Source organism: Tenrec ecaudatus, chromosome 9 (genome assembly GCF_050624435.1).
Source record: "Tenrec ecaudatus isolate mTenEca1 chromosome 9, mTenEca1.hap1, whole genome shotgun sequence".
Classification (NCBI taxonomy): domain Eukaryota; kingdom Metazoa; phylum Chordata; class Mammalia; order Afrosoricida; family Tenrecidae; genus Tenrec; species Tenrec ecaudatus.
The window spans coordinates 71,977,152-72,121,330 of record NC_134538.1 but is presented as its reverse complement, the minus strand read 5'-3'; the positions used below and the strand labels follow the sequence as shown (position 1 = coordinate 72,121,330).

Sequence of the window (144,179 nt, the reverse complement as noted above, 5' to 3'; positions counted from 1 at the left end):
ACAGTAAATTAGGTTCCCACTTGACAATGTGTCAATAGTCCCTTCACTTGAGTTCGAGTTGTTCAGTTGCCAATTTTCTGTGACCGCACCCCCACCCCCAAGCTTTTCTTTGCAGTAACTGTTGACCTTTTTATCCCATATGAAAGGTTTTTCAATGTAGCCTCAAACTCATGGAAAATTCCCCTCATTTTGTGTGTCCGTCACCTTTTATTTGACCAAAAGGTGACCTGAGAGGACAGTTTCAATTCAAGGTTTAATGTGTATCTCGGGTTCATAGTCTTGCCACTCCTCTGATCTCAACTGGTTTAGTAAGTGTGGGCTTTTTAAGAATTTGAGTTTTGTTCCAGGTTTTTCTCCCTTTCGAATGGCCCCCATCAGAACAGGTGATAGCGGGAACCTAGTGCCATCTATTTCGTCTTGATCTCAGGGTAGATGAGGCCGTGGCTCCTGTGGGCTATTAGTCCTGCAGACTAGTTTCTCCTCCGAGCCTTTGACTTCCTTCTGCATCTTTTGTTCCTGCAAGCAGAGACCCATAGTTGTCTCTTAGACGGCTACTCGTAGCTGCTACTCACCTCCCCAGGATGAAGAGCGTGAACTTTTTGGTGCCGATTGACTGTGGCCTTACTAGGTAGGGGAGATGAGAGTCCAGACTAGACCTGTAACCATAGATAAGATGAGAGAAAGCATGTGGAAGAGACCATTGGGAAGTGAAACCACATCGACTTACTGGACAAGAGGTGAGAGAGGGAGGGGTGGAGTACAACAGCTGAGATTCTGACTTTGGAATCTAGGCAGGTGGCAGTGTCTCTAATTATGCAGGAAAACCCCAAAATGAGTTTGATGGAGAAGAGCAATGTGGCAGTTACATAATGTGTTATCAACTTGAGACTATTAAGAGTGGAAGGGTAGAGTTTAGCCTGTCAATCAGGCCATAGCTTGATAATCTCATTTGGAGGTGCTAAGGAGATAAATAGCTCACCGGAGGCGGGACAAGACACATGGAGCTACACTAGAGCCATGTGGAGGAGCCATGTGGAGGAGCCATGTGGAGACTCACACCAGAACTGAGATGTTTACACGACCACTGGATCCACAATACTTTCCACCCACTGGCCTGTGATCTTCCTGCATTCGGCATTATTGCTTATGTTGCATGAGTCTGAAGAGGAATGTATAGATTAGTATTAGACCTATGGGCTAAGATCAGACTTATGGACTTGATCTGGTCTAGGCTGGGATGTTTTCTTCTTATACACATATAAGTGTCTATGAATTTGTTTCTCTAGTAAACCTGCACTAACACAGGCAGAGAGGTGTGTTACCTTTTGTGTTAGTCTCGGTACTTTAGAGAAACAAATCCATAGAAATTCATGTATAAGAGATAATTTTATATAAAGATTAGGTGCACATCAAGAAAACATCCCAACCTAGTGCTTCCCAAACCCACAAGTCCAACATTAACCTATATGGCTGACACCAATCCACAAAGTCCTCCTCCATCTCACAAAACACACACAATGATGCCGACTGCAGGAGGAAAGCCAAATCAGTGAGCTTGTAAGCATCTCAGCGCTGGCAGGGGTCTCCACACGGCTGCTCCAGCACCCAGGGCTGCATTAGGGTAGGTCCATGTGTCTTTTCCTTGGGGATGTCTTGCAGGATAGGTCCATGCGTCTTCTCCTTGGGGATGTCTTGCCAGCTGAAGCAGGGAACTGGCTAAGGCAGCTGCATGCTGGTCCGACCATCACAAAGCAAGAGACCTGAGAACTAGAAAGGCAAGGCTCATTGAGCCACTTATCCCTTCGCCCTTTAATTAAACCCACTTGTGTTTATCAGCCAGGTTGGTACATTAAACTACCTCAATTATACTCATAAAGATCTGCTCAAGTTTTCAAATATGTACAAGCAGAACCCTGGGGAATATTGCTGGGAATGGTTGCTAAGGGTGTGGGATACTGGTGCACAAAATGCAATATTAGACCAGTCTGAGTTTCTGTACATGGGACCCCTAAGCACAGATTCTTCTTTCAATGTCTCTGTGAGGACTAAGAGAGGATCTAATTCTTTATTTGGTTGGTTCAATGAAGCATGGACTGCCAGATGGCCTAGATTAGACCAACTTGAAGTACCTGACCTACCTTGGTCCACTGTAGAAGAAGGCATCCAAAAATTTAGAGAAATTGGTATGTTAGAATAGATCTATCAAGATATTCCCATAGACCCAAAACGGGGGTGTCCTGAGGACATACCCTTTACCACAACCGTAAGGAACAAGTTTGTGAAGTGGGCCCCAGCATCTCTTAAGACTCCTGCAATTGCTATTTTATGTGCACCGGGATTAACAGTGGGCACTGCCCTAAGCGAACTCCGACATTTGCCCACAATGGGGCTGATTGGTCCCCGTGGTGGTAGAGGGCAGGTGTCAGCACTGAATCAACAGAGACAGGGTGAGCGTGGTTATAATAGACAACAAGGTCTCCGTAGTAATCAAAGCAACCTGTCTTGTGTGGAATTATGGCATTGGCTACTTAGCCACAGTGTCCTTAGGAATGAAATAGATGGGGAACCTACTAAATATTTACGTGATCTACACAGGTGGAAGAATGGTAGATCCGGTGAACAGCAGAATAGAGAGTCACAATCACTCCTTTACACAGGATGAATTGGAGGAGCCTTCATCATATCAAAAGAGCATTTTGATAGGTAGAAAGTTTGGAGTTCAAGAGGAAGTTCTGCTCGGAGTGACAGACCTGCATGGCTTTGTCTTAGAATAAAGGTTAAAACCATGAGAGCGAATGAGCTTTTTTGCCCAGGGAGAAACTGAGTGATAGTTGTTAGCTACCCAGGAACAAAAGTGTGAAGGCATGCACAGAACAAGAATCCGTGACCATGGCAGAGAACGGAAAGCCAGAGAAGTAAGACAACCAGGTGCATGGCCAAATTGCAGACACACCAAGCAGTAGAAGAACTGGTAAGTTTCCGTCTCTCTCCAGGGAAGGTGTCCTGGGCCAAGGTGCTATGAATGAAAAAAGAAGCATCCAATATCTGGGGTTCCTTGAGTGATTTAGAATATAAAAATGAGAGAAATGCACCAAGTCTGAGAAGATGTTATTAAAGCCAAAATTTGTCTGGGCCCCAAAACTGCTGAGACAAGGCAAGCCCAAGCTCCCAAGCAAGGCTTTTTTCAAAGGAAGAAGAAAGTGAAAATGAGAGTGAGAGAGAGAAACCCTTTTCCCTTCTCAATATCCACTTCCATTTTAGCTCCCTCTGCATACTTCACAGTCCACATCATGTACTAGGCGTAGGAGGGGGGGAAAGAGGAGACATCTGTGACCCAAGTGACCTTCACCTTCACTTGACTGTGCTTCCCATGTTCTTGTCAGCACTGAGCATCTGTCACATGCAAAATATTCTGACTCTTGTGTCCCTTCTCCATGTCCAGTATCCAAAGAGCAAAGGAATATTTAAATCACACAGAGTCAATGTGTTCACTGGAGAGAAGGCAAATAAAATGGCTCTAAGTCACAAGGCATGCACGTATTCTCCACGTGGTGCACAAAAACATAAGACAAGGCAGACAAGACTGGACAAGACCAAGGCATGAGCCAGTGGGAAAGCAGTCACTTTAGCCAGTGGTTTAACTCGGAGTTTCTGTCTAGAAGGTCCTTAAGTGCACCTTACAAATCACTAACCTAAAAGGTGGTAGTCAAATCCATCTAGTGGCACCTCAGAAGAAAGACCTGACAATCTGCTTCCTGAAAGATTACAGCCAACGCCTGCAAAGCAGTTCGACTCTCTAAGCCATAAGGTCATCTCAAGGTGGAACCGACTTACCAAGGGATCTGGGTGCTTTGCTGTGTTGTCTGCAATCACCTCCTCCCTTCTCTTGGATCCGTCACTCACTCTTGCTGTTTGATTGCTGAAGGGGGCATTCAGAGAAGAGAGATGTTCCCTGGGGGATGGACAACAGAAAAGTGGGTGAAGGGAGACCTCGGAGAGTGTAAGATATGACGAAATAATAACATAAATTATCAAGGGCTCATGAGGGAAAGGGAGCAGGGAGGGAGGGGGGGAAATGAGGAGCTGATGCCAGGGACTTAAGTGGAGAGCAAATGTTTTGAGAATGATGAGGGTAATGAATGTACAAATGTGCTTTACACAATTGGTGTATGTATGGATTGTGATAAGAGTTGTATGTGTCCCTAATTAAATGATTATTAAAAATAAAAGAAGAGAGGAAGCATGGAGGCATTCTATGGTCAAGTTCAGGGATGGCAGACACCTGGTGTGAGGCTAGAAAGGTAGCCTTCTTTCCTCAGGTTTCATGCTTCCATGTAGAGGGGTATGATTAAGTGACTCTTGACCTCCTCACCTCCCTCCCTCTCTTTGAGGAGGAGGAGGAAGATTGAACAAGCTACCCATTTTTCAAATTTGGGAGCAAACACTTAGCTGAAACTGGCCATGGCCAGAGTGTCTGCATGCAGCCTCCACCAGCAGAAGGCACTCTCCTGCCTTCCTTGGTCTCCTGCAGAGAGAGAAAGTGGAGCTCCAGAAAGTGGTGCTATGGTGAACCCTCGCGGGAATTGCAACTCAGAGCAGCCCTGCAATAGAACCAAACCGTCCCATGGGGTCTCCTGGGCTGTCATCTTCACTTGCACATGTCAGGTCTTTCCTGCATGGAGCCAGTGGGTGAGTTCAAACGACTGACCTCTTAACCACTGTTACCACCGGGGTGCCATGCACTAAGAATGAACTACTGTTCCCAAGTATACGATCTGCCTAGGAAATTGATTTGGGCCAGAAATTATTAGGATATTATAAGGATATACATTAACTGAATGAGACTTTGAATACCAAAAAAGGGAGGCAGAAAACTCCATGTGATACCCAGCCAATGAACCTCATCCATGACCATCACACATCCGTCAGTGAAGGCTTGTGAGTTGCTATGATGTTGACCAGATTTCATCAGCACTTTCAGAGTAAGGCAGATAAGGAAGAAAGGCCTGGCATGCTACTTCTGGAAGAGCAGTCCTTAAAAACCCCATGGAGCACCATGGCTTGATTGATAACCAATCCTGGAGACACCACAGACCAAGCCACATTGAGATCATGGGGCTTTCGTGCATTGGGGGGTCAAGAGCTAACAATTATAACTTTTTCTGTGGTGTCGTATGGACTACAGATATTTTTGAGCTACGGATGTTTTACGTACTCACGAATTGCGTGAAAGCTTAAACAACCAAATGATTAAAAATAAGACTGTCTCAGGCAGGAAAGGTGCCAAGTTCTAACAACACCGAATTTCTCAGAGCCTTTCAAGCCAGGGTTGCTCGAAAATTTGCTAGCATCTAATTTGGGGGCATTCAGATAACTCCAAGCATAGTCAGAGGCGTTGTGTGGAAAAATTATCTCCCCTAAGTGGATCTAGCTCCAGGAGCAGGAAATTAAATGGCTTGTTCTAGCCAGGAAGCTGTGTAAATGAGTTCACTCCATGCCTTTCAGTGCAGGGCTTGTCTCACCCAAAAGGACAGCCTCCGGAGGTGGAAGAGGCTCTTGACTGCTGCCAGGAGTCAATGCCCCTTGTTGATTAAAGGGCCAGGAGTGTCTGTCTGCGCAGAAAGCATTGCCATCAGTCACCCTAAATGCCACCACTTTGGGTTTAAGAAGGATCCTCTCTCATTATTTCCAGTAAGACACTGAGTTGTTCGAAGACAAAGATGGTTTCCTTGCTTCTAGGGTGCTCTATTTATATCTGAATCATAATCTCCTAATCTTTGAGATTAGGGTCATGACACCCACATGCAAGAGAGAGTTCAAAAAGTCCGCAAATGAAATCAAAACGTAATGGACTTTTTCCATGAACTTTTTGAAGTTCCCTCCTACTAGAAGCAGAGAGAATATTATAATTAGGGCATGTAAAGCCGAGTTCCTAGCACATAGGAACCACTCAGTATTAAACTAAACCAATTGCCATTGAGTCAATGCCAGTTCCACATGCCAACCTCCTATGTGTCCTAGTAGACCTGTTCTCCGTGGGGGGTTCCAATGACTGTGACCTCTCAGAAGGAGATCACCAGGCCTTTCTTCTGAGGTGCCTTCTTAATGCTTAAGCCCCATGTGACTGGCCACTCATTATACTTATACCTACATTTTCTAAGAGGGACAAAAGCACTGCAAGAGGTTTCATTGAGATCAAATGAACCCATAAAATGTATCTTTTTCTCGTGTGTGCTGTCAGATATCATTTTCAACAGTGAGAGTATCACAACATAAAAGAGGGAAACATACTATTTCACAATAAAACTCAGCAAAAACAACTGGCAGGTATAATTAGTTACCTGTTAACTTATTATGTCCACATTGAGGCATGCTGAAGTGATTCATAAGTATGTAATAAGGTTTTTATAATAACAATTATATCTTGGAGTGTATACTAATTGCTACAAACTCTGTATGCATATTATTTAATAGAAAGAAAGCTCAGTGCCTTATTTCAAGTCACCATCACAACCCTGTGGGACAAGGAAGATTGCATTGGGTCCTATCAAATCAATTTAGACTCGGTGACCCTATGTGACAGAGGAGAGCTGCCTCGTAGGGGTCTTTGTGCATTTCCTCCTGAAGAGCCTCTGGGTGGGTTCAAACCGCCAATCTTTCAGTTAGCAGCAGAGCGGTTTCCCATGGAGCTACCAGGCTTCCTTGCATACATTAGCTTATTCAGTACTCAACAATTTTATCACAAACTAGGAATAATTATCCCCATTTATCGGAAGGGAAAACCAAGGCTCTGAAACATTAATGTCAACAGCCAGTAAATGGCAGACCCTGGACACCAGCTGAGACGATCCTGGTTGCAGTGCCCGTGAACTTCCCCAGGAGACAGGACGATGAAGGCTGTGTGCACATCCCCCTCTAGGACTAGAGCTCTGTGTGTTGGTGTGCATCGTAGACAGCAAGATAGGCTGCCTTCAGCTTTATGTTCCTGATGCCAAGTAAGCACTCCACACATTCAATATCTGGTCTAGGCTAACTCTTGGGGGAAAGCTTTATAAGCCTCACAACAAGGACTCTTACACTGGTTGCTGATCTTTTCCAGGGAAGTCACATAAATAAAAAAACTCACCTGTGTTAGGCTGGGTTGTGTAGAGAAACAATTTCAGTGGCCCTCATCCATGCATAAGACAGAGGTTTATACCAAGAAGTGATGATATATCAAGAAAGCATCCCAGCCCAGTTCGACGGAAGTCCCTAAGTCCTACGCTAGTCCGTAAATCTCTCTTCAGATTCACGTGGCCACATGCTGGCCTGCAGACTGGTGAACTGGGAAGCAGAAGCTCACAGGCTGGTGGGTGAAGAGTCACTGGATCCAAACTCGTGGTCTGGTTGCCCGCAGGACGCCCCCCCTGGTGACAGAGCCTCCCTGAAGTCCCAGCGGAGAGGAAGGTGAAGTGGTAGAGAGAGGCAGCTCACTCTTAGGTAAGGGGCCACACTCACAAAGAGGTGTCATCAAGCTATTGCTTGATTGACGGGTTTGACTCCACACCTCGAGTTGACATAAAACCATTCAATTGCCACAGATCTCATGGGCCCTCTACTCTGCGTCCGCGAGACAAGCAAAGCCCAGTGTGGTTCTCTGTGTGGTGGTGGCAGCTCGTGTGCTAATTACTACTAGGGACAATGTTTTACAGTGAAATGAAGCCACAGAAACTAAAGGGGAGCTGATATCAAAGAGCACAAGAAGAAAATGTTTTGAAAATGGTGGTGGCAGCCGCAACTGTACAACTATGCTTGATCTAATTGCATTATGGAGCATTATAATATCTGTAAGAGCTCCCAATTAAAAATATATGTGTATGTATGTATGTGTATATATATATATATACATATATATATTTTTCATTTTAAGGAAAGAAAGAAGAAACCAATGGAGTCTCCAAGTAACTGCATAGAGACAAACCTCTCCCCCCACCCCCACCCTTGTTGACTAGGGCACCCAAGGCAAGGAAGGTACCAGAAGATGTCTCCTACGAAAAAAATTCAAACAAAAATCTCTACCTCCTGCTCGGTCACTGCTGATTCCTGGGTAGCACTTTAAAAAAACAGTCAGACTGAACTGACCTTTAACAAGGGCTTGACTCACACACAAACAAGCAAACAAGGGCATGTTAAGAAGGTACTGTAAGCACAGAGCCCGAGTCAAAAGTATCAAAGGCAGATGATCTGAGGGTGTGCATTTGTAACTGAACTTTCTCTGATTTCGTCCATCATTCCCTGACAGTGCAAGCAGCAGCACAGAGCCAGCCACCTGCCAGGAAGGACAGTCTCACACAACCCAGAACTACAAGAAGGAGACTATGGATGAAGTTTTAGCAGTCAGATCCCAGGTGGCAGATACAACAAAGAAGGGAGAAAGGTTAGGCTTGAACCAAACCTTTTCTCCAGTAAGAAAATCAAATCAAATAATTTCCAACTTTTGTTTAAATTATTTTATAATTAATAGTATGTGTCTTAAACGTTTGTAAGCAGCCATCTAAGGTGCAATGATTAGACTCTCCTTGTCCGGAGGAAAACAAAAGTGAAGAAAATAAAATATGCCTGTAAGCAATTAGTCTAATGGGAGACTAATAAACCACACAAACCTCAGCTTCCAGGACAATGAGAACTGAAGAGCTAGATGGTGCCCAGCTATTGCTACCAACTGCTCTGAAAAGAATCCCATTAGAAAATCCTAGGTTCGGTGAGAGGAAAATGTGGAACAAAACTCAAAATCATTATATATATTCCAGGATGATTGGTCAGATAGAGATTAGAGGAACCCTAGACTGTGACCATTAATCGTCCTTCCAGTCCAGACATGAACTCACCCCCATGGCTCAATTTTCAGTCAAACAATAGGCAGGTCTCTACAGAAAACACTGACATTAGAGAGTTTAGGAAAACCTTAGAAAAACCCACTTTTAGAGTTGAAAAGAGTTGCATTTACACAAAGACAAAAATCAGAAGGTGTAGAAAGACAGGAATAGAAGCAAAGAACACAGGGAGAAACTGGGGTGACTGGTGTTACACTGTGGGGACTGCAGTGAATGAAACAAAGCCTGTATGGATTGTTGAATGGGAAACAGGCAGGGGAGAAGCGCCCCTCATGCTGACCCTACCTCCGTCTTGCTTCTAAAAGTGTGTGCCTTTGGCTTCCGGTCAAATGGCCATTTTAGGAAAACAGTTTATTCGATGGAAACTCAGTGACAATGAAGAAACAATTTCTTACCGACATGGGATATAGACCTCAAGAAAAGGCGGGTTTGCTTTCAGAGGATTTTCCGTTTAGTTCCCATCTGAATGTGGGTAGAGGCACGGCAGAACGCTAGAAAGGTCAAGCGTTGCTGCCGTTCAATCACCACAGTGGAAGTGCGTGGCTGACTAGCCAGCATTAAGCTCCAATTCAGTAAAGTGGGGCGATAAGGAAGAAACAGGCAGTGCAAACCAATAAATCTCTTTCCAAGCGACCTTTTATCTGAATATGTCACGCACAGAAATGCTAGGCAGGAAATATGGAACCATGAGCAGTAGCCCGCTGCTTTTATTAGCTGTAACTGAGTTTCCCAAGATGCAGCCTGAGTTAATTGGGGTCCATGCTTAAAAGGAAGACCTAAAATGCCTACTGCTTTTATCCATTTAAAACTTAAAAAGGCACAATGTTCCTGATGAGAATCTAGAGAGCGAAGGTCTGAAGATAGAACCAGGCATCGCTGGACCTGGAGAGTCATCCTGAAGGCCCGTCAGAGACCATTTTAGAAATGATGAGTCATCGACATGTGACTTTTTCGCAAAGACGCCCGAAATATTCAAGTCCTCATTGTTTAGTGGTCAAATGGGACCCCTAATGGTTAGGCTTGATATAAAATTAGTTTACTTGTTCAGATAATTCCTCTAACGTGGTTCTCACTTGGCTCAGAGACCTCAAATACACTTGATCCCATGAACATATCTATCTACTTATCATCTACCTATACATGCTATTAGGTTTTAACTTGAACATAAATATATATATTTACAAGTGACAAATTCTGTACAATTTAGATAGCATTCAGCCACCAGTTTGTCATATTTGCCTCTTGCAAGTTTCATGTTCTTGCATGTTGCCATGATCTTGGAAGCTATGCCAACCAGTAAGTCAAATACTAGCAGGGTCACTGTTGGTCTTAGCAGAGTTTCTGTACAAGAACCTATCACTGTATTTCCCCTCTCCCACAAAATGCAGCAGAACATTGTCTGATATCATGTCAGAATATGAGCCCCTCAGATTGGAAAGCACTCAAAATTTGACCGAGGAAAAGCTGCCTCCTGAAGATAGAGTTAATTTGAATGCCATGGATGGAGTAAAGCTTTCAGTGTCTTCATGTGCTGGTGCGGCATGATTCTAAAGGTGCAGAAATAACTACAAATATCCATTAGTAATTGTAATTGGAATGTACAAAGTATGAATCTAGGAAATGTTGGAGGTGTCACAAGGGAAAAGAAACAGTTGAGCCTAGCCTAAAATTCATATGCATGAGCTAAAGTAGACTGGAATTGGCCATTTTTAATCATATGGTCTATGCTGGGAACAAAATATTAAAGCGAAGTGACATTATATTCATTTTCAAAAAGAACTCTTCAAGTATTATATTTAAGTAAAACCTGCTGGTGATAGAATAATATACATATACCTAAAGACCAATTAATATGACTATTATTCAAATTTATGAGCCAACCGCTAACCAAAGATGAAGAAATCAATACCAAAAAATACCAATTTCTGCAGTCTGAAATTGATCAAACAAGTATTCAAGATGTATGGATCCTATGGGCAAAAAATGTTGACCAAAGCAGGAAGTATCCAAAGAAAATAGAACTACACTGTAGCAAAAAATTGACATTCGATTTTGATTTCAGGAGTTCAGGACCAGTGGGACTAAAGGACGAAGTACAAATTACACTAAAAACATTGACATAAAAGTAAGGCTCCAAAAATTGATAGCATATCAATTGAATTGCTTCAATAAATGGACCCTGAAGGCACTCACTCACCTATAACAAGAAATCCAGATGCCCAGTGACTGGAAAAGACCGATATTCATGACCATTCCAAAGAAAGGTGATTGGGCAATCTTATTAATATCACATGTAGGCAAATTTTGTTAAACATAATGCAAAAATGTTTGCCACCATACAAAGACCGACAACTGCCAGAAATCTAAGATAGATTCAGAAGGGGACATGGGATGAATATCATGGCTGCCGTCAAGAGGATCTGGACTGAAATCTAAAATGCCAAAAGGATGCTTACCCATATCTAGTGGACTATGCATTCAGTTCTGTGGACCTTAACAGATTGTGGCTAACATTCCAAGCAATGGAAATTCCAGAAATTTTAATTTTGCTCATGTGGAACCTATATATAGAACAAGAGCCAGTTGTTCAAACAGAACAAGCTCTGTGCAGCTTAAAATCAGAAAAGGTATACAATATTGTATCATTTTACAATAGTTATGCAACCCGGGGATTTAGCAAATAATCCAGGCAATTGAGCTATTTGAAGTGAATGACGGCAGCAGGATTGAAAGAAGATGCGTTAACAATCTGCTATATTCAGATGACACAGCATGCTTATCAAATGCAAAGAACGGAAGCACTTAGTAATGAAATCAAAGATCGCAGCTTTCGATATAAAAATATTAAAGTTGTCGGGAATTTTATTTTTCTGAGAACAACAATCAAAACTTTGAAAGCTGTTGTTTTTGTTGTTAGGGGTCATTGAGTCGGTCCCAATCCATGTGACTCTACACACAACAAAACAAAGCACCGCCTGGCCCTGAGCCATCCTCACAGATGTTCCTGGGCCTGAGCCCATTGTTGCAGCCGCTGTGTCCATCCATCCCCTTGAGGCCCTTCCTCTTCTTTGCTGCCCCCCTACTTTACCAACCGCCATACAGTGACTGCAGCCTGTAGAGACCCCTGCCAGCGCTGAGCTGCTTACACGGTCACTGATGCGGCTTTCTGCCTGCAGTGGGTGTCATTGCGTCTGTTTCGTGAGATGGAGGAGGACTTTGTGGATTGGTGTCGGACATATGGGTTAATGTTGGACTTGTGGGCTTGGGCAGCACTGGGTTGGGATGTTTTCTTGATGTGCACTTACCCTTTATATCAAATTCTCTCTTCTGCATGAGTTTCTGTGGCTTAGTTTCTCTAAAGTACCCAGGCTAACACAATTGGCAACTCAGTGCATGACCCCCTATGCCATCAGGGCTCTGTGGAAAGCAAAACTTTGAGAATAAAGCTACAAATAGTTTTACCTATTGCTGCATAACTCTTTGCCCCAAATTTGCATAACAAATTGCCCTAAAATGTAGTGCAACAAAACAGGAATAAGTATTTATGATCTCACATAGTCTCTGTGCATCAAGAATTCAGGAGTGGCTTGGCTGGTGGTTCTGACAGGTTCTCTGAAGAAGACACAATCAAGGTGGGAGGGGGGTTGACTTCCACGGTACCTCACGTGCATGGCTGGCAAGTTGGTGCTGCTTGTTGGTGGGCATCTGCCAAGCAGCTTGACGATCTTTTCAACGTGGCCCCTGGCTTCCTTGAGTGGGCCAGCAAAACTATAGAGAAGCAGATGAAAGTGAACCTTCATCCCAAGTCACACAGCACTACTCTAATCATCTTCTATTTGTTAGAAGCAAGAGTCCCGACGCCTGGTCTCCCATCCCCAGAGCTCCTGATATCAGTGGTCTGGGATGTAGCCTGAGGTCTGAGAACTTTCAACTTCCAGCCAGATCTGAGAACAACTAACCTAGAACGTCATTTTCAGTTCCAAGCCTATGATCTGCTGTCTCTGCATTAGAGCGTATGGGCTTCTCATCGGTTGTATGAGAACACATCCATACTAGAATTTAGAGTGATTAATCCTCAGGCAATATCACAATAGTACTACTCTTCTTCAAAAGGGATTGACATTTGGCTGTGGATTGCTTCCCTGTGTACTTTTTCCTGTCTCTAATACAGTGGATCTCAGCCTTCCTAATGCTGCGACCCTTTAATATAGTTCCTCGTGTTGTGGTGATACCCAACCATAAAATTATTTTCGTTGCTACTTCATCACTGTAATTTTGCTAGTTTTATGTATCGGTTGACCCCTGTGAACGGGTCGTTTGACCTCCCAAAGAGGTCACAACCCACAGGTTGAAAACCGCTGATCTAACAAATGGGCCAAACGTGTTCTGATGGCATGGTGGGTTACACATCGGGCTGCTAAGCGGTAGTTCAAAACCACCAGCTGCTCCATGGGAGAAGCCTGAGGCGGTCTACTTTGTAAGGAGTTACAGTCTCGGAAACACACACAGCAGTAGTTCTACTCTGTCCAGTAGGGTCACCGTGGATCAGAACAGACTCAATGGCAGTGAGTTGGGGTGGGGTGGTGGTTTGGTTTTGGTTTAATGTTTATATAAGTTTAAGATCTCTGAATGGCACACATGGTTGGTACTCCACTACTGAACCAAAGATGGGGTGCTATGGAAGAAAGGTCAGATAATCTGCTTCCAAAAAGATGTCAGCCCCAAATCCCTATGTGCAGTTCTGCTCTGTAACACATGGGGTGCGCCATCAGCAATTCTCGATTCAACGGCAGTGAGTTTGCTCTGTTTTTCTAGGGCTTCAGTACACATTTTATCCAAGTTGCCTGCAGGAGTCCCTTACCTTCACACTCTGCTCATGATTTGTTACAATTTCACAAGAAGATGAGATCTCCTTGGGTGGATGAAAAATTCTGCTGATCTCCATTTTTAAATAGTTTGTAGCAAATACTTTCCTTAAGTCCCCAAAGTCCACTCTTATTTCCCCAGGTTAGTAAAGAATAGGTCATTGGCTTGATAATCTAGAAAACAAAATCCCATTCTTCTCTTGAAGATCACATCTTCCTTACTTGCCTATTTGGGGGCAAGACCTTTTCCATTTCATGCCTTAGCCAAGGCCAGGGCGGGCATCCCACTAGCTTTGAGAAGACTGCTGGGAAGAGAGGGTGATCGCAGTTCCTTTAACACAGGGGTTCCCAATGTGCTTGCTCAGTAGACTCACCTGGAGGTGATTTTCATGCTTAGGCTGCACCCAGTACAACTGAACCGGAATCACTGTGGCAAGGGGGCAGCCAGGCAACTGTCCTTTGTGAAAAATGTGTCTCAGGTGATTCCAATAAGCAGCAACGTCCAGGAACTACTGGCATGCACTTTACTGCAAACTTTATGGATTTCTGAGCAGCTTCTTTTCTGCATCCTGTTATGAAAACACACGCACAGGAAATTGGAGATATTTGCACTTAAAAGTTGAATTGCTGAGCCAGACTCGGTTACACAATTCAAAAAGAAGGAAGGAAGGAAGAAATGAAATACCTTTTCATTTACCAAGATCCAGATGGAAGAAGAACGTGTTCCTTCAATAAGTTGTTATCTTTTTAATTTGGAAGTTAGAAAAATGAGGTTAATAAGTCAGCTCCTTGTCTCCCTTTACTCTTCTTTGCTAAAAAAAAAAATAGTTCAGTGACACATGATCCACATATCATACAATTCAGTAGTGCAATCATATCAAGAAGAGTGATACAATCATCGCCATGATCAATTTTCTAACATTTTCTTCTTTATTTTTACTCATTATAATTAGCTCCCCATTGTCCCCCAACCACCCCTGCGATACTGCCAAGAAACCATTAATCCAGTTATCGTCTCAATAGATTTACCTATCCTGGGTTTCATATACAGAAAAAAAAACATACCAAAAAACCTAACAATAATAACTAAATAAAAGAGAGAAAAATCTCAGTTGAGAAGAAAGTAGAAAAAAATTAAGTAGAATAAATTTTAAACGAGTCAAAAGAGAGAGCTAATGATAAGGTGTTAAATTTTAACTTATTTACATATGAAATGATCTACTTTCCAGTAAACTCTGCAAGATAGCCAAGCTACTCACACCCCTGCTCTATGGAAAGAGAGGGTTTTTCTCTCCCTGTACTCTCTAACTGACTGGCCTAGCGACGGCATAAATATTTCACAACTAAGGATCCAATTGAAATTGATATCAAGAGCCAGACTACTTTATCATAAAAGCAAATTGATTATATTTTAGTGTAAAGTAGACCTATTTATCAGTTTAACTCATAAAGCTTATCTTACTTACATCATTAATTCTTGCACATCCTTGGAGAGTATCTTCATTTTTAAATTTTTATTATTTCTATTGTAGTTTTAAAAATACTCATAGCAAGACACATAACAGGTCAATCATTTTTACCTATACAAATTCAATGACCCTGACCACAGACTTCAAGTTGTGCACCCATCTTGCTATCATTTTTCAAATATTTAATTCCTTATTTTCCCTATGGTTGTCTTTGTTTTATTTTATTTCCATCCCCACTAAAAAAGCCCTTTTTATTGTGAATTGTGTGTGTGTTTGGTGGGGTGGTGAATATTACAGGTCAGATTTTTGCATTCAACAACTTAAACAACGCTATAAAGCCTCCCAATGACTTGTACTTTTTTCCTCCCGTCTCCTCAATTTCCCCATCTCCCTTTTGTAGTATATTATCTCTCCCTTCACCAATATTAGTGCCTGTCAACCCTCTAGCCCATAAGTTCCCAAACTTATTTGGCCTGCTGCACTCTTTTCAGGAAAAAAAAAATACAGTGTTTCCTAAAATTACCCTGTCCCACCTTGCAATTAAAAACGTTTGTACTAGAGCCCATAAGCAAGGATAAAGTGTAGGCATCTGCCTGTGCAGTCCCCTGCATCATTCTAGTGCCTGCCACTTTGGGGAGCACTCCTCTAACTCAGTGCTCTCTCTCCCTCCCTTCCCCACCCCATGACCATCAATGTCTGTTTCTTCTGGTGTGAAACACTTTCCTTGATTTTTTTAAATAGAGAAGTGGCCCCACACAATATTTGTCCTTTTGTGCTTGACTAACTTCGCACTACACAATGTCCTCCAAATCCATCCATACCACAAGGTGTTTCACAGTCTCATCAATATTCTTTAACCAAATATAGTATCCCATTGTGTGTGTGCCAAACTTTAATTCTCCATCCTTCCACCATTGGACATGTTCATGTATTTCTTATGCTTACGTTTCTTAGTTCACAAATTGATTGTAAGGCACTTAAGAGAGTTTGCATTTCAAATGTGGTGAAGAAAGCTGATGGTACCTGGCTATCAAAAGATATACCACCTCGGGTCTTAAAGGCTTGTAGTTAAACAAGCAGCCATCTAGCAGGGAAGCAACAAAGCCCACATGGAAGATTCATGTCAGCCTGTGTGATCACAAGGTGTCGACGGAATCAGATATCAGAAGTTCAAAACAAGCAACCAAATCAATGTGAAGGGTTGTAGATGTAGGGGAGACCTAAACCCACCTGTAAGATAATTGGACAGCCCCTCTCAGAAGGGCCACATGGAAGAGATGATAAATCCAGGGTGCAGTACAGCACTAGTGAACCACATCCTCTAGGTCCTGAATATTTCCTCCCCTTACTAGTAAGGTTTTTATTTGCTTACTTTATTAATCATGTTGGATTTGCATATGCTCATTTGTATATTTAAGATGGCTCAGCACACGAAAATCAAGAGAGATAACCCTTCAGAAACAGAAACAGAAGTAATGGTTCCCTGAGGGCATGGAAAGAGGGGGGAGAGGGGAAGGAGGAGCTGATAGCAATGATGACTGTAGAACCCCACTTGATGGGATTCAATAACAGAATGGTATGTGGGGAAAAAATTGTATGTGGATAGATATTTTGGATTGGTTAAGATATGGTGTGTGTTTTGAAGCTGATGTTAGTAGCAATTGTGTAATACTTCTGTATGTGAGTGAATTGTGGGATGTTATGATATCTGTAAGAGCTCCCAATAAAATAATTAGAGAGAGAGAATTCGTATTTCAACTATTATTTATTGAGTACTTTCTATTTGGAACTGTATTAGCTCATTAAAAGCTCTCCGGGTTTCCTATAGCCTTATTATTCAATTTTTTATTGCTAAGTAGTAAAATCAATTTACTGGCTTAACTAACTTTTTAATGAAATATATAATGGAAGTTAATAAGAAGGAATAACTAATAGCATGCTTCCCACATAAATAAGGATGTTTTGTTAAATAAAACTTCTGTTTCCATTTTTCACATGTGCACATTCGGGTGTGAATGTGTGTGTTGTGCAGTGAGACTTGATGTAAAATGTTTTCCCCATGAATCAGTTTCAGAGTCATAATTGTTGCACCATTGTGTTCCATAAATGTTAATGGTTGCATGATGGAGTGAAAATATACTTTGCTTTCACCTTGTCCTTAAATTATGAACACCCAGTTTTCAGACGGATGGAGGACAGTGTGAGTCCAGAATATATTTGTAGGGTCCTGACATGAGTCAGACCTCCTGTGAATTACCTCTGACCATAGTACAGGGATGTGAATAAACTTACTATCAGATAGAAAACAATTGAATTATGGCAGATGTAGTTATATTAAAAAGTAATATCTTTTCATTTGATCTCCTTTTTGACCTATTTGAAAGTTGTTTCAGTTTTTAACATTTTCTGCTTTCTTTTCAACTGAGGTTTTTCTGTTTTGTTAATCACTGATGTAGTCATTTTTCATTGGTTTGCTTCCTGTTTGTGCTTCGTATGATTTTCTGTATATGAAATCAGGGTATATAGATTTGTACATAGTAACTGGTTGATAATTGCCTAGGGGCATGGTAGAGGAGGATGGGAGGAAATGGAGAGCTAATTACAATGAGTATGGAAAGAAAATGTTCTGAAATTACATGAGGCAATGTTTGAATGATTGGCATATTGAACAATTGGCATATGTGGAGAATATGCCAATCAAACTATTTTTTTAAAGAGGAAAATTATTACCGTATGTATTCGTGTATACGCCAAATTTTTTCACCACAAAAAATGTGCTAAAAAACTGGGGTTCCACTTATACACAAGTCAGTGGTACCCCAGTGAGGTGTTACAGGACAAGTGCCAGTTATCTCGCGGGTGATTGCCGTTTCTCCGCTGTTCATTCAAAGCCCCGCTGACACTGCATCTAACTAATCAGAGCCATCCTATGACGTGTATCTTTGAATAAGCCTTTTAAAGACCGTGTGCTAAGGATGTGGCATGAATGGATGTCATCTGGTCAAGCCCGACGAACAAAAGGAGGAAATCTCATGAAGCCTGACATAGAGTTAATAGCAAAGTGGGTTCGAGATGCATAGGAAGACATTCCAGAAGACATGGTGCGACGTGCCTTCAAGAAATGTAGTATTAGTAATGCTATGGATGGCAGTGAAGACTGCGCTTTGTATGAAAATGACAGCAGTGATGGTGATGATGGCGATCTCAGTGAGGACAGCGTCTATGATGACCTCACACCAGCTGAAGCTCTACATTGGGATATGGATGATGATGAGGAATCCAGTTTTGAAGGATTTTAACTCTCTACATTTTAGCTTGGTTACTGATTGAGCTCAGGGAACAGTACTCTTAAGGTATCATTGTTGATACCTTATTGTTTTTGTTGAATCTATTTTCCACTTACTGTGCTGGTTTACTAATGTTAAATGACTTGTCCTTTTATTTATGTTTTTATTTAAATTAAATATTTAAATACATTACCCCACTGACATCTCAATTTTTAGTAATTTTATTTTCATTTGTTTTGATTATTGAAACTCACCAATAGCTTCTGCATTTTCCACCCTAGGCTTATACTCGAGTCAATCAGTTTTTCTGGTTTCCCAGGTAATAATTAGGTACCTCGGCTTATACTCGGGTCGGCTTATATTCAAGTATATACGGTAGTTGTTTCTTTAACTAGGTAGAAATAAAATATCCACTTGGTCAACTGTGAACTCATATGGGCCCATCTTTCCACAGGAAGAAACCTAAGCTGAGGTTTCTGGTAGGAGATGAGGGTGTAGGGCCACTTGAAGCCTGGAAAAAGCTGATTTTTCCCCAACACTTCCAATTACAGAGGTGGTTGGCTGAGAAGTAGCCCTTCTGAAATGTCAAGACAGCACCTGAGAAAATAAGACATGTAGATCTTGGCTCACTTCATTTAGATGTTCAATGGCCCAGTATGGTCCCAGCTGGTCCATGAAGGTGACCTCTCCATTGGGCACAAAGGGAATCTGACTGACTTAGAGGCACAGGGCCAGCTGGTCCTGGCACATTTCAATGGGAGAAAGATTTGACACAGAGAAACTGTGCTTTCTGCTAATAGGGACTTGTGGAGTCTTGGAAAATCGGCATACTAAAGATATAGCAGTCCTTTAAACTGGTTGGCAAAAATAAAATAATATATAATAGTTATTTTCAAATTGTAAACTGATGCATAATCTGTGACATTCAGGTATAATTTCCTATCAGCCACTAATTGTCCAGCAAAACCCTGCACCCCTATGAGTCACCTCCAACACCAGCCAGAAAGAACCATGGTCACATCACAAACACCAACACACATTCTTCATTCACCTTCTGATGGGAAAGCACAGCTTGCACCTGTGAAATGGTCAGGCCCAACAAAAATCAAACCTAAATCTGATTCCACCTCCAGGAAACAGGGGACAGAGGAACCAGACCAGGCAAGCACAATAAGACAACTTCAACACATACGCTTTAGGGAAAAAAATCAGAGAGCAGAAGCTAGATTAAAAGACTCTTTAGAGCAGTGGATCTCAACCTTCCTAATGCTGCAACGCTTCAATACAGTTCCTCATGTGGTGGTGACCCCCCGCCCCAACTATCAAATTGTTTTCGTTGCTACTTCATCACTGGAATTTCGCTACTGTTATGAATTGGGTGACCTCTGTGTAAGGGTCGTTCAACCCCCAAAGAGGTCATGACCCACAGGTTCAGAACCACTGCTTTAGAGACTCAGCAAGCCTTTTCAGATGTGCATTTTCTATGCTAATTTTACTAAATAAATGATTAATCTTTGGGGGGAAATTAGAATATTGATGAAATGCTTAGATTAAGGAATTGTTGCTTTTCTTAGATTTTTAAGTTACTATGATAATGTCTATAAAGAGTATTTCTCAAAGGTTATCTTCCGGAAAAGTCTAAATATGAAGAAACACTGTACAGATTTGCTTTAAAGTAACCCGAGGAAGGAGAGAATTACGAATTTAAAAATCACTGGCCATGACACAAGAACAAGTTTATTAAAAAAAATTGTTGGCCGTGATTTCATGCTAGCGTAACAGGGATGATGAGTGGCTGGATTGCTTTATTCTGTACATGTGTGTTTGAATTATCCTGGAAAACCGTAACCCTCTCTGTATCTCGCAGAAGCACTGTGGGACATGCTGCTTTGTAGCTTCTGCTCCGTTCTCCACCCTTCTACCAACGAGACCACCTCAAACTCTGACCAGGAGATTTCAAACAAGTGTTTTTGTCTTACTTGGGCACAATAACTCTGCCAAAGACTTAAAGCAAGCATCAGAACTACAAACAATTGTATAAAGTCTGTGATTGAGCTATGAAGTCATTATTCATTTGTTCTTACAGCTATCCGCCTAACACTTAAAACCATGTATGTTTTGTACTCCTTCAGGGGGTTCATTGAACTGGGCTGAGCACAAAGTCTGTCTAGGAGTCTGTGCAGTGTTTCAGTGCAATGGAGCTCAGTACTTCCTCAGATGCACGCAGTTTCGATGTCCGGCCAGGGTCAGACAAGGAAGATTGGTCTGCTCAGAAAGATATGGTGACGATTTGGGGGGAGCAAAAAGGAGGCCATCTTGATAGAGTTTTCAAAGAACACAGGACAATCCTGGGAGCTTGTTATGAAGACTTCCTAAAGTTGAAAGGTGAATTGGTGAGCAAAGGCCAGTAAAGTTGAGCCAACTCTTTTTCTCCAACACAACCATGTACCTGCCCAAACTGCAAGGGTAGTTGGAAAAGTCTTCTGACAATTTCATTGGAAAACTTTAACTTGTCCACCCTACAGCCCAGATATGGTCTCTTCAGCCCTGATATGGTCTCTATATTTTGTTCTTAAAATGAAAGGACATTTTAAAAGCACACAACTTGAATCTCTCAAAGATGCTCAAACTGCCATTTGGAGGTGATAGTAAGGGAAGACTACAGGATTCTTCAAGGAAGAGTTATAGTGAATGGAAACACCACCTTCCGAAGGGTCCTGAGCTCGATAGAGGGATACGTCAAGAAACAAGAGCTTCAAGTTTTGATATTTTTTGTTTACTAAATGTTCTTATGATTTTGTAGCAGTAATTTCTTGCTTACCCTCATATTTGCATACACGACCTATATTATGCAGAACAACCTGCATTTCCCATGGTTTATATTGTATCTTTGAAGTTCATTGGCCTTCCTTTATTGTAACCAAACCCACTCCCACCAAGACAGTTCTGACTTTAAAAAAAAATACTTTTATTGGGGGCTCTTCCATCTCGTATCACAATCCATGCATTCCTCCAGTGTGTCAAGCACATTTGCACATATGCTTCCATCATCATTTTCAAAGCATTCTCTTCCCACTTAAGCCCCTGATATCAGCACCCCATTTCTTCCCCCTCCCTCCCCCACCCACCCTCTCTCATGAACACTTGATAAGTTTTAGATTATTTTTTCCATATCTTACATTGTCCTCCAGCGCCCTCACCCACTTTTCCATTATCCGTCCCCCTGGGAGGGGATTAGAATCCCCACACCCTCCCCTAATCCTCCTGGCATCTCTGCTCTCATTGTTGACCCTGAGGGCCATATCTATCAGGGATTCCCTGTGTTGCAGGTGCTTATCCGTGGCAGTGTGCATGTTCTGGTCTAATCCAAATTGTAAGGTACGATTGAGGTCATGATAGTGGGGTGAAGGAAGCACCAAAGACCTAGAGGAAAGGGTGTTTCATCAGTGCTATACTGCACCCTGATTGGCTCATCTCTTCCCTGTGACCCCTCTGTAAGGGGATGTCCAATGATCTACAGATGTGCATTGGGTCTCCACTTCATGCCCCCCCCCCACGCCATCACCTTGGATATTCTGGATCTTTGATGTCTGACTCTTAATCACTTCAACACCTCGTGATCACACAGACTGGTGTGCCTATTCCATGTGGGCTTTGTTGCTTCTCAGCTAGATGGTGGCTTGTTTATCTTCAAGCCTTGAAGATCCCAGAGGCTATATATTTTGATAGCCAGGCACCATCAGCTTTCTTTGCCACATTTGCTTATGCACCCATTTTGTCTTCAACAATATTGTCAGGAAGGTGAGCATCACAGAATGCCAGGTTGTTAGAACACAGTGTTCTTATGTTAAGGGAGTACTAGAGTCGAGGCCCAATGTCCATCTGCAGCCTTAATTCTTAACATATAGATATGAGTACATAGTTCTATTCCCCTTTCATTATATATATATATTTACATATGTACTTGCCTGTATTTAGGCCTCTATAAATGCTCTTTGCCTCCTGATTCTTTCCTCTATTTCCTTTTGACTTCCCTCATCCCACCATCATGGTTGGCCTTCATTTGTGTTTAGTAATTGCTCTCTGATACCTTGCCTTTGATTGAGCCCCACAAGGCATCCATTACCTTCCTTCCATTGATTTTAGTTCCTTTGTTGGTCTCTTGTCCCTGGATTGGCGTCCCCACCCCCCCTTCCTTTCTCCCACCTCCCCTTCTCCCGTATTCTCCCGGAACCATTGGTCCTGTTCTTTACATCTCCAAATTATTTATCCTGCCTATCTTATCTTGATAGACAGGCAGATACTTTAATAAGTGCAAAAACCAGGAAAAGCCAAATAAATCAACAAAGGAAGTCCAAACCAACAAAACAATAACAACAACAGAAGAAAGCAAGCACAAATTAACAATAACCTAAAGAAAGTCACTGACAAAAATGGAAAAGCCTATAAACAGCTCTTCAAGATGTTTGTTGGCCTTTACGAGTGTTTTCAGGTGAGTCGGATGGGGTGCAACACTCTGTCTCCCAAGTCTATTTTTGGTATTCCCTGGGAGTTTCATCAGTCTGCTCCCTCTGCTGCGCTGCTTCATGCTCCCAGTGCCTCGCCCCAGCATGATAGGGCCAGACTGTGCACTATTCCCACACTGTGTCTCCAGTGCTGTCCCCTGCAGCGCCATTGTTCAGTGAGGGACGCCATGTCCCGTGGTGAGGCCAGCCTGTGTGTGTGTGTTGTCTGCTCTGAGCATGAACATCGTCCTTGGGGCTTGGTGGGCCAGGATGTCCTCTCCTCCCTCTCCATCCCTTTGTGTTTCTCCTGGGTGTTCTAATCCAACTTACCCCTCTCCCCAAGGTGAAGTTCCAGCGCTGTCCTCTGAAGTCCATTCTTCTGCGGGTGGGGAGGGGGGGGAGCGGGAAGGAGGTGTCCACATAGTCGGAATTGGGGCCAGCCCCTCCGACCTCTCTCTTGGTTCCATGGTACATGCTGGTATGTTGTATTCACATCTTGGTGCATCGGATTGAAGCCTGGTCACTCTCTTCTTCTCCTGCGGAGATATAAATAATACGCTCCCTTTGGGGGGATTAGTGTCCTGCTCCTCTCTTACCCATGTCTTTTATTTTTCTTGTTCTTGCCCCCTCTTATTTAGCTGGCTGCCATATGTATTCCTGGATTGGGTTTGGTCCCTGCCATAGTTGCTGAACCTCACCCCAGGGATGTATGTATACAGTAGCTTTTCTCCTATGCCCCATTTTTTGTTTTTGTTTTATAACTTACCTCAGTGGACTCATGTTGTATTTGTTCTTTTGTGCTTGATTTACTTCACTTAGCATGATTTCCTTCAGTTCTTCCCATGCAACAATGTGCTTCATTCTTTCATCACTGCATTTTAGGGATGCGTAGTGCTCTATTGTATGTATGTACCACAGTTTTTGAACCATTCATCAGTTGATGGAAATTTGGGTTGTTTCCAACTCCTTGCAATTGTGAACTCTGCCGCGATGAACATTAGAGCACAGATGTCTGGCCGTGGTTTGTTTCTTGCCTCTTCTGGGTATATGCCCAGTAGAGGGGTTACTGGTTCGTATGGTAACTCAATCTCCATGTGTTTAGATATCGCCAAATCAATTTCCATAATGACTGTATATACCTACAGGTCCACCAGCAGTGGACGAGAGTTCCTATCTCCCCATAGCCCCTCCAACACTTGTAACTTTCTGACTTTTTTAATTGGGCTATCATTGAGGGTGTTAGGTGGTATCTCATAGTTGCTTTAATTTGCATTTCTCTTATGGCTAATGATAATGAACATTTTCCCACATGTTTATTGGCCATTTGGATTTCTGCCCCTATGAAACTTCTGTTCAGGTCCTTTGCCCACCTCCTCAGTGGGCAGTTAGTTTTTTTCCTATTGTAAGCTTAAAAAGTATTGTAGATTTTGGTAATAAGGCCTTTGTCTGATGTGTCATTGCAAAAGATGTTTTCCCAGTCTGTGGACTCTCTTATTACTCTCTTGGTGAATTCTTTCGATCTACACAGGTGTTTTATCTTCAGTATATCTCACTTGTCAATTTGTGACTCCTCTGTATTTGTATCCTTCCCTATTTCTGATAGCCTATGTATTCCCTGTGCCAAGGTTCTCAGGTTTGTCCCAATTCCTTCATTAATGGCACTAATTGTTTGGGGTTTTACCTCAAGGTCTGTGATCCACCTTGAGTTTATTCTTGTGCATGGAGTGAGTTAAGGGTCTTGCTTCATTTTTCTGCCAGTAGATATCCATTTTTTTCCAGCACTACTTATTGAATAGGACATCTGCTTCCCTTTTGATGTTTTTGGGACCCTTATCAAAAATCAGTTGCCTGTATGCTGATGTATTTATTTCTGGGTCTTCAGTTCTTTTCCATCGGTCTGAGTATCTGTCATTATACCAGTACTACACTTTGACCACAAGTCTGTAGTTCTCAATTCTTGTGGGCTCTATGCCCTCTTTAGGTATCAGAGTTATACTAGCTTCAAAGAAAGAATTGGGGATTTTTTTCACCTTTTTCTATATTCTGGAAGAGTTTGTGTAGGATTGGTGTCAATTCTTCCCTGAATGCTTGGTAGAATTCTCCTGTGAAGCCATCTGACCCAGGGGATTATTTTTTGTTGGTAATCCCTTGATAACCTTTTCTATTTCTTCCATTGCTTTGGGTCTGTTGAGGTTCTTGACGTCCATCTAGGATAGTCTATGGAGGAATTGTTTTTCCAAGTATTTTTCCATGTCTTCAAGTTGTTGAATTCCTTAGAATGTAGGCCTTCATAGTACTGTGTAATTATCCTTTTGATTTCATTAAAGTCTATGGTAATGTCCCCTGTTTCATCCCTCATCCTTGCTATTGAAATTTGTTCCTTCCTTTCTTGGGTTAAGTTTTCCAGTGGTCTATTGATTCTGTTAATCCTCTCAAAGATCCAACTCTTAGTGCAATTTATTTTTTCATAGTTTTCTTTTTATCCTTCTCCTGTATCTCAGCTCTGATTTTGATTACGTCTTTCCTTTTGCTATTAGTAGCATTGTTCTGTTGACTCTGCTCTAGTTTGTGTAAGTTTTGTGCCAGCATATAAAACACAAGACTCTCTTCCTTTTTCATCTGTGCATGTATTGCTATCAGCCTTCTTCTGATAAATGCCTTTGCTGTATCACCAAGGTTTTGGTACATCATAATTTCATTCTCACTGGTTTCTCAAAACTTCCTGATTTCATCTCTGGTTTGGGCCAATAATCACTCCTTTTGCAATAGAGAATTATTCATCCTCCAATGGTTTTCCCTTGCTCTTTTCATCGTACTTCTGTTGATTTCCAGCCTTATAGCACAGTGGTACAAGAGAGATGCCTTGAATTTACACAGGTTCCACTTGTGTTCCAGCATGTGGTCTATCTTCTAGTATGTGCCATGTGAGCTGGAAAAGAATGTGAATTTTTTGCATTTGGGTGGAAAGCTCCAAAAACATCTATCAGATCAAGTCATCCAATTGTGCTGTTTAGATCTGTAGACTCCTTGTTGTTTTATTCCCTGTGGTCTGTCTTTTTCAGAGAGTGGTGTATTAAAGTCACCTACTATAATTGCTGAGCCTGTGATTTCTTTTTTCATCTTTTGGGGTGTTTGTTTTATGAATTTCATTGGTTTCTCTTTGGGCGCATATGTATTGATTATGATCACTGGTTCTTAGTCTACTGTTCCCTTGAGCATGATATAGTGCCCCTCGTCTCTTGATTTGGCTTTTACCTTGATATTAATTTTTGTCAAAGATTAAGATTGCTACCCCTGATTATTTTGCATTGCCATTTGTTGATATATTTTTCTCCAGCCGTTTTGTCTCAAGCTGTTGTTTGCAATCTTGAGATGTTTCTCATGTAGGCAGCAGATTGATGGGTTATGTTTTATAAGCCAGTCTGTTAGCCTCTGCCTTTTAATGCCTGAGTTCTGACCATTGATATTCAATATTATTACATCAATCTGTGGACTCTGTGATGTCATCTTGTACCTTTTGTGGTGGGTGTTTTCCTACCTACCTATCTTATTAGTTTGTGTTGTGCATATGTGTGGTTCATTCTTGCCTTGTTTCCACTATTGAGTTAATGCTATCTTAGGAGCTATTTTCTCTTTGTTGCCCTCTGGGTGGAGTTGTTCTATGTGATGGTCTCTTATTTGTGCTCAGTGAATGTTGATCTACTGCCCACACTTGGTCAGCAAGTATCTTTTGTAGGACTGGGTTTTGTATGCTTGTCTGTTTGTTTTTTATGTATTCTTTGAGTTCTTCCTTCTCTGGGAAGACTCTTATTTCTCCATCTATCTTGATAGATAATTTGGCCAGGTATAGTATTCTTGGGTTTGTGTTATTTTCCTTCAATTTTTGGAATATACTACTCCATTTCCTCCTCTTCTTAATTGTACCTGCTGATAGGTCTAAACATATTCTTATTTGGGCACCTTTAGAGCTATTTGTTTTTCCCTAGCTGCTCTTATGATCTCCTTTTCCTCATAGTTGGATAATTTAACTATTGTGTCTTGGTGACTTCTTCTTGGGATTCAGTCTGCCTGGTGTTCTTTCAGCTTCCTGAATGGTTGCCTGACTTTCATTTATTACGCTGGGGAAGTTTTCCTCTAAGAATTCCCTCGTTATTTTCACTGTTGACTTCTTTGTTGTGTCTTGTTCTGGCAATCTAATTATTCTAATATTGTTCCTATTCATAGCATCAGACGTGGCTCTCAGGTTTTATTCAGCTTCTCTGATTGTCTTACTTGACTGCTTTTCCCATTTGTTGAGGTCTGCTTGGTTATCCTCTAGGTCACTGGTGTGGTTCTCTATTGGCAAAGACTGTTAATTTGCTGCTGGCTTTTCTTATTTCATCCCTTAAGTCTTGTATTTCCCTTTGGTGAGTTTCCTTTATCTCCTTAATCATTTCATCCTTTTTCTGTATTGTTTCCTCCTATCCTGTATGACTCCAAGCAGAATTCTGAAAATGTCTTTCTGTAGAAAGTCAACATCTGCTTCTTCTATTCACATCAATAGGTTTGTGACTTCTTCTGGCATTTTCTTCTGTTTCTCCTGCTTTTTCGTTGAGGGTGTTATGGCTGATTGCTGTTTACATGTTGCTTTAGAAGAACCCGGCACCATCTTCCAGAATTGAAGAGCATAGGGCTCTCTCTGGAGGGACTCATATGAGTACTTCTGCTAACTACCTGCAAGTAGCTGCACGGGGGGAGGGGCGGGGTCAGGCTACCACTGTATCTTCCTGTGGTTTCACTCTTACCCTAGCGGACCAGTAAGTATTACATTACTTGGAATGTGAGTTGGATAGTCCTCTCATGGGACGCTGGTCGGGTGGTTGTGGGCCCATGAGGTTGACGTTTCACTGCCTGATCTCTCAGTAAGCCATAGTGGTATGTCTCATGGTGCTTGGAGTGACTTGGGTGGTGTGTGATGTTTCCCTCTGCAATTGGAGTACTGCTGAGGGCGTGTTGGGTGCACCCTCCTAGGCATAGAGCACTGTAGATGGCAGCACTGTGGAATTCCCTAGTCAGAGAGATCACTATGGAGGTTGAGTGGATGTTCCCATAGCAGCATGGAGCACCACCGACTGTGGAGAGGAGTTCCCCCAATCACTTGTAGGGCCTTGGGGTGTAGGCTGGAGTTCCCCCAGCTGTTTGAAGGGGAGATCCCCTAGCTGCTTGGTATATGGTAGAGAACGGGTGTGATTTTCCCAGCTGCATGTAAAGCCAACAGTACATGCAGGAGCTTCCCCAACTGAGCAATCAGAGTTGCCATAGGCAGAGGGGAGTTGCCTGGAGGCCCGTATTAGCTTGTGAAAGGAAATACCGGGAGAAGAGAAGAAAACAGAAATTAGAAAACAAAGACAAGAGAAAAATGAAACACAAACTAACACACACACAAAATGAAAAGACAAACAAAAGTAAAATTGTCAGAAAAAGAAAGCAACTCAAAAGGAAAACTGAATCTGCTGAGACTGTGGTGGGAAAGAGAGACAAGACAGAAGAAGGGGTAAAAGAAGAAAAATCGAAAGATGAAAAGAAAGAAAAAAGGGAAGATGAAAAAATAGATAAAGAGATAGCTGACCCCCATGCTGCACCATGTGCAGCACTGTCACAGGGGGAAGGCTGGAGCTCTCCCCACTGTGTGGGCAGAGTTGCCCTAGACAGTGGGTAGAGGGCTGGAAACCAGCAGTGGCATGTGGAAGGAAGCAGCTGGAGAAGAGAGAAACAGAAAAGAAGAAAGAAAGAAGAGAAAAAAGAGAGAAGGAGGAAAGGGGAAAAACACAACCTTGCTCACTAAGATTGACTGGTGGGAAAGAGCAGAAAAAAATAAGTTGTACAGAGAGGAGCTGGTCCCTGATTGCCTGAACGTGGGGCTGGAGGGGGTTAAACCTTTCCTCAAAGTGTCGGCTTGGTGGGTCTTTTAGTGCGGGTCGCAGCGGTTCTGGGCAGAATTGCCCTAGTTAGAGGCTAAACTGAAATTTCCTCGGCAGTGTGGATGGCTGTGGAGGGCTGTCACAGCTGCCTTGTGTGGTGTGAAGTGCTCCCACAGAGGGCAGGCTGGAGTTCCTCCTGCTATTTGGGTTGTCCTAGGTGGAGGGTAGGGGCCCGGAAGCCAGCAGTGGCGTATGAAAGGAAAGAGAGGGAGAGAACGAGAAAAAAAGAGAAAAAAGAAAGAAAAGGAGAAAAAAAAACTGTGCCTGTTGAGACCAACTGCGGTCTGAAAGATATGGTGAGAGAATAGAGAAGGAAATGAATAGTAAGCAAGGCAATAACTGAGGCTTCATCACCTAACTGTGGGGCTGGAGCAGTTTGAACCCTGCCTCAAGGTAGTGGGGTGCTGTGCCCGCTTGGCGTAGGGTCCCATGATGCTGGGCGGAATTACCCTCCAGGGCCAGATCACAGCAGAGGCCAGGCAGCGGTTCCCACAGCGGTGTTGAGCGCTGGAGTTCACTGGTAGAGCTGCCTTGTGCTGTACGCAGCACAGGGGGTGGGGGTTGGGATGGCATGTTCCCTCAGCCCTGTGTAGGATCCCAGGACAGGCGGAACCTCCCCAGCTGTGTGTAGGATCACCAGAGCAGAGCTGGGCTTGCTGTCCAAGCTGATGCCCTAATAGCTCAGAGGTTTTGGTCTTGGGGGGTATTTTTCTCCTGGACAGTTGGAACTGTATTAAGTTATTCTGAAACTGAGGCTTGCTCCAAGGAGTCTTTGTTATGTTGATAGCTTCTGTAGCTAACTTCCCGCCTTTCTTAGCAAGGGCTCCCTTATGATGCTAATGTATGATAAAGGACTTGTTTGACCAGTTTATCTTAGAGTTAAACAATGAGTCTGATATTTACAGTTTTTAAAGAGAAAATATTGAAACCGAGCTGAAGGTGAATTATGAGAGTGACTAGTGCAACGAATGTATAAGGGTGCTTTGCTCAATTGATGTATGTACAGATTGTGATAAGAGCCTTATGAGCCCCAATAAAAAGATTTTTTAAAAAAAAAGAGAAAATATTTTCTCTCTTTTTTATATTGGGCTTATGGAGTGCCCCAATTTGGGGGTTGTCACACTGACACCAAGAGGGGGAGATCCAGCTTATCAGAGAGGTTGTTTTCTTCTCAGCCAACTGGAATGGAATTTTCCCCCTGGACTATCTGCCACACTAGGACCTGAGACAGGTAAATTTCCTCACTTCTTTCCAATTGCTCTAAATCTCTGGCTACCTGCTGACCCCGATCCCCAGGCTATGAGCTCAAGGCAGCTAGCAGTGTGGGGAGCTCTGGCGTGGGGTCATGTGACTAGTTTTCAGAGGTTCTCCTCATGTCTGGGAGTATGTCCCCTTTAAGGGATCAGCCTGGGGAAATCACTACTCGTTGCCAAACTAGGGTGCAGGTAGCTAGCTGCTCTGTCGGAGCTCACGAGCCCAGCATGCAGAACCTAGAGCGATTTAGTGCGCTCTTGGTTTGCTTTGTGAGTGGAAATTTTTTAAAAGTGGGGCTCAGGAAAGACCCTAGTACCCTGATTCTAATTTCAGGACTCCACCTCCCAGTCTCCTTCACCTTACCTTCCAATTTTCTGGTCTGGCAGCAGGAATTCTGGCAGGTGAATCTAACTTGACACCATCTTCTTCTGTCTCCCCTCGACAGTTCGGACTTTTAACAAACCTACATAGGAGTTCCGAGGCTGTAACTCTTTATGAAAGCAGGTAGCATCTCCTCCCCCCAACTACCATGATCCGAATTCTACCTTGCAGGGCTGGATAGGGCAGAGGTTGTACACTGGTGCATATGGGAGCTGGAGGCACAGGGAATCCAGGGTGGATGATACCTTCAGGATCAGGGGTGTGAGGGGCGAGGCTGGGAGAGTGGAGAGTGAGTGGGTTGGAAAGGGGGAACTGATTACAAGTATCCACATGTGACCTCTTCCCTGGGAGAGGGACAGCAGAGAAGGGGGGAAGGGAGACTCCGGATAGGGCAAGATATGACAAAATAACAATCTGTGGATTATCAAGGGCTCATGAGAGAGGGGTGAGCGGGGAGGGAGGGGAAAAAAAAGAGGACCTGATGCAGAGGGCTTAAATGGAGAGCAAATGCTTTGAGAGTGATTAGGGCAAAGAATGTATGTATGTGCTTTATACAATTGATGTATGTATATGTGTGGAATGTGATAAGAGTTGTATGAGCCCCTAGTAAAATGTAAAAAAAGAAAAGGAGAGAGAAAAAAAAAAGAAAATGATTAGGGCAAAGAATGTACAGATGTGCTTTATACAATTAATGTATGTATATGTATGGATTGTGATAAGAGTTGTATGAGCCCCTAATAAAATGTTTAGAAAAAGAGAAAATGTCCTTTTGCCCACAGTTTACAAACTTAAAAGGTTAGATTTATTTAAATAAACTGATGGCCTGTACGCAGACATTGCTCTTGAGGTTTTCCCAACACTAGAGCATTTTAGACCACAAGATCATTTTTCTACAGTTGTATGAATAGATATTCATAACTTCTGTTTAAGGAAAAACAATTAAATGGAAATTTTATGTATATATTTAAGTATTATTAGAATAGGTACTTTAGAATATCAAGGGCAAGATCCTCAACTACTTCATAATGTAATATATTAATAGATCTAATAGTACCTATCAATTTAACTCATGAGATTCACTCTTCAGTAGCATTTTAAATATAATGATATTCTATACACTGTCAAAAAAAAAAAAGCAGGTAGCATCATCTTTCTTCTGTGGAGCACCTGGTTGGTTTGAACTGTTGGCCGGTGCTTAGCAATTCAATGCTTATCCAACAGTGCCATTAAGAGGCAATAATTTGATAACAGGCTTTTATTCACAACAGTGTGTGAGGGGGGAAATGTCTGTGAGGGAATCTTCCCACACATTGGCTGGTGAAATTGGTCAAAGACAGCAGTATGGATCATTACGGCCTGATCCCATTGGCCGTGGGGACACCATGAGCTGGGAGCCAATTGCCAAAGCTGAAAACAACAGCTATTTTTCTATTCTGATTAGAGCAATCGTATATACACACACATACACATATATGTATGTATGTATGTATAGATAGATAGATAGATAGATAGATAGATAGATAGATAGATAGAGGCAGTTACATAATCTCCTGTCAACTTGCGAAGGGGTGGAGTCTAGCGTGTCAATCAGGCCATAGCCAATGGGTGGGCATTGCCTTATCCTGAGAATTCTGGAACTCCTGTCTTCCTCCCTTGTCTTCCTGCTGACATGCCACATGGAGACCCCTGATAGAACCAGAGCCCTGAAACTGGAGGAGCCACACGGAGACCCATGCCATTGTTTAGACGCTTCACTGACACTGGATCTACAAAACTTTCCACCCACTGGTCTGTGATCTTCCTGCATTGTGTCATTGCACGTGTTGCATGAGTCTGAAGAGGAAAGTATAGACTGGTAGCGGACATATAGGCTAATATCCGACTTATGGACTTGATCTAGACTGGGCTGGGATGTTTTCTTTTTCTTTTTTAAATCAATTATTAGGGGCTTATACAACTCATATCACAATCCATACATACACCCATTGTGTCAAGCACATTTGTACATTTGTTGCCATCATCATTCTCAATACATTTTCATTCTACTTGAGCCCTTGGTATCAGCTCCGCACTTTTTCCTCTCCCTCTGCACCCCACCCCAACAAATCCTTGATGATTTATAAATTTTTATTATTTTGTCATGTTTTCTTAATATACAATTACTCTTTGATATAAAGTGCTCTATAACACACATATGAGTGTCTTAGAATTTGTTTCTATAGTCAACCCAGACTAACACACACACACACACACACATATATATATATAGGATTACAATTTAATTCAAAATCATTTTAAACTATAATCAAAGTTCAGCATCGTGGTAAATACTTACATATGAAAGACTATAAGGCTGGAAAGCAGAAGACCTGAATTGACTGTGTGGTGCTGGACAAATTCCTTAATCTTAGACATGAGATGCTTCATCTGAAAAATTATGAGTCTAGAAATATCTTCTTAAACCCTTATTGGTTCTAGTATTATATGTGTTGCCCCACACTAGATTGTTATGCTATACTACTGAATTTGCTAGTTACAAACTATTCAAGCCTTTGTTCCTCTTGCCTTCCACAATCATGGGTTGAACATTGAACCTTCTTGATTCTAGGACTCCCTTGCATTTATGTTTGGCTGGTCACGTATCCCAGTTCTGGCCAGTGAGATGGTAGCTTGAAGTAACTTCCAAGAAAGTTTGTTTAAAACGACAGACTCGTGTAATACCCTCTCAGTCTTTCAGTACTTTCTCCATTGTCTTACTTGTAATATGGCCATAATCCTGAAGCCTTAGCAACCTCTGATCCTGAGGCATAAACACGGGTCTAGCCTCGAGTGCATAGAATCGGATTACCAAAAGCATCACTGGATGGCCATCCCTGACCCAGCTAGCCAACAATCACACTCCGTGCCGCCTGAAGCAAATAAATTGTCCCCTGCTTAAGGCAGTTAGTTAGAATTTTAGGAACAGCAGATGAATACAATCCTAATAAAAGTTTTTTTAAAAGAATGGTTTTTAAAATAGTAATAATTTTGGAGCATACTTCAGTAGACTTTAGAATTAGAACACTTATGTAAGTACATATGGACTCAAAAACCACTTTGAGATGACTTTTCTTGACTTTTGTTTAATGTATTGAACTCCTACTTAACCTTCAATGCCCTCAGCATCCCCTCCCTCCTTTAAGTTGTGCTCTCCAGACATCACACTCTCTCCCCTGTGCCAGTCCACCTGGCATGCTCCTCTGTTGATGCCTCTATCACATTATGCTACAGTGATTGTTAGTCTAGCTCTCAATCTTACTAAACTTGGAGTCTCCAGGAGATAGTCATCATGGTTTGTCCATTTTCCCCAAAGTCTAGTTTTGAACTGTACACATAATTGGTAGTCAATAAATGATAGTGCAATTCTTTAATTTGGGATAGATTTGTTGAATCATAAAAATCATTTGGAAAACTCCTCACTTATAATGCAGTGAACTGACATAAATAGGTTCCATGTTAATTTTTCTGTCCACTTATTTTGGCATTCTGCATGTTTGTCCCCAATCTGTATCATTGTCACTAAAATTTACCTCGAAGAATGTGATAAGCTACCTTTCCAGCATAAGGGATATGTCTAACTCCACCGCTCTCCCACTTTTTCCAATGTATGTAGGTAGCAGTAAGATTGGGTCTGGATTGATTGATTTATTTAAGGGAAATAAAAGATGGCAAGGAAGTCCTGGAACTCACAGGAATGAAAACTAAGGGTCTTTCCATAATGTTGCTCAGTAACCATTCACGTGCCTGGGCGGCATGCAAGATGCCGACCCGTGGCAGCCTTTATTACAAATGGAAGGCACAGCCAGATATTAATTCTATCTGATCTATTGATTTCCTTGGCACAGCACAGGAAGAAGACATTCAGAATTGCAGATTGTGTGTGTGTTTTAAGGCAAAAACTATCCTAAAAAGGTCAAAAAAGTAATTGGAATGTAATAGGATTGTGTGAGATTCCATCGAAGCCTGCAACCTTACAGTTTATGGCATTTTGCTATGAGCCACTAAAAAGGCTATCTATCTAGGCAAATTGAAGCTTATTCAGTTATGCTTTGAGCATTAATATTTTTCATGGCCCTCAGTCATCAAGGCTATGGATACAACCATGTTTTCTCAAGGTTAGTGATTTCGCTTAGTGAAAATCAACACGCCAAGCTCACATAGTGGTTGCAGTTTGGGCTGTGTTGTGCTACGCCACTGGAGTCCGTGGGCAGTATAAAAGCTGGTGGTTAGGACCCACTCAGAGGCAGCTGAGAAATGAGCCAGATGACCAGCTTCGGAAAGACCTGCTTTGAAAACCCTCTCTGTCCCGTCCCGTGGGTCATCAACAACGTGGATACCTAAAAGAGGGACTGGTAACGAAGATGGGCAAGAGACGCAGAAAATGGAGACAAGACAGGAATCTGATCAAGTCTCATTTATTGAGCTGAGAGCAGAGGCTTAAATAGCCAGCGAAGGGCGGGCACCATTACGTCTCATGGAAATAAGGTACAGCTGAGGTAGCCAATAGTCATGCATCTCCCAAGTAAGGAAAAAATGGCGGGCAACTGTGATCGAACAGGTCAGTATGCTAATGAAGCATACCAAGCGCCTGGGGGAAACGCCACCAGTCATGTATTGTCCAATGAACACAGCAGCTGCTAGTGAAAGAGCACCAATCCTAGCAAGGGTTAAGACAGCCACCCTCTGGCGGGTGAAACAAAGGCAGGAAAACTACCGGGCACAGTTTGTATGGCAGGAAACTGAGAGTAAATTCATAAAGGTCGTACATGGCTTAAATCCAGGGTAGGGGGACACGCAGTTCCCTACACCTCTCGAGTCATTCTATTTAGCACACATGGGTTCACCGCGAGCTGGAGGCAAGAGAAACTCGGGATCACAGCAATGAAAATCACTCCCGGTCTCTGGCATTCTCCAGAACTTAATTCAAACCTATTCTGGGAGCTCTTCTCTTTATTCAGCCTAGCCCGGAACAGAACAACCACTTGGAAGATCAAAAAGAAAGTTGGTGTTCACAGGTGAATTATATCTAAGTCAAGGAAGTTCCTGTAAATAGGCTCAAATGCGTATGTACTTTCCAAGTTAAAAGAAGCATATTCCTGTTTTAAGTGTAAAATATTTGCCCGTGCAAATATTTTCCCCCCAGAATTGGACAGGTAGAAGTTCTTATCAAAGACAAATAGAATACACATAGGAGATGCAATCAAGACACAGAAGGCATGATATGCCCGTGGTGACCATCTCCTTTGCATGTAATTATCTATGGAGAAGGAGAGTTCTGCAATTATTTCTGTTAGAGAGCTAGTCCACAATTCCTCAGCTGTCGGGATGCTATCCATACTAAGCACATGCTTTCTGGAAGCTCCATTTTAGACCTGATTTTGTTTGTTTATTCGTAGTTCATACTTTTAGAAAGTGGAAATTGCTAAGCAGGTCAAGATATTACTGACAGAAATTCCAATGGAACTGTAAACCTCTCTTAAGTCTCCCCAAGTATGTGCACACCTGTGGAGGATATCTATGTGCCTATTAGTGGATCACAAGGAACCCTGGTGGCATACTGGCTGTGACTTGGGCTTCTAACTGCAAGGTCAGCAGTTCGAAACCACCAGAGGCTCCTAAGAGCAAGATACAACTTTCCACTCTGTAAATAGTTACAATATTGGAAACTCCCGGGAACAGTTCTCCCCTGTCCTATAGAGTTGCGCCCTATGCATCAGAATTGACCCGATGGCAGTGAGTTTGCTTTGGGGGTTTTATTAGCACATAGCCAACATTTGCATGTTTAGGGGTTCGTGACTGAATGTATACCTATGATGTGAGCATGAGACATAGCTGCAGTCCCTGGGAGGTAAATGATTAACCAGAGAGTTTGAGGTTCAAGTCCACTCAGAGTGACTGAGGAAGAAAGAACTGTCAATCCCCTTCTTAAAATCCCACCTCTGGAAACCCTATGAAGCACAGTTCTTCCCTGCTACACGGACAGTTGCCATGAGCCAGATTCAACCCGACATAAACTGAATGGAAGAGGCGGCTGTGGTTCCGTGACAGAATTCTTGCCTCCTGTATGGAAGACATAAGCTTTCCGTCCAGCTACTGCACCACATGCAAAACTGCATCCATCTGGCGGTGGGAGCTTGAGTGTGGCTGTGATGTGGAACAGATTTCAGAGGAGTTCACCAACTAGCGGGGGAAGATCTGGCGATCGAGTTCTGAACAATTAGCCTTTGGAAATCCTATGGATTACAACCTAGAGTCCTGATCAGTAATCAATTATGGGGCTAGAACAGGACCGGGTGGTGCTTCGTTCCATCATGCATGGGGTTGCTATGGTCGGGGGCTGGCTCAATGGCAGCTAACATGTGCTCGTTGAATGGGAACTCCGGAGTATTTTCATTGGACACTAAGTCTTGGGGTCAGTGTGGACGCATATGCTAATGAGATTTGAGGAAGTGGGTGTGTGCTGGGTGCCTACATTTCTGTCTGGACACCTACAGACCAAGCCCCTCCCATCTCTGGGGCCTAGCCAGTAAGATGACAGAAGACGGACTTTCTTATGACCCTGGATTCACTTGAAGACAGATTCCTGGGGAGTTGGCTAGGAGTCATTCCTGGCCTTCCTGATGTCCTTACCTTTGGAAGTCCCCTTCCCTGCTCCAGACTATTCCTTAATGTTGGCCTGGGCCAGGTCCTCAGGCCTGGGCCACTCTTGAGTCAGCCTCTCCAGCTGTTCAGTGCAGTAAGCAATCATGAGCATGCTAGACTCCAGCTCAGTCAAGGTCTGCAGCTCACCCAGCAGCTGGGCCAGGCCTCACAGTTGAGCATTTACATCCAATTTGTTCTTCTTCAGCAAAAGCCTATGCATTTTCTCCTGGGATGGCCCAGGCCTGTGGATCCTCACTCAGCACCTCCAGCTGGTGCTCTTTGCTCCGAAAGAGCAGGTCTGAACCTCCCAGGATCTTGACGTGAGCCGCTGCTGTTGATACTGTGGAGGTTCCAGGCATCTTCTCTGCGATGCTGGCAGAGCTGATCTCCCTGGACTCCTGCACCAAGCACAGCAGGCTGTGTGACACCCTCAGCCACCACGGCCAGATGACTCCTGGGTCGATGTCTCCCTGTGGCAGATACACTGACCTGGTCAGGGGGTCTAGACCTCATCCTTCCTGATGGCTTTCAGTATTAGCTACATCCTCATTCCCAATTTTTTTCTCCAGCCCAAGCCCTCCCTATTTCCAGACTTATCAGTCCTACTGCTGACTCAACACCTCCATTTGATCACCTCATAGGCACCCTATGCATAAACGGAATTCTGACTCACCATTCTCCTCTGATCTGCTTCATCTCTGTCTTCTCCACCTTATGAAATGACAGCAGCAGCCAACCAGTTGCTTTACTCCAAACCCGGGAGTGCTCCTGGATTGCCTCCTCTCTCTTACATGCAACCATGAGCAAGTCCTATTAGCGTTGCCTCCAGTGTACACCCCCAAAGGGCCACTTTCATCATGCCCACCCAGCCCACTCTAGCTGCTACCTGCACCGCGGTGAGGGCCTCGGGCTGGATCTTCAGGCCTCCATTCTGACCCCCCACTTCCTTCCTACCAGCCATTCCCAGACAACTAGGGTGAGCTTTATTAAAGATATGAATCATTACCAACTGGGTATATGAACAGATGCCTCTTGATCTTGGTAAGGAAATAAACATAAAGTAGCAGTGTGCTCTAAGTTAAAACAGGTATGTAGCGAACATCCAGTAAATATTTGTTGAACACGTGAGTCTGAATCCACTTGACAGCAACTGGTTTTCTGGGCCACTGCTCACACAAAGCCCAACCATGGTCAGCTTCTGCCTTCATGACCACAATGCCCTCCAGATGACTCCCCCATTCTCCATCCTGTACTACCTCCCAACCCCCTCCCACCATCCATTCCTCACAACATAGTCAGGGTGAGCGTTACAAATGAGGCATGTAGATGGAACTGTTACATTGAGTTTATAGAAAGATGTTCAATCTCAACAAGAAAGTAAACATTTTCCAATCACGGTAACACATTGCTCAGTATAGTGGTTGGCACAAAGTGATTGCCCAATGAATATTTATTTCCTATGTGAAAAGCAACTTTTCATCTATGGAATTGGCCAGGGTTTTGTATTGTTTTGTTTTCTCTTTTTTAATCACAGTATTGGCAAGGGTTCACAGAAACAGCACTCTAAGCATGTCTAGAGAGGTGGTAAATCTCATCAGGAAATTTGTCTCCAAAATTGACTGTCTACTTTGAACAAGGATTCTCACATTCGTTAGTTGAGTACTTGACTAAGGAAGTGAATAATGTTTTAACTTCTCTGGGGTTTTGTTTGTTTGTTTGACAATGGGGTGAGACCTTAACAAATTAGTTGGGGTCCTAATTTGTTCATTTGTTTCTTTCTTGCTGCTCTAGATTATTTGGGAGGAAAGAGATCTTCATATCAGACCAGGGAGGTCTGTCAAGCGTCTGTCTGAAATAAGGTCACGGTTTCCTGACTGCATTTAAAACCTTCCAGGGAGTTGTTTACAATTCTCATTCCCCAGGGATCTCCCCATTGGCCTGGAGCAGGACCGAGGAAGGAGCCCCCCGCCTTTTGGAGTCCGTGTGGAATGAGTGTGACTCGCCTGGAGGTTGGAGGAGACAACCTAGGTCTGAGTCCCCAAAGTCAGCATGTCCTCTGACTGCTCCTGCATCTACTCTCCCAGGTATCCAGTTTCACTGGGTACATGCATTTCTTCATTTCATTCAGTGGCACATGACATAGGGTAGCTAGAACTGATCCTAACCCTGTGGTGGACAGCTTCACTCAACCCTGCACAACCCAGGTCGGTACATGTTCCCACTATGACTGTCACACAGACAAGGCAGCAGTCACAGCCTCAACATTATCTGAACATCCCTTCCCTCAGCATCCAGTCTTTGGGGTCATCCTGCCAACCATGGGCCTTAACTCACCCCTCTTTTGGGCCACACACCCCTACCCCCCACCATTCTTCCCAGGCCCCAGAGCAGGAGCAGAAGGAAGAAGGCAGGAGGTCTGAGAAGGTTCTTCCCCACTATAAGGAGCTGTCCACTGAAAGGCTCTGGGCAGGGACTGCATTCAAGTTGGCTTCTTATCTGGTCAATGAAGCCATTTAGAAGAGATAGGAGGGCGGGGGAGGTCCTGTAGGAAGAGGTAAATAGATGATTGATAGATAGAAGATAGATGATAGATAGATAGATAGATAGATAGATAGATAGATAGATAGATAGATAGATGAATGTGCAAAACACAATTCAAAATAATAAAAAAGATTTGGCTTACTGGTGTGATGTAAAGACTGGTAGAATCCTGTCACAGTGGCCCTTAGACATGAGCCTGAAAGTGCCCCCGCCCCACCACTGCAACCAACTTCCAGCCAAAAGCAGAAAGACCTAGGAAACAAAGCTCCGAAGGTGGAAGGGGGTGGGAAAGAAGAAAGGACAGTAAAGGAGAATCCAGGGAGACAGCAGGTAGAGTGCTCATACATTGAGAAGATTGCAACCAATGTCAGGAGAGAGAATTGTGGAATGGAAAACTCATTTGCTCTGGAATTGTTTGCCCAACCTGCAATAAAAAGTTTAACAACAAGTTCCTAGGGAGTTCTCCCAGCACCCTGGTGGCACCGTTGGTCAGCAATTCGGACCAGCAGCTTCTCAAGGGGAGAAAGATGAAGCTGTCTGTTCTGTAAAGATGAGGCTGGCCGATCCTAGGTACCTTGGAAGGCCCTAGCAGCAGTTCTATGCTGTCCTAAAGGGGAACTGCGCATCAAGATTGACTCCATGGTGGCATGTAGATAGGTAGGGTGTTCTCCCACCACCTGTCTGACAGTTTGTCTTCTGTCTGACTGTTTGCATCTTGTTTTAAGGGTAGGAAGGGAGCCCTGGTGACATAATAAGTTGCATGCTGGGCTGCTAACCACAAAGTCAGCAGTTCAATTCCACCAGTTGCTCCAAGAGAGACAGGAGTCAACCTCTTTAAAGATTTTAACCTTGGAAATCCAAAGGGGGCAGTTCTATTCTGTTCTATAGGGTTCTTATGAGTTGGAATCAACTTGATGGCATTGGGTTGGAATTGGGGTTTTATTATACTAGAAGCTGTGTTATTGGTATTCCAAAGACCAGCATAGTCGCTTATAATGGAGTGGTTTCTGGGAAATTTCCTGGCTGGCATAAACTAGGAAGGAAGTCCTGGCAACTGATGTTTGAAAAGTAACCAATGAAAGCCCCATGGACCACAAGAAAACATGTCCGATATGGTGCTGGAAGATGAGTCTTCTATGTTGGAAGGAAGACACTACACAAGGGCTTCCGCAGTGGACACAAACACTGAAATGACCATGACAATAACACCAGAGAACAAACTGCTCCCTTCTCTTCAACCTAAGACCACCACACGTTTCAGTCAGCTTGACAGTAATTAGCAACTACAGGGAGTGCTCACAATAGTAGGTTGAAAGGGGTTGATTTGCCATTTCCTCGCCCAAGGAGAAGAGGCTTTGCCACCCTGCGCTCTCTCGGGGAGTGGGTGAGACAGGATCCCAAGAGAAAGGATGTGGCTGCCTGGGAAAGCTAAAGAGGTCATATCCTCAGCCCCCTGACTTGAGAGCCAGGCCAGCAAGGACTAGGCCCTTTGTACTCCTCACTTCTATAGGAAACTTCTTTTCCAGAAAGTGATACTGTAAAAGGAAACTCTTTTTCCAACTCTACCCAGATGATCATAATATCCTAAATCTAATATCTAGTTGAGTTAGCTTTTCTGTGAAGATTTTAGCATCTTTCTTCTCACATGGTAAGGGTTCCACAGAGGCCCTCGCTTCCTACTTCTGTGAAGTGGATCCCTGTAACAATAAAATAAATAGCAAAATCTCGTTATTGTTGTTGTTACTGATGTTGTTATTACTGTTGATGTGAAGCGCCTTCAACTCAGTTCTGATTCTAAGCAACCCTCTGTCCACAGAAAGAAAGACCACTTGGTCTCAGGCCATCCTCACAACCACTTGTTGCTTTGTTGAAGCCCATTTGGTGCAGCCTCTGTGTCCATCCTTCTCAGAGGACCTTCTGCTTTGTTGAGCCTCCCCTTTTCCGTGCATGATGTCCTTCTCCAGAGACTGGTCTCTCCTCAGAATATGTCCCAAGTACATGAGATGAAGTCTCATTTTCCTGACTTCTAAGAAGCATTCAGACCGGACTTCTTCCAAGACAGAGCTGTTGGTTCCTTTGATAGTCCATGGTACTTTCAATATTCTTCGCCAGCACCGTAGGTCAAACGTGTCAGTTCTTCTTTGATCTTTGGTATGCAATGTTCAACTTTCATATCCCTATGAGAGGAGTGACAATACCAAGGCTTGGGTCAGTCCCACCTTGGTCCTCAAAGGGAGGAATTTCTGATGTGGATAAGCCTTAGAAACATGATGTCGGGTGCAAGAAGTCAGACACAAACTGGAAAATAGCATGTGATCCCACTTAGAAAAAAATATCTAGAATAAACAAAATGCATAGAGACAAAAATGTATTCGGGATTACTAGGGGCTGGGGTAGGAGTTAAGAATTAGTGCTTTAGTAGGGACTGAGTTTCTGATTTGGGTAATTACCAATGCTTGGAAACGGGTAGTAGTGATAGTTGTGTAACATTGTGAATAAAATTAATTCCATTAAATTGTATAATCAATTGATTAAAATGATGACAGAAACAAGTAACTAAATGTGTGAGTCTGGGTAGACTAGAGAAACAAATCCATAGGCCCTCATATGTGTATATGAAAGAGCTCTATATACAAGAGTAGTTGAATATTCAGAAAACAAACGAGCCCTGTCCAAACCAAGTCCATAAGTCTGATATTATCCCATATATCTGATACCAATCTGATATCAATCCGCTTCAGAATGATGATGAATGCAGGAAGAGTGCAGGCCAAGGGGTGGGAAGTCTTGTGGATCCAGTGGTGGTACAAACATCTCAGCACTGGCATGGGTCTCTACGTGGCTCCTCCAGCTCCCTGAGCTCTGGCTGCATCAGCATAGCTCCGTCAGGCTCATCGTCAGTATTATCTCGCAGGGAGAGAGTGAGTGAGTGCCCCGCCTCCAGTGAGCTATTTATCTCCATGATGCCTCTGAATGAGGTCGTCAAGCTGCGACCTGATTGACAGGCTAGACTCTACCCCTTCATAAATTGACACCAGATCATGTAACTACCACACTAATTATCCTATGATTTCTCATTAAAAGGAAGCCGTTTAAAGTTTTTTTTTAATGTTTATGTAAATTTTACTTCCATTTTTAAAAAACGACTTTGCTGTTGCTGGTAGGTGTCAGGGTTCGTTCTGAGCCAGAGAGATCCGCAGACGGTACTCGGCCTAGGTCTGCGCCATCCTCACAATGGGTCCTGCGCTTGAGCGCATGCGTCCATCGCGTCAATCCACTGCACTCAGAACAGAGACGACTTTGTGGTTCTAAGCAACATGCAAAAATCTTGATCTCAGTTCTAAGCAAATGTTGGCCCGTCCTCACTGCAGGTGGGTCTTCCAACATCAAAACACGCCTTTGGAGAATGTGGACTTGGGCGGCAAGGAGGAAGGAAAGGACACTTGTCATGATAGACCAGGGCACTGTCACAGAGGCCACCGTCAGGGGGCGGGAATCAGTCAAGTGTGCTCTCAGTTTTTGAACTCCAAAACACCAGGTGGCTAAGGCGAGCCTGGTCAGGGTTCAGGTGGGTGTTTGATCGCTGGCCCAAAGCGAGGTGGTATTCCACTCCCTGGCACAATCTAGAGGCAGAATGGCTGCGGGTTGGGATCTCAGGGTAAGCAGAGTTTAAATTTCCGAGCACTGCGTTTACAAAAGGCTGCATGCAGGGTACAGGAGAATCTCAAAATCCATTCATGATGCCTCACATAAATTCCACCTCCACTGAATTCCTTCTGACCCTTCCTCAGCAGAGTTCTTCAGAGGGCGGAATCCGGCGGGGCTGGAGAGTTGGCATAACCTTCAGCGGCCTTGCTGGGTGTGCCTCTGATGGAACTTAGAATGCAAGGGTTCCATGGGCGGTGTCCCATCGTGGCAGCTTGTAAACTGCTCTGTCTTGCGGAATGTCCTTTTCTCAATTAGGACCCTGCTCCTAATTCTACAGTCACACCTATATGTCATCTGCCACCAACCACATTTTGGTGACAGTTTCCTTGGGCAGCTCATGTCCTTTTGAAGTCTCCAGTTCTGTGCAAGCCCTTGGATGCAATTACAATCTCGTGTTAACGGCCTTCTTCGTGGCCAGGATGCATCATTGTCTTTTCCTGTTTAAGACTTAATAAATGTTCCCCTAAAATTATATTTGAGATTTGGGGTTTCTTTTGTACCTGAAAACACAAGCCATATGTGGTAGTTACATAATCTCCTGTCAATTTGCCAAGGATTGGAGTCTAGCCTGTCAATCGGGTCACAGCTGATGACCTCATTTGGAGGCGGTCAGGAGATAAATAGCTCACTGGAGGGCAGACACACACTGACACTCTGCTTTGTCTTCCTGCTAACAAGCCACATGGAGCAACACTGATGCAGCCAGAGCCCTGGAACTGGAGGAGCCACGTGAAGACCTCTGCCAGTGCTGAGATGCTCCCACCACCACTGGATCCACAAGACTTTCCACTCACTGGCTGTGATCTCCCTGCATTCGGCATCACTGCATGGCTGCATGGTCTAAAGAGGAATTTATGGGCTAGTATTGACCTATGGGATAATATCAGGCTTACAGACGTGATCTGGACTGGACTGGTTTGTTTTCTTAATGTACAATTGCTCTTTGATACAAAGCTCTCTCTTACACACATATAAGTGTCTAGGAATTTGTTTCTCTAGTCAACGCAGACTAACACACCATCTGAAAGTCAAAGTCTGGGAAATAAGTTGAAATAAAACAAAAGCAGTAGCGCTGGCCTCGTGAGCCCAAAGTCCATAGTAACTCAGACTGCTCAGAAGTGAGCATTCATAAATAGAGCACCTGGAGCTTGAGCCCCCTGTGTGTGTGCCCGTGTCCCCAGCGACCGCTCTCCTCAGGGGCTTTGTGTCGATCCATCAGGCTTTGGGGTGTAGGGTTTGCTGGCGTCCTTTTTTGTAGGTTTGAAATGCAAACAACATTTTCATTGAGTTTTGTGTCTTTTCCCCCCTCCCACAAATGGAATCATCTCAGCAATTAGAGGATGGGACTTTGGCTCAGGGCCCCTGAGTGGTCCTAATGTGGGCGCCGCATGGGGCTACTAGCCTGCCACCACTGTCTGTCTGGTCCCCAGCGTTTTTGCAGATTGCATATGCGTAATACTTACCAACTGAAGGCAAGTGTAATGCACGCCTAGAATCTTAATGTATGCCACTCACACCTTCCCGAAGAACTCCATATTTAGCGGGTCCCCCCAAGCAGCCAGAAATCACCGTATTTCCTGTCATAATGGAATTGCAATGGGAAAGGAATTAGAACACTCTCCGAGTAATGCGCAGGACCCTCCAGATCATGCCTCTGCGGCATGGAGACAAGAGCTTTTGTGCTCAGCCTTCAGACTGACGGACTCCCTCCATCTGAGTAAAGAGGAAAGGCGGCTACAGCCAACTCGTGAACTAAGCGTCATCCGAGTTGACGTCTTACTTATTAATACCACTGAGAGCTCTCATAGTAAGCCTTCGCTTCTAAAAAGACGTAAGGAGAACGAGTGTGTAAAATAGAAAGAAGGGAAGCAAACAGTCCCCTGGGGGGGATGGATGCTCACAAGTACCCAAGCGGAAAAGAATAGATCAGGGATTTATGAAAGAAGCGACCGCTCAGTGGCTGCCCTCAGAGACAAGAGGTGGGAAGCAAAGCACCTGCTTTGGATGCCGTAATAAAAGTTCCTGTAGCTGGACCAGCAGTCAGGAGGGCATGAACCTGCTTTGTGCTTCCTCCATCAACCTTGCTCAGAAATATGCCCAGGACCTGCGCTCAGCTCCCAGGAGCAGTAGAGGTCATGGGAATCCAGAAAAGTGCGCTGACCCCAAGCCTCTCCTGACCGTGTTCTTGGACTCTTCCGATGCGCAGCCCTGCTGCAGTCCTAGGACATTTGATGGAGCCACCGAGACGTTCACGTAGCAAGCATTATTTGGGCATCTATGATGTACTAGGCGCTGTCCTTGGGATCAATAAGCAAAGAAAGCAAAGAAGCCTGTGACCTTTGAGGAAGTCACAAGCAATAGACATAAAAGGTCAGTAAAATGTATCGTGCTCTTCACCGCAGTCAGGGCTTGGGTGGGGATGAGGAGGAGTGTGGGGAGGGGAGCTCTGGGCGGTCGGGGAGGCCCCATTGAGACCATGAGTTTCGAGCAAAGATCGAAAGGAGATGACAGTTCAGGTCAAGGCAATAGCTATGGAAAGACCATTGCAAGCAGAAGGAAGAACTAGAGAAAAGATTCTGCGATTGGAGCCTGTGGCAGCTACATAATCTTTTGTCCACGTGTGAAAGGGTGTTTAGCCTGTCAATCAGGTTGCAGCTTGATGACCTCATCTGGAGGCGCTAAGGAGATAAATAGCTCACTGGAGGCGGGACACGCACTCTCCCTGTGAGACATTCCTGTTTCCAAGCCATATGGAGCTTTGCTGATGGAGCCAGAGCTCTGGGAGCTGGAGGAGCCACATGGAGACCCACGCCAGCGCTGAGATGCTTCACCGCCACTGGATCCACAGGACTTCCCACCCACTGGCCTGCGATCTTCCTGCACTCGGCGTCATTGCATGTGTTGCATGAATCTGAAGAGGTCTTTAAAGATTGGTATAGGACATTTAAGCTAAAATCAGACTTAGGGACTTGATCTGGACTGGGCTGGGATGTGTTCTTAATATACTATTACTCTCTTATATAAAGTTCTTTCCTATGTACATATGAGTGTCTCTGGATTTGTTTCTCTAATTAACTCAGACTAACACAGAGCCTGTTCCAAAAACAGCAAGACCAGCGTGACAGGAAGGGAGTGATGAGGGGAAGCCAGAGAGGTCAGGGGGGCTGAGTCAGAACATGCTGTGACTTGTGGGGGGTTTGGTTTTTTACTCAGAGAAATGGGCAGTCATAGCAGGCTGAAGGAGGGGCAGGATGCCTTTCCTTTCAAATCAGTGGTTCTCACCCTTCCTAATGCCGCAGCCCTTTAGTACAGTTCCTCGTGTTGTGGTGACCTCCAACCATAAAATTATTTCCGTTGCTACTTCATCACTGTCGTGTTGCTACTGTTAAGAATCTGGTACACAGGATGTATTTTCATTGTTACAAACTGAACATAGTTAAAGCATAGTGATTGATCACAAAAACAATATGTAATTATATATTGTGAAATGTTTCTAATTACAAATAAATGATATTTTGTCTTGAAGCATGGTGTAGCATGGGTAACAGTCTTCACGCCGGGTCCTCCTATGTGGGCGTATCTGCATGTGGGCGGACCCACCTAGAGATGGAGAGAAGAGCGGTGTCTTGGTTTCTAAGACCATCAGAAATATGTGTCGTGATCAATAGGTTGAGAATCGCTGTTCGAAAGGATCCCTGACTTATATGCTGAGAATAAACACTGGTTTTGAAGAGACCAGTTCAGAAGTAACTGAAGAAAGGGGTCGAGTGAAAACAGTGACTTGGACCAGGGAAGTTGTGGTGTTTCAAGAGGTGTCAACAGGGGTGAGAGATACAAGTAAGATTCAAGGTTCTTGGTGTTTGAGGACTGAAGTTGGGATTCTCACCACATGTAAAACTTGAATGCAGGAGCCGGGTGGCATTGGGGTTGAAACCACCAGCTGCTCCGTGGGAGAAAGAAAAGGCTCTCTCCTCCTATAAAGAGTTACTGTCTCGGAAACCCATAGGGCAGTTCTGCCTTGTCTTACAGAGTTTCTAAGAGACCGGATTACCTCCAAGGCAATGAGTGACTAAATAGTTAATACAGAATGAAGCATTTCTTCCGTCCCAAAGATTCTGGAACAATTCTCACCTACTGTGCTGTGGAAGGTGCCCTGGTGGCAGAGTGGTTACGAGTTGGGCTGCTAGCTAACAGTTCAGCAATTCAAAACCACCAGCTGCTCCTCAGAAGAAAGGTGAGGCTGTCTGCTCCCATAAAGATTTAGTCTCAGACACCCTTCAGAGGGCCGCTATGAGTTGGAATTTGACTTGTTGGTACTCTGTTTGTTCGGTGGCGTGGGGAGGGCTTGCTTGTCTCTAAGAAGTGAGGCAGTGAGCGGGGGGACGAGCACAGTCCTCAAAGTCATGGACATGTGGTTCTGAGGCAGAAGCCAAAGCCCCGTTTGAGACAGGGATGGGAGCTGGGAGCAGTCCTGTGGCCATGGAGCGATACAGGTGAAAAGACACCTCAGCCGAGGCTGGTGCTTCCCATGAAGGAGCAAGGAGAGGGAAAAAATCCCTACTGGGTGCCAGAATACAAAACTTCTTAGCATTTATGAGGCAAAAAGACACAGCTTACTGAAAAGCTGAAGGAAGCCAGGTAGGAGTGGAGCCACCCCGAGACTGTCACAACCCCTTGTTCCGTTCCCTTCCCGTATTCTGCCAGTTTGGTGCGAACACAGATCCTCCTGATCGGGCTGCAGGCAGGGCTCACAGAGGCAGCACCTCCTTCTGCTACCGCCTCTGCTTGGCCTCAGGCCTTCTGTTCCCCTCAGGGTCATCTGGGCCCTGGGGCCAACATCGGGGCAAGATTTCCCATCCTAGACCCAGCGTGCAGGGTGCAGTGTTGAAAGCCAAGTATCTGATTTCAAGGGCGAGAGAGAGAGGCCTGTTCTCAGGGTCCAAACACGGAGCTGTCGCATGTGGACGCTGGGTCATGGAATCCTGGCTATGGTAGGTGTCAGGCTGAGAAAATCACATGTCAGCTCAGCACTCGGAGCAGCACGGAGGTACAGAGCAGGCTGAGATGGGGAAACACGCAAACGGGATGGTAATCAGCACATTCAAATCAGGCGGCCCTCTTTGTATAAAAGGCACGTTCATTTTGACATGCAATCATTGCCCATTATCAGTTCAGCAGTGGCTCTCAACGTGTGTCCCTGGAAGCATAAAAGATACAGGACTGTGTTATTTCTTCATGAGGCAGGTTTCTGAAAAATGTAGTCGAAAATAGATTTTGACAAATAAGCTCATATGAAACCTACCCTACCCTTTATCACCTTCTATTGTTGTGTGTACGGAGCCTTGGTGGATTAAGCACTGGGCTGTGAACGGATAGGCTGCTGTTCAAACACATCAGATGCTCCGAGTGTGAAAGATAACACACCAAAAGATGTTTCATCTCAGAAACCCTATGCTGATGAGTCAGAATGGATTTGAGAATAGGACCTTGATTCTTTTGGTTTATCCTTGAATATAATTTATTTGTTCCTAGTATTTGTTGTTTTTTACCTCCTGCTATGATGTATAAGTTCATTGGCAGCAGGAATCTTTGCAAACGGTGGGTTCTGCTGATACTCTGTTAGCCAAGGTCCCAGCTAACAACTCGATTCCTGGTCTTCTTGAATTCACCTTTGAAGCTATTTCTTCCAATGGCTCCACGTCTGCAGGCCTGAGATGTTAGGCTTAATATGGCATTATTCCAAAGATGGTACTCACACTCGAAAGCCAAACCCACTGCCATCGAGTCAATTCCTATTGCCAAGTGAGGAAGAGGATCTCTTTACTAACCCTTTATTCCCTCCTCCCAATGAAGATTCTTAGTAGGTGTCATGTTCTTCACACAGACATGCCTTCACTTACTGTTTAATCTTAAAATTCGTCAACAACTAAGACTTACTATGTGACAGGCATTGTCCTGGGTACTTGGGATACATATACAGATAAATTAAAGGAAAGCTACTATTCAAGATCTGAATTAAGTCCTTTAATATGTCTTCGGTGGCCATAGACATAGATCCGCTAGTACCCTTAGATCTCTACCCTGAATCAATTCTACATTGAACTCTCAACTTGACCCTAATTTCCAATGTTTGTATTTAAGGTAAATAGGCAGTAGAGCCCCTATGCTTGACATCACTTGGGTTTTTCGAAGTGTCCTATGTTATGCTTACTGTAAGTGAGCAGGCTCTCATTCTTCATAGGCCCTGGGAAAGCATCATCGAGTGCAAAATGTACAGCTTTCAGTGTCACTTCAAGATCTCACATTCCTGAGGTCACCGAAAGAGCCAAGTTGAGCTGTTATAGAATTCTGGAATAAAGTTCCTAGTAATCTTTTCACAAATCTCCTTCAGTCTGACGACACTGGTCCAGGATCCCCCATGTGGAGGCTCTTGCCTAGGCAAACCATTGGAGGGTTCCAGTTAGACTGTCATGTATGTGCCAACTCCTACTAGGTACCTTGAAAATATTAGAAAAAGTCAATATAATGAAAAGCTTTCCTGTCTCCTTTGAATTCTTCTTCAGCATAACCCAATTTCCTAAGTCACTTACAGCCCTTTAAATAAAATGAAATCCTAATGATGTCTCTGTCATGAATAATTAATTGTCCGTGTACCATCTCCCCAACAAAATCCATTCTCATTAGATTAGAGGCTTCCTCAAGATATGGGAGTTCATTGTGGACATCTTTACCACCTCCTGTACCCTTTCTCCTGTGGCCATCTTACTGCCTGGGGTCTGCGATGCCAGCACCCCAACAGGCTTCTGAAGAGAAATAAATCATAAGCCAACTGAAGACCTTTGAGAAGTGGTCAAATGTTCAGCTTCTTTAAAAGCAACCTGGTGACTTATCTGCAAAGAGTAAACAATGGGCCGTGAGAACTTGAGCTGCCTGTTCTGGTCGTAGTAAGGCACAGTGGCTTGGTCTTCCATGGGCTAAGAGGAGTTTCCAGGGAGGGTATGCCGAGTCGCCTTTTTGGAAACTGACCTCTCCATCTGTCAGCCTTCTGCCTTCATTAGAGAGCTTTAGTAGCCAGGAAGGAGCATTATAACAACAGATCAAGCTGTGATTTTTTTTGTCCGCCCTGGGGGTGAAAGACAAGGTCATTGATACAACAGGAACAGCCTTAGAGAGCAGCTCCTTTTCCTTTGGCAGGTGCACAGGCTGGGCTCTGCTATCTGCCACAGGCGCCACTGAACACTGTTAAACCTCATCGTTACCACCTTCACAGCCTGCATTTTCTTCCTGACCTCCCTCCATCCATGCACGCAAATGTGTGGAATTGTCCGGCTGAAGAGCTGAATTGAGTCAGATCTATTAAATCTTTATTTGGATTTTTTTTAAAGTCCGTGGGGTGAGGGGCAGGTGGTGGTGGAGGGAGACAAAGGATCTTATCCCTAACTTGAAACACACATTTTCTAATTTTCTCTGAAAGCAAATACACTGAATTGTGTGAAAACAGGAATCAAAGGGAAATCCCTCAACATCACAAAGGGTACCTACACGAAACCAGCAGCCAACACTACTGTCAATAGTGAGAGACTAAAAGTATTCCCCTTACAAAAAGAACTAGACAAGATGCCCTTTGTCACCACTTCTGTTCAAGACTGCATCCAAAGGGCTAGTTGGAGCTAAAGAAAAGTCATGCTAATTTACAAAGAAAAGTAAAATTGTCTCTATTTGAAGGTTATTTGATCCCAGACAGAGAAAAATTCCAAAGACTCAGCAAAAACATTACTAGAACTAATTCAGAGTCTGAAATGTGGCAGGATGCAGATCGAAATACACCAGTCAGTTTGATTCCTCTACACGGAAAAAGAGATCCCTGAGAAGGAAAATACAATACTATTAGCCACCCCAAAGATGAAATACTTAGGAATAAGTTTAATCAGATGTACAAAGGCCTATCCAAAAACAACAACAACAAATTAACCCATCAATACCACAAGAAAGCAATCGAGTCCTACATAAATAGAGGAATATATAAAGTTCATGGACAAGAACACTTAACATTGTGAAAATGCCAATACTACCCAAACCAATCTAGAAATATAATATCAATCCAGATTCCATCATCATGCTTTAAAGCAAGAGGGAAAATATTCACCAACTTTATAAGGAAAGGAAAGAAAGCCCCGATAAGTAAAGAGCTACTAAAGACAAATACGAAAGTAGGACATTTCCTGAACTCAAGACACGACATAGCCATGGTGGTCAGACAGCCTAGTCTGGGTCCAGCGACAGGCATATCGCCCAATGAAACACAAAGAGACATCATCCAATTTTAACATGGGCAGAGGACGTGAATCAACATTTCACCAAAGAAGACATTCAAGTGACCAACAAGCCCCTGAAGAAATGCTCAAAATTGTTAATTGTTTAAGAACCAAATCAAAACAAGGAGAGATCACCTCCACCCAGCATGATAAGCACAGTTCAGATAACACAAACAAAGGCTGGAGACGGAAGAAGGGTTGAGGTCCATAAGAGGAAGAAGAGAAAATGGGGGGGGGTGGGGAGCGGACAAAACAGTATACTGAGGTAGGGGCTGATACCTGAACCCTCACACACACACACACACACACACACACACACACACAGCCATTAATATGCATTTTTAATAAATAAATAAATAAAAGAGGGAGTGAGGAGAAGGGAGTGAACTGATTTGAAGGAGGATGCCTTTTGGGGTGTGTTTTTTGGGGTCTATTTCTCATCCCCTCCTTTTATCCAGCTCAAGCTTCCAGGCTTCTTCTTAACCTTCTTTGCCTGGCTCTTGCCTCAGACTCTCCCACGCATGGGGAACAGGGGCTCAAGACACCAGTCAGCCATGGATCCAGTATTGTCACCAGTGGGCAGACCACACTGGATGAGACCGATGACATGTCATTGACCATAAAATGTGTATAGTGTTTCCATTGTGAGAGTCTTCCTCCAAGCCAGGTGCCACATTCTTCCTAAATTACAGCTTCGTGGATGGAGCCTTTGCTCAGCACATAGGCTGAACAAGAGAGGTGAAGGGATACAACCTTGATGCACACCTTTTGCACTTTTAAACCATCCCTTTGTTTGTGTGTTTCAAACATTAAAGTACCACATTTCTGATAAGCTTCTGATAAGCTCCCCCAAACAGTTTTTCCTAAAGATTGCTCTTCAAACTGGATTACAGGATGTCAGGAAAAATCTTGATATAGGTCGGTTCCAATCCAACAACATTTCCCCAGGAGAGTGGGAAAGGGTCTGGATAAAGACAGGTAGCATACTCTACGACGATTACCGACAAACTCAAGTTCACGTCTAAGTACCTTGAGCCTCTACACATTTCCAGAGCTAGGCAATTCCTAGATGCCTAGATATCTTCCTCTCATGCAAAAGCCTTTGAGGTAGGGTAGTTTCTTTGTGGGCAGCCTTGTACAGAGTCCACTGCAAAGACCTTAGTGGAACCAAGTGTTCAAGCCCAGGGTTTGCTAAATGAGAGCCCTGTCTGCTAGAATTGGATGCCCTGAAGCTGTCTGGAGGTCACTGTCTTCAGATCTACAGTTTAGCATCAGGGACCAGAGTGTCAAGACCAACAGAGGGCTTCCTCGCTTCCGTGCTTTTTCTGGCTACCCTAAAGTAGCATCTCCCTCTACCACACCATTCAAGTGTAAAGTAACTGCGCTCCAGAACCTACAATAGATGTCTGGTATTGCACTTCCATCTAGTGGTCTTAATAAAAAATGCAATACTGCTCTACCTCTCCAAGCACTGCAATTGCAGGCTGTTAATTCACTGAGCATTCTCCAGAGAAACAGAATCTATTGAATAGGTAGAAAGGGAGGGGGGAAGGATGCATGGATAGATGGATAGAATTCAGAAACTTGGCCCAAGTGATTGTGGGAACTGACAAGTCTAAAGACCATATAGTGTACCAGTAGAGTGGCCTGGAAATGAAGGTAAGCGCTGATTCTGGAGTCTTGGATATGAACATTTTAAGATTAGCAGGCTGGATGTTGCAGTTGATGACAGTCTGGAGGTAGGGCTTCTTCTTCTGGAAATCTCTGGTCTTGTTCTTAAGACATTTCAGTTGACTAGAAGTTGACTGTGGCAGTTACACGCTCTCCTGTCAACTTGCGAAGGGGTGGAGAGTCCAGCCTCTCAACCTGGTCGCAGCTTGATGACCTCATTTGGAGACACCATAGAGATAAATAGCTCACCGGTGGTGGGACACATACTCTCTGCTTTTTCTTCCTGCTGACAAGACACATAGTGCTACACTGATAGAGCCCTGGAAACGGACGAGCCGTGTGGACACCCACGACAGTGCTGAGATGTTTCCACTGCCACTTGATCCACAACTTTCTACCCAATGGCCTGTGATCTTCCTGCATTCAGCATCATTGCATGTGCTGTGTGAGTCTGAAGAGTAATTTATAGATTGATATCAGACTTATGGACTTGATCTGGACTCGGCTGGGATGTTTTCTCAATATACAATTGCTCTTTTATATAAAGTTCTTTCTTACACACCTGAGTGTCTCTGGATTTGTTTCTCTAGTCAACCCCGACAAATACAAGGTTCATTCACAGTATCTCATTTACTTAAAGCCAGTTGATAAACCAAAACAAAACCCATGGCCATTGAAGCAACACTGAGATTCCGGGGACTGTGGAGCCTTACAAGAGCAGACACCTCATATTTCTCCAGAAGCAGCTGGTGGGTTTGCACTACTGACCCTGTGCTTGGCAGCCCAAAGTCTAGCCCACGACGCCACCAGAGTCCTTCAAGGTCAACTGACTGCAAACATTTAGCTATTTCTTCAAAATGCCTTCACACTAACACTGAGATCAAGTGTTCGATTGAATAACTAGCCTAACCAAGTTGACAAAATGAGTCAAAGAAGTATCACCAATAATGTGGCAAAGGTTGGCTACCTTGAAGAAGCAACATGCCAAGATTTAAGAAATCCATTCTGATTTATCAGTGTGACGAGAGAGAGACTGGAGGCCAAAGGTCTAGGAGACACTCCTTGCTTGGCTTTGCAAAGGTGCTTGTTGTGTCTCTCCGTGTCCCAGACCTTTTCTCCCTCATTTTTAACCTGGGGCTAATGATACTTAAATTTTAAAATTGTACCTAGACGAGTGCTCGATTTTGGGGGGCCCCGTGAAGATGCGGTCCATGCCCTGTGTTTTATTCTTTCACTCCCTTTGTCATCACCCCAACCCTCCTCCTTAGTGTCCAGAGTCAGGAACCATGGAGGCTAAAGGGGCTGCTGAGGGTGTAATTGCTACTTGAACATTTTTAGTTTGCACATATGTCTTATTTCTATTAGGAAAATATTACCTACATAATGTTTTTGCCCAGGTCTCCTCCTGTGCTTTTGCCATTCAACTTGAATACTTTTAATTTTACTCGAGTAAAAGCAAGATCATGTATCTAACCTTTGAACTGAACATATTTCATAACACCACGTTATAGGGCTAAACTCTCTGATCTTGCAAGTTGGGGTAACTCATCTTGTCTACTTGCCATTTCCCTTCCCTTTTATTGATTTGAGTAACAACTATCTAATGAATGGACCTTCTTCCCTACTTCTTGAGGTGTGTATAAATGTGATTTCTCACACTAGCAGTTGAATTCATTGTCTGATCTTCAATTCATATTCAACTCCCCATGACAGGGAATTCCCAATATAATCATAATTTGTCCAACTTACACGTTGAATGATTGTTAAACAGTAAGTGTCACTGATCGCTGAAGACAAAATGGGTGCATACCCTAATGTGATGAAGAAAGCTGATGGTGCCCCGTTATTACAATATATAGCATCTGGGGTCTTAAAGGTTTGATGTTAAACAAGCAGCCATCTAGCTCAGAAGCAACAAAGCCCACATAGAAGAAGCACACCAACCCTTGTGACCCCAAGGTGTTGATGGGATTGGGGATCAGGCATCAGAAGACCCAAAACAAATAACTATTTAGATGTGAAAGGGGGTTTGGAATGGAGACCCAAAGCCCAACTGTAGACAGCTGGACATCCCCTTGTGACAGACGGGTCACAAGGAACAGACGAGCCAGGGTGCACTATGACACCGATGAAACATACAACATTCCTCTAGTTCTTTAATGCTCCCCCACCCCAACTATCATGACCCCAGTTCTGTCTTCTAACTCTGACTAGACCAGGGCATGTACACTGGTACAGATAAGAGCTCTCAATTCATGGAATCTAGGACAGATAACCAACCCCTCGGGACCAATAATGAGAGTAGTGATACCATGAGGGTAGGGGGAACCGGGGAAGGAGGGAGGAGAATGGGGAAGCCAAGGACAAAGCAGCACATCCTCTTCCCCCAGAGGAAAGAAAAACAGAAGCATGTGGGAAGGGAGATCGCAGATGGTGTAAAATATGAAAATAAAAATAATTTATATATTATCAAGGGTTTTGACGGTGGGGGTGTGGAGGAGTGTGTTAGTCTGGGTACTTTAGAGAAACTAATCCACAGAAACTCATGAATAAGAGAGTTTTATATAAGGTTAAGTGCACATCAAGAAAATAGCCCCACCCAGTGCTGCCCAAGCCCACAAATCCAACATTAACCCATATATCCAACACCAGTCCACAAAGACCTCCTCCATCTCACAAAATAGATTCAATGATGCCGACTGAAGGAGGAAAGCAGATCCGTGAATGTGTAAGCATCTCAGCGCTGGCAGGGGTCTCCACACAGCTGCTCCAGCAACCCGGACTGCACTGGGGTAGGTCCATGTGGCTTCTCCGTGGGGATGACTTGAAGGAAGTGAGCCTTGCCAGGGAACTGGCTAAGGTAGCTGCACCCAGGTCTGACCATCACAAAGCAAGAGACCCAAGAACTAGAAAGGCGAGGCTCACTGAGCCATTTATCCTTCCACCCTTCAATTAATCCCACATGTGCTTATTGGCCAGGTGGGCACAGTAAACCAACTTAACTCAGGGAGGGAGGGGAAAGAAGAGGAGCTGATACCAAGGGCTCAAGTAGAAAGAAAATGTTTTGGAAATGTTGATGGCAACATTTGTATGAATGTGCTTGATACAACTGATGTGTGGATTATTATAAGTACCCCCAGTAAAATGATTTAGTAAAAATAATTAAAAATTAAATAAAGTTTTTTAAAGTGTCACTTTTGAAATGTTTTGAAAACTGCAGGCTACACCACACTGGATCCCTTGTCTAGTCACGCTGATGAGATTGGCCCTGGGACAGCTATTGTTTCTATCTCCACCCTGGGTTCCTTTGGGCAAAGCAGCAACCTGAGGAGCAGCTCCAGCAGGGAAAGTACTCCTGAACTGCCACTCGAGAATCTCTGACTGCAGCAAAGCCGATTCCACAGTACGAGTGAGGTCAGTCTGCAGCTTTCAGGATTTCACCAATGTCGGCACGAGCTCATTAGTGTCTTCTCCCACTCTGCTGTCCATACCTACCTGTCCCAAAATGTACATGGTCCTGGTGACCAACCCAGTTTGATCATAGGGAACAATGGCCCCTGGTGCTTTCTGGTGCTAATGAGCTTTCTGATTAAGAGCCACATAACTAACCCTGGGAGCACAGTGGGGAGCCCTGGTGGCATAGTGGTTACCTCTTGGGTTGCTAACCACCAAATCAGAAGTTCAAAACCACCAGGCTTTCTATTCCTATAAAGAGTTACAGTCTCGGAAACCCACAGGGGCCAGGGCGATTCTACCATGCCCTAGACTCTAGGGTCGCTATGAGTGGGTATGGACTCAACAGCAGTGAGTTTATTGGAGTTAAGATTTCAAATTAATCAGTCAAAAAGTTATAAACACAGGAGAATAATAGAAAGACACAATGCTAAGTGCCAAGATCATTAAAGACACGAACCACTGACAACAGTTGCCTCAGGAGGGGACAACCTAAAAATAGGGAAGGATCCCATCAGAGGAGCTGGATACAGATGTTCAGGTGCTATAGTTAAGAGCAACTAATTTTTTTTCAAAGCTATGTATTTAAGTTGTTTTACAAAACAAACGTATCACCTTCAAAGTACTCTCCATTACACTTAACACATATTTGTCAAATCTGATTCCATTCTTGGAAACATTTTTCAAACTCTTCTATTTGGATGGCTGACAGCACCTCCCTCATCCCCCCTCCCCCCCACCCCCCGCTTCTACATCGTCAAATCGCTGTCCTTTCATGCTCCCTTCGTTTGTGGAAACAAAGAGATACCACCGGGTGCAAGGTCGGGTGAGGAAGGTGTCTGGGACAAAAGAAATGCTGTTTTGCCCCAAACTGGAGCACTGAGATGGTTGTGAGAGCAGGTGCATTGTCATAGTGGCAAATCCAGTCCCCCGTCTGCCACCTTAAGACTTTTTTGATCCCACAGTTACACAATCTTCTCAGAAACTCTATACAGAAAGCTTGATTAACAGTCTGACCTGGCGGAACAAACTCCAAATGCACTATCCCCCTCACATAAAAAATACAAACAAAAAATGAGCATCGGGGTTTTTGGGGCCATCTATAATTTTTTTCTCTCCTATGTTTGCAAACCCTCTATGGAAGTATCCTCCCCCCCCCAATAATTTTATTGGGGGCTCATAAAACTCTTATGACAATCCATACAAACATCCATTGTGTCAAGCACATTTGTACATTTGTTGCCATCATCCTTCTCGAAACATTTTCTACTTGAGCCCTTGGTATCAGCTTCTTTTTTCCCTTCCCTCCCTCCCCCTCCCTCATGAACCCACGATAATTTGTAAATTATTTTTTCATGTCTTACACTGACCAATGTCTCCCTTCACCCATTTTTCTGTTGTCCATCCCCCTAGGAGGGGGTTATATGTAGATCATTGTGATCAAATTCCCCCTTTCTCCCAACACCTTCTCCTTACCGTCCGGGTATGGCTAGTCTCAATACTGGGCCCGAGGGGTTTATCTGTCCTGCATTCTCTGTGTTTCCAGCTCTTCTCTGTGTCCATGTCATGGTCTGTCTAGCCAGATTTGTATGGTAGAATTGGGGTTATGACAGTGGATGGATGGGGAAATATTAAAGAATCAGAGGAAAGTTGTATGTTTCATCAGTGCAATACAGTACTCTGACTGGGTCATCTCCTCCCCGCAACCCTTCTGTAAGGGATGTCCAGTCACCTACAGATGGGCTTTGCATCTCCACTCCGCACTCCCCATCATTCACAGTGATATGATTTTTTTTTGTTCTGGGTCTTTGATGCCTAATACCTGATCCTATCAACACCTCGTGATCACACAGGCTGTTGTGTTTCTTCCATGTGGGCTTTGTTGCTTCTCAGCTAGATGGCCACTTGTTTACCTTCAAGTCTTTAAGACCCCAGACACTATCTCTTTTGATAGCTGAGCACCATCAGTTTTCTTCACATATGCTTATGTACCGGCTTTGTCTTCAGCTATCATTGCTGAGAAGGTGTGCATCATGGAATGCCAGGTTAAGAGAACAAAGTGTTCTTGCACTGAGGGAGTACTTGAGTAGAGGTCCAATGTCCATCTGCTACCTAAATACTAAACCTTTAAGTATCTGTACATAGACGTATATCCCCATCATCATATATCGCTATATTTCCATATGTACAGAGCATCGGGGGTTTTAGGGTACCCCCTGGTGTGTCTGGCCAAACTGTCTCCTCCTCATGAAGTCAAACTTAGGCTTCCCAGCTCAACAATTCCAGAGAAATAAGCAGTCCTTTCTCTACTCGTTAGTTCGCCATCACGTAGATTCTGACTCCTGGTGACTCCACATATGCAGAGTAGAACCATTTGTTCATGGGATTTTCTGGAAGATCGTGGGGGCTTGTCTCTCATAGCACCCACTGGGTGGATTTGAACCTTCCATCTTCAGGTGAGCAGTCAAGTATAAACAATTTGTTCCACCTAGAGAGCCAATCCTTAGGGCCCACGTGTGATTCTAAATCCCGTGTGAGTCACATGCTGACCCCCTTGGATTAGTTTCTCTTTCCAAGGGAAAATTACAACAATGGATCAGGACTGAGCCAATGCCCCAGCCAGCAGCTGACAGTGTTGCATAATCCCTGAGAGTTGAAACAATGCTGGAGATGTCTTGCTCACTCATAGAATTCACAACTTGGATAAGGAACACACAGCAGGAGCCGGATGTGGGCCCTCAGAGGAGGCAGGATATAGTGTTCATAGTGCCAGGAACAGAGGAAGCCAGGGAAACACAAACCCCCTCCAAATGTCTTTTGATATTCTTTTTTCCTCAGAATTGAGTTGGGCTAAATTGACAAATGGCACAGATCTTGGGATTGGGGTTGGGGGTGGGGTGTCAGCCTGCTGATCATCAGTGTCCTGCATAACCAGACTTCTCTTATCTGGAATGCAGGTGTTAAAAGAGCAGGACCTGCTGATTACATATATTGGTTTATAGAAACAAACTTTTTTCTAAGTCAGGTGATTTATTGTCTTAAACTTTTCCCCTGTGTCACCAGGTAGCTGGCAAAAGTGACTTGACAGTGTCTTCTAAGCTTCCATAGCCACAGTGGGAACAAGGAATGAGTGTCTTACCTAAAGAGTTTTTATTACCTGGGAAGAAGAGATAAGATTTCCCGGGCAGACCAAAAGAAACCCAGAAATATGTTTTCAGGAAAAAACTGTATGTACTTTTACTTTGCATTCTTTAGATGTTCCATGCCTTCTTCAAATTACGACTTCTAATTGTTGGCGAGTCGTATCAAGAAATACAATTGAGGTTTTGTGTGGTCCTCTGTAGCACATACTTCCAGGGACGGGGGGTTTGGCTCTGATTGCGACTGGCCCTGTGGACCTCTCTGTTCGTCAGTTGCTCCATTTGGTCACATTGCCCTCAGGGTTTGGCACACCGTGGTGGGGTCTGCACACAAACTCCCATTTCTGGGGAGACATGAACAATACCCTCTCCCTGGGTGGATTAGTGCCCTGTACAAATGTGCTTGATACAACTGATGTATGGATTGTTATGAGAGCTCTAAGAGCCTCCAATAAAATCTTTTAAAAATAAAAATTTTTAATTAAAATAAAAGTGACAGGCTTGAACAGCACAGAGTCAGTTTCACTCTGCTCTATGTGGTCACTATGAGTCAAATCTGAACTGATGGCAGAGTGATGATCCCAGAAGCCCCTCACATAAAGGGAGGAAACAGATCTCTAGACTTGTTTCAAAAGTTAGACTGAAATTGTGTATTTACTTTATCGTAACAATGTGCAAGCTGTTTGCAACACAAATTATTTCTGCTTTGATTAGAATGATATCAACTGGCAAACGAACAGAAAATCAGGTTTGCTTGACAGTAACATCCCTTCAGTTATTTTTTTAAAATCAGAAAATATAAAAATACCCTATCAATGTATGAGAAACACAATCATTTGAAAGATTTTCTTTTTCTATAAAAATTGGGAATAAAAATAATACCTATCTTTTGGGGTTAAGAAGTGAGGTGTTCAACCTGTGTGATTGCGTGGTCCCAAAGGGATCAGTTATCAGGCATCAAAGAACAAAAAATCATATCATTGGCTGCACACCTCCATGATACGATCGCCGAAGACAAACGGGTGCATAAGCAAATGTGGCGAAGAAAGCTGATGGTGCCCGGCTATCGAAAGAGATAGTGTCTGGGGTCTTAAAGGCTTGAAGGTGAACAAGCGGCCATCTAGCTCAGAAGCAATAAAGCCCACATGGAAGAAGCACACCAGTCGGTGCGATCACGAGGTGCCAAAAGGGCCAGGTATAAGGCATCATGAAAAAAAAAATGTATATATATATATGTATGTATATGTATGTATGTGTGTGTGTATATATACACACACACACACACACACACACCATAGTGAATGAAGGGGAAAGTGCAGAGTGGAGACCCGAGGCCCAAGCATCGACCACTGGAGATCCCCTCATAGAGGGGTTTAGGAGAGGAGATGGGTCAGTCAGGGTGCAATGTAGTACCGATGAAGAACACAGCTTTCCCCCAGATCCTGGTTGCTTCCTACCCCCAACTACCATGATCCGAATTCTACATTGCAGGACTGGATAGGGCAGAGGTTGTACACTGGTGTATATGGGAGCTGGAGGCACAGGGAACCCAGGGTGGACGATACCTTCAGGACCAGGGGTGTGAGGGGCAATGTTGGGAGAGTGGAGGGTGAGTGGGTTGGAAAGGGGGAACTGATTACAAGGATCCACATGTGACCTCCTCCCTGGGAGATGGATGGCAGAGAAAGGGGTGAAGGGAGACTCCGGATAGGGCAAGATATGACAAAATAACAATCTGTGGATTATCAAGGGCTCATGAAGGAGGGGGGAGCGGGGAGGGAGGGGGAAAAATAAGAGGACCTGATGCAAAGGGCTTAAGTGGAGAGCAAATGCTTTGAGAGTGATTAGGGCAAAGAATGTACGGATGTGCTTTATACAATTGATGTATGTATATGCATGGACTGTGATAAGAGTTGTATGAGACCCTAATAAAATTTTTTTTTAAGTGAGGTGTTGTTAAATGTGATTGTTAATTTTCTTAATATAATGTTGAGTAAAATGGAACAAATAATAAAAGATGCCCCCAAGTAAAAAATATACAATTGGACTGTGAATGTTGAACTTCTCAGATTTTGTAATAAATGATCTATTGTCTTATATGGTGCCACTCTGACAGAAATATACCAGGATGCTAAAGACAAGTGTGGCTCTAACAAACAGGAATTTATTTTCTCACAGGAGACTGGAGTCCAAATTCTGGGTACCTCCTACTCAATGGGAAGGCTCTGGTGGCAGCTCCTGGTCACTTGCATCTTCTCTTCCTGGGTCCCTTGGGGGTCTCACATACCATCAGTCTTTCTCCATGGGTGCTTCCGGAGCCCTGGTGGCCCAGTGGGTTACACTGCTTTTAAAATCCCTTTATAGTTTAAAGTACTTGGCCTGAAACAAGACCAACCCTGTTGTACCCTCATTAACAAAGAGTGGATTATATCTGTGTGTTGGGATTCTAACACATTTTGAGGAACACAGTCCAACTCATAACGCATTGACTGACAGGAGCCCGTCTCACACTATACTAGGCTGCTAACCTAGGGCTACAGCTCAAATCCACGAGTTGCTTCAGAGAAGAAAGATGAGGCTGCCTGCTCCCCTAGAAACTCAAAAGGGCAGGCAGTTTGGCTGTCCTATCATGCTGCCGGGGGCCACACACAATAGATTCGATGGCAGTGGTTTTGGTTATGTTTATTTATACTGTCCCTGTGGCATGTAGTTACACATTGGGCTGCCAACCACAAGGTCAGCAGTTCAAACTTTCTGCTCCTGTAAAGAGTTGCCATCTCTTAAACTCACAGGACAGAGTCGCCATTGACTCGATGACAGCAAAATACACACGAGTGTTGTTCAAGGCAGGCAGGCTATTGCTTTCAGCAGTAACCGCCTTGGCTCCCCATGGACCAGTCCTCCTCCTGGGGTCATGCCATCAGTCAGAGGGCTGTGTGTGTGCAGACAAAGGGCGTTTCTCCTACCACAGGGAGCCATCATGAAAGTAGGAATCTGAGCGTGTTATGTATGAGGGGGACTTCAGAAAGCTAGTGGAAAATAGAGTTAAGAGATAAAGTCGTTTTTTCTGCAACTTTTGGAAAGCCTCTCTTGGGATGTGCTGCCTCCGCTCATTCTGGGGAAAGGAAGACGAAGCCTTGCTCCTTAGTTTACAGTCCTTTGGGACGTCAAGACAGACTTAAGGGCTCTGAGTTTCGCACACTTTGGAAATGACCTAGCACTAAAGAGAATGGGGGGAGTCCGTAGCCCTCAACACAAGTATTTGGTGACTGAGGAGATACTTTTTAACTGTTCTTTGAGAGTGAGCAGCAGATTGCAAGTCAAACACCCTTTCATTCCCAATGCTCATCCTTCCACCCCTTCTCCAGGCTCCCTGACGGTATAGCGGCTACACCTGGAGCTAAACCCAAGGTCGGCTATTGGAACTCACCAGAGGCTCCATGTCTGCTCCTGCAAAGTGCCGAGGTCTCCAAACCCACAGGGACAGCTCTGCTCTGTCACACAGGATCACTGAGTTGAACTGATTCCATGGCAGTGAGTTTGGTTTTTGGAATTCTGCTTAGAACTCCCTAATTTTATATATAAAGCCATTTTCTTTGTTCTAAAATTGATTGTGGTGAAGATTGTACAACTCTTCTTGATGTGACTGCACTACTGAATTGGATAATATATGAGTGAAGTGCCAATAAAACTGTTAAAAAAAGATATTTGCTTGCGATCTCATCCATGGACAAGCTGATGTTCTAGTTCTTTCAAATTTCTTACATGCTTTCTGCAATTTAAGACATTTTCCTTTTCTAGTTCTTTTTCTTGTCATTGTTTTTGCAAGAATCCTCAGTACAATGTTGATTTCAGGTGATGCTAAAAAACATGTCCCGCTGCTGATCAAGAAGAAAAACTTACAGCAATTTGGCATTACACCTCGGATGTTTGCTTTCCACCAGCCACTCCCGGGAGAAAGACTGGGATTTCTACTCCTGTAGTGTCAGTCTTGGAAACTCACAGGGGCAGTTCTACCTTGTCTTATGGGATCACTATAAGTCAGACTCAACTCAATGGCAGGGAGTTTCAAGTTTGGATACTTTATTAAATAAAGAAATGTCCCACCTCTAGTTTACATGATTGTTATAACATTATTTTCCTGCATCTATTGAAATGGTTATATCATTGTTCTTTAGTCTGATGAAATACACTAATTTCAAATATCCAATCAACCTTGTTGTTTTTTTAGGTGCCGAGTCAGTACCTACTCAGATCAAGCCTGTATAAGCACAGCAGAGTAAAACACTGGCCAGTCCTGCTCCATCCTCAAAACTGTTGTTTGAGCCCACCGCTGCAGCCACTGTGTCAATCCATCTGGTTGAAGGCCTTTCTCCTTTCCACTGCCCCTCTACTTTACCAAGCATGATGTCCCTTTCCAGGGACTAGTCTCTCTCCGCAAACCATGTTCAAGGTACAGGAGAGAAGGCTTCCTCATCTTTGCCTCTAAGTATTCTGGCTGTACTTCTTCCTACACAGATTCCTTTGTCCTTTTGGCAGTTCATGGTAATTTCAATATTCTTCCCAGCACCACAATTCAAATGTATCGATTCTTCTTCTGTCTTCCTTATTCTGTGTCCAGCTTTCACATGCATATCAAACTATGGGAAATGCCATGACTTAAGTCAGGCACACCTTAGTCCTCAAATAACATCCTTGCTTTTCAACACTTTAAAAAGGTCAAATGCAGCATGTTTACCCAATGCAATTTATTATTTATTATCTAAACTGATGGGGTTTAAAAAAATCATTTTTATTGGGGGCTCTTATAATTCATTACAAACCATACATCAATTGTATCCGACATAGTCGTACACATATTCCATTATTCTTTTCTAGACATTTACTTTCCATTGATCCCAATCAGCTCTTTTCCCCTCCCTTCCCCACCAACCCTCATGGCCCCTTGATAGATTGTAGATTGTTAATTATTTTCAAATCTCACACCGACCGCTGTCTCCCTTCCCCTCTGGTTTCTGTTGTTCTTCCCCCTGGATGGGGTGTGTGGTTATGTGCCATCCATTACGATCAGTGCCCTCCTCCTCCCATCTCTGCCCCTCCCCCTTTGGTTATCTCCGTTCCCATTCCTGTTCCTGGGTTCCATGTGTTTTCAGTTTTATCTCTTGCCTACACCTATGTACATGCTCCCATCTAGTCTAGATTGGGAGGTGGCACTGAGGTTGTGATAGTGGGGGTTAAGAGGGCCTCCAGGGATCAGAGGTACATTCCATGACCCATTAGTGCTCTACTGTACCCCGACTGACTTATCCCCTCCCTGGAACTCCTCTGTGTGGGGGGATGTTCCAATGTCAATAGATGGGCTTTGAGTCTGTTCCAACCCCCATCCATTCTCACAAATGCATTTTTGTTTGTTTCCTATTTGTCGTGAATCTTCTGATGCCCACTGCCTGGTGTTGATGACACCTCATGATTTCACAGGCTGGTGTGCTTCTTCCATGTGGGCTTGTTGCTTCACTGTTGGATGGCCACTTGTTTAACTTCAAGCCTTTAAGACTCCAGACACTATAATATCCTTTAATAGCCAGGCACTGTCCTTTGTGTTCACATCTGCTTACGCACTCATTTTGTCTCCAGCGACTGTGTGTGGCGGAGTGGAAGTGGGGATGGGGGTGGGGGAGAGGTGAGTATCACAGAACGTCAATTTGTTAGAACAAAGTGTTCTTGTACTGAGGGAAGGTATGAGCCGAGGCCCAAGGCCCATCTGCAGCTTCAGTGTATTACCTTATAGATATATGTACATAGGCCAATACCACTATTGTTATGGATTAATGTATTTACATAAGTGCACTCCCTATCTATGCCTTTGCTTCCTAGAGCTTGCCTGCTTCCTTTTGCCTCCTCCTGCCCCGCAATCACTTTCCCCTTCTTCCCCCTTTTAGTGCTTCCTCTCCACTAGCTTGGAGTTGCTCTAACACTCACAGGATCTCTACCCTCTCTTAACTGCTGCTTCTATGAACTTTGATTGTGGATTTAAGCAAGATAAAATCCTTTACAACTTCTTTACGCAAGATAAAATCCTTTACATCTCCTTCTCCATCTGTCATGTTGTTATTTACTGGTCCAGTTGTGAGTTTGGGTCTTCTTTACATTGAGTTGTAATCCATACTGAAGACACCCATCTTTTATCTTCATTAGCAACTGCTTCAATTCTTTCTCACTTTCAGCAAGTATGGTTGTGTCGATTGCATATCACAGGTTATTAATAAGCTTTCCTACAAACCTCATGTCACATTCTTCTTCATACATTATGGTATAATCCAGCTTCTCTGATTATTTGCTCTGCATTCATATTGCATAATCATAATAGGATACAACCCTGATGCATACCGTTCCTAATTTTAAACCATGTACATGCCCTGTTCTGTGTAACTATCTGCCTCTTTATCCATGTAAAGTTACCCATGAGCATAATCAAGTGTTCCAGAATTCCCCTTCTCAAGTCGATCCCTAGTGTGTTATGATGCACACTGTCAAATGCCTTTGCATAGTCAACGTAAACAAGTAAACATCTTTCTGGTCTCCTCTGCTGCTTTCAGCCAAGACCGATCTGACATCAGCAATGGTATCTCTTGTTCCATATCTTCTGAATCGAGCCTGAACCTCTAGCAGCTCCTATCAGAGTACAACTGCAACCGTTTTGGATGATCTTCAGAAAAATTTTATTTGCGTGTGACATTAACAATATTGTTCTACTAGTAAAATATTAACAAATCTAAGCCAACTTTTTCAAAAGAAAAATATACCATAATTAAATTGGTTTGACAACTTGTAATATATATTTCTTTGGAGGAAAAAGGAGTTCAGTTTGTTACTATTTCGGATTTTTGCAAAGGTTATTTTTAAAGTTACTTTTCTTGCGCCCTTGTCAGTTTTAACAACCAAGTTATGTTGATCTTACAAAGTCTTCTCTTTTTCTCTGCTCTCTGGGTGTTAGTGTTCTTTCTTTCTTCAATGTTAGGTAGCATTCACCATGGAAGCCATTTGAGTCTGGAATTTTCTTTACAAAATATTTTAAAATATAATCAGGTGGTTAGATAAGAACTACTCGTATAAGGTAATGAAAAGGTATAGCTGTAACCCAGGTGGGACAGGAGGAAAGTCAAGGGAAATAGAGGAAAGAGCTAGGAGGCAAAGGGCATTTTAGAGGTCTAGACAAAGACATGTACATATGCAAATATATATATATGAGGATGGGGAAATAGATCTATGTGCCTATATTTACAGGTTTAGTATTAAGATGGCGGAAGGACCTTGGGCCTCTACTCAAGCACTCCCTCAATGCATGAATACTTTCTTCTATTAAATTGGCATTCTATGATGCTCACCCTCCTGACACAACCGCTGAAGCCAAAGCAGGTGAACAAGCAAATGTGGTGAAGAAAGCTGATGGTGTCCAGCTATCAAAAGAGATAGCGTCTAGGGTCTTAAAAGGCTTGAAGATAAACAAGCGGCCATCTAGCTCAGAAGCAACACAGCCCACATGGAAGAACACACCAGCCTGCGTGATCACGTGGTTCCGAACGGATCAGTTATCAGGCATCAAAGAACAAAAAATCGTATCATTGAGTGCACACCTCTATGATACGATCACCGAGGACAAATGGTTGCATAAGCAAATGTGGCAAAAAAGCTGATGGTGCCCGGTTATCAAAAGGGATAGTGTCTAGGGTCTTAAAGGCTTGAAGGTAAACAAGCAGCCATCTAGCTCAAAAGCAACAAAGCCCACATGGAAGAAGCACATCAGCCTGTGCGATCACGAGGTGTCGAAGGGATCAGGTATAAGGCATCATCAGGAAAAAAAAACCTTACCATAGTGAATGAAGGGGGAAGTGCAGAGTAGAGACCCAAAGCCCATTTGTCAGCCACTGGAGATCCCCTCACAGAGGGGTCTAGGGGAGGAGATGAGTCAGTTAGGGCACGATGTAGCACTGATGAAGAATACAGCTTTCCTCCAGTTCCTAAATGCTTCCTCCCCCCTCAACTACCATAATCCGAATTCTACCTTGCAAGTCTGGATAGAGCAGAGGATGTACACTGGTGCAGATAGGATCTGGAGGCACAGGGAATAAAGGGTGGATACTTTCAGGACCAGGGGTGTGAGGCGATACTGGGAGGGTAGAGAGCGAGTGGGTTGTTAAGAGGGAACCGATTATAAGGATCTATATGTGACCTCCACCATGGGGGACGGACAACAGAAAAGGGGGTGAAGGGAGATGCCAAACAGGGAAAGATATGACAAAATAATAATTTATAAATTATCAAGGGCTTATGAGGGAGGGGGGAGCGGGAAGGGAGTGGGGAAAAAAGAGGACTTGATGCAAAGGGCATTAGTGGAAAGCAAATGCTGTGAAAATGAAGAGGGCAAAGAATGTACAGATGTGCTTTATACAATTGATGCACGTATGGATTGTGATGAGAGTTGTATGAGTCCCTAATAAAATGTTTTTTTAAAAAAAGAAATATTTGTATTTTTAATTGTGTGAATTTTGATCAATTATACTTAGAATTTGACTGTCTCATCTCTATTTTCGACTGTCATCAAGTTCTACATAATATTCTTTATATCTTTTTAATATCTGCATGATCTATTATGAACTCTATTTCATTTCTGATATTGATTACTCCTAACTTCTCATTTTTCTTGTTCTTTCCATTATCGATTATATTTCAGAGTCGCCCCTTTGCTTTGTAAATCCTCTCATTTTTAATTGCATTAATTTCTGACATCTATTACTTTCTTCTACTGCCTCAGGCTGTGTTTTCTCAAGAAAAAAACCCCAGTGAAGCTAATATAGATCATATCAAGGAAATAACTTATGTAATTGTAGATCCTGGTAAGCCCCAAGTCCTTGGGCCAGGTATCACGGTGACTCTGTCACTGCAGGTCTAACCCAAGATTGGCAGGTCAGACAGCAAATAGGCTGTTGGTCACAGGCTGTGGAGGTCAGATGATGAGTCAGATCAGATGCAGGATTCACATCAAGTAAAAAAGCTAGAGCTTTGTGTATGTGTGTATGATACATATATATTAGATGCCGGCTACAGCCTGAAGGTAACTCCATTTCTGATTGGCTGTTACTAACAGTTTGCATCAAGGAGGTGATTACATTTGGGCTCCCTCCACTAAGGACTGACGAGCCCTGGGATGTGCTAATGTCTCACGTAGCCATCCTAGTTGTTCCCAATCACCATTTTACCAGAGTCTGGGCTTCTTTGCTGCTATCTTTTCGTCATATGAGAACCATCGCCAGCTACCACTACCTTCTTGACATGATCAGGCCCCAACATGGACAGCAAAAAACCTCACTGGTGCCAAGTTGATGCTCATCATGACTCTAGATATACAGTTTGAAAGATTTTAATCCTTATGTGAGTAGATCATTTCATCTTTCTCCCTTGGGAGAACTGCTACATCTGAACTGCTGGGCCCGGGCCCAGAAGAAACTGTTTGTTTTTTTTTTTCCCTATGAATTAGTTCTAGGCTGTAAGTGGCTCAAGAACATCTTAAGTCTTTGAAGATACCATTTCAATCAACATTTTCACCTGATTCTTTAAAAAAAAAAAAATCATTGTCATCAAGTCAATCCAAAGTAGAACTGCCCCTGAATCCTTACAGGTGAAGACGGTCTCATGTTTCTCCCCGCTCCATCCCCACACTAACAGTCAACAAAAACTGCTGTGACTTCAAACTTAAGATTTCAGGTGTCTCACTTGTTAAAGATTGGCTGGGGGATAGGGAGCTGAACCTTAGGCTGCAAATTTTACTATGATGTCTTTCCTCTATGTATAAAAGTAAGCTAATAACAGATAAAAATGTGTATTGTAGAAAAGGTTTAATAACATATGAGCAAAAAGAAACATCACACCACCTTGCAAATATGAACATCCCTGAGATATATCCTCCAATCTCTTTGCATGAGGGCACGCTGCGTTTTTTCAATATCATTTCAGCCACTGCATCTCTACCTCATTTGCCATAGCTATCTAGATATAGTATTTCCGTTTACAAATGAATCAGTTTATCTTGTTGAACACCTGTCAGTTCTGGTTTTTTCCTCTTGCAAATGAAGGAAGATACCATCGAACTATGGCACGTGCATGATTTGTTTCAGACCTCTGCTAGTTCAAAGGGCAAGCATATTTCCAAACACTCGTTCATTGTTGAAATGCCCGACAAGCGTTCTTCTGGAAGTGAGGCTACAATGATGAGCAGAACGGCATTCTGGGCCTTCACAACCCTCTATCCTGTTCCAGAAGCAAGTAAGCAGATAACTAAAAACTGCAAAGGTGCTAAGTCCACAGCAGCAAGTGGTGCTCGGGGAGAACTCCTCCCTAAGCAAGGGGCAGTCAGGTGAGCTCTGCAGAAGAGCGGCAGCTATCAACAAGGAGAGGAGGAACTGTCTCTCGAGCAGAGAGCAGCAACCCTACACGTCCTCCGGTGGAAGAGTAGTCAAGCTAGGTGGTCTAGAGCTAGGCTAGCACTAGGTCTGAGGAGGAACACCGTATGAGAGGGAGCAAGGGCCCGGCTCTCAGGATTGTGTAAGCCATGGTCAGGAGTTTAATCTTAATTCTAGGAGCGAGGTGACACTGAATGCCTAGGTGCTCATTTTGAACATAAGGCTCTGCGTTGCTTTACATTTCCCTGTAAGGTCTCTGAGTCAGAATCAACTCACTGGCAGTGAAATTTTGTTCTACGGGATCCTATCAAGCAGCCCTGGTGGCACAAGAGGCTAAGCACTGAGCTGTTCACTGAGCAAGTCATTGGTTCAAACACACCAGCCTCTCTGGTGGGAGGGAGAAACATGGTAGTTTGTTTCCATAACAATGTAAAGCCCTATTGGGGAAGCACTCCTTTCCTTAGAAGATCACTATGGGTGGTAATAGGCTCGACAGCAATGAGTACAGGTCCACCACCACCGAGAATTTTTAGCTCCCCAATTTGGAAGCAGAACTCTGGCGGAGAGTGGCAGAGGACAGGCAACAGCAGTTGCAGCAGTACACTGACGGGGACCTATCAGAGTCTCATGCTGGACTCGGAGGGCGTGGAACACGGAAGGCATCGATAGCACTGCTGCTGTCAGATGGATCTTGGCTGAAAGACGGAGAGGGATCCCACAAAGGTATTTACGTGGGTTTTATTGACTATGTCAAAGCAGTCAACTATGTGAGTCCTAACAATAACAAACTATGGACAACCTTGAGAAGAACGAGCATTCCAGAACACTTCATCGCACTCATGCAGAACTTGTACGTGCATCAAGAGGCAGCTGTGCAAACAGAACAAGTAGATACTGCATGGCTTAAAATCAGGAATAGTGTGTGCCAGGGTTGTATCCTCTCACCATACTTATTCGGTCAGTAGGCTGAGCAAATCAGCAGAGAAGCTGAATTAGATGAAGAATGTGGCATCGAGATTGGAGAATGGCTTATTAACAACCTGAAATAGGCAATGATCTAACCTTGCTTGTTGAAAGCAAGGAGGAGTTGGAGTACTTCTGATAAAGATAAAGGATTGCAGCCTTCAATATGGATCAGGACTCAACGTAAGGAAAACCAAATCCTCACAACCAGGTAAGTTAGTAACATCATGATGAAGTTGTCTTTCAATGCGATGAAAGCAGCAGCTGAGAGAACAAAAGAAGAGTTGCATTACAGGATCTGCTGCACAATTTAGTTTTGAAAAGCAAAGATGTTGCTTTGAGGAAGGACTAAGGGAGCGCCTGATCCAAGCCATGGTATTTTCAATTGCCTCAAAGAATCAATACAATTGAACGCAACTTTCCTCTAGTTCCTAAATGCTTCCTGCCCCCCACCCCCAGCCACCCCTACTATCATGATCCCAATTCTACCTTGCAAGTCTGGCTAGACCAGAGGATGTACACTGATACAGATAGGAACTGGAAACACAGGGAATCCAGGACAGATGATCCCTTCAACACCAGTGGTGTGAGTGGCAATACTGGGAGGGTGGTGTTGGGGGGGGTGGGTTGGTTGGAAAGGGGTAACCGATTACAAGGATCTACATGTGACCTCCACCATGGGGGACAGACAACAGAAAAGTGGGTGAAGAGAGAAGTCAGACAGGGCAAGATATGACAAAATAATAATTTATAAATTATCAAGGGTTCATGAGGGAGAGGGGAGCGGGGAGGAGGGTAAAAAATGAGGACCTGATGCCAGGAGCTTAAGTGGAGAGCAAATGTTTTGAGAATGATGAGGGCAATGAATGTACAAATGTGCTTCACACAATTGATGTATGTATGGATTGTGATAAGAGTTGTATGAGCCCCTAATAAAACGATTAAAAAAATACGTGGACCAATAAGCAATATAATAAGAAATTGAGAATATGTTGGGATTGTCAATAATTTCATTTGGCTTGCATGCACAATGAGTGCTCATGGGAGGGAGACAGACTAGCATTAGCCACTCATACGCCATCTTGTTGACTGCTGATTGACCTGCCTCCTTCCCCCTCTGTGTTGGACAGGGTTCTCTAGAGCCCATTCTTGTATTGTGCCAGGCTGGCACAATAAACTATCGCACCCTCTCATCTCGTAAAGTCCCACTAGAGATTAATTTCAGAATATATTCATGTTCTCGAGATCAGAACATTGTAATAATATTGTTCCTTTTGATGTAACCAGTATATTACTATTTTTATGTTATTAACCAGGATGTTATAATCAATGCTGTTTTGTGTAATGTTCACTAACATTAAAGAATAACAACATTAATTTTGCTTTCTGCTTCTGTCCACGCTTGCTTAAGTCCTAGTCAAATGATAAGTGAGCTTTTGCCTTTAAAGATGGACTAACATGTCCACTCAGGACTGCAATCAAAGAATCACTTTTAGATTCTAGCAGTCTAGTTATAACTGAATAAAGACTCTTCTAAATTATTCAAAACAAAACAATTGAATTGTGTTGGAGAAGAATATTGAAAGTACCATGAACTTCCAGAAATACAAACCGATTTGTCTTGGAAAATGTACTGCCAGAGTGCTCCTTAAAGGCAAGGATGTTGAGACGTCCTCTTCCATAGTTTGGACATGTTGTCAAGAGAGGCCCATCCCTGAAGGACACCGGCTTTGGCAGAGGCAGCAAAGGAAAGGAAGGCTCTCAAGGAGACGGACTGACCGTGGCTGCCACCACGGGCTCATGCATCGGAACAACTGTGAGCCTGTGCGGGACTGGGCAGTGGTTCATTCTCCTGTGCAGATGACTAGATGGCACCTAACAGAACAGTCACCTATGTCTAAACGTAGTCTCCACCTACATGGTCTATTAGTACTTCTATGCTTTTGTTGTTCACGTTTAAATGGGATGTCATGTGGAATCAATTTTGATATTAACAGAAACCAAGTTTTACTTTTCAAGAGGGGTAAGCAGCTATCCCTTGAAATGTTACCTTTGTCATTATATGTATGCATTTTAGAGAAAAATTCATGGAGAGGTTTTCTCAATCTTCTGTTCTATCTAATCAATTCCTATGCCAATAGCACATTCCTAACTTTATGATACATTTTCAAGTGAGATACAAAATAAGTTCTCATCCACACCTATTAGCTATGTACCCTGTAAGAAATTTAATCCTTTCCTGTAAAGTATTAAATTTGGATGTTTAAATATGCTTACCAAGGTTTCAGAATATCAAAGACCCAGAAGGTAACTCTCTGAGCAAGGAAAGAGTTCTAAAAATACCGTGAAGACTTAAACCATCCTTCCACACATAGTTTGCGCATGTGATGGATGTGCACTATGGAAAGGATGAACAAATAGCTCCTAAGACAGTTTACCATAATTGTTCTGTTTATTTAAAAAATTACAGGAAGTGATTTCCAGCATATCTCATTTTAAAAAAGTACTGCCTGTATCAAACATATCACTGTTAATTCCACAGGAGAGCTGCCTTTTTTTTTTTTTTTAGTGGTACTAATTCCAATTATGTGATACATGCCCTTAAAATAGAAAGATTCCATTAATTTATTCAAATTTCAAAATTAAGATTATTGAGTTTATTGCTTTATGGCTGGGCAGGATGCTACTAGCACATTTTAGGTAAATAATATTCCTTGTTAAAAACTATGAGGTCATTCTGTTTAAAATTTTACAATAATTCACAGAAAATAGATCTAATCAAATTACATTGAAGGGCCTAGCCTACTAACTATAGACATTCATATGTGAAGCAGCTCTTTAAAGAAATAAGACACACAAATAGGTCTGTCTTGGCATAATGTACATAATTAAAACAAGTAAAACCTGGAAAACCAGGATTGTTATACTATCTTGTTAGAATCTTGAAAATAATAATAATAATCATCACACATTTAGTAGTCCATTTGTGCTTAAAATATTCATATGCATGAGAAGCTTAAAGAAAAACACTTCTGTACATGATCAAAAGAAAGTTATAAATTTTTTTGAAATTGCACTGTTATTTAAAACACTTTCCTAAAGTCAAACCCTCCTTTGCAGCTGGCACCGTTTTTTCAGGGCTAATTGGCAACTTGGGGAGGCCCTTCTGGTATCAGTGAAGTAAAGAAGGTGGTGATGAACGACCAAGCAGAAGCCATCAGCCCAGGCCTTTGCTGTGCACTGCCGTCTTCACCAGCATCCTCCCCACTCTCGGCTTCCAGTCCGTCATCCATGAGACGCTCCTTTCAAACGAAACAAGAAACATGCTCCTACTGAGTAGTCACTCATGATACAAAGGAGAATTCAGTTCTTCTTCAGTTGAAAAGAGACAAGTGCCAGTCTAATACATACATCTCAACATGTGCATAATTTTTTTCAAAAGTTATTTTTAGGGAGGATAATGTCAATCTTTCCTATTGAATTCTAATATATGACTAATGCACAATTAAACTCTAAGTTCTCTGGGCTAAAACCATGTCACAACTTATAACTTATTTTTTTCTTCATGTGCCACTCCACAAGTGGAACATGTGGGAGACCCATGACATTATTATTACTATATTTTCAGTCTCATATAGTCCTGAGGAAACATCCATGTTTAAAATATACAAAAACCTCATGAACATACCATTTCTTCTAGCTCTAGGTTATTTGCATTTTGCCCATCATTGTGACCATCAGCGTGATTGTTGGCAGCTTGGTGCTGACCTCCTTCTTGCCTAAAAGGAAACCATCCGGCTTGATGTCTATTAAAAAAAAAATAAAGAAAAAACTGACAATTGTTTTTATTGGAAACATTCTGAAGCATGAGTATCCTAGAAGAGAAAAAGTGATTATAATAAAATATTAGAAAAAATTATTATAAATCCAAAAACTACAATCTCTTATTTCAGGTCAAAAAGCTCTCTCTCTCTCTCTCTCTCTCTCTCAAAACAATGACAGCAAAACAGAAACTAATTCAAGCCATACAAACTGCAATGAGAAGTCATAAAAATTATTTTCAGATTTTTCAAAATTCAAATATTTCTTTGCCATTTACTTTCATAAAAATATCTGACCCACCCCCATATGACTTACTGTTGGTAACTACTATTGAAAAAATGGGCCTTCTTTTATGGGTGTGCATCATATACCTTCTCATGGTATATGCAACTAACAGAGCACCACCAACAAAATCAACCTCTATCAAAGATAGTAAGGGGGGAAAAAAAATCTCTACTCCATAACTGATGATACATAGCTTGCCTTGCTCTGGGAATGAGAATGTGGAAATATGCCAAAGTATCAGAAGTCCTGCATTCTTAACTCAACATCCACTGACAGACAAGACAGATTACATACTAAGCTGCTTTAGGAGAGCAATTCTTAAAGACCAGCGAAACAAACAATGAACATCACTTACAGATACACCAGTAGCATGGCTCCCATGACCATGATAAACCGGCTGAAAGAGGAATAGAAGTACACAATGCTAAGGAGAATTGCAGCTCGTGAGAACGTATACATCCAGTCTAGCCAGTCTCGATTGAAGTCTTCCTCGTTTATCACTGGACCTCCCTGTGCATTCATTTGAACATTCTCATTCACAGGCCGGTTTTCTTGAGCCACTAGGTTTGGAGCTGGTTGGGGTTCTTCTCCAGGAACGTGTGCCAAATTTAGAGGCTGTGGCGCAGTAGGCTGGGCTGGGTTGGCGTTTGTTGTGGCCTGAGCTGAAACTGCAGCTTGACTGAAATAACCACCAGAATAAATATTAAAAAGGGGGGAAAATAATTTTTCATACTATTTTTAAATTTCCTGAAGAGCTAGATTTATTTCTCATAAACCCAATATGGACTGTCACAACTTCTACCCCACAATTTTTAGATAAGCACCAATTCCACTGGAATGGTGGAGTACTGACAGATAAGGCAGGTGTAGCTCAGGCCTTGCCTAGCCTGGCTATCTGAGATGGTGGGGGACATGGTAGGGGTCAGCTAGCCATGGTGGGGTTTTTTCCCTCTCTCTTTCCCCAAATTACCTTATAAGGTAATGACCATCCAGTCCAAACTGTCACATTTTCAGAGTCTTTTTGTTAGTCCACATGGGAAGATTCTCACACCACCATCACCTCCCTCTCAAACCCGTTTTGAAAGATTTGTCGGAAAATGTTTATTTATTGTCCTGTGTCCATTGCTGTATTCGTAGTTTACAATGTTTTTTGTATTTGTATTCGTAGTTTACAATGTTAAATAGACCTCAGATAAAAATCCCTCAACCTTCATTCTGACCTTTGAGATCTCCAATGGAGGATCACTTATCAAAAGTCCTTCTCAACCTACAAAGGACTATGGTCCTAAGGTTTGCTTGCACCTGCATTGCATGACGAGCTAGAATATCCTTTTCTACAAAAGGTTACCTGCAAAAAGATATTAAGTCTAGCTTTCCGTCGAAAGTATCCAATGAGGAGAGAAAGCTGTAGAGTAAGATTGGCCATAAATCAACAAATGTTGTTCACTTTACTATCCTTTCTACAATTCTATGTCTAACTTACCTATAACAAAAGCTTAATATTCAGAGAGAAAAATCAAAGTTTTCAAGGCTACAAAAGCCTAAACCAGTATACTAATACCTTGTGTTTGGGTAGGGCTTCATAGCCTTTAAAGTATTTCCTGCCTGATAGATATTCTTGTACATGAGACTGAGGAACAAGCGCAATAAACCCTCTTATGCCTCAGGGTTCCCTGAGACTTCCAAATGAGCTAAGGGATGCAAGGTACCTAGAGTCCTGCTGCGCACACCGTAAGTATCGCGCAAAAGACAGCTATCCCAATGGCAATATACCAGGAAGCATCTAAGAGTTTGTGGAAATGGGATTTTAATTCCATTAAAATGTTCTAAGAGCTTTTTAAAGCCCTTTAGCACAAAATAAAAACAGCCTATCTAGAATCAAGGGGCTATAACAGAGGGCATTAGGTTAGTGTTATGGGGCAAAGAGAAAAGATAGGGTTTTAGATTTCAAAATATGGGCAAATGAATCATTGGATATTTTAAAAGATGAAGAATAACCAACTAGCAGATGTAAACAAGATGAAATGTATCAAAGTATTAAAAAAGAGAGACAACCATTGCAGTAAAGCAGGTCTACAAAGGAAAATACATCGGAAGTAGGATACAAAGGAAATGACAGAGCCCAGAGAGAACATTCAAGGGGATGTCAAAAAGTACTGCTACTAGAATTCTACTTCACACATGCATGGGCTCATTACACACAACATGTATTTAAACATATCTCTGGTCAGCGGATGGCTGCAAAAGAGTAATACCCTTGTTTAGTCTCACTAGGATGCCTTCCCAAGAAGGTCCAAGCAAAACAGTGCCTTGCAAGGGGATCTACTGGGCCAGTTAAATTCAATGTAGAGAAGTCAACTCAAAAGTTAGGCTGATTGTTTCAGGAGAATTCCAAAAGGACCATCTTAATAGATTTTCTTAAACGACAATCACAGACTTATTAAGAAAACATTTTAAGAGAGTTGAAAACTGCATTGGTGAGAACGAAGGGTAGGACAATTGTACCACGAACTTTTTTCCATCAGGAGAATGCACTTGCTTATTCTTCAAGGGAAGCTATAGATGTCCTATGAGAATTTCACTGGGAAATGCTACCCTACCTACCCCACAACCCTGATCTTGTCCTGTCAGATTTTCTTTTTGTTCACCAAACTCTAAGAACATTGTTAAGGAACATGGTTTAAATCTTTCAAGTGTGCCAAAACTGTTGTTTTGACATGTTGCAACACAAAAAGCACAGAATTTTTTGGGGGGGGTGGGGGGGTACTTCACATATCATATAATTCAACAGTTCAAGCATATCAAGAAGAATTGTACAATCATTACCACAATCAATTTCAGTATAGTTTCTATCTTGTTTCCCCCCAGGATTCAATCACTTTTAAAATGAGCTGTGGAGTTCTAGGAAAAGCATGGAATTCTTGGGAGGAGAGTCAAAGAGATGGACACACCACCTCACTTAATCTATAGACTCAGACTTATGTACTGAAAAGGAACAGCTTCACACATTTATATTTTGTCTAATAAGTCTCTACCATTCTTTTTTTCAGTTACGCTCATATTAACACCTCTTGGTGCAACAGAAGGTGGAAGGCAAAGCTGACTAAAGCTCAGAGCTTGGATAATGATGATGAAGACACAGGAATCCACCACTGTTGAGTGGACGGTCATTCATCATGAGCCTGTAGGGCAGTAAAAGTGCCACGTAGGTTTCTTTATGGAAGTAGACTGCTGCATCTGCTGGTGCAGAGCATGGTGTGTTTGAGTTGCCAACTATTGGTTAGCAGCTAAGTGCTTAACCACTGGGCACCAGGACTCCTTCAATGAGAGCATCACTTGCAAAGATGCCAGGAAGGAGAGTACACATAAGAGCATACAGAGGCCAAATCTGACATCTTCTAGCAATGACTTAGAGATACACGATGAAGCACAGCAGAGAATGAACCAGGAGTCATCCAGAGAGAACTATCATAGGCTGTGGAACAAAGCAATCCAATGGGCCTGACCATGATTGCATCCTGTTTCCCTACCACACTCTCAACACCATGAGGCACAGGGTAAACACACAGCTCCTTCAGCCTCCTTCCCTCACGATCCCTTGATAATTTTTTAATTATTATTATTGTCATATCTTACACTGTCCAAGAAAATCCTTTTTCATACTAATTTTCAGTAACCAATGAAATACATCCGCAAAATAAATTCCAAGTCAAGTTACTTAGGATAAAAAAGAAAAGACAGATTGAGCAACTCAAAAGGGGATTCAAAGGAACTTACTATTGCATGTAGTACTGATGAGCATACATCTGCTGCCACCACAGCATCTGCAGTGGGCTGAGAGCAGGATACACCGGGATCCCAGCAGCAACTGCTTGCCCAGGAAACTGGTTGTCTACATTTCTACAACAGAGAGAAGGACTTTAATGTTCCGTAAGTTGGAAGCAGGTCCATGCCTACTTACAAGTCATGAATTACAAGATGTATAAAATATTGTTTATGAATTACAAAATATTATAAATGCTTATTTACAACATTCTCCAAATAAGATATCATGACATATAAAATGATCATGAACTCAACTACATGAAAAAACTACTACTTCAGCCCAGTTTTAATAGGAAATACAGCTAAATTGCCTAGAAAAAAGTATGCAAATTAAGTTTTTTGTTATCTTAGCATTTTCAGCGCATTTCAGTTCAATACAGTACATTCTCCTCAAGAACTATTCAACAGAGCCCTAAAATAAACTTCATGACAAAATCTTTTAAGGAATACAAGAACTAGCCAAATGATATTTTGTATTTGTAACACAACACTGTACATTTTTTAAATGATCATTACAAATAACTGTAAGATATTTCTGAAAGAACCACGATTAGCAGCGTGTTTATATTGTGCGGTCTTAAAGTACGTAAAATTACTAGGAAGTCAATAATACATCATTAAGAAAGTGTGTTAGACCAGGGTGACTAGAGAAACAAATCCAGTGACACTCATATATATAATTGGATATTAAGAAAACATGAAGCCCAGTCCAAATCAAATCCCTAAGTATGATACTTGTCCATAAATCCCTCTTCAGATGCACGCAGTTACATGCAAGGATAGAGAATTCAGGAACATGGCGGCCTGTGGGTGCAGTCTTGTGGATTCAATGGCAATGGAAGCATCGCAAGGCTCTGGCAAGTCTCAGGAACGTGGTCCACCAACAGGAAAGTGAAGCACAGAGTGAGGGGGGCAGGTGTCCAGCAAGCCATTTATCTCGTCTCGCCTCCAAATGAGGTCATCAAGCTGTGACCTGATTGAGAACCTAAACTGCACCCCTAACTTTATGTATCACTTTGACACGACGTTGTGTAACTACCACAGAAAGGTAGCAATTAACTACTCTATGGGTCAGTTTTCTCAGCTATTAATTGTTGTAATTGTTAAATGCCGCTATGTTGATTCCGAGTCAGAGTGAAGTTATATACAGCATGATGAAACATTGCAGGATTGTACATTATCCTTATAGTCTCTACTATATTTGGGCCCCTTGTTGAAGGTCCTGTGTCAATCCATCTATTGAAGGGTTTCCTCTTTTTCACTGGCTCTCCTGTTATTCCTGTTATAATTTGCTATGCTCACACTCAAATGCCTTCGCATAGTGAATCAAACACAGGTAAATAGCTTTCTGGTATTAGCCAAAATCCAACTGATGTCAACAATGACTCTTTCCTTGCAGATCCTCTTCTGAATCCAGCTTGAATTTCTGGCAGTTTCCTCTTAATATACAGCTGAGACTATTTTTTAATGACCTTCAGCAAAATTTTACTATCATGCAATATTAAGAAAATGGCTTCATAATTTCTTCCCTCTGTTGGACCGTTTCTCATTCTAATGAGCAATACAAATCTCTTCCACTCAGCTGGCCAGTTAGCTGTCTTCTAAATTTCTTGGAATCCAGTGAGCACTTCCAGAAATTGCATTCATTTGTTTAAATGTCTCAATTGGTATCTCATCAATGCCTGGAGTGGTCTTGTTTTTAACTAGTTGCCTCTGTGCAACTTGCACTTCTTCAATACCACCAATTCTTAGTCATATGCTACGTCCTGAAATGGTTGGATGTTAACCAATTTTGTTTGGTGGACTGACTCTGAGTATTTCTCCTATCTTTTTTTGATGCTTCCTGTATCATTCAATATTTTCTCCATAGAATCCTGAAATACTGCAAATCGAGGATTAATTTTTTTTCTTCAGTTATTTGAGAAGTGCCAAACATGGTTTTACATTGTAGTTTCTAACTCTTTGTACATATTATTATAATTTTTCACTATGCCTCTTGGAGGAGCTGTTTAAATTTTAAATTCTTCCATTCATATTTTTTCTAATTGTTTTTGTTATTCCAACATTCCTATATATCATTAAAAACTGTTTTTAAACATGTACAATATGATTCATATTTTTTAAAATATATTAAAGAGTTAAGCAATCATTATGTGCCACATTGGCAGGAAAAATGATAAGCAGCACATGATAATATTGACAGATATGGAAGAAGCATTCAACAACATCCAACAGGCATTCCTGTTAAAGACACTCAAGAAGATAGGAACAGAAGGAAAATTCCTCAAAATTATACAAGCTATATATGAAAAACCAACAGACAATGTGGTAGTTAATGGGAAAAGATTAAAACAATTCCATAGAAAAAGGGGACCAGACAAGGATGCCCCTTGTCCCCACTCCTATTTAACATTGTACTGGAGGTACTATCTAACAACATAAGACAAAGAAAAGATATGAAAAGTATTCATCTGGGGAAAGCAGTGAAATTATTTTTTGCAGGCGATATGATTCTATACATCGAAGATCCCCTAACCTCCACATGCGGAGTGCTAGAAGCAATAGAGGAATATGGCAGAGTGGCAGAATACAAGATCAACAAACAGAACCATCAGGCTGCTCCACACATCAGACAAGATCACAGAAGAGACTATTAAAAATAGCCAAGCACAAATTGAAATACCTCAGGATATATCTGACTAAAAAAAAGAGGAAGATTTGTATGAGGAAAATTATAAAACACAACTACAAGAAACCAAGAATAACTTCAACAAATGGAAGAATATCCCATGCTCGTGGTTTGGAAGACTCAATATAGTAACGATGTCATTTCTGCCCAAGGCACTATATAAGTTCAATGCTATACAATACAAATACCACCATCCTTGTTCAAAGAATGGGAAAAATTGATTACCAACTTTGTATGGAGGGGGAAGAAGCCCAGAATTAGCAGAGAACTCCTCAAGAAGAAGGACAAAGTGGGAGGGCTTGCTCTACCTGACTTTAGCACATACTATATGGACACAGTAATAAAAACAGTGTGGTACTGGTATAACGACAGATATTCAGACCAATGGGAAAAGAGCTGAAGACCCAGAAATAAAAACATCAACATACAAGTAATTGATTTTTATTACGGGTCCAAAAAATATTAAATGGGAAGCAGATGCCCTCCTTCAATAAATGGTGCTTGAAAAACTGGATAGCTACCTACAGAAAAATGAACCAAGACCCTTACCTCACTCAATGCAAAAGAATAAACTCAAGGTGGGTCACAGACCTTGAGATAAAACCCCAAACAATTAGGGCCATTAATGAATGAACTGGGACAAACCTGAGAACCTTGGCACAGGGAAAACATAGGCTATTGTAAATCAGGGAGAACATAAATACAGAGGAGTCACAAACAGACAAGTGGGATATGCTGATGATAAGACACCTGTGTACATTGAAAGAATTCACCAAGAGAGTAATAAGAGAGCCCACACTGGGAAAACATCTTTAGCAACTGAGTTAGTTTATTGTGTTACCCTGGCCAATAAACACATGTGGGATTAATTGAAGGGCGGAGGGATAAATGGCTTGGTGAGCCTTGCCTTTCTAGTTCTCAGGTCTCTTGCTTTGTGATGGTCGGACCAGGGTGCAGCTGCCTTAGCAGTTCCCAGCTTCAGCTTGCAAGCTGACTCCCTGCAAAACATCCATCCCCAAGGAGAAGCCACATGGACCTACCCCCCACTCCACCTGATGCAGCCCTGGGTGCTGGAGCAGCCTTGTGGAAACCCCTGTCAGCGCTGAGATGCTTACACATTCATTGACTCGGCTTTCCTCCTGCAGTCGGTGTCATTGCGTCTGCTTTGTGAGATGGAGGACTTTGTGAATTGGTGTCTGAAATATGGGTTAATATTGGACTTGTGGGCTTGGGCAGCACTGGGTTGGGATAGTTTCTTGATACGCACTTAACCTTTACATAAAACTCTCTCTTAGACTGAGTTTCGGTGGATTTGTTTCTCTAAAGTACCCAGACTAATACAGCAGTGACACATCAGACAAAGGCCTTATTACTAATATATACAATACTTTTGCAAGTTTACAATAAGAGAAAAACTAACTGCCCACTGAGGAGGTGGGCAAAGGACCTGAACAGAAGTTCAGAGTCTGAAATCCGAATGGCCAATAAACATAAGAGAAAATGTTCCCTATCATTACCCATAAGAGAAATGCAAATCAAACTATGAAATACCACTTAACACTCTCAAAGATAGCCCCAACTCAAAAAATCAGACAGCAACAAGTGTTGGAGGGGCTGTTGTGAGATAGGAACGCTCATCCACTGCTGGTGGCCCTATAGGTATGTACAGTCACTATGGAAATCGATCAGGCGATATCTAGAACAGATGGAAATCGAGTTACCATACGGCCCAGCAATCCCCCTATTTTGGCATATATCCAAAAGAGGCAAGAAACAAACTGGCCAGACATCTGTGCTCCAATGTTCATTACGGCACAGTTCACAATTGTAAAGACTTGGAAACAACCCAAATTTCCATCAAAAGACGAATGAATTAAAAAACTGTGGTACACAGTCTTCCAGGAAGATGGTGACACATACCAGAGGGACACTGCAGAAATGAGCCCAGGAGAGTTACAAAGAGGGAAATTCAACAGTGCTGGATCGCAGGAGGAGCATCATAAAGATAATTAGGCACAGAATCACAGGATGTTAAGGGGCTGGGGGCTCTTGGCTTACCACACTGGAGGCCGGCTAGGGTTTGACCTTAGCCCTGCCACTGTCTTGGCTGGAGAGTGGACCATTTGGAAGGTAGACCACATGCTGGGGCCTAAGGTGAATCTACATAAAGTTAAGCACACTGATATGCAGTACTCTCTCTGACCACTGCGCCATAAGCCTGGAAGTCAACAAAAGGAAGCCAAAGAAAACAAAAGCAAACTATTGGAGGATGAATAACTCTCTACTGCAAAAGGAGTGCGTGCTGGCACAGATCAGAGATGAAATTAGGAAATTTCTAGAAACCAAAGAGAATGGCACACAACGTACCAAAACTTATGGGACACAGCAAAGGCAGTTATCAGAGAAAGGTTCATACAATACATGCACACCTGAGAAAGGATGAGCGACTCGTGATTGATATGCTAGCACAAAATTTACAACAACTAGAGCACAGTCAGCAGGACAACCCTACTAATAGGGAAAGAAAAGAAATTATAAAAATCAGAGCTGATATCCAGGAGAGGGAAAATAAGAAAACTATGGGAATAATTAACACTGCTAGAAGTTGGTTCTGTGAAAGGATAAACAGGATCGACAGACCACTGGCAACCCTAACCAAAGAAAGGAGGGAACAAATCTCAATACCAAGAATAAGGGATGAAAGAGAGGACATTACAACAGAGCCTAATTACACAGTACTATGAAGGATTGTACTCCAATGAATTCAACAATTTGGAAGACATAGACAAATTCTTGGAATAACAATCCCTCCCTAGACTATCAATGGACGTCAAGAAACTCAACAGACCCGTAGTAATAGAAGAAATAGACAAGGTTATCAAGGGATTACCAACAAAAAAATCCCCTGGAACAGATGGCTTGACTGGAAAATTCTACCAAGCATTTAGGGAAGAACTAACCCAAATCCTACACAAACTCTTCAAGAACATAAAAAAAGACAGAAAACTCCCGAACTCCTTCGATGAAGCTAGTATAACTCTGATACCAACACCAGGCAAGGATCCCACAAAAATCGGGAACTACAGACCAATATCCCTAATGAACATTGATGCAAAAATCCTTAACAAAATACTAGCCAAAAGAATGTAAAGTATATAAAACAAATAATTCACCATGACCAAGTGGGATTCATACCAGGGATGCAGTGATGGTTCAATATATGAAAGACCATCAGTATCATTCGCCACGTTGACATGAAAAACTTTAAGAACAACATGATAATATCTATATAGGCAGAAAAAGCATTTAACAACATCCAACACCAATTCCTGTTTAAGACACTTGAGAAGATAGGAATGGATGGAAAATTCCTCAAGACAATACAAGCTATACATGAAAAACCAACAGCCAATGTGGTAGTCAATGGAGAAAACAGTAACACATTCCCACTGAAAAAGGGGACCAGACAAGGATGTCCCTTGTCCCCACTCTTATTTAATATCGTGCTGGGGGTTTTAGCTAACAGCAAAGGCAAAGAAGAGACATCAAAGGTATTCATCTGGGGAAGGAAGAGGTGAAACTATTGTTATTTGCAGGTGATATGATTTTATATGTGGAAAATCCCAAAAGCTCCACAAGGGGAGTCCTGGAAGCAATAAAGGAATTTGGCAGAGTGGCAGGATACAAGATCAACGAACAGAAGTCCATCGGACTGCTGTAACACATTGGATAAGACCACAGAAGAGGAGATAAAAAGGTGGTACCCTTCACAGTATCCCAGCACAAATTGAAATATCTACGGCTATACCTGACTAAAAGAACAAAAGATCTATAAGGGGGAAACCACAGAACACTATTATAAGAAGCCAAGAGCGACCTCAACAGATGGAAGAATATCCCATGCTCGTGGATTGGAAGACTCAATATAGTCAAGATGTCAGTTGTGCCTAAGGAACTATATAAGTTTAATGCAATCCTGATACAATTACCCTCATCTATCTTCAAAGAAATGGGAAAACTGATTATCAACTTCATATAGAGAGGGAAGAAGCCCAGAATTAGCAGAGAACTCCTCAAGGTTAAGGACACAATGGGAGGGCTTGCTTTACCTGACTTTGGCACATACTATACAGCCACAGTTCTCAAACTGCATGGTATTAGTATAATGAAAGATACTCAGACCAATGGAAAAGAAGTGAAAACCCAGAAATAAAATCATCAGCATACAGATCTTTGATAAGATCTATCCAATGAGAAACAGATGCCCTATTTAACAAGTGGTTCTGGAAAAAAATGGATGTTTACCTGCAGAAAAATGAAGCAAGACCCTTATCTCACATAATGTACAAGAATGAACTCATGGTGGATCACAGACCTTGAAGTTAAACCCCCAAACTATTAGGGTCATCAATGAGGAAACTGAGACAAAGCTGAGAACTTTGGCACAGGGAATACATAGGATATCAGAAATAGAGAAGGGCACAAACACTGAGGAGGCACAAATTGAAAAATGGGATATACTGAAGATAAAACACCTGTGTACATCGAAAGAATTCACCAAGAGAGTAATAAGAGATTCCACAGACTGGGAAAACATCTTTAGCAATGACACATCAGACAAAGGCCTTATTACTAATATCTACAATACCCTGCTAGCTTGAAAAAAGAGAAAAACTAATTGCCCACTGAAGTTTCACAGGTGCAGAAATCCAAATGGTCAGCAAGCGTATGAGAAAATGTTCCCGATCTTTAGCCATAAGAGAAATGCAAATTAAAACAACAATGAGGTACCACCTAATACCCTCAAAGGTAGCCCAATTAAAAAAACAGAAAGCAACAAGTGTTGGAGGGGCTGTGGAGAGACAGGAACTCTCATCCACTACTAGTGGACCAGTAAGTATGTACAGCCACTATGGAAATCAATCTGGCGATATCTAAAACAGATGGAAACCGAGACACCATACGAGCCAGCAATCCCCCTACTGGGCATATACCCAGAAGAGGCAAGAAACCAACCAAGGTCAGACATCTGTGCTCCAATATTCATTGCGGCACAGTTCACAATTGCAAGGAGTTGGAAACAATCCAAATTTCCATCAACTGACAAGTGGATTAAAAAGCTGTGGTACATACATACAATGGAGTACTGCGCATCACTAACAAGCAGTGATGAACGTATAAAGCACATAGCTACATGGGAAGAACTGGAGGAAATCATGCTAAGCGAAATAAGACAAGCACAAAAGGACAAGTATAATATGAGTCCACTGAGGTAAGCTTTAAAAAAAATGCAAAAGGGGCACAGGGAAAAAGCTATTGTATACAAACATCCTGGGGTGAGGACCAGGTAGTGTGGCAGGAACCAGATTAAATTGAGGGCTACATACGGTAGGTACCCAACTAAAAAGGAGGTGGGGGAAAGGAAAAAAATAATAATAATAATAATATAAAAGAAATGGGTAGAGGGGCACAGGACACTAACCCACCCAAGGGGAGGGCACTGTTTATATCTCCACAGGAAAAGAGGGACCAGACTTCAACCCAGTGCTCCACGATGTGAATGCAATATGCCAGCATGGAGTAGGGAACCAGTGGAGAGGTCTGAGAGGCCGGCCCAATCCCAACTACATGGACACTTGCCCCTCCTCGCAGAAGAATTTATTTCTGAGGATGGCGATGAATCTGCAGCTAGGGGAGGAGAGGGACATGTCTGATCAGAGCACACGGAGCAAATGAATGGGCAGAGAGAGTGGAGCACATCCTGGCCCACCAGACCTGGAGAATGATATCCCCGTTCCGAACAGCCAATGCACAGAGTGGACCATGTGCCTGATCTCACTATGAGACACGAAGTACCTCACTGACCCATGGCCCTATGGGGGACAGCACAGGAGACTCAGTGTTGGGATTGCAATTGACTGACCCCATGACGAAACACTGAAGGCATACAGTGCCACAGAGCAACGGGGGTAGTAGAGCAGGGGGCTCCCGAGGGAGTGCAAAGGATAGTTCTGGGGCCAGAGCATGACACCCCATCGGACTTGACTGGAGGACACACACGGAGATTAAAAAAAAAAAAATCAGACCTAATCTATTTACAGGTTTTCTTTCTTTTTAAATTTTTTTCTTTTGTTTTAAATTAATTTATTCTTTTAAGGGTCATTGGTTTTCTCTTTTGTTATCACTGTTGTGTTCTCATTTGTCGCTTTGCCTTGCTGTGCCTTGTTTTTTGGGGCATATTATCATCTCTGTAGATCTATCTAGATAAGATAGGCTGGATGAACAGTCTGGAGGAGAAAACAGGACCGATGGTTCCAGGAAGACATGGGAGAGGGAGAGGCAGGGATAAGGAGGTGGTGTTGACCAACCCAGGGACAGAGGAGCAATAAGTGATCCAAAATTAGTGGCAAGGAGGGTGTCAGAGATCTGGTAGGGATTCAGCAAGGGCAGTGTAACCGAGAGAAATTACTGAAACCCAAATGAAGGCTGAGCATGATCGTGGGACAAGAGGAAAGTCAAAGGAAACAGAGGAAAGAACTAGAAGACAAAGGGCATTTATACAGGTGTAAATACAGGCACGTACATATGTAAATATATGTATATAGGATGGTAGGGAAATACACCTACATGCAAATATTTATAGGTTTAGTATGAAGGCAGCAGATGGACATTGGACCTCCACTCAAGTACTTACTCAATACAAGAACACGTTGTTCTATTAAATTGACATTCCATGATGCCCACCTTCCCGACATGATTGCTGAAGACAAATGTGTGCAACAGCAATTGTGGTGAAGAAAGCTGATGGTACCCGGCTATCAAATGATATAGCGTCTGGGGACTTAAAGGCTTGAAGATAAACAAGCGGCCATTTAGTTCAGAAGCAACAAAGCCCACATGGAAGAAGCACTCCAGCCTGTGTGTCCATGAGATCAGTTATTAGGCATCAAAGAACAAAAAATCATATTGTAAATGATGGTGAGTGCAGAGTGGAGACCCAAAGCCCATTTGTAGGCAACTGGACACCCTCTTACTGAAGGGTTATGGGGAGGAGATGAGCCAGTCAGGGTGCAGTGTAGCAATGATGAAACATGCAACTTTCCTCTAATTCTTAAATGCTTCCTCCCCCAACTATCATGATCCCAATTCTACTTTACAAATCTGACTAGACCAGAGGATGTACATTGGTACAGATAGGAACTGAAAACATAGGTAATCCATGATAGATGACCCCTTCAGGACCAGTGGTGAGAGTAGCAGGAAGGTGGGGTAGAAAGGGGGAACTGATTACAAGGATATACATATAACTTCCTCCCTGGGGGGTAGACAACAAGAAAGTAGGTGAGGGGAGTCATTGGACAGTGTAAAATATGACAAAAATAATTTGTGAATTATAAAGGGTTCATGAGGGAAGGGAGAGAGGAGAGGGAGGGGAAAATGAGGAGCTGATATATTAAGGGCTCAAGTAAAAAGTAAATGTTTTGAGCATGATGATGTCAACAAATATACAAATCTGCTTGACACAATGGATGTATTTATGGATTGTGATAAGAATTGTATGAGCTCCCAATGAAATATTTTTTAAAAGTTATGCAATCATCCCCATAACAAATTATGAATCATTTTCTTCATATTTCCTAACTCCACATTACATCCAACCTCCACTGCCATAATCCTGAGGACTAATCTAGTTACTATCTCTATAAAATCACCTGTCCTGGATTTAACATAAAGAAAACTGTACCAACATGCAGAGTGCGTTGGAAAGTGGATTGCTGTAGCTGCAGCTAGGTTAAAATCAGCACCCTATCGTTGGACCTCGTCATGAACCATTTAAGTTTGTTCCAGTTTTTAGCACTGTCTGCTTTCTTTTCCATGGGAGTTTTTACCAGTTGTACTTGCTAATTCTTACTTTTTTTGGTTGTTGTTGTTTGTTTTTTTAATGTTTTTCTGTAACACAATCCAGGATAGATGGGTCTACAAAAGCAGTAGCTGCATTCATGGCCCTTTAGGAGTATGGTGGGGGTGGTTGGGAGTAAACGGGGAGCTAATAATGATAAGTACAAGAATGAAGAAAACGTTCTGAAACTGATTGTGGTGATGACTGTAAAGCTCTTCTTGGTGTGACTGAGCTATTGAATCATATGACCTGTGAATTATATCCCAATAAAACTGTTAGGGGACAAAAAAGAAAATCTTACCAAAAACTCTCATCATGATAACAATAAACGTTTTTCAATAAACCTTAGTCCAAAAGAAGGCATGAAATAATTCAAATTAAAACATCAAAAATAGGTCACACAATTGGCCTATACTCAGTGCAAAACCCCTTTGATCTATTGAACTGGCATCCCATGATGCTCACGCTCCCAGCACCATCACTGAAGACAAAGCTGGTGCATAAGCAAATGTGGTGAAGAAAGCTGATGGTGCCCACACACCAAAAGATATAGCATCTGGGGTCCTAAAGGCTTAAAAATAAATAAGCAGCCATCTAGCTGAGAAGCAACAAAGCCCATATGGAAGAAGCACACCAGCTTGTGTGCTCACAAGGAGTCAATAGGATCAGGTACCAGGCATTAAAGAACAAAAAAGTCTTATCATTGTGAATGAGGGGGAGTGTGGAGTAGAGACCCAAAGCCCAACTAACTGTAAGCAACTGGATATCCCTTTACAGAAGGGTCACGGGGAGGAGAAGAGCCAGTCAGGGTGCAGCACAGCACTGGTGAAACATACAACTTTCCACTAGTTCTTCAATGCTTCCTTCTCCCCACTATCATGATCCCAATTCTACCATACAAATCCAACTAGACCAGAAGATGTACACTGGTACAGATCTGAGCTGGAAACGCAGGGAATCCAGGGCAGATAAACCCCTTGGGACCAATAATGAGAGTAGTCATACCAGGAGGGTAAGGGGAAGGTAGGGGAGCTGATCACAGTGATCTACACATAACCCTTCCCTGGGAGACAGAAAAGTGAGTGAAGGGAGACATTGGACTGTGGAAGACATGAAAAAATAATAATTTATAAATTATCAAGGGTTCTTGAGGGAGAGTGGGGGAGGGAGGGTAAGAAAATACGGAGCTAATACTAAGGGCTCACGTAGAAAATGTTTTTTTTTAAAACGTTTTATTAGGGGCTCATACAACTCTTATCACAGTCCATACATATACATACATCAATTGTATAAAGCACATCTGTACATTCTTTGCCCTAATCATTTTATTTTCTTTCTTTCTTTTCCCTTTTCTTTTTTTACATTTTATTAGGGACTCATACAACTCTTATCACAATCCATACATATACATACATCAATTGTATAAAGCACATCCATACATTCCCCGCCCCAATCATTCTCAAAGCATTTGCTCTCCACTTAAGCCCTTTGCATCAGGTCCTCTTTTTTTCCCCCCTCCCTCCCCGCTCCCCCCTCCCTCATGTGCCCTTTGTAATTTATACATCATTATTTTGTCTTATCTTGCTCTATCCGGAGTCTCCCCCCCCCCCTTCTCTGTCGTCCCTCTCCCAGGGAGGAGATCACAAGTGGATCCCTATAATCAGTTCCCCCTTTCCAACCCACTCACCCTACGCTCTCCCAGCATCGCCCCTCACACCCTTGGTCCTGAAGGTATCATCCACCCTGGATTCCCTGTGCTTCCAGCCCTCATATGTACCAGTGTACAACCTCTGCCCTATCCAGCCCTGCAAGGTAGAATTCGGATCATGGTAGTTGGCGGGGAGGAAGCATCCAGGATCTGGGGGAAAGCTGTGCTCTTCGTCGGTACTACCTTGCACCCTGACTGACCCATCGCCTCTCTTAAGCCCCTCTATGAGGGGATCTCCAGTGGCCGACTCTTGGGCCTTGGGTCTCCACTCTGCACTTCCCCCTTCATTCAATGTGGTATATATATAAATATACATACATACATATATATACACATACACACACACACACACATTCTTTTTTTTTTTTTTTTGCATGATGCCTTATACCTGGTCCCTTTGACACCTCGTGGTCGCACTGGCTGGTGTGCTTCTTCCATGTGGGCTTTTTTGCTTCTGAGCTAGATGGCCACTTGTTTATCTTCAAGCCTTTAAGACCCCAGACACTATCTCTTTTGATAGCCGGGCACCATCCGCTTTCTTCGCCACATTTGCTTATGCACCCATTTATCTTCAGCGATCCTATCATGGAGGTGTGCAGCCAATGATATGATGATTGTTTGTTCTTTGATGCCTGCTAACTGATCCCTAGAAAATGTTTTGAGAATGATGATGGCAACAAATGTACAAATGTGCTTGACACATGGATGGATGTATCGATTGTGATAAGAGTTATACAAGTACCCAATAAAAATGATTTACCAAAAAAATTTTCAATGAAAAGGAAAAAAAATAGGTCACTAGAGAAAACAAATGGTAAGACATTGAATTTTAAGCTAACTACATATCTGCAGTAATACATTTGATAATGCACTCTGTCTGAAGACAAAACTATTCACATATCTGGGCAACAGTCCAAAGGAGTTTAAGTAGACTGCCCATGTAGGGAGTCTGCAAATGGGTTTCGGGCTTTCAATGTCATCATCCAGCCTTCTGCAAACTTGGTGCTCAGAATTAAGCTCTATTAAAATCTAAGCGCTGTCTTCAATTTTCTTATATATAATCCTTGGATAACACAGACTGGTGCTTCTTCCATGTGGACTTAGTTGATGGCTGGCTTAGATGGCAGGTGGTTTGAAGACAAGCCTTTCGGGTGGCAGATGCTATCTTTCTGATAGCCAGGTACCATCTAGTTCTTTACCACTCTTTGCCAGAGCACCCATATCTTCAGTGAGCACTTCCTGAAGGCAAGTATCAATCAGGACCAAATCATAAAATTGTTCTTAAAGTTGAGCTTACAATTAAGTGCAAACTCAAAATCCATTCATATATGTAAGGTTTATAAATATGCCTGGTCCACCTTAGAGGCAGCTCTATCAGCTTCTTGAGAAATAATATAAGCCACCGGCAAGGGGCACTTGGTATTTCTAATAATAGTATCATTAATCTAGCCAACAGTATAGAACTTAGAGTACTAAGTGAGAAAAAGAAAATAGAGATATCTAACATTCCTATATATTTTTTAACCTTTTATTAGGGGCTGATACAACTCTTATCACAATCCATACATAAACATACATCAATTGTATAAAGCACATCTGTACATTCTTTGCCCTAATCATTCTCAAAGCATTTGCTCTCCATTTAAGCCCTTTGCATCAGGTCCTCTTTTTTTTTTCCCCTCCCTCCCCACTCCCTCCTCCCTCATGAGCCCTTGATAATTTATAAATTGTTATTTTGTCATATCTTGCCCTATCCGGAGTCTCCCTTCACCCCTTTCTCTGCCATCCATCTCCCAGGGAGGAGGTCACATGTGGATCCTTGTAATCAGTTCCCCCTTTCCAACCCACTCACCCTCCACTCTCCCAGAATCGCCCCTCACACCCCTGGTCCTGAAGGAATCGTCCACCCTAGGTTCCCTGTGCCTCCAGCCCCATATGCACCAGTGTACAACCTCTGCCCTATCCAGTCCTGCAAGGTAGAATTCGGATCATGGTAGCTGGGGGGAGGAAGCATCCAGGATCTGGGGGAAAGCTGTGTTCTTCATCGGTACTACCTCGCACCCTGACTGACCCATCTCCTCTCCTACACCCCTCTATGAGGGGATCTCCAGTGGCCGACAAATGGGCCTTGGGTCTCCACTCTGCACTTCCCCCTTCATTCCATTTCTATATTTTTAATGAATTTTCGGCTTCTTAATATCATTCCATAATTAATCTAGTCCTTAGTTGTTAGTGTTCAATATGTCAAATCTTGTCTGTAAAATAAAGCGAATAAAAGAACCTTCCCAAACAGTTGTTATTCAGTACTCAGTAAACATTAACTATTTTGTGATTTTTTTTCCCACTGTCCTTTATCCCTAACACTGAACATGACTCCAAAGTGTGTAATACAAAATTTGCAGCTATTCACATATATCAAAATAACTACAGGGATAATAAAAATAAGAATGAAACCTAATCAAAACCAAACCCACTACCATCAAGTTTATTTCAATTCATAGCAACCCCATAGGACAAGGCTGAACTGTGCCTGTGTGTTTTCAAGACTAACTCTTACAGGAGCTGAAAGCCTCCTCTCTCTCGTACGGAGCGGCTGGTGGTTTCAAAATACTGACCTAGTGGTTAGCAGTCCAGCTTGTCCGCACTACCCACCCCACCCCCAGGGCTCCCAGCAGGAGGGAAACAAGTTGTGTGTTCACCAACTTTCCTTTTCTTCATGCTAATTTCATATTTAGCTAGTTCTGTTTTATTTAATCCAGAGTGATACAAGACTAATGTTCAAATTCATGAAATATAATTTAAATAATATTTTATTCTAAGCCTGTTGATTTAACAAACCTAATTTAGAAAAGGCTGAGAGATGGGAGGTAGGGGTGATGGAGTTGGCAGCTAAAACTTACCAACAAATAATACCTGAGGACCACATACCATGAGACCCAGAACCAACTCCCCTATGTTACCTGAGTTTTTCTTTCCCTTGGAGATGTCATGGGAGATTCAGGAAGGCTTCCCACCCTCATAAGACCCTTCTCTATCCTAGTTCCCAAGCCTTCTATCAGATTACTGAGAAGAAATAGCAGACAAGCCCCCATTAGAATTCTTCCCAACTCTTAATAAATCCTATAAAAGAAAAATAGCCTTACCCTAGGTATTCTTTAAACAAATATCAATTAGTGATCAAACCTGAAGAGCTAGCCAACTAGAGCAGAAAAGGAACTTGGCATTTATACCAGGGCACTGATGTCTCTCTGAGTAAATAATAAAACGACCCTAGTGAAGTAATAGCACCACTTGATAAATCTATCCCCACTCCCAGCCACCTTCCCCATAACATTAGCTAGACATTTGCAATACACACGCTAGCTCGTTACATTACAGAGAGTGAAACTCAATGCTCCACAGACAACAACCTCTCTTAACCCTCCCTCCCACCTTTGATACCCACTAAAAAATTAATACATTTGCCTGTTCTTGTCTTTTCATGTGTGAAGTTATATAATATGTGTCCCATTACGACAGACTTACTGTCAGCAGCTTTCTCTGTGGGAGAAGATGTGGTAGTTTACTTCTGTAAAGATTTACACTGATAGGACAGAGGCTGTACACTGGTACATATGAGGGTTGGAGGTACAGGGAATCCAGGGTGGATGATACCTTCAGGACCAAGGGTGTGAGGGACGATGCTGGGAGAGTGGAGGGTGAGTGGGTTGGAAAGGGGGAACTGATTACAAGGATCCACATGTGACCTCTTCCCTGGGAGAGGGACAGCAGAGAAGGGGGGAAGGGAGACTCCGGATAGGGCAAGATATGACAAAATAACGATGTATAAATTACCAAGGGCATATGAGGGAGGGGGGAATGGGGAGGGAGGGGGGGGGAAGAGGACCTGATGCAAGGGGCTTAAGTGGAGAGCAAATGCCTTGAGAATGATTGGGGCAGGGAATGTATGGATGTGCTTTATACAATTGATGTATGTATATGTATGGATTGTGGTAAGAGTTGTTTGAGTCCCTAATAAAATGTAAAAGAAGAAAAGAGAAAAAAATGATTAGGGCAAAGACTGTACAGATGTGCTTTATACAATTGATGTATGTATATGTATGAACTGTGAAAAGAATTGTATCAGCCCCAATAAATTGTTAAAATAAAATAAAAATAAATAAATAAATAAATAAATAGATAGGTAGATAGATAAATAGATAAATAAATAAATAAAAGAAGGGAAAGAAAAAAAAAAGATTTACACTGTGGGAAATTTTATGGAACAGTTCTACTCTGTCCTACATGGTTGCCATGAGTCAGAATTGACTCAACAATGGATTTTATGCAGCTATAAAAGTAATACTACAAAAAAAAGTTATATTACACAGGATCAAATCAACAACATCTGAGGGAAAAGGCAGTGGAGCAGTTCGATATTAACAGTCAAGACCAAGCCAGGGGTCAAATGTAGAATTTACCTTCAATTTCTCATCTGCAAGTACAGGTTGAAACTGCTAAAGAAAACTGAAACAAGAGCACAAGAGACAAAATATGAACTTGAGTCTATCCCACCTGAATCGAGAGGACAGCTCAAGAACAGATCTGATGCACTGAACATTAATGACCAAAGTCGAGACAAGTTGCAAATGGCACCAAGGACATCATACGCGAAGCAAAGGGTTAAAAAGCTAGGAAAGAAGGAGCCGGTGAAGGTAGATGTCAGAAGAGACTGTGAAGCCTGCTCCTACATGTGGAGTAGGCGGCCGTGAATTCGAAGCAACAGTGAAGCACGAGAGCTGACAGAAATGTTCAAATAGCAGCTTGAGACGGGGCACAGAAAAGCATGACAGCCCAACGTGCCAAGACCGTGAGAAAGCCGCAGGGGAAGTGCAGGGTCAGCTTTTCTCAAGCTGAAAAGCCTCCAGTTAGAATACTGATAGATTCTATGAAAAAAAAATCCCCACAACTAGACTGATAAGCAACACATGGTAAAAAGTAGAGAAAAGATCAAAGTTATCAAAGATGTCATCAATGTACTTATATCAATGTCCACAGAAGCAACAGTCAAATCACAGAACGTGTACTGCACAAATTTGCTGCAAAAGAATTCTTTAAAGAATTAAAAAGCAGACATCATTTTGAATTAAATGTGTCTTACCCAATCCAGGGTATTTTCAAACCCCTCCTGCCTGTGAAAGATGGGCAACGAATAGGATGGAAGAAGAATTGACGCCTTTGAATCAGGATGTTGGCTAAGAAAACTTAATACACCAAGGGCTTCCAGGAGAATAAACAAATTAGTCTTGGAAAAAGTAAAGCCAGGATGCTCCTGACAAGTGAGGACAGCAAAATCCTGTCTCACGTACTTTGGTCGTTATTCAGATGGACTGACACAGCAGTTGCAATTATGTGCTCACACTTAACCATTCTAAGGATGGCACCGGACCAAGCAATGTAGCTTCTGCTGTACACAGATCATTGTGAGTCAGAAGTGGCTATCTGGGCAACACCTACCAACAAGGCTTGCATGTGATAATAAGCACACGTTAAACACACACACACACATATGTAAGCATGGTTTATCCCATTAAGTATTGTCTCGGGATAACTGGGTAGTTAGAAGACACAGGAAATCTTTTTTCTCATTTATTTCCTTTTTACTGAATTTGTTATTGCTACAGATTCTTCCATCACCAAAGCCATATGCCTGAGAATTCAAAGTAAGAAATGAGATCATAGAAAGCCTCTCCTACCTCTCATCCAGTATATAAAACGTGATTCATGTGCATTTTGATAATTTGATAATTTCACCATCTTTTAAAAAATTGTCAAATTTTAAATCTCATGTAGTGTAGCTGCCATAATCCCTTCAGTTCATTCCTTAGTAATAAAACCCTCAGTAAGCTTTTGCTGGAAAATGCACGCTACACAGAGAAGCTGTGTGGCCCAGTGTCCAAGAGAGTGTGAAGGGTTTGGTCCTCAAGTTCATCAGTTTAACCATGAATCCCTTGTTTCTCTTTGAAGCAACCTCAGAAGTAGATATCCTGCCTGCTATCTCAGTAATGCCAACATTACTGCCCAGAGGTGGTTGGCAGATCCTGTCAGGAGTCACTGTAACCTTCACTGAGTTCAATTCCTGCACTTCCAGATACAGGCAAAACGTCTGAATGTGCTTTTGTTCCTCTTAAATGTGGTACCTGTGCATACATTGCTCCTTAGAAAATAACTAATAAGAGAAATTGCATACTTACTATCCTGTCTCTCCAACCACAGGGTGAATAAGTTTTACCTGTTATATCTGTAGCATTTACTACAATAAATATGTATTACATGACTGAGCATCAAACTACATAACAAAACAATAGAAACAGAGTGATAAGTCACTCTTAACTCAAATAAGATATATTTCATTTAATTAGTTTCCCCAAATTAAATAAAAACATGTTACTTGCATGATAAAAGTTACAACTAAAAGAAAACCAATGTTTAAAAAAAATGTTACTAAGAGATCTAGGATAAGTCCCTCACAGAAGGGCCACACAGAGACAAGAAAGGCGAGGCTCACCGAGCCATTTATCTCTCCGCCCTTCAATTAATCCCACTTGTGTTTATCGGCCAGGCTGGCACAATAAACTAACTACCTCACTTCCTGTGGCTAATAAACTGTTAGTGGGTGTGACTTGTGCACACATTGAAACTGTGCTCAAGTTTACTTGCTCTCTGGAAGTTTTGTCATTTGCCATGAGAAAACTAGTCTATGGTAACACAGCCAAGATCAGAGTAAGGGGAGTTTCCTTGGGGTGTGGCCTGCATCTCCTTTTATTGTCCATGAGACAGAAAAGGAGAACAAGGAACTGAGCAAAGGGAACCTGGCTACCACCAAGGAAGAGCTAGGAGAGAAGCATGTCCTTTGGCGTCATGATGCTAAGTGGACAAGTGGACTTACTAGACCTAAGAGGAGACTGATGCTAAGGCATAGAGATCTCCCAGGGAGGGTAGGCCCAGAGATGCTGAGAAAGGACAAGGACCATCCCCCGTGCTATGAAAGCCTTCTCTAGAGCCAGCACCATGAGTCTGGACTGCTAGCTGTGTGAGAGTAAGTTTCTGTTTGGTAAAGTCATCATCTTGTAGTACTTGTGAGAGCATCACTAGACAACTAAGACACCATTCCAAGGGGAAAACAGAATGTACGAAACATTTGCATACTCTATAAACCAACCAGCAATGTTTGGAGTGACAGGAGATTGAACTCAAAACATTCCGTCAGGCTTTGTAAATGTGAGTTTCAATGGACAGAGTGTGCCAATGTCCATGTACTGCTTTGACTTGCTCACGTTTCCTCAAGTGCTAAATGAGCGCATACAAAGTGAGGCTCCTCCGAGGTATTATTAAATTGGCAGGTTCCTGAGAACCACTCCAAATACCGTGATGCAAAATCTCAGGTACGTAATGAGCAGCGAGACACCAGGAGTGAGCCACTGTAAAGAGTGAGAGCACTGACCTGCCTGACAGGAACCACATGTAAACCAGTTAAACCCAAGCTGAACAAAGGGCAAGAGTGTATACTTTGACCAAACGATCTGGAAGTAACTAAATCACTGCTCTTACACATTTAAGGTTATGCTCGAAAACATTGACTTACAGGCAGATGTAAAATCTTCATTAACATGAAATTAAGTAAAAGCATGCTCACTGTTGAACTGAGCAACCTAATAATTGAATTCCCATGTAAGCTTTTTGAAAATTACAAATCGTGCTCTTTAAATATAAAGACTTATTTTGCAGCATCTTAGACGACCATTTATTTGAAAGTTTCTGTGTACCAAGACACAACAGATACCCCAAAATCTGTTTGCTGAGTGAGTTTGTAGGACACTGCTAACGCTACATGGAAACAGATGGAACAGCAATCCCGTGAGACAGGCCTATACCCACTCCCAGACGAGCACACTGAGTGAAGGAGTGGGGAAGAGCCGCCCTGCTAAGCAGAAGCAAGGCTCAAGCCCAGGAAGGCTGCCTGCAGAATCTGTAATCACTGCTATGCTGCCCTCCTGATCAAGAACCAAACATTAATACTCACCTAGCAATAGCTTCCTAAATGAATCTTACATGTCTTTAAAGTTTTCGTCGCTCAGAATCTCAAAATTTGTTTTTGACACAGTACGTAAAATTTCAGACTTTTCTGACCTGTTAAATATATTCCTAAGAAATTACTGAAACCCAAATGAAGACTGAGTATGATAGAGGGACAAGAGGAAAGTCTAAGGAAACAGAGGAAAGACCTAGGAGGCAACGGGCATTTATAGATGTCTAAATAAAGGCGTGTACATATGTAAATATATTTATATATGAGGATGGGGAAATAGATCTATGTGTATATTTATAGGTTTAGTATTAAGGTAGCAGATGGACATTGGGCCTCCACTCAAGTACTCCCTCAATGCACTTTGTTCTATTAAATTGTCATTCTATGATGCTCACCTTCCTGTCACAATCTCTGAAGACAAAGCGGGTGCATAAGCAAATGTGGTGAAGAAAGCTGATGGTGCCCGGCTATCAAAAGATAGAGCACCTAGGGTCTTAAACACTTGAAGGTAAACAAGCGGCCATCTAGCTCAGAAGCAACAGAGCCCACATGGAGGAAGCACACCAACCTGCGTGATCTCAAGGTGCCAAAGGGATCAGTTAAGAACAAAACATATCACTGAGTGCTCACCTCCCTGATACAATCCCTGAGGACAAATTGGTGCATAAGCAAATGTGGCAAAGAAAACTGATGGTGCCCAGCTATCCAAAGATATAGTGTTCTGGGGTCTTAAAGGCTTGAAGGTAAACAAGCGGCCATCTAGCTCAGAAGCAACAAAGCCCACATGGTAGAAGCACACCGGCCTGTGTGATCACGAGGTGTCAAAGGGATCAGGTATCAAGCAACATCAGAACAAAAAATCATATCATTGTGAATGGAGGGGGGAACTGCAGAGTGGAGACTCAAAAGCCCATTTGTTGGCCACTGGACATCCCTTTACAGAAGGGTCTTGGGGAGGAGACGAGCCAGTCAGGGTGCCATTTGGCAATGACGAAACATACTTTCCTCTAGTTTCTAAATGCTCCCTCCTCCCCCCACTATCATGATCCCAATTCTAGCTAGACCAGAGGATGTACACTGGTACAGATAGGAAATAGAAATGTAAATTATCAAGGGTTCATGAGGGAGTGGGGAGCAGGGAAGGAGGGAGAAAAATGAGGAACTGATGCCAGGGGCTTGGGTAGAGCACGGATGTTTTGAGAATGATGAGGGTAATGAATATACACATGTGCTTTACCCAATTGATGTATGTATGGATTGTGATAAGAGTTGTATGAGCCCCTAATAAAATAATTTTTAAAAAAAGATATTCCTAAGAGCTGAGGTTTTTTTGTTGCCTATGTTTGTTGGTTTGCTAACAACCTAATTCAAAGAATTTATGAATTTTCAGCAACATAGCTAAAGTCTGAATCTGAAGACCAACAATCTCGGAAACATTATTTTGCTTATATTCATTGAGTTAAAGTTTGAATAGATACACTGTTAACATGCCATGATATATACATACATATAGGAGGGGTTTTGAAAAGTTCAGAGAAAAGAGGCATTAAAAAATAATGTGCATGTAGCTTGTGTGTGTCTGTGTCAACTATATGGTACATGTATACCTTATGTGCATATAATCCCACCTTCTATCATTACCACCAAACAAAGTCAAAGACATAAAATCACTGTATAAATTGAGAATAACTGGTTACTCTGCAAAAAATAATTAATCACCATCAAAAAACAGTATTTTAAAATACTATGCCTTAATGTAGTTTTCAGTATGGATTACAACTCAATGTAAGGAAGACCAAAATCTTCACAACTGGACCAATAGGTAGCATCACGATAAATGGACAAAAAGATAAAGTTGCCAAGGGCTGTGTTTTATTTGAATTCATGAAGTGGCCATCAAGAGATCAAAAGACAATTTGCATTGGGAAAATCTACTGCACAGACCTCTTTAGTGTACTGAAGAGGATGGATGGTATTTTAAGGACTGAGGTGCACCTGACCCAAGCCATGGTATTCTTCACTGCACCATATGCATGTGAAAGTTGGACACTGAAAAAGGAAGACTGTAGAATAATAAATGCATTTGAATTGTGCTGCTGGAGAAGAATGTTGAAAGATCCAGGAACTGCTAAAAGGACAAACTGATCTGTACTTGAAGAAGTAAGGCCAGAGTTCTCCTTAGAGGCAAGAATGGCAAGACTTTGTCTTATATACTGTAGACATATTGTCAGGAGAGACCAGTTTGGTAAAGTGGTGGGGTGGTGAAAAAGATCTCGGCCCTCAACAAGATGGACTAAAACTGTGGCTGCATCAATGGATTCAGGCAAAGGAGTAATTGTGAGGACGGTGCAGGACTACGCAGTGCTTTCTCTGTTGTTCATGGGCCGCGATGTGTCAGAGTTGACTACATCACAACTATTTGCCCTAATGTCAAATCTGAGAACATTCCCAGATAACCATGTTTTGTAGTAATTGTATGCTATTAACAAAAATAGCTTCATAGTTACTTGACAAAAAGTCTACAACCAAGTTCATCTAATTATATTAAAAGTAATGGCTTTACAGTTAAGAATGTTAGACAAATGAGTTTCTTATATTTTGCTATAGATTCAGCTTTGTTTCTCTACATTAAAAACTGACTCAAATGAAAAGTTCCCACTAAAAAGTACTAATTCTATCAAGCATCAAGGAACAAAAAATCATATCATTGTAAATGTGTGAGTGCAGAATGGAGACTCACAGCCCACTAGCAGCCAACCGGACACCGCCTTACTGAAGGGTTGTGGGGAGGAGAGGAGCCAGTCAGGGTGCAGGGTAGCAACGATGAAACATATAACTTTCCTCTAGTTCTTAAATACTCCCTACCCCCACTATCATGATCCCAATTCTACCTTTTACAAATCTGGCTAGACAAGAGGATGGACATAGGTACAGATAGCAACTGGAAACACAGGGAATCCAGGGCAGATGACTCCTCCAGGACCAGTGGTGAGAGTGGCGATGCCTGGAGGGTGGAGGGAATGTGGGGTAGAAAGGGGGAACCGATTACAAGAATCACCTATAGCCTCCTCCCTGGAGGAGGGATAGCAGAGAAGAGGGCGGGGGGAGACGTTGGAAAGTGTAATATATGACAAAATAATTTCTGAATTATGAAGGGTTCATGAGGTAGGGTGGAATGGGGAGGGAGGGGAAAAACGAGGAGCTGATATTAGGGGCTTAAGTGGAAGGCAGATGTTTTGAGAAGGATGATGGCAACAAATGTACATATGTGATTGACACAATGGATATATGATTGGATAGTGATAAGAATTGTACAAGCCCCAATAAGATGATTTTTTTTTTAAGTACCAATCCTATTTAGCAAAGTGCTCAAGGACAACTTCAGTAACAGTACCATTCTGAGGTCCTCGCCATTTGCTCACTTCCAGTCCTCACACAATGGGTCTGGGGCGCTGTCACACTCGACAGCCCATTAGCTTGACTGGCAACACAAATGATCACCACTACCCATTCCTTATGTGTCCTCTACGTCACAAGGTACAAGTCATAGCTGCCCTAGTGAAATTCTCTAAAAGCTGCTACTCTCTGAAATAGGTTTACGTGGTGGTTGGAAGCATTTTCCCCAGAACTACCTAACCCAAGAAGCCTGCTGTATTTGCGAAGTATACAAGAGCCACACCAGGCTTTTTGAGGAAACTCCCAAAGAAACTTCCAACTCATCAAAGATTCTGAATAACACGCAGTATCTTTCTACTACGTAATGATTTTACTCGACCTTGTGGGGCTTTAAAGCCCAGTTTACTGAACCCTATATGCTTCCAAGTAAATGGACACTCAGAAAACTGAGATCTACATTGAGACTCAATTTTAAAAATTAAAAAAAGTAATCATCTAGACGCTTGCTACTCAAAATATGGTCCAAGAAACAACAGCAGCCTCTGGGAATTTGTTAAAAATGCACCATCTCAGGCCCCATCAGGTGTAATCAATCAGAACCTGCATCCTAATGAGATCCACAGGTGACTACTATAAACATTAAAGTCTGAAAAGCACTGGCCTAGATGACTCTGATATATATATATATATATATATATATATATATGACTAACTTTCAAAGTACTGCCCTGTTTAAAACTCTTAGCTCTTGGGATACATAATCAGGTATATGAATAAAATTCTAATTTTATAAAATTGCTGCAATATCAGGACTAGCTGATTGTTAAGAGCCCCCAATTACAATGCACAGCTCCCACAATGCCACTCACCCTTGCATGACATATGGGAACGGATGGCTCTCTGCAGGGTCAGTTTGTGCTTGTGGAAGGTTTGTACGTTGCCTCAGTCCTTCTGAGGAAGAACTGGCACCTACAGACAAGGTTTCTTGACTGGATGATGGAGTTGTTGATCCTGAATGATCGGAACTCTACGACAAAAATGAAGTTATTTTTTCAAGGAGGTTTAACTCATTACAATCAAGAGAATACCAGCATATTGGTAAAATATATGCTTATGAAATCTCTGAAAAAAAGTAAATTTTAGAACTTTACTAATGACTCACATACCCATTATGACAAGCATTTAATTCTGATGAGCCTAAGGGTTCAAAATATTCAAAATTGAGTAATTATACATTGTATTTCACAACTAGAAAGCACTGGGTAGTAATTACATACTAAAAAATGCATACTGAACAAGAATTAAATGAATGCACGCAGTGTTTTTTCATGATGCCTGACACAGAAAGTGCTCAATAAATTACTGCATCATTTAAATATCGAGTATGCGTCAGGTACTAGATGATGTGCTACTGGTCACACTGCTTTAAAACAATGAGGAACGAGACAGAAATCAGAAGATCTGGAAGCTGCTGACATTAAAAGTTCACTTCATCCGTCACAGAAACTGAGGCTGACAGATTTTCAAGATTCCTTTAGATTCTAAAATTCTCTTTATCGATGCCTCCAGCATATTTTTTTACAAAATGTACAAGATGTCAATGAAGACTTTTCAATTCTCATACTGAAATGATGTCAGTTCCTCACTCATTCAATAACGCTAAACAATATAATCCCTTCAAGACAGCTCCAATTTCTTGCTGCTTAAAAAGTTTCCATCATGCGTCTTATGCAAACTTAAAGTACAATGTACATTTGATTCAAACTCTACTTCTCCTCAAAATGTGAATAAAATATAAGTTTACCATCTTGGTAAGCTTGTTCAAATTGTATTTTACCAGTGCTGACTTCCTGTTGCCAGGATGGGTGTCTCCATGTGCCTTCCAAAGTCCTGCCACTGGAAGGGCCCTAAACACACAGGCCTTTGACAAAACTCATGAGAGCTTTCTCTAACATAATAAGTTACTCCAGACTTTCTCAGATGCTTGATTGATTTTTCAGAGGAAAAACTCAAAAGATTTCTTTTTTTGACCCAGTTTCTCATTAAACAGACCATCAGAATATAAATCAGTTGCCACAAATAATGAAAGAAAAGCCTAGGTATTTGGCAGCACAGCCTTTTTTTTTTTTCCCGGCCTAATTTTTTTAGAACAAATAATTCCTAACTTAATTGAGTAACTCTTTCACACCTCTATTTTTAAGACATCTCCAAATCCCTCTGAAAGTTCTAAGCCATGAAAAGTTAAGGTGCAATCAACTTAACTTGCCTCAGAAATTTTTTAGAGCTTTATAATATGCTTTGGGGAAAAAAATTGCGTACAACCAGTCATAGTTATGTAAATTACATATAACCACAGTTTGAAAAAACCTATTATATTAAAATTGTGAGGTTACTATGACAAATAGGACCTACTTTGCAACACACATCAAAATATTATCAAATATTACATTAAAGATGCATTAATGTAGCTGTGGAAATATTTCTTTAATGCATTTTATGCATCAAGTTATACTCTATAATAACACAAACATGATTAATGTCAGATACTAACTGTGTCAATCTGTTCCTACTTAATACAAATTCAACTTAAAGACCAACTTAGGAACTGAACTGGTCTGTAAGCCTGGGGCTGCCTGTAGATGTACAGGTGATATAAAATCAGGACTGGAGAAACATTTTAAAAGTCAATAAGAGATTACTTCCCAACAAAAACTGTAGCAACACATGTGTACCTACAGAAAACTTGAAGAACTGTGTATCAATGGCAACGTTTCATTCCTTCATAGGGCAAGGAAAGAGACATAAAAAGGCCTTGAGTCTGATGGCAAAGCATACCGAGTTTAATGTAAACTAAATGTCCATGGCTGGTACTAAATGCTACTGCCCACTAATTAAATATAGCCACTAAAGGATCTAATTTCTTAAAGAAGCAGTTAACCAGAATCTACTAGATCTTCCACCTAGATCTACGTCTCCCCTTCTTAAAGAAGGAATGTGGAATTCGCAATAGGAAAACTCCCTGTCAAAGAAATCAGTAGCAAACGTCCACTCATGCTAATCCTTTCCTTTACCACCCCCAAAAGTGTCATACAGTGTAGGGGTGGGAATCAAAAGGACTTAGAATGAGACCAAAGCAATGTCTTTAAAACTTGGGAGATAATGTTTGTATTCCATAATAATTTTAGTTAGATGAAAAATAAAGAAGGGAGACATGTACAGAGGGCCTTTTAAAAGTTCATAGAAACAAATCTTTCCACCTCAATTTTCCATAATAATCTTTTAATTTCTCTCTTATATGTAAGTCTGATCTCAAACTCAAACTCACCACCATCAAATCAATGCAGATTGATAGTGACCCTATAGAACAGGGTAGAACTGCCCCTGTGAGCTGTTGAGAGTGTAACAGGAGTACAAAGCCCTGTCTTTCTCCCATGGAACTGCTGGTAGTTTCGAACCATAGACCTTTCAGATCACAGCTCTTATAAGCCTGATAGACTCACGTATATTATTCTTTCTCTGCCACTGTGATGAATAACACAAATCCAGTTGTTTCAGAGAACAAAAGTCTTGACCAAGAATCTGCTTCAAGAAGTTTTAACATCGTTCAATACTTAGCAATTTTACCCACTTGAAGAAAATACCCCTATTGCTCCCAAGTCCATTCTGACTCCCACAAACTGAGGGGTAGAGAACTGTCCCAGACTCTTAGGGTTTCCACGCCTACACAACTTCACAGGAAACTGCCCCCGCTCTCTCCATGCAGCAGCTGATGGGTTTCAACTACTGACTTTTCAATGAGCAGACAAGCAGTTAACCACTGTACTACCAGGAGTCCTTGGAGTAAATGATACATATACTAAACGCTTAAATACCTTAAACATTTCTAACACATCATTAGTTTGTGAGTTTGTGCTATACAACCATATTACAAGTTTGTTTTCTGAGTATTGCAGTAACTAAACCCCAGCAGAGTTGGATCAATTATAACTCAGGGTGAACAGTCTTCAAAGGATCACGCTACTTCATATAGAAGATCTCTACATAAAAGTTTAAAAGCCTAATCTAGCGCCTCAAATAAGCACCAATGGTTCAGATTTTTCATTTTGTTTTCAAAGGAAAAAAAAGAAGGATAATCAGAAAACTTGTTTTACTCCTCCCAAAATAACTCACAGAACTGCTGCTGGATGCCAACGCTTCGTGATGTTCTGTACCGGTGCAAGATTTTGGAGAACTGGGAGGAGTCCGAGAAGTACATACTAGATGAACCATGTGATACTCATCTTGCTACAATTAGAGAAGATCATATTTAAAGGGGAGTACCAGGAAATGTGCAGTTCAGAAAGGCAGTAGCGCTAAGCTGAAGTACTTTAGTTCCCTTCTTACACAGTCATTTTATTACCAATAAACTGTCATTTGAGTTAAATCAGCCATTTCAAATATGCGGCAATGTTTTTAAATTTGGTATTTTCCCCAGACGTAGAAAATTTTAAATATTACTTGTTATCCCCCCCAAAAAAGGTTACTTGCATACCATGCAGTACTGAAGAAAACAATAATGTACATTATATCAACTCAACCTCTTATTTCAATATAAAAACATCTAGCTCCTTAGGATCAGCACTAGAAGAGACACCTTTAAGCTTAGGTCTACAAATCCTAAGTAGTAAATAGGAAATATTTCCATTACTTGAGACACAGAAGGTATAAATGAAACTCAAATAATCTCTTCATAATCTTATTTCCGTTCATTTTTAGCAAGGTGATATAAGGTTTTTTTGTTTCTTTATTTTGCTTTTAAAGTCAAAGGCTATTTTATCTGTAACATGTTTATACTGATATGTACAAAAGTATACATTTGCAATAATAATTTATTTTCTATCTGTTTCCAGAAAAGGAGACCTACGACAAAAGGAAAATAATCCAAGAAATTATAATGGGATGGCATTCTGGCTTACTGATGACATGAATACATTTATTTACACTTCATCATAAAGAATATGCAAGAAGATGGAAAAGAAAAACAAATAAAGAGAGCAAAACAAAGAATGAAAGAGCAATTTTAAAAAGAGGATGATGAAAAGGGAGAGAGGACAGGAGAAGTTCATTGCTAAAAGAGAAGAACAGCTACTGAAAACTTATCAACTGTCTACAATGAGCCAAGAACTGAGAACTGTGCTTAGCTCTGTGGTGACTCTCTTTTGAAAGAGGCTCGTGATACTGCAGGGCGACCAGACTAACCCATCGGAGCCCGTTTAGGGAAAAATATAAAGCAGTCTTTCACACAAAACTGAAAAGCACATTTCATGCTTTAGAATTTTGAGAAAGAAGTTGATGGTGATATTAAGAAGGCTTCACTGAGACAGCAGTCTAGCACAGCAGATGGAAAACATTCCTAATTTACAATGTCCCTTCAGCTTCTAAATGGCAAATATTAGAAACCATCCAAGTAGACAATGTTTAGCCTTCAAAACCTAGTTTCAAAGATCATAGTAATCACAACTAACTCATAGTAGCACTTCATTTGCCTATGTGGAATGTTTCAGTAAAACACTAACTAAATAGATAATGCTAATGGTAGCATTTAAGTGAAAAAACCAAAGGGGTACACTGACTTTAATATCCAAATATCCATTCAAAATAGAACAAATACTTTGTTCAAAATGTTTTCTCTACAGTCCTGTGACAGTTTTTAAGTCATCTGTGTCTGAATACAGTTCTGACAGCAAACGCTTTTTAGTGTTCATGTGCAGATGCAAGCTATCCTTGTGTCAAGATAAAATAGATCTGCATTTCAAAGGTCAGAGAGCAGAAAGGTTTTTAAGCATAAAGAGAAATGAATCTGCTGCAAATCCCATCCTTTGAGAGAAAAAGACAGAGAAGTTATTAACAAACTGAAATGACATAATTTAAATGAAATATCAGGCAAAAGCCACACTGGAAAAGCTAAAATACCAATTTATCTAAGCAGACAGAATATACTGGCAGAAATGTTTTAAAGTTTCCCACAGATTTCCCAAGTCATAAGCATTTAGGAAAGGACATAGCTTATCAAATGACAATAAATATCCAAAGCAACATGAAGAGAGAAGTCAAAGATATTAAGGCAAAACATCTAAAATTAACCATTCAACTTGGCTTGCTATATTCACAAACAAAATACATTTCAAATGCAGGGCTCTAACTGTATAAATTCCACAAACGAGCTAAAAGACGTACTCATCAAAGCAACTAGCATTAAAGCTGGTTGCATAAAAACCTATACTGAAATACACTTTAGGTATGAGCATCAGAATTCAAAGCTTACTAATTGGTAGATCATTTGGGCTTCATTCTCCTCCCTGTCCTGAAATTAAATTCTTAATGCAATTAATCTGTATTAAAATGTCATGCTATTTGCTCAAAAAATGATTTAGCAGAGACTAGTATCAATAAAAATCCATCACTAGGTACTTGTACATTCTGTTCTGCTCCTCCACTGATAAGTCATCATTGCTTTCTTACAAAGATTACAAAATACCCAAATACCAATAGCAATATTTAATTCTATTTCAGATGTGACTGTCAGATTGGCAGACAAAACTGTTATACAGACTAGTAGGACTCTATCCCCATGTTCTTTACTTTCTCTTTCATCAGGGTATCCAGAGAAATTAAGGATCTAAAAACTAAATTGACTTGAGTATGAATGAAACATCAAAACATATCTCTTCTCACATTTTAATGATCAAAACAGTCACAGGAAAGCTTACTTTTCTGAGAATGTCTTTCAGCTGCAGATGATCGGGAAGCAGTCTGCCAGAATACACCAATCTCTGATCCTTTGTTAACTAAGAAATGGGACAAAGAGAAGAATTCCATTTTTTTTTAATTAAACAAACTGAAGGTTAGGAGTAACATGTCTAAGATTTGGTAAAATAAAACTCCTTTTAGTCACAAGCAGAGAACTCAGATATAGTTGAAGAGTTATTTTTCTAACTCCCACCTAAGATATGTAAGAGCTCTGCAAAGGTGGGAGGTGCACGAAAGGGGGCAGAGAGATCCCAGCAAATGGAAATCTATCTATTGTAGGTATCACAAACTGCTGTAATTACCACCAAATACATTGTTGGAGTAAAAGAGGTATTGGAGTCTTTGTAGTCGGAATGTGATAAAAGGACTGTCGTTAAAAACCTTCAATGTGTGTTAAAACTTCAAGGTCACCGAAGTTATTGAGTTTTGTCAGTATTTTACATCTAAAAAGTACACAGAAGATTCCTTTTCTTTACTACCATATCAAGCAGAACAATTTATTGGTTTTCATTCAAGAATCATGAGGTTTAGTTAAGTAACTATTCCATTTTTCAGAATTCCTGCCACTCACAAAAACCTTTCTACACTTTTCAAATTTTCAAGAAAAATCAACACAAGTACATGGAGATTCAGTTTTCACCTTCCTATGAACTGAAGTAGGAAATAATGTTCTAGTGATTTCCATCATATTCTGTACTCAATAAATCTAAAAAGTACTCACACAGTTAATATGAGAAGACTTAAAACTGAAATTTGGCTCTTAGCCCCATAAAGCCTATTTCATAAATGAAGAACAGTCAAGTGTTTCTTTAAGTTATTTTGAATTCTAACAAAATAATTACATATTATCTCTATCAGTAATCCGATAGACCACTTATTCTACCATCATTAAGGGTGGAAATGAAATATTTAGCCTGTAAAGTATAGCACTAATTTATAGTCTTTGCTGATACTAAACTCATCTGATTTATTATACAAGTTGTACTGATAGTAGCCCATTACTATGAAAGGAGCAATCATATAGTTAGTATCTTAGAATCAATTTTTCTCAAAGTTAGTGATCACGTTCAAATAAACTCCTACTTTCCACAGTCACAAACATCAATATCAGGAGAGAATGCAATGATATAACAAAATGGCATGGTACAGAAATTAGAACCCTGGCGCAATGCTAGTAGGACTTTAAAAGGCTTCAGCAACTGTGAAAATAGTTTGGTGGTTCCTCAAAAGGTCAAACACAGAGTGACCCTGTGACCCTGCGATTCTATTCCTAGCTAGATACCCCAAAGGGTTGAAAACATAACTCCTCACAGTAGCCTTACACTACCGAGATAGAGGAAACTATCCAAATGCATGTCAACTGATGATATGAGGGGGTACCCAAAATGCAATGGATTTTTTTTTTTGCAAAGCTATGTATTTACATTTTTTTTCAAAGTAACCTTATCACCTTCAAAGTACTCTCCATTATCATCTAATACATTTGTCAAATCTATGATTCCATTCTTGGTAACACTTTTCAAACTCATTTGTTTGGAACGTTGACAGCACCTCCCTGTGTCATCACCCCTTGTGAGTCATCATGTCACTGTCCTTTCATGTCCCTCTTTATTCATGGAAATGAAAGCTCACAAGGAGAGAGGTCAGGTGCGGACAGTGCATGGGGCAAGGGAGGCATGCTGTTTTGTTTTGGTTGTTTGTTTTCCAAAAACTGGCACACTCCGATGGCTGTGTGAGTAGGTGCATTGTTATAGTGGCAAAACCAGTCCCCCGTCTGCCACAAATCAGACCTTTTTTGTCCTGCACTGTTACACAATCTTCTCAGAAACTCTATATAGAAAGCCTGATTAAAAGTCTGACCTAGTGGAACGAATCCAAATGCACTATCCCCCTCACACCACATCCCTTTTTGTTCTTTTTGCAAGGGTAGGGGGTGGGTTATTCCCCTAGTATACCACACTACCTATGTAGCATTTTCCATGCAATGGGATATTGAGCCATGAAAAGGAACGAAGGACTGGTGCATGCTATGCTTTAGGGAGTTTGTTTTTTCTAATCGTTTTATTAGGGGCTCATACAACTCTTATCACAATCCATACATATACATACATCAATTGTATAAAGCACATCTGTACATTCTTTGCCCTAATCATTTTCAAAGCATTTGCTCTCTACTTAAGCCCTTTGCATCAAGTCCTCATTTTTCCCCTCCCTCCCTGCTTCCCCCCTCCCTCATGAGCCCTTGATAATTTATAAATTATTATTTTGCCATATCTTGCCCTGTCCGACGTCTCCCTTCACCCCCTTTTCTGTTGCCCGTCCCCCAGGGAGGAGGTCACATGCAGATCCTTGTAATCGGTTCCCTCTTTCCAACCCACTCTCAATCTACCCTCCCAGTATCGCCACTCACACCCCTGGTGCGGAAGGTATCATCCACCCTGGATTCCCTGTGCCTCCAGCTCCTATCTGCACCAGTGTACATCCTCTGCTCTATCCAGACTTGCAAGGTAGAAATCGGATCATGATAGTGGGGAGGGCGGAGGGGGGAGGAGGGACATTTAGGAACTGGAGGAAAGCTGTATTCTTCATCAGTGCTAGGTCGCACCCTGACTCATCTCCTCCTCTAGACCCCTCTGCAAGAGGATCTCTAGTGGCCAAAAAATGGGCTTTCGGTCTCCACTCTGCACTTTCCCCTTCATTCACTATTGTAAGACTTTTTTGTTCTGATGATGCCTTATGCCTGATCCCTTCGACACCTCGTGATCACACAGGCTGGTGTGCTTCTTCTATATGGGCTTTGTTGCTTCTGAGCTAGATGGCCTCTTGTTTACCTTCAAGCCTTTAAGACCCCAGAGGCTATCTCTTTTGATAGCAGGGCACCATCAGCTTTCCTCGCCACATTTGCTTATGCACCTGTTTGTCCTCAGCGATGGTATCATGGAGGTGTGCACCCAATGATATGATTTTTTGCTCTTTGATGCCTGATAATTGATCACGTTAGGGAGTTTTTAAAACATTGAGACTTTAAAATATTATGCTAAGAGAAAAAGCCACACAAAAAAGTCACACATTCTATGATTCCATTTACACCCAAAGGCCACAGAGATGAGAAGTTAATTAGAGGTAGCCAGGGAGAGGGAGGAGAATGGAGAGTGACTGCTAATAAAAAATAAGGTTGGGTGGAGAGGTCTGGGAGGCTGGCCCCAGCACCATAAATTAAGTGGATTCCTGCCCCTCCCCCAAAAAGAATTTGTCCCAAAGGACGCCATTGACTCTGCAGCTCTGGGAGATGGACATATTTGATCAGAGCACACGGGAGCAGATGAAGGGGCAGGAGGAGAGAGTGGAGCACAGCCTGGCCCACCAGGCCGTGATGATGATGTTCCTGAGTAGAGCAGCCAGTCCACAGAGAGAACAACATGGTTGGCCCCACTATGAGACATGATGCCCCTCAGTGACTAAGGGCAATACAGGGGACAGCACCGGAGACACAGTGTGGGAATTGCACCTGACTTGATCCCACCACACCGAGGCAAATCACTGGGGGAGTGCAGCGGAACAGCAAGGGAATGGAGTGGCAAGGTCCCCAGGGAATGCTGAAAGTGGACTTTGGGGCCAGGGCGTGGTGCCCCAACAGAATGGACTGGAAAACGCTCCTAAGGGCCAGCAAACGATCCCTGAACTAACTACAAGCTTTTCTCTTGTGAACTGTTTTGTTCTGTTCTTTGTCAGTGGTTTGTTTTGGTTGTATTGTTGTCTGGTTGTATACTGTTGCTTTGTTTTCCTCTGTCTAGTTTTCGTGCATGTTAGTGACTCCACAGGTCTGTCTGAATAGGACAGGCTGGATGAACTATCTGGAGGAAAAACAACAGGACCGACAGTTCTGGGGGGACTTGGGGTGGGGGGGTAGGGGGGGTAAGGAAGTGGTGTTAACAAACCCAGGGACAAGGGAAAAACATGGGACCCCAAATGGTAGAGAAGGGGGAGTGGCAGGCATGGTGGGAAATGATCAAGGGTAAGGTTGCTTAGAGAAGAGGTATACTCTAGCCCAGGTGGCGATGAAGCAAGGTAGTAGGGCAGGAGGAAAGTCAAGGGAGATGGAGGAAAGAGCTAGGAGTCAAAGGGCATTCATGGAGGTCTAGACAAAGACATGTACATGCAAATATATATAGGAGGATGGGGAAATAGATCTATGTGTCTATATTTATAGGTCAAGTATTAAGGTGGCGGAAGGACCTTGGGCCTCTACTCAAACACTCCCTCAATGCATGAATACCTTCTTTTATTAAATTGGAACTCTATGATGCTCACTCTCCCAACACAACGGCTGGAGCCAAAGTGGGTGAACAAGTAAATGTGGTGAAGAAAGCTGATGGTGCCCGGCTATCAAAAGAGATAGTGACTGGGGTCTTAAAGGCTTGAAGATAAACAAGCGGCCATCTAGCTCAGAAGCAACAAAGTCCACATGGAAGAACACACCAGCCTGTGTGATCGAGTGGTCCCAAAGGGATCAGTTACCAGGCATCAAAGAACAAAAAATCATATCATTGACTGCACACCTCCATGATAGGATCGCTGAAGACAAATGGGTGCATAAGCAAATGTGGTGAAGAAAGCTGATGGTGCCCGGCTATCAAAAGAGATAGTGTCTGGGGTCTTAAAGGCTTGAAGGTGAACAAGCGGCCATCTAGCTCAGAAGCAAATAAGCCCACATGGAAGAAGCACACCAGCCAGTGTGATCACGAGGTGCCCAAGGGACCAGGTATAAGGCATCATGCAAAAAAAAAAAAGGTATAAGTGTGTGTATGTATGTGTATATGTATATATGTATGTATGTATGTATAGATATATATATATATATATCATATTAAATGAAGGGGGAAGTGCAGAGTGGAGACCCAAGGCCCAAGTGTCGACCAATGGAGATCCCCTCATAGAGGGGTTTAGGAGAGGAGATGGGTTAATTAGGGTGTGAGGTAGTATCGATGAAGAACACAGCTTTCCCCCAGATCCTGGATGCTTCCTCCCCCCAACTACCATGATCCGAATTCTACCTTGCAGGGCTGGATAGGACAGAGGCTGTACACTGGTGCATATGAGGGTTGGAGGTACAGGGAATCCAGGGTGGATGATACCTTCAGGACCAAGGGTGTGAGGGACGATGCTGGGAGAGTGGAGGGTGAGTGGGTTGGAAAGGGGGAACTGATTACAAGGATCCACATGTGACCTCTTCCCTGGGAGAGGGACAGCAGAGAAGGGGAGAAGGGAGACTCCGGATAGGGCAGGATATGACAAAATAACGATGTATAAATTACCAAGGGCATATGAGGGAGGGGGTAATGGGGAGGGAGGGGGGAAAAAAAAAAGAGGACCTGATGCAAGGGGCTTAAGTGGAGAGCAAATGCCTTGAGAATGATTGGGGCAGGGAATGTATGGATGTGCTTTATACAATTGATGTATGTATATGTATGGATTGTGGTAAGAGTTGTCTGAGTCCCTAATAAAATGTAAAAGAAGAAAAGAGAAAAAAATGATTAGGGCAAAGACTGTACAGATGTGCTTTATACAATTGATGTATGTATATGTATGAACTGTGAAAAGAATTGTATGAGCCCCAATAAATTGTTAAAATTTTAAAAATGCAAGAAAAAAAATAAAATGAGTCACGCAAAAAAAAAAAAAGGTTGATTTTTAGGGTGTTGAAATGGTTGGCAATTAGACATTGATGAAGGCTGCACATATTTGTAAACTACTAAATATCATGTAAGTGTACACATCAAAAGGGCAAATTTTAAGTGAATTGTTTCTCAAGGAAGCTTTCAAAAGTCCATGGAAAAGGAAATTTAAAAGTAATGGAATTTTCCATAAACCTTTTGAAGCCTCCTACTATATATATATATATTTACATTAAGTTAAATACTCAATTGTTTTTAAATCAGGGAGAATTTAAAAGAAAATTTTAAAAGAAATTTTCATGTGCCCAATTTGAGCTAAAAAATAGTCTCTTCAGTGTAAATAAATACCAGTGAATTTAGATATCAGACAAATCAGTTATTAAGCACAACAAATTCAACACAATAATGAACTGGCTGGATTTTTAACTATTTTGGTCTTCTAAGCTATAGCATTGAAAACTATAGAGAACTCAACTTAAATTCAACTCAACTTTTAGGAGTAATATATTTTTATTTATCTAGACCTGTTACTAATAACATTGTTTTACTTGAAATGAAAATTCCATTTTGATAGTAAATCAAGTAATGCTGGCTGATATAACAAACTTTAGGAACACCGTGGCTTAACACAATAAAAAGTTATCTTCCTCTCCAAAAATATCACCTATCACATAATATTGACTGGCAAATAAGGTACCAATTAAATAAGAGTCATCAAATTCTATCTTCAACCACCTCTGCTACTCCACTGCAGACCAAGTATAGTGATAGACGATAGTGCAGTCAGGTGAATTACCAAATTGTACACACTCTGAGGAGCCTAGAGACACAACCATCCACACTAAACAAACAGCCTTTTAACTCATGGGGCAAAAATTGTTTGCTACCTGTGGGATCGTGGTTATGCATTGGGCTACTAACTAGTGTTTGCAGTTCGAAATCACCATTGACTCCTCGGGAGAAAGCTGAGCTTTTTCACTCCCAAAAGAGGCACAGTCTTGAAATCCCAGAGAGACAGTCCTACCCTTTCCTATTGGGTCACTATGAGTTGGCATCAAGTTCAGTTTTATTTATCAGACACTGCTAAGAACAAAGGTGAGGAACACTCATCTGCTGGTATGATATACAAAAATGAATCTTAATCTGTGGAAACACTTTTTTTCCTCTTAAAATGTTTACATCTTCCTCTATCATAAGTGATTGTTTCTTTAAGGTTTAATATCAAGAATAGATAAAATACTATTCACTTCAAATGCATTTGCAAAATCAACAATGCTTTCATATTTCAAGAAAATCATCTAGCTTGTATCAAAGTTATGTTTACCACAAAGATTAAATGAGTATCTCATAATTATGTCTGACTTAATCATGTTTTAGTTAGAGCTGGATTAAGGCATATGAGTTGCCTGAATAGTGATAATCATGCATTCAAATAGAATATGAATGACACATGTATGTATATGTATATGTATATATGTAAATATACACACACAGGGCTTCTGTAAGTTAGGTGACATTTTAAATTACAGGATAATGGAATGTTTCCACCTACTTTCTGAAGCCCCTTTGTACATGTTCTTTTGTGTCTCAGCAATTCATGATGGAACTTTTTAAAATGCGATCATAATGTTAGAAATTGAATTCAAAAGTGGCATGGCCCATATTAGTGGAATGAGATGTAGTGGATTATCAAACCTTCGTGGATGTGGGTACTAAGATTTTTACTATAGACCACTTTTTCAAAAAAAAATATTCATTCAACAAGAAAATGAGTCTGTGAGCTTGGTTTCAAATATTCATGTAAAATTCTACTGATCTCCCACCTTGAAAACTTGACTCCACCAATTGCTTTAAACAGCTCATACTTCAATTTTGATATCTGTTTCAAAATCAATGCTATAATTGTAAATAAAAATAGTTCCTAAAAGAATATTTAATGATTATTACAGCAAATTACTATATCTAATTTTTAAACAGATCTTTCACTTCTTAACTACCCACGCGATCTAAAAACTCATGGACAGCAAATCGATTCCAACTCATTGTGACCCTTTAGAACAGGGTACAAGTGCCCCTGTAGGTTTCTCAGACTAACTCTTTAGAGGAGTAGAAAGCTTTGTCTTTCTCCTGCAGAGCCACTGGTGACTTCAAACTGCTGACCTTGGGTGTAGCAACCCAACACATACCCACTATGCCTCCAAGGATCCTCAACAATATTTACTTCCATGCATAACAAGGACAATGCTGTTGTTAGGTGCCACTGAGTTGGCGCCGACCCATAGTGATCCTACGCAGAACAGAACTAAACACCGCACTGACCTGCGCCATCCTCACAATTGTTCCTATGCCCACTGATGCAGCCACTGTGTCCGTCCGTCCCACTGTGTCCGTCCGTCCCACTGTGTCAGTCCGTCCCACTGTGTCAGTCCGTCCCACTGTGTCAGTCCGTCCCACTGTGTCAATCCGTCCCACTGTGTCAATCCGTCCCAGTGAGGGTCTTCTTTTTTGCCACCCTTCACTTTACCAATGACGATGTCCTCCAGGGACTGGTCTCTCCTGACAATATGTCCAAAGTATATAAGACAAAGCGTGGCCGTTCTTGACTCTAAGTAGCACGCTGGCTTCCCATCTTCCAGTATAGATCAGTTTATCCTTCTCCAGCACCACAATTAAATACATCAATTCTTCTACGGTCTTCCTCATTCAATGTCCGACTTTCACATGCATATGAGGCAACTGAAAATTCGATGGTTTGGGCCAGGCACACATTAATCCTCAAAGTAACTTCCTTGCTTTTCAATACTCCAAAGAAGTCGAGCAGATTTACCTAATGCAAGGCAAAATCCTTGACAACTTCAACCTTTTCTCCATTTATCATGATGTTACCTATTGGTCCAGTTGTGAGGATTTTGGTCTTCCTGCCTTGAGTTGTAAAACATATTGAAGGTTACAATCCTTGACCTTCATCAGCAAGTGCTTTAACTCCTCCTCACTTTCAGCAAGCAAGGTTATCTCATCTGCATACTACAGGTTGTTAATAAGCCTTCCTCGATTCCTGAGGCCACTCTTCACACAATTCAACTTCTCTGATGATTTGTTCAGCTTAACAGATTGAACAAGTATGGTAAGAGGATACAATCCTTTTGCAAAACTTTCCTAATTTGAAACCATGGAATATTCCCGTTCTGTTTACACAACTGCCTCTTGACCCAAGTACAAGTTCAGAATGCACACAAGTGTTCTGGAATTCCCATTCTTCTCAAGGTTATCAGTTTATTATGGTCCACACAGTTGAATAACTTTGCATAAACAATGAAACATAAGTGTACTAGTCCAGATAGACTAGAGAAACAGAGGCATAAGCTTGCATATGTGCATAAGAGCTTTATATACAAGAGCAATTGAATATTGAGAAAACATCCCAGCCCAGTCCACATCAAGTCCATAAATCCGATATTAGCCCAGATGTCTGATACTAATCTATAAATCCTCTTCAGACTCACACAACACATGCAATGATGCCGAATGCAGGAAGATCACAGGCCAGTGGGTAGAAAGTCTTGTGGATCCAGTGGCGGTAGAGACAACTCAGCACTGGCAGAGGTCTGTCTCCATGTGGTTCCTTCAGCTCCAGGGCTCTAGGTAGCTCCATGTGTCTTGTCAGCAAGCATGTCTCACAGGGAGTGTGTATGTGTCCCGTCTCCAGCGAGCTATTTATCCCCTTAGTGCCTCCAAATGAGGCCATCAAGCTGCAACCTGATTGACAGGCTAACTTCAAATTCCACTGCTTCACTCTTCAGTCTCAAACTGACAACAGATTATGTAACTACCACAATAAGTAAACATATTTCTGGTATTCTCTGCTTTCATTCAAGACCCATCTTACCTCAGTAATGGTATCCCTTGTTCCACAACTTCTGAACTTCTGGCAGTTCCCTGTCAATATATTGCTGCAACCATTGTTGGATGATCTTAAGTAAAGTTTTACTTCTGTGTGATATCAATGACATCATTCTCTAGTTTGAGCATTATGTTGGGTCTACCTTTCTCTGGAATGGGTACAAATATGGATCTCTTCCAGTCAGCTGGTAAAGCAGCTCTCTTCCAAACTTCCTGGTATAGACCAGTGAGTGTGTCCAGTGCTGCTTCAGCACTGTGAAGCATTTCATGGGTATTCCATCAATCCCTGGAGTCTTGTTTTGGCTAAGGAATTCAGTGCAGTTTGAAGTTCTTCCTTCAGCACCATTGGTTCTTGTTTATATGCTACCTGAATGGTGGAATGTTGACTCATTTTTCATGGTTCAGTGACTGTGTATCCCTTCTATGCTCCCTCCTGAAATGGTGGGATGTTGACTAGTTTTTCATGGTACACTGACTCTGTGTATTCCATCTTCTCTTAGTGCTGCCTGTATCATTCAATAGTTTGCCTACAGAATTGTTCAAAATTGCACCGTGTGGCTAGAGGTTTTTCCGGAGTTCTTTCAGTTCCAGATATATTGAGCGTGTTCTTCCCTTTAGTTTTCTAACTCTAGGCCTTTGCACTGTTATATTTGGCTGTCTTTCTAGCTGCCCTTTGAAATTTTCTATTCAGCTCTTTGACTTCATCCTTTCTTCATTTGCTTTAGCTACTCTATGATTAAGTGTAATTACCAATCTCTTCTGACATCCATTTTGATTTTCTTTCTTTGCTTTTTAATAACCTTTTGCTTTCTTTATTTATAGTGGTCTTGATGTTCTCCCACAGCTCATTAAGTCTTCTGACATTAGTGTTCACTGCAACAAATCTGTTCCTGAAATGTTCTCGAAATTCAGGTGGGATAGACTCAAGGTCATATTTGACTCTCGTGGATTTGTTTTCATTTGCTACAGCTTTATCCTGAACTTACATATGAGCAATTAATGGTCTTTTCCACACTCAGTTGGGTGTTCCCATAGATTTAGTCAATCTGATTTCTGTTATTCTATCTGGAGAAGTCCATATATATATAGTGTTGAAAAAATTATTTGCTATAAACAAGGTGTTAGTTTTACAAAATTCCAACACGCTATTTCCAGCTTCACTTCTGTCACCCCATCCATATTTTCCGACTACCTGCTCCTTCCTGTTTCCAACTTTTGCATTCCAATCACCAACAACTATCAATACAAGTTGATTGCATGTTTGATTAATTTCTAACTGAAATCATTAGAATTCTTCAATTTCTTCATCATTAGCTATTGTGGTTGGGGCAAAAAGTTGAATAATAGCAGTACTGACTAGATTTCCTTGAAGGTGGATAGATAACTGATCACCGATAGCATTGTACTTCATGGTAGATTTAGCAAGATCCTTTCTGAAAATGAATGCTTTGCCATTTCTCTTGACTGTGTTACTCCTGGCATAGTAAATCATGTGATGTTCCTGATTCATAATGGCCAGTTTCAGTCCATTTCAGCTAATGCCTAGGATCGCGATCTTTATTACGCATCCATTTCATTTTGACCACTTCTAATTTTCCTAAGTTCATACTTTACATCTTCCAGGTTCTAATCATTAGAAGGTTTCTGCAGCTGTTTCTATTTACCTTGAGTCCTGCTCCATCAGCAGTATCTGACAGTGCTTCGAAGCTCTGCATAAGGCTTTCAGAGGCTTCTTTCTCCATATGGGGAGCCAAATCCTGCTTCTTTGTCTCTTCTTAGTCTGGAGGCTCCACTGAAACCTGTTAACATTAGGTCAGGGTGACCCTGCTGGCATTTGAAGCACCAGTAATATAGCTTCCAGCATCACAGCAACACACAAGCAACTATAATATGACAAACTGAAAGACAAATGGTGGAACAAAGATAGTATTACAAAGATCTAACAGCAATTTTATTCTTATATCACACACACACACACACACACACACACCTCAGCGTGCGGCAATGATTCAAGAAAACCTTGAATCATTAACCTTGGCTTGATGCTTTATCCTTAATCAATTATTACCCTTGAATCAATGCTGCACGCTGAGGATTTTTTATGCTCTTTACGGACAAAAACAAGCATTCTATTGAGCAGTTTGTGATCACTAAGGTTGGAAATCTGCACAAAGCAATGTCAACATTTGGAAATACGCATTGTGTTTTAACTTGTTATGGAATCACCCATGCCTACACGATTAAAATGTCTTGCTGAATCTGTATACTTAGTTCTCATATAAGAATAAAGGTTCTGTTATTTCTCCACAGAAGATAGTATTTGAAGTCATCAGCCTAGGCCTGCACCAATTCTCGGCTGGCTTCATGGATCAATCCTTCATCAGGGAAGATTCACATGGATTAAGAAGGAAAATCTTCTTAAACACACTTCATATGCTTTTGTCCTTCTTGTCAGCCAAGATTCCAAGTCCGTGATGATTTGAGTACTTCTAAAGAACTTCTGTCGTTGACTTCTTCCAAATGTTTCCGCGAGGGTGAAGTGCTTGATTAGCTGCATTTGGACGCACTTCCTGTGTTTTCAGAACTTTCTCTTCAGTTATGTAAATACTCTGAAAGGCTGGTAGAGATCTGTGCATGTCTTTAAATTTACTTCTGAAGCTTAGAGACCTTGATACATCGAGGAAAATGGTACAATATATTACTCCACAAAATTAACAAAAATATACACTCCTAATGTTTGCATTTTGTTGGCAATATTTTCACCTTTTCATTTTGTGTCTATTCTTCAGCAGTATTTTCTAAGGCATCTAGAGTCTGGGTATATGATTCTAGGACTACACTCGTTGCTACAACATGCATTTTCCAGTATGCATTAGAAAGGAACTTTGACCCCTCCTCACCGAAGAATTAATTCCAAAGGACGGCATTGAATCTGCAGCTCCGGGAGAGATATATATCTGATCAGAGCACATGGGAGTAGATGAAGGGGGATGAGGAGAAGGTGGAGCACATCCTGGCCCACCAGGCCTTGAGGACAATGTTCCAGATTAGAGCAGCCAGTCCACAGAGAGGACCACATGGCCGGCCCCACTAGGAGACATGATGTCCCTCACTGACCCACAGACCTACAGGGGACAACACCCGAGACACGGTGCGGGAATTGCGCCCTATCTGATCCTGTCACACCGAGGCAAAAAACTAAGGGGGTGCAACAGAACAGCAAGGAAACGGAGCGGCGAGGTCCCCAAGGAATGCTGAAGGTGGACTTTGGGGCCAGGGCAAGGTGCCCCAACAGACTGAACTGGAAAACACTCCTAAAGGCCAACAACAGTCCTTGAACTAACTACAAGCTTTTCTTTCTTGTTTTGTTTTGTGTGTTTTCTGTCATTGGCTTGTTGTTGTTGTTTTCTAGTATATTGTTGCTTGGTTTTGCTCTGTCTCTTTTTGTGCATGTTATTATCTCTGCAGGTCTGTCTAAAGAAGATAGGCTGGATGAACAATCTGGGGGAGAAAACAATGGGTCCGACAGTTCCGGGGTGACATGGGAGAGGGGGAGGAGGGGGGATAGGTAGTGGTGCTAACAACCCAGGGACAAGGGAACAAGTGATCCAAATCGGTGGTGAGGAGGGTGTAGGAGGCCTGGCAGGACGTGATCAAGGGTATCAAGAGGAATTACTGAAACCATGGTGGGGACTGAGCATGATAGTAGGACACGAGGAAAGTCAAAGGAAATAGAGGAAAGAACAAGGAGGCAAAGGGCACTTATAGAGGTCTAAATAAAGACATGTACGTGTGTAACTATATTTATATGTGACGATGGGGAAATATATCTATGTACATATATTTATAGGTTTAGTATTAAGGTAGCAAAAGGACATTGGGCCTCTACGCAAGTACACCCTCAATGCAAGAATACTTTCTTCTATTAAATTGGCATTTTATGATGCTCACCTTTCCGATACAACTGCTGAAGACAAAGCGGGTGAATAAGCAAATGTGAAGAAAGCTGATGGTGCCCAGCTATCAAGAGATAGCATCTGGGGTCTTAAAAGCTTGAAGGTAAACAAGCAGCCATCTAGCTGAGAAGCATCAAAGCCCACATGGAAGAAGCACACCAGCCTGTGTGGTCAAGAGGTGCCGAAGGGATCAGTTTATCAGGCATCAAAGAACAAAACATCATTTATCATTGTGTGCTCACCTCCATGATGCCATCGCTGAAGACAAATGTGTGCATAAGCAAATGTGGCAAAGAAAGGTGATGGTGCTCAACTATCACAAGATACAGCGTCTGGGGTCTTAGAGGCTTGAAGGTAAACAAGCGGCCATCTAGCTCAGAAGCAACAGAGCCCACATGGAAGAAGCAAACCAGCCTGTGCAATCATGAGGTGGTTAAAGGGATCAGGTATAAGGCATTATCAGAACAAAAAAATCTTACCATCATGAATGGGGGGGGGGGGGGGAGTGTGGAGTGGAGATCCAAAGCCCATTTGTAGGCCACTGGACATCCCCTTACAGAAGAGTCTCAGGGAGGAGACAAGCCAGTCAGGGTGCCAGTTGGCAACGAGGAAACATACAACTTTCCTCTAGTTCCTAAATGCTCCCTCTTCCCCCACTATCATCATCCCAATTCTACCTTACAAATCTAACTAGACCAGAGGATGGACACTGGTACAGATAGGAACTGGAAACTCAGGGAATCCAGGGCAGATGATCCCTTCAGGGCCAGTGGTGTGAGTGGCGATACTGGGAGGGTGAAGGGAGGTTGAGATGGAAAGGGGGAACCAATTACAAGGATCTACACGTGACCTCTCCTCCCTAGGGGACAGACAACAGAAAAGTAGGTGAAGGGCGACATTGGACAGGGCAAGAAATGACAAAATAATAATTTATAAATTGTCAAGGATTCATGAGGGAGGGGGAGCGGGGAGAGAGGAGAAAAATGAGGATCTGATGCTAGGGGCTTAGGTGGAGAGCGGATGTTTTGAGAATGATGAAGGCAATGAATGTACAAATGTGCTTTACACAAATTATGTATGTAGGGATTGTGATAAGAGTTGTATGAGCCCCTAATAAAACAATTTAAAAAGGCATTTTTAATATTTAATCACTCTCATGGGTAAGGAGTGGTAAGAAAATGTGTCAACTGCTTCTAGACAACAATCTACTGCACTACACACTCCTCCTGGATGAAGCGAACATGCAACACTTGGTATGAAAATAGCATATTCATTACATTCTAAAATTGTCTGTGTCTTTATAATGCCCTCAAATGTCGGCAGCACAGTCAAAAGACTAACCTCTGCACTTTAAAAAGCCATTTTGCAAATGTCTCATGAATAGTGAAGTATTTGATCTGCAATTTCTTCACTGGTATAACTTTTTAGCTAGTAAATGTCAACATCTGTTGACTGATCCATCTGTTGGAGATAAGGGTCTTAAAAGAATGCTTAGCTGGTGTGTATTAGAAAGATCAGGAGGAGAACCTACAGGTGAAGTGAAATAGATGAAACTCATTTCACAGAAAATAAGTGATCAAATACTATCACTTATTAAGTTTATTAATGTTTAACACATTCTAGATGTTTCTGATGAGTTGCCCTTTCCTTTATTACTCTATTTTGAGGTGCAACCTTCTATAATTAGGTCAAAATGACCAAGGTCAAATAAACCCCCAAAAAAATTTCCATTTTGTGTGGATCCAAAAACTTCATCTGTTCGGGAAAAGATAATCCCCATTTAGCAATTGTTATAATGACAAGTTGCAAAATGGCTTTTCAATATTGATGCTCTTTCTAAATTGTGTTTCCAGCTCATGTGAAGTTAAAATCATGTCAAATTGATGTGAATTGAATTGTGCTTGCTGATCATATACAAAGTGCACAGTCACTAAATTCATCCATATAGCAAATCAAGAATTAAATGTTTTAGGACTGAATCATTTCACAATAAAATACTATAAAAACCTGACTGATGGATAACAAAATAGCCACGTCCTCTTATAATTGTCAGTATAAATTTTGCATCCACAGAATACATTGTGGCTAGAACTCTGCTTGCTGGTTTATCATCCAGTAATTTGTGACATGATGTCAATAATCACTCGGTCCTCTTTTGATCCAACAATGTGCATCACTAAATGAACACTTGCTGTATAAAGCAAGAACTGTATTTCTGTAATTTATGGAGTCTGCAGATGCAACAATTTCAGATTCTAAAATAATCTCACTTTCTACACCAGTATCAATATTTTACCAAGCAAGGAATGGATACACAATTTGGAACAAATTCTTTTATATTTATAATGGAACAAATTATTTTATATTTATACTGCTATTAGTAATTTCAGCACTAGCAGTAACATTAAATTTAAGTGTTCAAAGGATCTTCTGATTTGTTGTTTTAAAAAGGAAGCTAATTTTGGAATCTTTAGATTCACAATGCTTTTCTTTTCATCTTTTGTCAGCTTCCATTTTTGCATTCCACTTAGTTGTTGCCATTTCATTGTCCCTTGATCTCAAAGTACGTCACCTTTTAAATGTGACTCGATCATAGCAAAGACATCTGAATAACTGAAATGTATCAAATAAAATGACAATCATTCCAATTTGGACACTGACACAAAATTTATCTTTGAAACATACTAAGTAAAATGATATGATTTGGAACAAGTGATTTTGTTCTTCAGTTCTGAGACAGTCAAAAGAAACAGTCCTTACAAGGCAGTTGGAAATAATTTCATTTGTTTGTCATAAAATGTTTGTGGTGGGCCCTTTTTAAATCCTCATGAAGGCTTTTCATCTTGAAGTTCTACTTCAAAATGTGTGCATTCACATTCTGCCCTTTGGTATTGTCAGAGCTCATTGGCCTACTGCTGATACCCAACAGGGATGAAAAATTGAAAAGCATGCTACACAATACAAAGGGGGGCTGGATTTGAAGATGCACAGTGGATTGCTTTGCCCAAGACCAGGCATGTCACATGTCATGTGACTGCAGTGTCAATGTGTACTTAGGTGGTGGATGAGAGAGAACTGAATATGCTATCATACACAAAATTCACAAGATGACGTGAATTCCACTTCGTGCCCTGCCAGCTCGCTTCCAGTGGCGGTGCTCACTTTTCCTTGTGCCCAGTCTGCTTGACATTTGTGGTCTCTACTTTGGCCAATTGCTGCCCCTGTTTTGTTCATGCCAAAAGTCCAGCCCCATCTTGCTTAATGGGTATTCAGTCTCTGTTCGTTCCTAGCATATACGCCTTTTAGTTTTTTTTGTTTGTTTTTTTAAACGTTTTATTAGGGGTTCATACAACTCTTATCACAATCCATATATACATCAATTGTGTAAAGCACATCTGTACATTCATTGCCCTCATCATTCTCAAAACAATTGCTGTCCACTTAAGCCCTTGACATCGGGTCCTCTTTTTTTTCCCCCTCCGTCCCCGCTCCCCACTCCCTCATGAGCCCATATATGCCTTTTAGTATAATCAAGCCAGTTTCATATGATAATTTAAGAACTATCTAGCACTAATTGCTTAGTAAAAGCAATCTTCAACTTTTAAGTTCAAAGAACTGTCAGTAACTATTAACCTTTCAGTACTTACATATAGTTTTTACAAGTCTAGGAAAATGAATGTGGCGCTGTTCTAGAACGCATCTCCTCTCATCTCAGTCTAGGGAGCTTTAGGGAGCTTGTTCTGAGAAAGTGCACAAAATAGCGTTTCTGTGGAAAAGGAATGTGGCATTGTTCTACAACACATCGCCTCTCATCTCAGTCTAGGCACCCAGTCTAGAACCCAGGAGATTCAAAATCACTGTAAATGCAAACATGGCTTACTCAAATCGTCTCCACTTCTTATCAACTTGCAGCATAGGCAAGCAAAGCAAAAAACAAAAGAGGAACTCTGGGACTCCAAAGAGACATTTCAAGCCTAGGTCGTTGACAAAGCAGGACTTTCTAACAACAGAGAATGCCAAAGACGCATAACTGCTGTGGTTCACAGGGAGCCGGGACGAGGAGCAACAGGGCAGATCAAAGTGCTTCGAAGGACATGAAGCATAATGACCCTCTTAAGTTCTCTACAATGGGTCAGAATGCACAGAAGCAACGGCACGCTAAGTTGGTCCGTTTTAGCAAAGTGTTAAGGCTGTGCTATCCATTTATCTGTAGCCCCTGCACACAAACCATTTAAACACATATACACCTCTTTCTATATTCCTAATATTTCCTTATAGTTTTCACATAAACAACTGTGAAGGCCAAGTCCTTAATATGGTCCTTCATTGTTATACATATAAAGTAAACAGTAACGGTTAATGACCTAGGTTTTCAAGTCAGACCAACCTGGGTTCAAATTCCAGTCCCACTATGTGCAGTTATGACCTTAGTTAGCAGTCCAAGGTTTTAACCACTGTGCCATCAAAGTTCTTTCACCCAATTTCAACTTGTCCTTTAATGTTATGCAGATCTGTCCACACTTTAAAACAATTGAATGGAAAGCTCTACTGCAAACAAATTCATCACAATCACCTGCACTTACTCCTCGTGCAGCTTTCAAGTCATGGAAAAGTCTTCGAGCATTTTGTTGACTAACCAAAATCCCAAACCCATACAGTCAATTCCAACTCATAGCAGGCCTATGACAGAGTATAACTGCTCCTGAAGGCTTCCAGGAGGAGCAATCTTTACTGGAGCAGACAGTCACAACCTCCTGCTATGGAGGGGCTGGTGGGTTTGACTGACCATTCAGTTTGAAGCTCAACTCTTAACCCCCTACACCAACAGGGGGGGCTTTCTTACACTAAATTAAAGTGAAATTAAAAACTATATGCACCTGTTATGACTCACCTACACGTTAAAGACAGTTCCAGAACAGATCTCATTCTTAATCAAGGAACTGCCTGCAGGAGGGGGTTAAAAGAGTTCATGGGAAAAATGGAATTAAAGATCATGGAATTTTTTCCACAAGTTTTTTTAAGTTCCCTCAGATTACCAAAATTGACATGTAAATCTCTAATTACATAATGTATTATAAACTATTTCCTTTAGTAATGAAAGTAATGAATTCCTCTAGATGGCAATTGAGTTACGAGACATTAAATTGTCGAAAAAGAACCTACACAAATGGCTCTATTCTTGCTTCCTATAAATCTAACACAATCTCAGAGCTAAGGAGCAGCTGTAAAAAGCAGAACAGACTTCATTAGCTGCTCGGGCGTCAAAATGACTGCTTTAGTTTAATGGTTTGAACACAAAAAACGAGAATCGGCCCCCAAAATTGTGAATATCATCAAGAAGAAATTTTGAATATAAGACTGAAAAATGGAGAGCCAGGATAAGCAAGCCCCAAAAGGTTGCCTTTAAGACTGATTTCATGGTGAGTTGAGCCCATCCCGGTTACTCTGCTGATAAGACCAGTTAGTGAGAAAGAAGAGATATGGGGCCAGGGGGTGGGGGTGTGCTCAATTGGACTTAGAAATTCATATTTTTGAAGTCGACTGGAGGAGTCTATTCTCTCAGATGACATTAAGTTCACCCATCTGGATATTTATATCTCAAATAACAAGGACTACATGAAAATTAAAGCCTAGAATTTAAGTGTAAGTGTCTTCATCCCCTGTTAGTAACTTATCTAAATTTCAGGATAATTATTTGATACTACAGATCAATTTCTGAATCTGAAAAACTAAAGTGATGAAGTGATGATAAGTGGCCCTAATGGGAAGGACTTCAAAAAATTCATGAGGAAAATTACCACTATCCTTTAACTTTTTCCCAAACTTTTATGAAGCCTCCATATAGAAATGTAAAGCCTTTAGCAACATCAGTACACTAGCTCCAAATGATTTTTTTTTTTAAAAACCTTCACCGCCACGGAGTTGGTTCCGATGAATCTGCAGCCATCAAATCCTGACTTACCTTGTCTGCTGCAAACTATTAACCATTCTTTTAACAACATGTACATAGTCCCGTGGACATTTTCTTGGAAAAGCTGAGTATTCCCTAAGCCCCACTCCTCAATGAACCACTCTCCCTTCTATTCTTGCCGTCATTCAGCACACTGTCCAGTCCTCTTATTAACACCAGCTACACTATATTCTTCTAGAGACCGCTGCATCGTCCATGAGACAGGAGCTTCACAAAAGCAAAGAATCTTGGTGCTAAGAATATACACATTATGCTCAGAAGCAACAAAGCCCACATGGAAGAAGCACACCAGCATGTATGACCACAAGGTGTCAAAAGGGATCAGATATCAGGCATCAAAAAACTAAAAAACATATCACTGTGTGCCCACCTTCTGGATATGATTGCTGAAGACAAATGTGTGCATAAGCAAATGTGAAGAAAGCTGATGGTGCCTGGCTATCAAAAGTGATAGATAGCATCTGGGGTCTTAAAGGCTTGAAGTGAACCAAGAGGCGATCTAGCTCAGAAGCAACAAAGCCCACATGGAAGAAGCACACCAGCCTGTGTGACCAAGAGGTGTCAAAGGGATCAGGTTTCAGACATCAAGAAACAAAAAATCATATCATTGTAAATGAGGGGGAGTACAGATAGATACCCAGAGCCCATCTGTAGGTAACAAGACGCACCCTTACAGAAGGGTGGGAGAGGGGGAGGAGACAAGCCTGTCAACATGCAGTGTAGCAACAATAAAACATACAACTTTCCTCTAATTCTTAAAGGCTTCCTGCACACCCCCACCACCACCATCACGATCTCAATTCTACCTTACAAATCTGGCTAGACCAGAGGATGTACACTGGTACAGATAGGAACCGGAAACACAGGGAATCCAGGACAGATGATCCCTTCAGGACCAGGGGTGAGAGTGGCGATACTGGGAGGGTGAAGGGAAGTTGAGATGGAAAGGGGGAACCAATTACAAGGATCTACATATAACCCCCTCCCCGGGGAACAGAAAAGTGGGTAAAGGAAGATGTCGGAGAGTATAAGACATGACGAAATAATAATAATTTATAAATTATCAAGTGCTCATGAGGAAGGGGAAGCAGGGAGGGAGGGGAAAAATGAGGAGCTGATACCAAAGGCTTAAGTGGCGAGCAAATATTCTGAGAGTGATGGGGGCAACGAATGTGCAAATGTGCTGAACACAATTGATAGATTGTGGTTAAGAGTTGTATGAGCCCCCAATAAAATGATTTTTTTGTAAAGCATATACACATTATAATGCAAAAAAAAACCAACAAAACAGAACCCCAAACCTCGTCAGAGTCCTTTCCAACTCATAGGGACCCAATAGTACAGGGTAAAACTGCCCCTGTGGGTTTTCAAAGACAATAACTCTTTACAGGAACATAAAGCCTCATCTTTCTCCGAAGGAACCATTGGTGGTTTTGAACTGCTGACTTTGCAGTTGGCATTCCAAAGGGTAAACCACTCTGTCACCAGGGCTATAGGAGCCAAAAAATGCCAAGTCAATAAAATCCTACTCAAACAAGTGAAGACTGAAAAGAACATGTGCTTGGGAGGTAAAAGTGTCCAAGTTGGGGGAGGGGTGTATTTAAAACATCCATGTAGAGAATATACCTAAGTCAAATCAATTATCTGACCACAAAGTTTTATATACTGCTGTGTAGTTTAACCACAATTCTATTAATAGCATGTTGGCAAGTAACTTACCCTTGCAGGAAAAATAAGGTATCGTTTTCAAATTTCCATTCTTCCTCCAAGAATAGCTCCCATTTATTTCCCTAGAAACCACTGCGAATAGAGACCAAAGCCCTCGAACCAGCCCTGATCCATGACACCCAATTACAGCAGTGTCAACCAGTCATCAACTCAACTTTTTACTCGGAAATGCCTTCCAACAAGGCACTGCGTGATTCCAAGTCCACCAACCTCTGCCAGAAAACCAGAAGGATGTACAAGGAAGAGGCATAAGAAATAATTAGTTAAATACTAGCCAGCACATGAAACAAACACAGAATGAATGCTACATCCTCCTTGTAGCATCATCCTCCTGAAAACCTAAACTTCCTTGTACTATGGTTTACATTACAGAATGTTCTCAATTCTAAATACCAACCTTGAAACGTAAATTCACAAGGACTTCGAATTCCTGTGGTGAAGACTACCTATGACACCATTTGGGGAACCAGGAACCCTGTGCTACTGTGCAACTGTTAACGCTTCAAGTCAATTCTCATGTGACAAGTACAAAATGTAAATACACCCAATATACTAAGTACACACACTTGTCACTGAAATTCTACAAAAATATACACGTGTACTCCAAACCCCATTCACTCTCCTGAACCTAGAAATGCACTTTAAATATTTACAACGCATTTGAAGAAGATTGACGGGGGGGGGGGGGACAATGGTTCACCACAGGGTAGGTCATTCGTAATGACTCATTGTCATTGAGTCAATTCCGACTTACAGCAACCCTACAGGACAAGGTTGACTTGCCCCTGTGAGTTTACAATAGTGCAACTCTTTATGGGAGTAAAGAGACTCATTTTTCTCCCATGGGGCGGCTGGTGACTTTGAACTGCTGACCTTTTGTTTTGCAGCCCAACACATAATCCATTATGCTGTATATTATAGGCTAAGTCATTAATAGGCTGCCTATTATAACTCACTTTTGGTACAGCCTCCAAAAATGTCTCCAATGTGAACAAGAAGCAAGGGTAGGGACAGACTGCAACCGATCTGGTCCTCAAGCTGCTGACTACTACACGTGGGCACTGATGGTCTTCACTGGTGATCAGGGCTGCCCTATCCAAACTCCTGCCAAAAGCAGACTACTACAAGGCCAGAGAAAGTACACAAGTTCACTCTTCTCCCTCGTGTAAGTCTGAAGAGCAAAACAGCTGCAGACAGTGTTAACTATTGGTCCAGTGCCTTGCAGACCAAGTCCCTTTTGGTTTACTAGTTTAATATAACATGGGTACGTGCATGCTTGAGTATATACTTAGAGATATGCTCAAGAATGTCTTTCAGAAATTATTATAGACAGTATTCTGTTATAGACAGTATGTTGGTATACAGAGTGTGTTTACAGATAGTACGATAAAAGTCTAAACTTTCAACACTGTCTATTCCAAAAATCTATTTCCAGGAATCCAATAGGAAATCTTTTCTAAATCAGAAATATTTCAAATTTCAACCCCCTGTGGAAACTGTATCAAGAAATGAGGGATCCAACCAGCTTGCTCTAAGTATTTTGGCAAGTACTAGAAACATTAATATCACAGAGTACTGAAATACACAGTTAATAACAGCTAAGAATTGATTTCCAACACCTCCCATTTTTGCCTTTGCAATCATTCCCCTAAACCTCTTTTTGTGGTTAGTCTAAAAAGGAAAGTGAATTCTACAACACTGAAACAATCCTAATTCACAAATATCTTAATATAGACCAAATGCCTTTCTTATTATAAGCAAAAAATAAGATCACCTAGAAATCATGGCTCCAATAGGGCCATGCTGTGGCGTGATGCCAAAGAGCCCCTACCCTAAAATCCACGCTTTGGCAATTAAAAGGTTTAGATATGGCTGAGCACTACTGGTTCGAGAATGAAAAATTTCTACACTGGAGAATGCCGAAGACTCGGTTTTGTGTACTCCACATTACATTTCACTCCTTTTCCTAAATCTCTCTAAGCCTTATGACTTCTAAATCACCAACTATATCCTTCCAAATCTGATTATGGGGGCATAAGGAGTTGTACTGTTTGTCTTTACCTTATCATCTTTGCAATGCCCAGATCTGATTCAGAATAGGAAAGTTTGCCATAACTGATTTATAGATGGCCATTTAAAATGGGGGAAAAAAGATGCTCCAAATTGTGGAGTAAGTATAGAAATTAAAGGTGTTCTCTTACAGGGGAAATATGAGGAGGGAAGTGGGGATGGGATGAATGTGAATCTACAAATTAAAACTTACTAGCCCGAAACATACTAGCCTTGAAAGAACAGCTTTCAAGGTCCCATATTTTTAAGAAATAATTGCTGCTCAAGAGTGAATAAATTTCTAGACCAGACAGTGCGAGCAAACTGAGCTTCCAGCCCAATAAGCAAGGAAGTTTGAATATGGGCTGAACTTTTATCTTTCAAAGAGTGCGCATCTGTCATTCTTGTATTAGGTTGATAACTTTCCATCAGGGAAAATGGTCCCTTTTCCATGCCTGCAAACTCTTGCATAGACATTTCTGTATATTCTAACTGAGCGTCGGGAAAATGTTAGTGATGGTTGGGGCACTCGTGAGACACGAAGCACTTCAGATCCACTTGAATGGGAGGAAGATGAGGCTGAGATTTACAATCTCAGAAACACTACAGGGTCACTATGAGTTGAAATTCCTCGATGGCATTGGATTTGGGATTTGGTTTTGTTCCCCCTCTCCCCGCCAAGGGAGGGGACCAACAGGCATTTTCCCGAAAATGGCAAGGGGCGGCGCGCCCAGTTTGGAGACACTTACTGGTTTGCTAGGGTACACGTTAGACAGGTGCGTTTTTAGTTTCCCCACGGTCCAGTCCAAGAAGCAGCTGATAGTCTGGTCACGGTATTTCTGATTCGGTGCTTTGATGATGAGCGTCACAGGAATCTCCATCCCACTTTGGTCCATGGTGCCCCCCAAGTCGGACAGTCAAGAGAAGCAGCACTTAAACAAACCAAGTGAGCCGAGGTGGTAACTGCCCACTGGACTGGGAAAGGAGATGGCAATGAGTTCTTAGTATTGCGTGTCCGAGACGGTCACAAGCGCAGCGGGCAAGACGCCGACCATGGCCGGTACCCAGCTGGACAGAGGCGGCGGCGGCGGCGGCGGGGTCTGGGGGCCGGGCCCTGGGTGCCGATGTGCCCCGCCAGGTTCGGGCTCCGCCTGACTGCTGACTGCGGTGGGAGGCGAGGGGGCGAGCGAGCGAGCGAGCGATGAGAAGGGGGGGCAGGGTAAAGACGCTACTGTCCAGGGCACCACCCTGCCCCGCCGCGGCCCCCGAGCTGAAACGCAACAAGGCCCCTACGCGACGAGCCCGCCGCGCCGGCCACAAAAGGGACCGGGCCGCCAGCCAGACGACGGGTACCTGACCGGAGGCCGCAGGGCCAGCCGCCGCTGCAGCCGCCCTCCGAGCCCGGCAGGGCCGCGGGACCCACGGGCCGGGCGGGCGTCCTCCGCGACGGCCGCTCCCTTCCTGCTGCGAGGCGGCGGCGAGGTGGAGACGGCGAGGTTGGCCAGAGGTCGCGGCCCGCGCTCCGCCGGACCCCCGGGGCTGGGCGCGCAGGGCCGGGCGCGGCGGCGGCGGCGGCGGCGACGGCGGTGGCTGCAGGTGGCAGGCGGGCGGGGACGAGAGCCGCGGCGCCGGCCGCGCGCGCCGGTTTTGTTGTCGTTGGCGGCGGGTCCGCTTCCGCTCAAGCCGGAAGACGCAGAGCGGAAGTGCGTCACGCACGGCACGCCACGCCCTCCCGTCCATCCGGCCCGCCTCCACCTAGCGAGCCCGGGACGCCTCCGGCCACCTGGAAGCGGGTTTCCCGAACCCCCAGCATTGACGGTACGCTCAGCTTATCCGCGGAGGCGAACTTGGCATGACCCTCCCACGACCACACCCATCTTCCTCCCGCCCGGCCCTCCCCAAAAGCAAATGCCCCTCCTGAGCCCGCAGGTTCCAATCCTTCATTTTGAAATGGAGCCAAACAAACTGAATGAGACTTTTTGCAAAGCACGGCATCAAAAGCAAAGGCTGGCGGACTTGAAGTCCACCTTTTAGGAATGCATGAGGCTGGCCAACCTTTCAGAGCTAAGAGGTATGTCTCAGTGGGTACTGGTCTACCCCCAAGAGCTTGATGATGAGTGAATAAGCTGTGTGTGTATGTCAACGTCTGGTACGATTCTAAAACATGGCGAACTTTCAAATGCTCCTTTTCATCTCTTTCTTCTTAATCACGACAAGAGTTGGTGTTTATTGAGCACCTATTGTATGTTTCAATACCCTGGCAGATTGAGAGGGATGACGAGGTTATTCTGTGGCTAATGGATTAAGGGTGGGCTGCTAACCTCAGTCAGTGGTTCAAATTCATCAGCTGCTCAGCTGCAGGAAGATGAGGTTGCCTGCTCTGGTGTATAGGCACAGAAATAAGATGTGTAGGCACAGAAATCCAAAGGAGCCGTTCTGCAGTGCCATCGACTGGATGGCACTAGGTTTGGGTTTTATTTTTTTTGTAGCGCAGCATGATGCAAAGGTTAAATCCACTGCCCGGATTTGGCTTTGGAGAGTTATGAGTCAGAACTGTATATTACCACCACCCAGAATCTGTCAGTTTGTTGTGATATCATGGCTCTCATGTTGCTAATGCTGGAAGCTATGGCAGCTATTCCAAATACGATGGAAGTTTCCCAATTACGAGCAAGATCGCCCAGCATGGGTAGGTTTCAGGTGAGCCTCCAGATTAAGACAGATGACGCAGAAAACCCTGGCAACATATTTGCAGAAATCAGACAATGAAAACCTTATGGCTCCCAGGTGAGCCAGGTCTAACGCAATTGCTTTGGACTTTTGATCAGGAGAGATCAATCACAGGAATGGGGGTCATGTTTGGCCAACAAGGCCGTGAGGAACCCTCGGTGAGATGGATTGACACAGTAGCAACAGTGCTAGACTGGAATATGCTGTTGATTGTGAGGATGACACAGGATTGGGCAATGTTTAAGTCCGACATACGGTTGCCATGAATCAAATACTACAACTGCAAAGTAAAGTGTGTTAGATGCACCTTTTCAGAGCCAAGTTCCCATTCCAGGAAAATGCAAAAATAATGCAGGTCTGAAGGAGCCCATCTCCTTCCCTCTCCACTTGAGACGGTTTAGAGCGAATGCAGCATGACCAAGGAAAAGTCATTCTCTCAGCAGCTCATACAGCAGGATCCCTCACTTTGGTCCTTCGTGCCCATCCCCGAGCCCTTTATCTCTAGTCAGAGATGGCAGTAGCTTGCTCTGACTCATATTTTCTGTGCCTGCTTCCATCCTTGACTCCAGTACCTCCAAATGCAACAAATCAAAGCACCTGCCATCACGCTGAATCTAACGCGCAGCAGCCCAATCCACGACACACACACTTACTGCCATGAGTCCATTCTGACTTAATGACCCTGTAGGTCAGGGTGGAAGTGCCCCTGTGAGTTCCCAAGGTAGCAAATCTTTGCAGGAGCAGAAAGATTTCCTTTGTAGAGAAGCTGATGAAGGGTTTGAGCTGCCCGACCAGGATTCCTTAATACCTTGGGAGCCCAAGATAACATCTGTGGGGTCTTTATCCCCAATAGAGGAATGGGAAGAAACTGGTTATCAAACAGTGCATTGAAGAGATGACTATAGAATATTAAAATGATAAACCTGACTTGTACGTTTAAACCTTGTCAGGTGGTCCCCTCTCTGATGCATGTTAGGCATGATCTGGTTTTCAGCATTTTCTGTATTTTGTGTTTTGTTTGATCATATTCGGGTTTACCTCAGATGTGTTTTGTCATTGGGGGTAGACCCTCTTGAATTTTTGTTATATATCTTTGTGTTTTTCAGTATATGAAACCCAGGCTTGATGAACCTCTATGGACAACAAAGAGAAGAAGGGTTTCGGGGTGGGTAGGGGGAGGATTTACAGTGGTGGTGGTTAGACGAGGGGAAGTGTCAGTGATTGTGGTAGCAATTATAATGTTGCTTGAGTGATGTGATTGAATGTTATGACATCTATATTAACTCCCAAGAAAATGGTTTGAGAAAAATAAAAATTCCGGCTCCCTTTCCTACTGGGGACAACTTCTGACACATATGTGAGAAATGGATTCCCTGAATTTCCAGGAAATTTTTTAAGATAACAAATTTTACCTATCAGAACCCGACTGTACAAGGAAACTCAACAGACAGGAGGGCAAAGGCCTACATGCCAATGATGACAGAGCCAAAAGAAAAAACATAGAAAGAGATGGAATCCTTGATGGTTTCTGTCTTAAGCTGAGTTATCCACAAAACCTATCACAGCACCACACAAAAGCTCTAGGCTACCAATCTAAAACTCTTGGTTTGTTTTTCTGACAAAGTCCTGCTCAAGTCTAGAACTCCAAACTTCAACTACCACAACCACCACCACCCAGTCTTGCAGCTCTTGTCACTTATAATGCTTGCTCAGACTTCCGGGACTCCTTCTGAGTCAGTGTGACCACTTCACTTGACACTATGTATGTTACTTATCTTCTAGGAAACACCACGTACATTTCGGTATAATAAGCACTAAAAATGCTCTTGATGCTACTGAACTTGAGCATAGTAAACATCATGGGTGAATATGATCCCATTTTCATACAATTATATATCTAAAGCTGTGACAAAAATTCCATTATTCTGCATGGAATGATGTGTGAACGAGTGGCCGCCAGAAGCTGATCGTGTTTGAGACGACTGTGATCATTGAACTGTTTTTTAAGTCACTGTACATGTTGCAGATGAGAACTGGAAATATGCAGGAACGGTCACACATCTCAATGATCATTTGTTACTGAAGACAGCCCCTCATGAAGTGCTAATGGCAATGCTTCTAGGTAATAAAGGATCTGTGACTAATCCAATTTATGTCTGTTTTTATTGAGGTGAAAATATCGTGTAATTCAACTACTTACACATGAATAATTCAGTGACATTCATTACGTGCAGGTTTCCTTAAATTCTTCATGTTGGGCAGCAAATCTTGCTATCCTTTCCCCAATTATTCCAACATTATTATTTTTTCTTTCTTTCTTTTTTTTACAAACCCTTGTGTCGGCTGGCTTTCAATAGATCGCAGCGAGGGAGCTGCTCTGCTACGTACGAACATAAACTCATTGCCATCCCTGCCACCTGGTGCCATGAATAGTATAATACGGGTCAGCTAGCCAGTCTTTGTAATAGCAAACCCCAACCCTCCTGCCATCCTGTCAGCTGACCCATGATGTTGTTGTTGAACACCCTCAAGTCAATTCTAACTCATAACGACGCGGGTACAGCAGAACAAAGCACCATCCTGCCTCGCACCAGCCTCACAGATGTGATGCTTGAGCCCACTGTTGCAGCCACTGTGTCAGTCATCTTGTCAAGAGCCTTCCTCTTTGTCGCTGCCCCTCCACTTGACCAAACATGATTTCCGTTTCCAGGGATTGGTCTCTCCTGATAACATTTCCAAAATATGTGAGACGAAGTCTCTCATCTTTGCCTCTAAGGAGCACGCTGGCTGTACTTTTTCCAAGAAAGGTTTGTGTGTGCTTTTGGCAGTCCATCATATTTTCAATATTCTTCATCAGCGCCAAGTATCAAATGCATTGATTCCTCTTCAGTCTTCCTTACTCAATGTCCAACTTTGACATGCACATTAAGTATGCGACTCATTGCAACCCTGTACCAAGTTTCCGGTACTATGAACCTTACAGAAGAAGACAACCTCATCTTACTCTCATGGAGCAGCTAGTGGGCTTGAAGAGGTGTTTGTGGCCCACTGAGGGGATTAAATAGCTTGTTGATAATGTCACTGGGGAAGAGTGGCTTTGGGGGTATATGGAATGGGGTATGTGGAATGCTAGCACAGACTGGTCGATTTTACCATCCCAGTGAGTTTAAAGGAGCCATCTCAGAAACAGAAGGGAGGGGATCTCAATGCCATCCATCAAAGAACAGCCAAGAGTGGTGCCAGCTCATTCTTAGACACCTGGATCCCTGCTCTGAACCTCTGAGGTGGAAAGCTGTGATAACAGAGAAGTGGCAGAGAAGCAAAGGGAGCAGAACCGAGAGCACTCGATAGAGTAGTGAGAAAGCTGAGTGGCTGGGGACAGGAGGCTTTCTTGCAGAAAGCCATGCCTCCTTGGCATTTGCCTGGGGAACTGTTTGCTGGCCCACAGCTATTGCTGAGCTCCTTCAGGCAGAAGCGAACTGGCTGAGTGGAGTGCCTCTAGAGGACTCATTGGCAGAACTAAATGAGCTGTGCAGCATTGCCCAAGTAAAGCTGGGGCTAAGAGAACACGTGACTGAGAGGCTAAGGACCCGAGAGAAGGATGCCTGAGGGCATGGATGAGGAGAGGCTGTCCTGACCAAAGAACTGTGTCCCAAACATTTCTGATCCTGTTCACTTCCGTAGTTAACATGATCATGGCTGTGCTCAGCACTCTGGTCTGTGACTTCCGTGTAGCCATTGCAATAAAGTATTGAACCCAGTAGAGAAGAAGAGAGTGCTATGGGAGGGGCATTTGGCATCAGAATTGGTAAAAGGTTTGGAGTATGGAGGCATGTCTGACTTCAGCCTCATAAAAATTGGTCTTGGGCTGATGATGAATCTGATTTTCCACCCCACTCCCCGACCTTGTGAGGTCAAAGGAGCTCCGATGGCATAGTGGTTACGTATTGGACTGTGATGCACAAGGTCAGGGTTCAAAACCACCAGGCACTCTTCAGGAGAAAAACTGGTCTTTCCGCCCCATAAAGAGTTACAGTCTCAGAGACTCACAGAGGCCATTCGCCCTGTCATCAAGAGTCACCAGGAGTCGGCATCAACTTGCTGACAGTGAGTTTGCTTGTTTGGTTTTGTGAAGTCAAAGGAGGTCAGAAGTCACCCTCACGCCATCGTTAAACTCCCTTTGCAAGAAAAAATCCCCATTTCCCCCATTACTCCTGGTAACCACTAATAATTTTTGTTTTTATGTATTTGCTTATTTCAAATAGGTGAAACCATAGAATATTTGTCCCTTTGTAACTGACTAATTGTTCTCAGCATAATGTTTCAAGTTGCATTCCTTTTTTTATAGCATGTACCAGAACTTCATTTTGGGGGGCTAATATTGCATAGGATGTATATGTTTGCATGTTGTTTATCCACTCGACTCTTGATTCATTTTGGTTGTTTCTTCCTTTGACTGTTGTGAATAATGCAATAATGAATAGTGGTTTCCATATGTGCATTCTTATTTCTGCGCTCAGATATTTTGTATATATGCCTCAAAGAGAAACAAGCCCTATAGTAGTTCTATGTTCAACTTTTTGAGGACCCGTCTAACTCTTTCCCACAGTTACTGTGCCATCTTATGTTCCCACGAACAACCAATGACGGTTCCTGGTTCTCCAACCTTAACAATACCTCTTGTTTTCTAATTTTTGTTATTTCTTTATTTTTTATCCTTACCATTCTAAGGAAAGTGACATGGTATCTCTCCTGTCGTTTTGATTTCCATCTCCCTATAGAGGGGGTCACCACAGGTCAGAAGTGACTCGATGTGACAGTGAGTTTGTTTTTTAGATAACTAATGATCTTAGCCAGTTGAACATCTTCTCATGTGTTTATTGGTCATTTGAATATCTGCTTTGGTAAAATGTCCAAGTTGTTTGCCTACTTTTTGACAGAATTGTTTGGCGTTTATTGTTATTTAAATTGTTGATATCTTTTATGTATTTTGGAAAATGACTTTTATTGGACATACACAGGAGCTTTTAAAAGCTCATGGAAAATTATATTTTTCTATGAACATTCAGAAGCTCCCTCATATGAGTCCTAAATTTTTCTCCCACTCTTTTCACTTCTTTAATAAGCTATGTAGATTAATGAAAATGTAATTTATATACTGTCTTATTTATCCAATTTGTACTTTACTGCTTATGCTTTCATTGTCATAGGATGAATGCTATAGGAGCGCTGGTGGTGTAGTGGCTTAAGCATTAGGCCGCGTACTGCAAGGTCAGCAGTTCAAACCTAACAGCCACTCGGTGGGAGAAAGATGAAGCTTCTACTCCTATACAGATTTACAGTCTTGGAAACCCACAGGGACAGTTCTACTCTGTCCTTTAGGGTCGCTCGGAGTCAGAATTGACTTGATAGCAGTGGGTTTGATTTTTTTATATTAGTAGTAATAAGTCAACTATGATAATATTAACTATATAGACTATTCAGTAAACATAATCTTAGTTGCTAGTTCAATAATTGAAGGTAATTTAGGCCCACTGGGTAACTCATTAACAAAGTAACATTGAAATTTAAAGAAAATAACTTGTAAATAAAGAACATTGATTTCTGGTATTTGTAGAATGTGTATTTGCTTTTATGGGGAGGAAAACAGAAAAGCGTATACTGACTTCTGTGAGATTCCTTTTAAAATTCAAGGAAATTAAGGTGGTAACTGAGCTTTTTGTACAGAGATTCAGAATATTTTGCAGTAAGGTAAAATATTAAAATGATGGTTGATAATAAGTGAGAGTTGAGAGGTATTGGATTTTGCTTGTTGTTAAATAGCTCTCTTGAGAGGAAAGTCTTCAGTCAAATAATGATATTGCATTTGAAAATTTCAAAGATGATGTTGGCCATCTGGCTTCTGATTCCTTCCATCTCCCCATTCCCGGGCCTTTTCATTTTTTTTGTTTTTTTAATGATCTTACACCGCAAAGTATCTAATCAAATCTTAATCGAGTTCATTATTATATTTTTAAGAAAATCTTATACATGAAGCACAGTATAAGATTTCAACATTGTACTTTCAAATTCTTGATTGGTCCCAGATGTTACATTATAAGCCCTCTTGTAGAAACTAGAAGAAAAGCAACACATGTATTAAAGGCCCAATGGGGACTAACTAGGTGTTTTAGTGATATGCCAGCTAATGAATTCCCAGTCACGTAGCCAGGAAGTTCCAAGTAGTGTTCTTATATAATGCTTACTCTTTCCAGGGCACTGAACTTTCTTGCTTAAACAGACTCTGAATAAGACGCCCAGTGACATGATGTTAGGGTTAGTCCACAGTGGCCTAAGGCCTAGAGAAGGAAGGACTTCTCTTCTCGGTTGAGTATGCTCCCCTAGGCAGGACCCTGCAGTCTGCAAGTCCTGTGACACACAGGACGCCTCCAGCACTTGGCTCCAGCAGCTCCTGGCAGCCAGCAACTTCCCCCAGCATTAACTTCGTAGTTAACTTCGCAGGAGCCCAGATGGTATAGTGGGTTATGCATTAGGCTGCTAACCATAAGGTCAGCCGTTCTAAGCCACTAAGCTGCCCCATGGGAGAAAAATGAAGCTCTCTACTCCATAAAGATTTACAGTCTTGAAAACCCACAGGGGCAATTCTATTCTACTCTGTGCTTCGTGGTCATTATGAGTCACATCAACAGCCGTGAGTTTGGATTTGGAAGCTACTGCCATGCCTTCTCCAACTGGGTCTAGATCACCTGAGCGTGGTGGCCCTTATCCAGCTGTTTCTTCACTGGGCGCTCTAGCTCAGCCCTGGAGGGAGTGGTTGCTTCCTATGCCGCCTTTTCCTATTTCCTTTATAAGTCTTTTTATTCCTTAGATCCTTGTGACTCCAATTCTTTATAATTGGTAGCTCTCTGCATTAAGCTAGTGTGTCGCTTCTGCCTCTTGATGGAACCTTGACTGCTGCAGCTGCCACGCTATTTTTCACACCCCCCAAACGTCCTCCTAGTTCACTCCTTCCCCATTCCCACCATAGAAAAGAATCTTTCATACTGGGCCGGGCACGTCCCAGGTCCTATCAAACATTATTTCTTTCTCTTTTTTTTTATTTTGCTAAAATAAAAAACAACACAACATTCACAATTTAACACTTTTCACATGTACAGTCCAAAACATGATTTCTTCATAAGCGTGTTCTTGTCTCCTCCGTGAGTTAGTTGCACCGATGTTTATTTTGTGCTATGATTTCAACTGTCTACATTCTCTCTATATAGAGCCATACATTGTATATCTGAAATTTGGGTGTCACATAGATCTGTGCTACTTTTGTACTTCGTGGGCCAGCAGTATTAGCATCAACTTGGACACATTTTAGTAAAGCTGATTGGGGGGGGGGGTCCTACTTCACATCCAAAGAAGCTCTGGTGGCATGGTGGCTACATGTTGGGCTGCTAACCATACGTCATCAGTTCTAAATCACCAGTCACTCTGCGGGTGGCAGATGCGGCTTCCAGTCCCATAAAGATTTACAGCCTCACAGTGGACAGTGTAAGATACGAAGTGACAATAACAATATATAATTTATCAAGGATTCATGAGGGTGGGAGGGTGAGGGAAGGAGGAGGGGAAAAAGCTGAGCTTCACTCAAGTAGAAAATGTTTTGGAAATGATGATGGCAACATATATACAAATATGCTTGATACAATTGATGTATGGATGGTATAAGAGCTGTAAGAGTCCCCAATAAAATGATCTAAAAAAAAGATTTCCAGTCTCAGAAACCCAGCCTGGAAGTCCTGCTGGGTAGGATTGCTGTCCTGCAGTATCCACACCATGGCAATGAGCTTGGTTGGTTTTAGCCTGGTGGTGTAGTAGTTACACATTAGTCTGCTCAGGGTAAGGTCAGTAGTGTGAAACCACGAAATGCTCCAACTTTCTACTCTTGTAAAAAGTTACAGTCTTGGACATCCACTGACACAGTTCTGCTTCGTCCTATAGGGTTGCTATGAGGGAAGGCCCAGGCCTCAGTCTTTTCATATGCACTCTACAGGATACATACATAAAAGTTTTTAAAGCCTGACTTAGACCACTGATCATTTGACTTAATTGTTCATCATCATTACATGAGTTAACTGGCTGAATATAGATTCCTGGGCCCCAGTCTCAAGAGATTA

At 42.2% G+C, this 144,179-nt stretch overlaps 1 protein-coding gene across 2 annotated transcripts; it reads right to left on the bottom strand.

Annotated features, from left to right (window-relative positions):
• Nucleotides 1–73,951: 73,951 nt before the first annotated feature.
• HERPUD2 (HERPUD family member 2) lies at nt 73,952–134,960 on the bottom strand. Of its 2 annotated transcripts, XM_075558196.1 has the most exons (8): nt 134,034–134,958; nt 109,966–110,043; nt 107,387–107,500; nt 104,086–104,243; nt 79,408–79,530; nt 75,986–76,309; nt 75,212–75,329; nt 73,954–74,825 (listed from the first exon to the last, which is right to left on the bottom strand). In XM_075558196.1, exons 1-8 carry the CDS (start codon nt 134,178–134,180, stop codon nt 74,664–74,666), a joined length of 1,224 nt encoding a protein of 407 aa, XP_075414311.1. In that variant the 5' UTR covers nt 134,181–134,958; the 3' UTR covers nt 73,954–74,663. The 2 variants fall into 2 exon arrangements, with proteins under 2 accessions (XP_075414312.1, XP_075414311.1); XM_075558197.1 differs by lacking the exons at nt 107,387–107,500; nt 109,966–110,043 and having other exon boundaries at nt 73,952–74,825; nt 134,034–134,960.
• Between the last annotated feature and the right edge of the window lie 9,219 nt (nt 134,961–144,179).

What these genes read in the sequence shown, in the direction of transcription:
- HERPUD2 (XM_075558196.1), bottom strand. Translation starts at nt 134,180, where the DNA reads ATGGACCAAAGTGGGATGGAGATTCCTGTGACGCTCATCATCAAAGCA. An exon ending in CATCAGTACTACATGCAATA is followed by an intron (nt 76,310 to 79,407) that starts GTAAGTTCCTTT and finishes TGGTTATTTCAG; the next exon opens with TCAAGCTGCAGTTTCAGCTC. An exon ending in GCCATGCTACTGGTGTATCT is followed by an intron (nt 75,330 to 75,985) that starts GTAAGTGATGTT and finishes TTTTTTTAATAG; the next exon opens with ACATCAAGCCGGATGGTTTC.